Consider the following 144,179-nt stretch of genomic DNA (forward strand, 5'->3'; position numbering starts at 1 on the left):
AAAGAAGAGAAAGTGTGCATCGTCCCCACATCCTGTTACAAAGCAACAAAAGATCACTGACATTGTAACAAAAAGGGCTAAAAGGCAGGTGACTGCTACATGTACTAAAGTGGCTGATGACAGTGGAATGGTTGGTGCGAGTGAGGTGGGTGGTGAGAGTGGAATGGTTGGTGAATGTGGGTTGGGTGGTGAGAATGAGATAGTAGGTGTGAGTGAGGTGAGTGGTGATTGTGGAATGGTTGGTGAAAGTGAGGTGGGTGGTGAGAATGAGATAGTAGGTGTGAATGAGATGGGTGGTGAAAGTGAGGGGGGTGGTGAGAGTCGGATTGTAGGTCAGAACGAGATTGCTCTGTAAGAGTGTGATGTAAAACATTCGCTGACAAAAAAATTTTCTCATTTATTTTAATGTTTATTTTATTATGTTTTATTTAATTTTGACTCCCGTGAAGCACACGATGGGAAGTCTTTGCAGTTACCCTGTCTGTATGTGTGATCTGATATCTCAAGAACCGTATGTTGTTTTTTAATGAAACTTGGTGAATAGGTGCTCTGGGCTAATACGCAGATTTGATTAGGTTTTGATTAGTCAATTTTCGGCTTTTCCACTGATATCTCAGGTACTAATTATCACATTTCAATGAAACTTGCATTGATACATAGGACGATGCACAGACAAATATGAGAAATATTAATTACCTAATTTGCTTAATTAATCAATTTTTAGCTTTTGCTATTTCAAGTACTATTACTTCATTACTTTTCAATGAATCTTGGTACATAGATGTTCTCGGACAATACACAGACCTGATTAGTTTGGGATTAAAATCAGATCATATTAATTACTTAATTTGCATAATAAATCATAATTTTTGGTTATAATCACATTTCAATGAAACTTCCTACATAGATGGTCTGTGACAGTACTTATCTTAATTTAATGAATCTTGGTACATATATACTCTAACACAACGTGATGATCAAGTTAGTCTTAGGTTTATATACATCTATAATAATTATATAATATCTATAATAATATAAATCTATAATAATTTACTTTTCAGCTTTCAACTAATTTAGTTATGATTAATCATCACATTATAATGAAACTTTGTACATGTGCACCCTGGAAATACAGACCTAAATCTATACATAATAATTTCTCAATTTGTATAATAATTCATTTCGTTCATTGAGTTAATCCACAGACATGATTAGTTTAATGCATATTGATTATCTATGATTAGCCCATTTCTGATAATGTATTAAACAAAAATCAGATTTAAATTGAATTCATCGCAGAGGTGCTCTGGAACAAATTAGAATAAAAACCATGGATGAAAAATCAAATTTATTTTCTGTATGTATTATAAATTGTGATAATGTGAATCACATTTTTTCATGTTGTGCATCTCAAATAGCAGACATAAATTAGTTGCCAAGCTTCTTGTTTGAAAAGCAAATCTTAAATTTTGATTAATTTTAATGTGTCTCCAATACTCTCAGAACTCAAGAGTTCTTTCTAAGCTTCCTTTAATATTTATTTTATTTTTTACTTGTTTAATAAAACATGGTTCCATACAATCATGAATGTATCTTGTCTATTATTGTGGTCACATAACATAGCTTGGAATGCTTTATTTGCACTGGCATTTTATTTTCCCTGTTTTGCCTGTAGTCAATTTTCTGCAAAATAAATTCCAGTGAAAATGCAGCTTTCTCTATACGTTGCATTGAGTCTTAATACAACATAGTGAAAATTTGATCCACACAATGCCAGAAAGCTGTTTTCAGTGAAAATAAATTCCAGAGAAAATAAAGTATTTTACAGTAGTCAGCAATATTGCAAGCAACTTTTCTAATAATGTTTCTGTTTTAGTCTGTAAATGTATTTAAACTAAAACAGCTAAATTGTTAGAGATATTGCATGCAATACCGTATTTGCTCTATTAGTAGAGCATGCTCTTATGTAAATAACAGAGGTGTTTCTATGGTCAAAATACATCATATTTTAATAAATCAGTATACAATCAATGCAATTGTTGCCGTACATGTGCTTCTATTGGAGATGCTCTTCTAATAGAGCATGTATGGTATACAATCAAAATGCAACTAGAGTGAAATTGTTTTTGAAATTAATATTGAAATGCAGATATTAATTTTCCCTCTGCTATTAATTAATCCACAAACCAGAATTATTGACATCCATTTATACATGACCTAGTTTCTTCTTGTACAGGAAGAATTGCCATATTTTTCCCTAAGTCATATAGTGACAAATATTTTTTGTTTACACTGGTGAAGCAGCAATTTTTTTTTTGAAGAACCCTTCACTTTGCAATTTTTTTTTTTCATTTCTGACCTCCCCTCCCTCAAAAATCAAATGGTCCAACCCTAAGTACACTCAGTATACATCTTTCGCAGTAGGGAAAAAAAAAGTCAAATGGTTTGTATGCTAGTCCTACTCATAAAGACCTATGGCCAGTGTGAATTACACACAAGGTGTTAAAACATGTTGTAAACACAAGGTGTCAAATATAAACTGTAGGCTTATCTGCAGATAAATCAAGGACTCAAATTTATCTTAATACTAAAAGCTTAGAATCTGCTAATAAACTAATTTTAAAAAATATAAAACAAATAAACATTACAGGCTTGAAAGTATCTTTTATTTTTGTAAAGCTTGGTAGTCACAAAGTAGTGTCCAGTAGTCCAATTTTTGATGTTTTTTAAAGTTATAAAATATTTTATTAAACAACCTTGGCCGCCCATACCCTTTCTCGGCCATTGCATGTCTACTTTTGTCCCTTTTTACAAAATAGATTTGTGTAAAATGTACTTGATTTTTTCACAAATTTTCAGCAGGATCTATGATCAACAAAGAAACATGCACTGTTTTGTCCAAAATGAATTGAGAAATCAAATAAAATTTTAGAAATACAGAAATTTGTGAAGAAAAATTGAGTGTAAAATGGTGGCACTGAATGCATAATCCTGTTCTTGAAAACACTTTTTTTTAGTAGTCACTGTGAGCTACCAATTTGGTAATGTATAACCTCTCATGAAAACTGGTAGACTGTGGGCAAACAGTCAACACATAGAGGTATTTAAAATTGCATCAAATAGATGCAACCCATACTACTAAGAAAGCACAGCACAAAGCACAGTAATGTCACTAAAAACTACAATTAAAGTTAAATATAAAAAACTAAAACTACAATTATTAATTTAGCCATGACTAAACATGGATGTTACCTCCATGAAATAAACAAGCAACTCAAGGAATACATTCTCTAAGACAAGCCTACTACATTGTACATCACTGTTTATATAAGCAATTGGGCTTGTTGTAGGTTTTAATATCAAAACACTGAAATGAGGAAACTAGATACTAGTAGCCTTAATTAGTTGGTTGTTGCCATTTACACATTAACACTTTTCGTAAATCCGGAATCTCCAGCTTCTATTGACATAGAATGGCAACACTTGAACATCCTGCTTGGAATCAACATTGAATTATTATGCAAAATACTACCAATGTACACAAACAAACCCATTTTTATAAAAAAAAAATTGTATATCATCACAAATTCAGTAAATGCTAACTAAATTCAATAATTTCAGTTTGAAATGTTTAAAAATAATATTTTTTTACACAGAGACATAAAAACTGGCATATGGCGTTACATTAATAAGCGTTGATATTAAAGCGCGGCTCCGCAATCCCAGGAATTGCACCAGTGCATCATGGGAAATGTAATTTGCATGGTCCGCCCAGTTGTTTACTTGATACACAGCTGTTATCATTTCAACTGAAGGCGTTAATTCCGTAAGCTAACGTCATGCATTACGCTATTATCTGATTTGAAAGGACTTGCTGAATCCCGTTGTTCGACGTTCACTGGGCCTACGCACTCTTTTGAAAGCCGTTTTCTGTGTTTGTTTCGCTCGTGGTCGACTGTAAAGCACAATTTCTGTAAATGGCGTGACGGCATTGTAAGGTTCTCTCTGAATTGAGCTCATGCCTTTGCTTTCTTGTTATTGTACTAATATGTTACAAGTGCGACCTTTTTATACAATGTATTTATTCATTCACTCGCTGCTATTAGGCGTCGTTTATACAAAAAGTATTGGATGATGCTCGGACGACGAAATGCGTGGACTGACGAAAGATACATCCAGCGCAAGTCACAACTTATGAGGGCTGATGACGCTGTGGTCACACAAAAAGAAGTGATGCCGGAGTGTGTTGTAAGACAGATACGCGGACTGTATCCCAATCTTCCAGGCGTGCCTTATATGGGTCATCTCTGGTACTGAAAAATATGTGTCTTTCATTGATACAAACGAACTAAACGGCCCTTTTCAGGGCCAACAAATATTCCAAAAAGAGAACTACCGTATTGTCAATTACTTGCATCATGAAAAAAAACTGTAGTTTATTTGAATGACTTACACAATGTAGTTGTCGTACAACGTTTGCCATAATGTGTCTTGTCGGCTCGGCAATAATGACGTTATGCAACGTCAAAAAAACAAAAACAAAAAAAAACTTTATTATACGTATACGGCTGTGCGGCACGGGTCCGACGCCAAATATACATAAATATATGCGCGGCTCATACTAGTACGTGACAAAAAGGGCTAAATATTTCACTGCGGGGACATGTTTCAGGGAACATTATAATTTTTTGTGAGACCTTTCAATTTATTTATTTCGAGAACGAAGAGAAATTTGAGAAGCATACTCGACATATTGTAGGGGACGTATTTGGGACTCCCTCGACTCTTTTCATCGATATCAGAGTGAAACCCATTTTTTTTACAGCCCTGCATGGAACTATAAACCAGTTCCATGAGCCCTGTAACCGCGAATGTCTTTCTTTGCGCACACACACAACAGAAATTATTGATATGTTTACGCAAAGTCCCTCCCCTCTCGCGCACACCCCAGCTCGTGCGATTCGCACTCGCTCGGGTCGGACCGCTTCGTGGAGCGCCGACGATGTCCCCTGAGATGAGAGGACGGACAGACAGCTCACAGCATATCATTTCTTATTAGCTCCACGATATCACTTACATGATCAACTCCGTAATTACATAAACATACCTAGAGATTGAACAAATAACTCGGGATTAACACCTTACATTTGCATAAACCCATGACTGACAGCCAGTTTGAGCAGTCAAAACGACTGTTTGAATCATGCTTTTCTGTCGCTTTTACGCGGAAATCGCACTGACATCGCACCGAACTCGTAAATTAACATCGCAGTTGTATCGCGGACATATTCATGTTTGTGTACGACATGAAAATAAAGCACCACAGGCGTTAAGATTGCCGAAAAGCGTGATTTTGCGGAGCACCCCGAAGAGATGTTTCACGCTTGAGTGTCATTTGCATACTGAAAAGTGGCGGCCATCTTTCCTTTTATACACCCAGACCCGCGGTTTAAGAAAATCAAATTGACGCCACCCCACATAAACAAACACACAACACAACAACCGCGCACAAGTGAGTGAGTGACACTTTATGATCTACAGACAACGAAAATAAGATATAATGTAGTAACTTACCATCAAATTGATAAACGCTCGTTGAACTTACTGATTGGAAACTAATGCTGGAAAAATGTTCACTCCCGTGAGATGGACCATTCATATCGTCGTTCTCTTCTAAATTCTCAATGTCGGAGTCAGAAACAGACAGTGCCAATGACGATACTGCACTTTAAATTTTCGCGGGCAAAGCAACCAACTTACTATCAAAACTCAAGGACGTTGTCGTTCAAATCTATGCAAGCAGTTTTAAAAGTCAGGGGTCATATCACTTGCTCTGAAAGGTCACGTCGCGCGTGCGTATTGAGGAAGGCACGAGGACATTGATAGTGCAAACTTTTTTTTTACCGTGAACTTTTGGTGGTATTCTGTTGGTGTTAATTGGTTAAGTGTGCTTTTGGATTGTGGCGGGAAACTTGCGTATGACAACGCAGCCAGTCCGTTTACAGATAACCGGTACCGGAAACTGAAAATATGGCGTTTCAAAATTTCGCCATGATCATGACAGTCCGATTTAATCCAGGATTAGGATTATCGTTTTGCTTCCATATAAATGGTGAACGTTTCTGTGACAGCTCATTTTACCCCGCATTTTACTTGTTACCAAGATGCCTGGAAAACGCAGCTGGTGGTTTGTGCTCGAAAAGAAAGTAGACGGCCACGACGGACCTGAACATAGTGAAGCCGAAGACGCTGTTGTTTATTTGTACGTAACACAGCCATCACTGAACGGCCCCAACAAACACAAAGGTGTTCGTCTTCGCAGACCAGGTTCTCGAAAACTGCAAGCAGAGTCTCAAAGTCAAAACGAATGCAATCCTGTAAAAAGTATAGCAGTGTCAACCCATCTAGATGAGAAGAAATCACCTGGTATCAAGGTAAAGTTGTGGCGAGTCACTGTTACATGTAATTGTTATTTACCCCATCTCATCAGGTTGAAATGAATGTTGATTTATGAAAAAAAGCCATTGGGGGGAGGGGGGTCACTGGTTACTGAATTAAATATGCTTTACGTGTAGTGTTATGTAAGAATTAGAAATGATTCACCCAATATCAGCTTCTATGTTTCCTGCATTGTTTCCCAGGAGAATACTACTACTTGCACTGTGAAATGCTTTATTTTCACTGGAACAGTTTTGAGGCATTATGTCTGTATTAAATTTTCAGTGTGTTGTATCAAAGACTAGAGAAGAGTCTTTGGTTGTATCAAGGCTGAATGTAAAGTATAGGGAAAAGGGCAATTTATTTTAGAGAAAAAATGCCTTCAGCGAAAATAAAATCCAGTGAAAATAAAGTATTCCACAGTATTTAGTTTCTGGGACGTTAATTATTAATGCGTTGTCAAAAAAGTAATTTTTTTCATATCTGAATACATTATGACATTCTGTATTAATTTTTTTAAATGATAAATTTTCTGTTATTAAACACATTTTCGTTGGTTTGTGCTTTTAAGGTGCAAAATTGCTTTCTAAGCCAGTGTTGGTATGCTACTATTAGGGGTCAAACAAACCTATTTACAAAGAGCATTAGACTAAATTTAGGAAACAATACAACCCTAAATTATAACTATCTTTGCATTATCCATTTTTCAGGTTAATTTTTTTGGTAGAGACAAGTCAATAGTTTTCTTCAGACCCCAGTTTGAGTGGAACCGTAATGAATTTTGCCATCAGTTTTCTGAAATCAGGGATGCAGGAGAATTTGTTGGCAAGTTTAATAAGTGCGCTTATAAAAGTGGGATTGCGGATGATTCAGCTTCAGTTGGAGAAAATGGCTCTTTTGAGAGTGACATGTCCTTTGATATAAGTGCAAGTTGTTCTCCATGTTCATCAAACTCTCATCCACCAAGCAATGATGAAATTGACAATGTCTCTGAGAATACTAGGTAAGTTTAACATTAATTTATTTTCAAACAAATACTGCTGTTAAAGTTGTATTCAATTTTTTTTTTAAATTTATCATTTCCTCTTTATAAAATATAAGTTATACAATGCTGCTACAGTATAAAACACTGAAAACACTGTTTTAAAAGACTGAGTTTGCACCAACTTAAGGGGTCTCAATTTAACATTTTGATTACGACTGTAAACTGCTGTATTGCTGGTAAGTATCCACTGTATCGCAATGTGTTTTGCTATGTTATTAGAACATATTGTTATTAATTTACACTTTCAATGTGCAACTCCCTAGGGCAGTGCTGGTATGCTACTCACTGCTGCATCATGGGATTTATTAGTAGATAATCAAATGCTTTCTGTTCAAACTGCAGCACTTCTTCTGAGCAAAACAGAAAACTTGGTAAAAGAAAGAAAAAAGATGTTGTAAGTGATATTGAGGTGCCTAATCTCACTAAACAACGGAAGAAAGAAGTGATTGCTGATCCCATGAAACAGGGAATATCAGATTGTAAAATAGGTAATCAAAAGCTTTCAATTTTTGTTTTTAACTCATACATGTAGATCCAAGGACAAGGGACTGTCCTTGTGTAGAATATACACTGGTATATCAAATTAAATTATTCATTTGGGGTTTGAAAAATTTGGAATGTCAAAATCTAAGCTTTTTATCTGCCCAACTTTGGTGGTAGTTCATTAGTGAGCAATGTCTTTTATTTGTTTTGTTCATTAATGCTAATGGAATTTTGAACACAACAATTTCAGTTGATCTATCTATTATTTCTTTGAGATGGCTTTTACTGATTTGGTGTGACGCTGATTACAAAGAAAAATTGAGTAACCACACATATGCATGTCATGTTAATTAATTAATGGACCATTTGCATAATTGACCTTAATTTCTAAAGATATTTTATGAAGTATTGGTTTAATTTTGAGTAACCTCGTAAAAACATACTTGCTATTCACTTGTGAGGGATGTGCTATATTGATTTTCAGTGTAATGAAGGAGGCTGATGACATGTTTTTCTGAGTTATCAGGGTCAGGTCATCATTCAAAGCCATTTTAAACATGCAATTAGTAAGGAATACTTCACAAATGAAACACTTTCCACAAATTCGAATGATATATTTAGTTGTTATCACATTTTAGCAAAACCATACTACATTGCCTGCATTTTCTTATATTATGTACCTTGAACTAATTCAACCATTAATATGTTATTTTAAATGCATATTGGATAAGACAAAAAATTTATTTGTTTAGGACTTTACAAGGTACATATCAGCAATATGGAGGTGGGTACAAATCGAGACCTGGATGAGGAGTTTATTTCATTTTTGTTGAAGAAAATGGAAGAGTTCACTGATGACAGCTACCAGCCATACTGTGCAGTTATCAAGAATATTAATAAAGATGAGTTTAAAGCTGAAAATGTAAGCCCTAATATCAAAAATCTCTGAACCTAAAGTATTGTCTGAAGTACCAGTTGAACAAAATATAAGGGTTGGTGCTGTATAAAGAATTGATAGCATACTATTTATCATCATCTTGTTACTGATATAAAGTATAACCTACTGTGCAGTGAATTGTTTGATAGTTGCTCCTCAGGATAAAACTTTTATCTAAATATTTTATATTTTAGGTCAATGGTTACAAGTATAGTATAATTGGTGGGCAGCACAATTTTAAAGCTGCGTACATCATGGCAGAAAGGTATCCAGAAAACAGTCTTTTTAAATCCAGAATGTGTACTGTGTATGCAGGTCTGACACTTAAACAGGAGCTGTGGCTAATGAAACAACATAATGATATTGCAGGATATGTGCATAGGTTGACCCTGAAAGATAAGGTAAACATGAATACATGTAGTACATCTATGTGCCCCAATATTTCTGGTTGTTTCTGGCATGCTGGCGGGGTAGGCATTAGTACAACTATTAAGGCCAATATAATTAGTGGATGGTTTGTGTCATGGACTGAAAAAGTTGTTACATGTATTTGTTTTTATATATTTTTAGCTCTGCTGTCGACTTTGTCGAGCGGAGCTTATCATATGAGTGATTGTCCGTCGTCGTCGTCCGTGTCAATGTTTTACTTTTTCGACTTCTTCTTGAAAACTACAAGCCTAAATGCTTTGATACTTGGTGTATATGTACCTTGGGTAGACCTCTCTCAGATTTGTTTATTTTGTAATGATATCTTTAATTCTCTAATTTTGGTGAATATTTTTATCATTTTTGGTAAAAAGTGATATTTTCGACTTCTTGTTAAAAACCGCAAGTCCAATTGCTTTGATACTACATATATAGGTACTACATGTGAACCTCTCTCAGATTTGTTCATTTCGTGATGATATCTTCAATTCTCTAATTTTGGTGAATATTTTTGTAATTTTTGGTAAAAAGTGATCTTTTCGATTTCTTGTTAAAAACCACAAGTCCGATTGCTTTGATATTACATATATAGGTACTACATGTGGACCTCTCTCAGATTTGTTCATTTTGTGATGATATCTTCAATTCTCTAATTTTGGTGAATATTTTTGTAATTTTTGGTAAAAAGTGATATTTTCGACTTCTTGTAAAAAACCAATAGTCTGATTGCTTTGATATTACATATATAGGTACTACATGTAGAGCTTTCTTAGATTTGTTCATTTCGTGATGATATCTTCAATTCTCTAATTTTGGTGAATATTTTGGTCATTTTTGGTAGAAAGTGATATTTTCGACTTCTTGTTAAAAACTGTAAGTCCGATTGCTTTGATACTATACATATTGTTCATTTTCTAATGATGTCTTCAGTTCTTTAATTGAAATGTGCATTGCTAACAGCGGAGCTATCTCAGCCGATAGGCTGCTTGTTTATATATATTAGGTCATTCTAAATCATTTAGCAACTTTCAGTACAATTTCTATTCATTATTTTTCACATTTTTTAAGAGGGCGATATCACAGTGGTAAGAAACATAACTTTTATATGTCAGGCTTTGATTAACTTAACTTCAGTTTACACTTGCAAATTTCAGGCAGTGGGATTTTTCAGTAAGTCAGTCTGCTGCTATTTCTGATAAAAATTGCCACTGGAAGTTTGATGTGTTACTGTGATGTCCTACTACGTTCTGTCCTACTACCCCTGGCTAGCATCCCTGTTCTCTTAAACAAACATAACTTGAAATGACGACAATGAAATTAATATAATGTAGAAACTATTGCCTGGTTGAAAAAATGTTGTTTTGCTACATTGTTATTTATTCATGGTTATTGGTTTTGTTTTACCATTTCTGTTTTTTTCTCTCTAAAAACCATCATCTGTACTGTTTTTTATTCATGGTTATTGGTTTTGTTTTACCATTTCTGTTTTTTTTTCTCTAAAAACCATCATCTGTACTGTTTTCATATTTTAAGTACTTTTGCTGCTCTGCATTTTATTACCTTGATCTTGGAAAGGTATATTAGAGAAAAATGTTGTCACCGACCCTGTCATTAGCAATTTTGTGGGTGCATTAACGCAAAAAGACTATCCAATATCCAACTCAACTTGATGTGAAGAATTATAATTTCGGCATGTCTACAGTTTTTAATCTATACCATTCCATTAAAAAGTTTGATGATACCAGAAAATAATGCATGACTGATCTTTTGACAGGTTCATATGGCTCGTCTCCGTAAGGCAGTGGAAGAAAACCGAATTACGTGGGTAAATGAGTGTCGACTGTGGTTAAATGAGGTAAAGGTTGGCATTGATATTATACTGCACTGTGATTTGGTGGCTATTTGACACAATACAATATTGTTTATATGTAGATTATGTATATCCTTCATGACATTAGGTGCTTATTTAGTGTTGTTCTTCACAAGGAGGTGTCTATCAATCAAACTTCCCATCTTTTGAACAGACTTTTCCACCTATCATGTCATAATAACAGAGTCACAATACTATCTAGCATTCTCACTGATGTTTTCATTTGTCGTTTAGTGGCCAAATCCTAGATCATGAACCTATTTATTGAAATGTTGGCAGTTAAATTGTATCCGGTGTTAATTTGTAGTACCATGAGACAAGAACAATTCAAAGGAGTTTGTTTTGCACTCATTTATTGACTTATCATCAACAAAGAATAACAGTGTCTCTTAAAACAAAAACATGTGCGAAACACCTCACGTAAAACATTTTCTTATAAAATAAAATACAACTTCCCAAGTTACTCATGATTGTCAGATTGGTCCACCTAAGTTGATAGTATTACAGTACAGGTTACTTTAAAGTTATGCAAATTAGTATGCTAAATTATGCAAATATTTTCGTGACTATTTTGTAACAGCTTTATAATTATTAACATCAGGTTATATTACTTATTTACAAATTCTGGGACTTTTTCCAGAAGAGCCTGATTTATCTGACTTAGATCATGGAGCTAAAAATGCTACACTATGCCATGGCGCTGTAAGCATGAATATTTCATTTCATAATATCATTCTTATAATATAAATCACATTAGAAAACAGAAAAGAGCAGTCAAATTATTGTTATCCTTCATTCATGGGTTTGAATCCCAGCATAGTCTCGTTTTGAATGCGGACACATTTTCCCTTATAAAATTCTTCAAGGGAATGGATATGTGCATTAAGTTAAGATAAAATCACTAAGAAATTATTAGATTACATGTATACATGTATGCCCAGTAAGTCGAGATGAGGAAAATGTGACAGTTGCAATCAGTGGAAACAGCTCACACAGACCTTTATCAGAATATAAAGTCTTGAAATGGAGGCTTGTGACTGGTAGATAGTCATGTGCCATGATTTGAGTACATATTGCAAAAACAACAATAGTGTAAAATATAGATTGATTACATTAGACTAAATGATTTTTTTCTTTAATACATATAGAATCGTAATGATGTAAACACTATATGTGCTTTGGCAGAACTATCAGAAGGCACCTACCAGTTAATGCAGACAGTGATGCAAATGCATGAAGAAGGCAGACTCAAGGATCAACGTCTGTCAAAGAAAGATAGGATGCAGAAGCCAAGTTTAAAGACGTACCTCTTTAGAGAATTGGTGTTCCTAAATGAGGACACCGTTAAGATGCAATTTAATCATCTTATTGATGGAGTGATGTCCATGCAGGAGTTTAGTAAAGAAAATGACTTTTTAAAAAAATTATCAACTGTTCAACGGCATTTTGTGGCACAGCTAGGGTTAAAGACATGGGATGAAGTAGAGAAATTGTATCCAAGTTTTTGTACTAGAGACTATCTCAAGCGATATTTAGATTTAGACTTCAAAAAGGGCACCCCTGAAGTCCTCATACAAGCATGCCAAAAACTGAGGAATTCTAATTTACCAAGAGAAAATACTTCAGATGTTAAATTCTCTGCAATGAATGGTGCATCAAATACCAAAAGTTTTGTGATTGACTTGCCTGCCCTTTCTTTGAGTAGCAGAGATGTCAAAAAAGCAGTTGAATCATTCAGTGGAGCATCACTCTGTATACTGAATATGGCAGAGGTAAGTTAACTTGAATAAATATGGCTACCCTAAGGGAATAAACATTTTGAGGATGTCAATACTGTAGGATACCTATTTTTGCTTGGAATTAATTTTCGCTATTTTCAGTGAAGGAATGATTCAGTGAAAATAAAATTCAGCGAGTATACCTTTTTTCCTATCTTTTACATTCAATTCGCCAAAAGTCGGTGAAAATAAATCCCACACAAAACACCTAAAATTAATCCCAGCTAAAATGAAGTATTTTACAGTATTGCTTGAAGAACACAAAACATGTATGGGTAGTCAATCTGAATTAAATTTGAAGCCTGGGGCTTCTATGTTACTCTATGTAATTTACAGTTTGGCCAGTAGGTTTAGTTGAGGCTTTGCTATTGGTACATGTATGAATCTTCTAGATAATTACTGATCTCCCATTATGGAACAGACTATTCAACCCAGGGCAAGGGACTTTAGCAGTGGTTTTACAAGGTCAATGTTCTAGTAATTAACATTTTACACTGGTTTGAGGAGACACTTAAATTACAAAAATTGTAATAGAATAATAAATATTATGACAATCTATTTTGATGGGTAATTATACATATAAGAGTGATTTTAGTGTTGATTGATTCGTAATGTATTGCATACACGAGTATTCCCATAACCTCACCACAATAGTTCATTTTTGTATTGTCTAATAAACAGGTATGCGTTTGTTTTTCAGTCATGGAGTGAGGATGACCTTTTAAGCTTCACCACAGCGTTAAGGTCATTGAGTTTGGATAGTGGAGTGCCGTACTACACACTGGTGATACTCACTTCATTATCTCTTGTAATGAGTACAAAAAAAACATTGGAAAAGATGGATATGTTTTCCAAGGTGGAGGATATATATTACCTGATAGAGAACACAAAATCAAGTAAGTTTGCTTATTACAAATGTAAAGTAGTTCATTACCCAGAAAAAACACTTTCTAGTTCATAAGAAATCATCCATAATTTTCAAAGCTCTCCATTAATTTGTATTCAAATTAATCAGAATAATTAAAATTAAATATGGCAAAATTCACCATGAGAGTGAGCACTTGTGGATTGTTGTAGGGAAAGGTTTTAGGGGCATATCCATGTTATTTATTGTCCAGCTAGTGTATTCCTTGTCAGGATTTTTTACATGTACAAATGTAGTTGTTACCTGTAGTTTTCTAAACACTATTCTTTGTATGTTCATTTGTATGTATGTATGCACCCATTTATTTATTTATTTGTCTGTTTATTTATTTATATATTACAGATAGTACAACATTTTGGCAAAGTTTGCATGGAATGACCATCGCCTACTGGTCTTGTACAGGTCACATCACTGAGCGGCAGATTGATTTTAAGGGACAGGCACACCACAACCTGATAAATGTCAATCAAGACAAAATGATCGCTGATGAATCTGGCAACATTGTTGATTATGATCAGAGACCAGTAGAGTTGATGGAAACATTAATTAAATTATTTACCAGAGAAAAGGATTGGATATTGGAAGTTGCCAGTGGTACAGGTATATATATAATAATAAACTTTAGTATTAGTCCGCAAAGATTTGCTAAGCAAAATAAACATGTTTCTGTGGCACATTGGTAACGTGTAGCTCCCTTTACCACACACCATTTGGAAGTTTTTGCTCTGATGCGTAAACCCTCTGACATTAACAATATTGTGACTTTGAACAACAAGCTAACACTATAAACTAAATAGAAATTTATCAAGCTTGCACACATGTTTGAATTATCTTTTATTTTTCATTAGGTTCTGCAATGATTGCATCACTGAGAAGTGGAAGAAATTGCTTGGCACTTGAAAACAACAAGGAGAAGTACAATGCTATTGTAAAAAGAGCAACAACAGAAGAAAGTCAGATCATGATGACCGAATATGCATATACATCTGACAGTGAGGAAGAGTGAGAATAATGGAGCTATGCTTATTACTTATTGTCCGTCGTCGTCAACTTCTCGAAACCACAAGTCAGAATGTTTTCAAATTTGACATGCAAGTACCTCGGATGGTTCTTTCTCAGATTTGTTCAGCTCATTTCAAAATCTCAAAATTCTTCAACATTTTTGTCATTTACGGTCATCCAGGTTATATAATAAAATATAAAATAATTAACATTTCATTTTTGTTAGTGTATCTTTATTAATTAAAATATGTACACATTATATCTAATTGGGGTGGGAATTGCCAAGCCAGTTTATAATAAATATTTTTTTAAACAACACTGACCGCGAAATACACCCTTCAGCAGTTACTGCCGAATATTTTATATTGCAATTTCTTTCAATTTCTAATTTGTTTTGTTGCAATGCATTAGTACCCCCGGTAGTTATAATAATAATTTATTCAGTATACACCCTAGGCCTCGGGCCCTTTGTGCTAAAGGAAATAACGACAACAATTTAGTGACCTTAAGTATAAATACATGCATATAAAAAGTACAGACTTAAGGCATTAATTGTTCTCTCTGTTTGAGCAAATAATAAAAATTTGGCTAAATTTCTCACAGCCAGTGTCCACATTGTATGAGGACATAATCTGAATAAACCTCTCTATATTATGGTTAATAAAATATTGTCTAGGAATATACTTTTCCCTCAAGGGCAGGTATGACGTACATATCAAAAGAAAATGGTACTCGTTTTCTATGTTGATCATGATAACTGTGGCATATTTAAAATAGTAATAATGTAAATATATATACAATTCTTTATTTCATTGTTAACATACTATAATTTACCTATATTCGAAAACAGTTTATTTCAATGAAATTATTGTTGTCCTTTGCATCACCAATAAGGTCATACATAATGTTTATTGGCCTTTGAAACTAGGGATACTACCAGAGCATGGGTCTTATGTTGGAACTCCTGCCAGAGCAACTGTTCAAATCATAAGGGCAAAATAATAGCCTCTAAGGATGGTATTTACAGAATAGTGCCAGTTGTTAATGAAACATAATTCTCAACAACGGTGAAAGTATTCTCTGCAAAACCCACTAGACCCGAAACCCACTTACAACAAAGCTACTAGTTTCATTCATTTATAATTCTGTGCAATTGTTACACCATCATTAATTTGGTCTTTTCCAAAGTATTAGCAGACTTGATGGTGCACAATTGTGCACCGTCATTACTTTTGTCATTTAAAAAAAAACAGACCTGATTCCATTTTTTAAGCCATGGCCCAAACATGATGGTGCATAATTGTGCACCATTGCTACCTTAGTCATTTTCAGACTTTGAGGGCAATCTTTAGGGCCATGGATCAAGGCAGTGGTGCACAATTGAAAACCATATACCTCTGAGCGATAATGTGCAATTATCAGGCCGTGTTCATATTGAAAATATTGAAATTGATGTGTCAAGCTGGATAATCATTGTTTTTGCAAACAAAATAATTAAAATTGTGTGCATCAAGTGTCAGTGCAATTATTTAATGACAAAATACATTATTGTTTAATAGTGTGAACACTGACTTTCAAAAAAACATTTTTTTACCATTTGAAATAAGTACAGCAAAATGAAATTGGGATTATTGGATTTTTTTGTGATTAATACTTCATTTTAGTCAAGATTAGAAAATCCAGAAATAGATCAGAAAGTGTTGGGGTTAAGCTTAAATGTGCGTGTTATTTTAAAGCCACACACACGCATGGTGTGCGATTTCTAAGTCTCTCAAAATGTTCTTCTACGCAATGTCATATGAGTAATGTTTCCACAGTTCACATGAAAATACTTTTTTTGAAGTTCTGCTTCAAATGTGGTTAAATATTTACACTATTTGGAGTTAAACGTCTATAATTAACAAGAATAGTATATCACCTACCACAGCAGTCCTTTCGGTTGGTAACAATCACTTCATGAACCACTTTACTACTTCCAAGGTCAACTCGCGACCAAGGTTGGTACTGCTCATACTGCTCATAGGAATACACGTTCATAGACCAAAGATGGCCGACTGGCATTTATCTTGTTTTTTGAAAAATGTTTCTTCAACAGGATTAGTCGATTTTTGTTCAAATTTGACACAAACATTGTTTGTGTTGGGATACATGTCCTTGGTGATTTGATTCGTGTTTGAATCTAAAATGACCAAATGGCAGCCATCTTGTTGTTTTTTTCAAAATGTATTGTTGACATGTTTTTTTCAGAAATTATACATGTTATGATACATGTCCACAACAATTAGTTTCACAGTCGGATCAAAGATGGTTGACTGCCTGTAATCTTGCTTTTTGACGAAACTACTATATCTCTGTACATGAGCCCAGACAAAGAAAATACAGTTTGGATACAACAAATGCATGGATAGCTTATCCTGTTTTAATTTCTGACCGTATATTTCGATTTTGAAGAAGTAATTTAATACATCTAATTTCTGTTGATACTAGACCAGCCATTTATACACTCTAAATTACTAACTATACTTTTGGACCGCAACTTTAATTATGGCATAAATAACATTTCCCCTAATTCCAATGGGGACTATGTCATTCACAATGACTTGTTAAATATGTAGGCTTGTGGCTGCATGCCAGCACAGCCACCATACTAACAAATGTTTCCCCTAGCCAGGGGTAAATACATTCCTGTGAAGAAAATTCTATAATCATACTATAAAACTAAAAGATAAAAATTATAACAAAGAAAGTCAAATATACTGTGAGGGGAAGGGTGGGCGGGGAAGAAAGGTACAGTTTACATTGTAGCCAAACATTGCAGTGAAATGAGAACCACAGGTTGTACCTTTATACACAGTCCTCATAGGGACTGTGTTTTATAGTAGAAAGGTGTTAGCCACATCACTGCTAGATCAAATATTATTACCTAGTACTGGCGGCCCTAATTCCTCTTCCATTGGATAATCATGACTTAAGATGATTACATTTTAAAGATCACATTTAAATAATCAGGATATTAAACAATGTAGTGTAAAATTTGCATATAAATTACAATCTGCTTAAATACATCTAAACAAACAGTGGCTATTGGTATTGTAAACACACATTATATCATAATATTACACTACAATAAACCTGCGTGTTTTCCTCCAACAGTACTGGTACATAAATATTTTTCCCCTAGTGGTATATTGCTAGTCACCAAAGAACTTTCTGTTCCAGTAACTTGTTTTTTTTTCTCCTGGATCTGGTGTATAGTACCAGCTGGAAACTGTCTGATGATCATTATTACAATCATCAGACGGTAGGTCCTAATCATAGCTCTGAATATAACTCAAGTTTTTAACATGTCATTCACTGTAAATACAACTGCTGAATAAGTAATAAGAATCGATGTGTGTTGAGGCAACACACTCAACCAGACTGTACATAAAATCTCGGCTACTTTTACTGTGGTGTCATGACACTCGCTTGCATTGTACAAAAAATTGTGACCCTTCCCTTTATACCTACACAGATTACTGTAACCCTCCCCTCAACACGTGCATGAAAATCAGTGACACCCCCCCCAAAAAAAATCAACCTACCCCTCCTGTACTTTCTGTCCAGTCCCTAACGGGTTGCATCGCACAGTCTTTGGTATGTGAACGCTCCATAGACTGTTTAAAGAGTAGTAACTATCGACGATTAAACATTAGATGCATGCAAGTAGCTAAAACGGCACAACGGCTAAAATGGCGCGTGACAAACACTATATATTCTTCGAGAGGTATGGCTAGACAGTTTTAAACACAACTCGGTAGGAGACTTCAATATCCCATTCTGCCTCAGGCTGCCTACACAAGAAATTACAGAATTGTGCGGAATCCTATGTATCAACGTTGTCTTTTTAATAAACCCATTCATAAATTTAGGGAACAGATTATTAACACAACTACAAAAAATAACCAAGATCGTTGTTTCAGAACCGTTTCTAAGTGACAGAAAAGTGATTAATTATTATCAGTCAAATGCCCGCAAATGCGTCCAGTCGGGATTTCTTTAGCGGTCAGGCTAATTTTCGCGATCACGCTAAAAGGAATAAAAGAACAATTAATTATTTCTTTTTGTAAAACAAAAAAAGTCCCGACTTTGCCAGTCTAGCGACATACGTGTGGCGCAATGATACGCTAGTCGAATTTCAGTTGACTATACTGTGTAATACACACGTTTAGTGTACCTACTAAACACTGGCTTGCATATATTAAAACTACCTCTCATCCAATCACACTCGTACTTTTACAGATGTGACTGTCACGAGGTTGAATGATATTCAGCACAAACAATCCTGTCCGTGAAGGATACCACCCAATCCCGTGATTGTGTGTTCTTTTATTTTACCCATAACAAACAGGGCCACATGGGACCTCTCGATAAATAACCAGATTGGAATCGTAAGATAGCAATTGCAGGGTATAACGTCACTCTTATGTAATGAAAACACAATATTGGTAAAAATCAATAGATTTAATACACTTATGCAATAGCACGTACAATAAATAAGTGTCTCCAAACAATACAATCAATAATAATAATAACAATCAATACTACAGCCTCTGGAATTCCCCATACTAATGTGAGTGTGTGTATGGGTTACCGGTAACAAATGCCATAGTCTTTGTTAGTCAGCCTGTGGTGGTATCAAATCGATGATTCCCTTGTCTTCAGTCAGCATGATATTCAGTGGATTGGTATGTTCTCATCACTATTAGTGGCTTCTATTATCGGCCTAGTAGAACTCTTTGGTCAGTCTTCATGCAGCATGGCCCGAATCTCTTCACGACTTGCAGGGAGAGACCGCGACCACAACCTGCTCACACCTCGGTCACCAAGGGAAGACTGCCTCTACATGTGCTTCCAATTCCACTGGAGTTTCTCCAGGAGGAGTGCAGGAGTGGGGACAAAGGTTATTTCTATTCTTTTGTTCTAGTTGTCTCCAATCTGGCAGTAATTCAGTCAAGTTAGTTTCCTACACAGTTTGGCAATGATTCACAATGTCCTTCAGCCAAGTCAGTGATACTGTTCGGTAGTAATTAATTCTCACGTTTTTGCAAATACGCTGTTTTCCATAAACACGCGTCTATAAACTACAATGTTCTGCCAGGAGCATGCCTAGGTGGCATTGTGACGTCTTGACCGTAAAGTGTACGTATGCACAAAAATCTTCCTACCTTTCTGTATTAAACACACTGTCTAGAGGCTGGACATGTATAGATAAACGGAACAGACCAATTGTGATAGATTTTCTGACGAACCCTGCGACAGTGACACACTGATGAAATATAATATAGTGAAAGCAATATAATTTACCCATCTGTGTATCGTTATGGATGTGTTCAATTTCCTATTTGAAAAATTTACACATTCATGTCACATTGCTTTGTTTACATTAAACGCAATAATGTAGCACGCAGTCGAAGTATAATCATAAGTCGATGAACACAAGCAGACAGGCACGAATAATTTCGCTGGCACTTCGAACTGTTAAATCTCACTAAATTATGAATGCAAGAGGAAAAGGGTGTATAAAAAAAAGGTTATTATACCAATACAGCAATATATGCACGATGGCAGTACAAAGACCATATACATGAATGCGTATATGTATTCATATGGACATTTTTTATTGATATAATGCAAATTATAATGGGAGTCACAACAACAAAAATCAACATACACATAAGTCTATACCTCTTGATAAGATATCAAAGTAGGATCAATGAAACAATACTAGGATTAATAAAAAATGTTTGAATAAAAAAGGAAAAAAAAATACATGTATACAACAGAGACAACAACAGGGTGGACAGACAATCTCCCTCAATTGATCTAGTTTAAGCAGAGCGGGTCATATTTCATTTAAAGATTTTAAAACTGACTATAGTACTTAATTGAAATAAATAAATGAGTGCAGATACTGTGAAGTGTAAAATTTGAATTTATTTCATTTCTTAAAAAAAGTTTAAAAGGCAAAACATTATATACAATATTCCACAAGTTCTACAATGCTATGTAAAACAATATACATGATAAATACCTCAGATTCCGTAATGAAGCAAGAATTATAATCTTTTTGGGCTCTGAGTAATAAAGTTAAATTAATGAACATGAACACAAATTAATTATAATAAAAGTATTAAAAAAACAAAGAAAGTTACTAAATGCTTCATATTGCAGTGATTTAGGTATAACACTACACAAAAGTAAAAGTTATTTTCTCTATTTTCAAGTATTTGATATACATTGTATCATCATGTTACAAATGATGAAGAAAATAATAATAATGATGATGAAATATTATGTTTTGTCTGTTTCCTATGGCTAGGATATATCTCAATAGCTCACTTTTTGATGTCTAGAAGTATTAAAAAATGGCAATATTCATATTTTATTAATGTGTTTTCAGTGTGGTCTAACTATATAATCATCAGCTAAAATACCATTTTGTGCATATTATTTTACAGCTTTTCTCATAAAACAAATTGACAATGAACCAAAAAAGTTCACACACTATTGACAATGATTAATTGTTACAAGAAAGATTTTCGCATAAAATAATGTTACTGCTATATATGCTAATATACCGGTATGGAAATATAAAAAAAGCACAAGTAGCATTCTACCGATACCTTAAGGTAAAACTACCAGTAATTGAGTATTATACATGTTTATAAATAGTATGTAAAAATTGTAAACACATTATACATCACATGGGACCTGTAACGAACAGGGCAAGAATGTAAGTTAAAATGACACACAATTTTTTTTTTTTTTTAATTTTGGAATTATTTTCTTGCAGGTTATCTCAAATAGTTCATCATTGTTTTTATGTTTTATTGTCATAATTTCAAGTTTATAAAGTCTAAAATTAGAGAATATTGTTACTTTATTATGTACAATTGTTGGAAAATATCATCATCTATGTAGTTTTGATCACACAGGAATTATTACAAAGTATGGTGCAATGTTTAACTACCTGTATATATATAATATTGAATGTCATGAATTTTACTTATTACATCGTATACTTGTACAATATATGAATGTACAGACACTAGGTAGAATTAGCATTACGTTTACTTCAATTCCTTTGGTTGCTTTCCACATGAATGAGAAAAAGCAAAACAATGCCTTGCAAACGTTCTCATTACAAATTTCACAAATATGCAAACAATTTGACTAAGATGATTTTCAGCCTCTATTTACATAAAACAAAGTATGCCTATAACACAAAAAAAGTAATAAACACACTAACACGATCAAATAACATTTGTTTTGTTATCAGGTTCTCAAGACAAAGCACAATGCCTTAAATGGGCAATGACATTGATATTGTTTTAATCTGTAGTACTCCTAATCTCATATCAGGTTGGTTCATAATTACATTTTGTGGATGTGTCGCAAATTGATGTGCTCAGTTTTTGAACCAAACACAAACTAATAATGACCAAAATCTTGATTAAATTTCTACTTTGATACATGCCTGTTGTTTAGTGATTTTCTACAACTACACAAAAACAATTTATCTATTTGAACAACATTGTTTACACCTATCTACACCAGCATTATGTCATTGGAGATCGCCAACTATTAGAAAGGTGTATTTCATAATAAATATTTCAAGTTGAAACTGTCATTTATATATACATACTTCTGAATGAGCTATCAGTTACCAGTAGTTAAAATCAATCCATAATGTTTGAAAAAAACAAAAAAAACTTTGCAATATACACCATGCACGGTAGTGGATTAGCCAATAAAAACTGATATTACAACATTAATGGCAGAAACAAACATTACAGTAATAGTTGCAACATTGTTGTACTGAATGGCTGTTTTTTTCTCCTCTTCATCAACACCATCATCATCAAAATCTACAAAATACTGAAAAAAGGAACCCATGATAAATTAATTATCTGGTATTATAGTCACATCAGCTACAACAACCAATGTACTAGTATAATCACATTGTCTAAAAAAAGTTAAATGGCACTTACTTTCAGAGCAAGGATAATACTGACAAATAATTGCAGTACCATTGGTAACACTATTAAAGTAATTAGCATATAATAGAAATCTCCACTTGGTCCCTGCAAAAGAACACCTTTCAACTGTCCAGCATTGGCAGATAGCAGTGACATATTTAGAAATCCCTGAGCTACAGTCTTTGTACTGGCATAAGTTGAACTTCTGGATCTTTGATGCAGTGGAAATGATGGTGGAAGCAGAGGACTGTTCTATAAAGTATAAAAGCTTATTATTATACATCTTTTCTTCCCAATGATACATTATGGGAATGCCAAAATCCAAAAAGTTTAGAACAGAATCAGCGAACTTATTTGTGTGGAACCCACTCAAACCCTGGTGGCAACCATGTTTGTTTTTATTATTAGAAGTCGCTTATGTGCGTAATCTTTCCATATTTAGAATTTGCATTTCCTAATATGGTAAGATGAACAAGCCATGCATGGCACAGTCCCTGTTAGTTATCGAATTTAAGATATACAGTTTTGTTTATAGTAATATAGCTGGAATATAAACATGTCAGGAATATGATTATGATGATTGTTTAACATTTAAATGATTGACATTTGTATCTGATCGTCAAACAAGTATTGAGAGATATTGCTCTGGAACAGCATTAATTAAAACAAAATCAGCCATTTTGAATACGTGTATAATGAATATATAAAATTTGAACATAGTCGGTCAAAGCATGTCAGAGATATAGCTCTAGAAGCCCATTCATTTAAACAAAATGGCCACTAGTCAGCCATTCTGAATCCGATCTAAAAAATAAAATAACCTGCACAAGGAATCTGTAATGTCTAATGTATGTACCAAGTTTGAACAAAATCCATCCATAAATGCCAGGAATACTTGATATTTGATGATTTTTTAGCACAAAAATGGCCACCATTCGGCCATTTTTAATAGGATCGTCAAACCACTATATCTGTATATCTATGACATGATGTACAATGAATATTTAAAATTTGAACATAATCAGTCACAGCAAATCAGAGATATGGCACTAGAACCAAATTTATTAAAACAAAATGGCTGTCAGTCAGCCATTTTGAATCTTATCTGAAAACAAAATGACGTGCATCAAGGTCCTATAATGTTCAATGTATATACCAATTTTGAACAAAATCAATCTGTAAAAAGCTGAGAAATGCTAGATTTTGATAATTTTTAGAACAAAAATGGCTGCCATTCGGCCATCTTAAATCAGATCATGAAACAAATTGATGTGCATATGTATAATATCATGTATGATGTATGTGTGAAGTTTGATTGTGATTGGTCCAGACATTTCTAAGATACAGGTTTGAACGCACACACGGACGCACAGATGCACAAAAGCAAGGAGGTCAAAACGTAAGTCTCTGTTTTCAGACTGCGTCCGATCGGGGAATAATAATTAGTTGATTAAAAAAATGAAATGATTTTAAAGCCTACATATCCTTAACTAGAAGTATGGTATTTAATCACCTACATTTAAACCACACTCAGTCCTGATATGTATGCATATAGGCTGGGTAAGGCACATACTTGCAGGAAATAAGACATGTGTGAGACCATCTCACAAGGGGGCATGTCAAAATGCTAAAACTTTCTTTTTTTTATCCACAATTCGATTACAGAATTACTCATTGTAGGAGAACGTTGTGGCAGCTGGACTTGGCATGTCACTACTACTGTCCAGGTAACATAATAAAACAAATGACAAACCCATTGTTATGTGAACAAAACAATGTAAACAAGCCATGCATGGCACAGTCCCCGTTAGTTATCAAATTTAAGATATATAGTTTTGTTTATAGTAATATAGCTGGAATATAACCATGTCAGAAATATGATTTTTTAACATTAAAATGATTGACAATTGTATCTGATCGTCAAACAAGTACTTGTCCATATTGAGAGATATTGGTCTGGAACAGCATTCAAAATCAACCATTATGGATACATGTATATATATAACATGATTTATAACGAATATATAAAATTTGAACATAATCAGTCAAAGCATTTAAGAGACATGGTTCTAGAAGCCCAATCATTAAAACAAAATGGCCACCAGTCAGCCATCTTGAATCAGATCGTGAAACAAATTGACGTGCATATATATAATATCATGTGTGATGTATGTGTGAAGTTTGATTGTGATTGGTCCAGGCATTTCTAAGATACAGTTCCAGACGCACGCACAGACGCACGCACACACGCATGCACGCACAGACACACAGAGGTCAAAACATTAGTCCCCGTTTTCGGACTGCGTCCGAACGGGGACTAAAAACCCTGTAAAATACCGCAAAATAATACAAGTCGTGTCATACATGTATATAGAACAGTTAGCTATGCTGAATATTTTGTTTCAGCTGATTTCAGTTTCAAAACCCTGAGGAAAGTGTTCTAGGTTCTTCATGTATATATATATGTGTTCGTATACAAGAAATTTTGAGAAGAGAAATGAGCAATGGGTACAATGTGGTGGTTAGCATGTTCAGGTCTCATCAGAGGGATTGTGGGATTGATTGTGATGCTGTCTACTCAACAGAATAAATCAGAGGACAGTCTGCCCTTCCGTGCCTTCCAAAAATATGGTATTTGGTTTGGGAGATATTTGCTTTTGTACCAAAAACAAAATAAACTTCAGGAGAAATATGAATTTAATGTCTAAAAATGACATCTGACACAAAAATTATAAAAACAAAAAAATTTTTCTCCCCTACAAAACGCTTGTTACTCCTTACTCTCTCCAATAGTATTCTGAGAAGTTTGGTGAGTGGTCAACAGAGGGCGCTGTTCATCATCCAACATTTGCTGGTGCACATCGAGTAGAAACATGTCTGCCAACTCACAGTGACACACTGAATTAGTTGTGGGTTTGAATCTTGCCTTGCATGGTCTATATGTTTGTAATTGACATTGCTTCAGAGACAAAGAGACAAATGTACAAAATAAAATGTGAGATAATACCTTATTTTGCTCATTTGGATTGATTGATTTTACATCTTGATTGAGGTTTATCACAGAATCCTCCATGTCATCTGATTTAGTACTGCCAACATCTTCCACAACTACCTGTACATTGCATTTCTCCTAAAATTGAAAAATATTGTGATTATTGTAAACTCTCCAAGTTTTCATATTGAGCAAATAATTGAAAGGAGTTTTAGCAACATATGGATATCTCTAAAACAGCTGGTCAGATTTCAAGAGGCTTTTTTTATACATTTTGATGATCCATTTAAACATTGCATTTAAATAATATAAATTGTTTAAAATACCTTGTTTGTAAGATTCTCAAAAATATTCTAGAAATACTGAATTTATGCAAGGTTGCTATGAAGTAGAAATGCCACATGCTTGGGCAATGTTTTAGTCTAAGAGTAACTTTAATAGAAAATATGAGTAAATACCCGTTACCATTAACACAGAATTCTTGAAAAAGTGGTTCAAGTAAACAATGCCTTGATGCAAGCTTGCCAACACTAATGGCCATCAGTCAGCCATTATAAAAAAATTAAAAAAATAATAACACACAATCTATAATCACCCTCCCATGTTTGCATAAGACAGACAGTCATTTGTCGATAGTGCTCATATTTTATTGAGGACATGTTATAATCAAAGAAAGCTTAGAAAGAACTCCCATGTGCTGAGAGTATTGGAGACACATTAAATATAATTCGAAATTACTTAGCTGAAAACTAATTATGAAAATCTGAAAATTAATATGAACAGATTTGAGTGTAAAACTAATGAGGTCTGTGCAATGTAACAGAAAATCTATGTACCAAGTTTAATTGAAATGTGATTAGAACCAAAAAATTATGAATTATTATGCTTATTAGGGAATTAATAAGAACAGACTTTTACCCAAAACTAATAAGGTTTGTACATTGTCCTAGAGCATCTTTAAGTTTCATTGAAATGGAATAATTAGTACTTTAGATATCAGTGTGAAAGCTTAAAACTGGTTAATTATGCAAATTAGATAATTAATATGTACAGATTTTAACCCATAATTATCCAGGTCTTTCTATTGTCCTACAGCATTCATGTACAAACATTCCTTGATATGTGATGATTAGTACCCGAGAAATCAGTGTGAAAATTGGAAATTGGTTAATTATACAAATTAGGTGATTAATATGCACAAATATTTACTGAAAACTAATTGGGTCTCTGCATAATTCTAGATTCAATGAAATGTGATGATTAGTACTTTAGATATCAGTAGAAAAGCTGAAAATTAATTATGCAAATTAGGTAACTAATATGCACAATTATTTACCCTAAAACTAATCAGGTCTCTGCATTGTCCTAAAGGATCTATGTACCAAGTTTCATTGAAATGCAATGATTAGTACTTGAGATACCCGTGGAAAAAATGAAAATTAACTAATTATGCAAATTAGGTGATTAATATGCAAAAATATTTATTCGAAACAATCAATCTCTATATAGTCCTTGAGTATGTAAGTACCAAGTTTCATTGAAATGTAATGCTCACTACTTGTATCGAAAGCTGAAAATTAATTAATTATGCAAATTAGGTAATTATATGTACTGATATTACCAGAAAAACTATCAGGTCTGTGCAGTGTCATATGACATCTATGTACCAAATTTCATTGAAATGTGATGATTAGTACTTGAGATATCAGTGGGAAAACCGAAAATTGACTAATCATTATGCAAATTAGGTAATTAGTATCCACGGATTATTACCAAAAACTAATCAAAACCTAGCATTAGTTCAGAGCATCTATGTACCAAGTTTCATCAAAATCCAATGAGTGGTTCTTTAGATATCAGTGGAACATTCATAGAACAGCTAATTCATAGAACAGCTAATAATAATTAGCTAATTATCATGCAAATTAGGTAATTAACGAGCAAACCAAAACCTAATAAAATCTGCGCGTTGGCCCAGAGCATCTATGCACCAAGTTTCATCAAAAACCGATGTATGGTTCTTGAGATAGCAGTGGAAAAGTCGAACACACATACACACAGACACACACACACAGACACACTAACTGCACAGACTCCCATTATGTGCTTCGCACATGGGAGTCAAAAACAAAAGACAACATTCTTTTGTTTTTATATATATCATTAAAATTATTCACCTTGAGTTGTAATACAATGCAACAACAAAAATGTGTTCAAAACCTGCCAAACGAATCAGGCAATATTCTCTTCTTAAAAATAATGTGCAAGTGAAATGTTTGCAATGCAAGAAGCCATGTCAGTAATATATCTCTTCAGAAGGCGCTGTGCCATGGTGAAATTAACCAAGGAGGTAACATATGGCTGTCAACACTATGATTTAATTCATTTACAATGATTTTGACGTAAGCGGCTTCACACTACAGAATTTATACAATAAATGTGAAATGCTTAGTGCATGAATGGAAGATGTTAGAAACTGTGCAACATTAACACTCTTCACTCAGTGTCATAGATTCAAGCAGTTTGTATTATTTACAGTTCTTAATTTTTCTCTTGAATACTGTACTGGGGGACAAGGGAAGTAGCTGGTACAGTTTTACGGGAAATAAAAAGGGCTTTTTACAATTTACAAGGAAAAAAAAGACGTTTTTACAGTTTACAGAGAAAATAAATGTATTTTACATTTTACGGAAAATTGAAAAAGATAATTCTTGTACGTACCGAGAAAAATGACACATTTTTGCAGTATACGAAAAAATATTTGATTGATTACATTGTACGTCTAGCCTGTGATTAAAGAATTACAGAATTTATTTTTTCAACTTACGTTGTACGAACAAAAAAATAATCCAATTACGTTGAACGAAAATAACCCTTGCCCCCCCCCCCCCCATGTACCGGTACATGATTTCACAACTAGAGAATGGGATAGTAATAAGAACTGACATTTATTCACTAATTCTTTTATTCATTTATAAATAATAACATATGATATATGAATTATTGCACAATTGGCTTTGTAATATCGGAATGCTGCTGTAATTACTATGTGCATGTATATTCATTTTTATACTGAACAGATAAAGGAGCTACATCAAGATTCATTCATTCATTCATTCATTCATTCATTCATTCATTCATTCATTCATTCATTCTCTTTTCTCTGATAGAAACACAGCAGACATGGGTAACAACACATGGAATGACAGTTAAGTTTCAATATGCTGCCCCAGTATCTTTGGCGAGAAAAATGATTATATTTCTATATTTCTAAAATTTGTAGTTAATATTAGAATAGAATGTAATACCTGTAATTCTGTTGTTACCTCACTATGATTTGTTGTATCACATCTTCTTCTTCGGATACCATCATCATCCAATATACTTTCAGACATAGTTGACTCAATATGTATACATGCACACTAGATTATACTGTGAATATACAACAGGTTATCTGAGGTTAATTCCAGATAGTGTCTGAGATAGCATGTGGTTTTGTGAGAAGCAGCATGGGAAAAATGTATGTACTAATTGGGAATTTTTTGTTCACTGTGAAAGCTGCGGTTATAACATCTGCCGCAAGCAGTCAAATGATTGGATTTTGAACCTGAATTTCTCGATTTTTAAAGTTCAATGTCAAAATTCCGATCTTTCAGAGAGAAATATGACATTGAGATATCTTTACTTCATCAATATTTACCCTCATAAATTGTGTACAGCACATTAATAAGTGTGGCAATACCTGAAAAATAATTTCACATTTGTCAAAATCTATATATGTTGTTGACACCACCACAACACTATGACCTTTGTTAGTCCCGTCTTCATGTTTGATTTCACGCATAAAACTCAGTGAAAAATTAAAACAGATCTTTTGAGAAACTACAATGAGGTGCTTCAAACTACCACTAAGTACCATGATAGTTTATCTTCTATATACGCTATGAATAACCTAGTTTTAACCACATTAGCAAATAAATAAATCATGAGAAAGTGGATGAACAGAAATCATATGTGCACGTATATACCGGTATCTGTGTTATGCATATCAACGCACATAAAAAGTGCACTTTCAGAACCGTTAAAGGAGAACCTGCCAAACCCAGGGATTGCACCAAGGAATCATGGGACACTATTGTTTATGTTGTTTACAATATTAATCTATCTCTTGTTATCCATTGTAATTTTAATCCAGAAAGAAAATTTGTTGTGGGATTAGGCTTAAATGGAGATGCCCCTTTAACTGATACTTGCAGTACAATCAAAACAAATTTTGTTACAGACAGAGATCAACTTTGAATATAGAAAAAATGATATACCAACTGACTTAGCATCTCATGCAAGCACCCACCCATTACTTTTGTACAATTTCAATTTCAGGGATCACGTTTAAGCACCCCTCCCTTTTTATAGAATCAAAATAGAAAAGTTTTGAGCGAAGACATGGATACAAATTTGAGTTACCGAAATTATTAATAATAATGAGAACGAAGGAGACAGACATTTTACCTTTTATACCTTGCAATTTTTATCGTTAAGAGCAAGGTTGTGATAAACAGATATGTAGAAAGTATTTGTAAGACGTGATCAAGTTCACTCTGGATGTCAACCGTATACTGACTACAATGGATATAGGTGACAGAATGAAAACAATGCATTCAAACAATAAAGCATATACTGTGAAAAACAAAGACAAAAGGGTGCTTGGTAATAAAATCATGAGTTTAAAATGGTGGCTAATGTATGCAAAATGCCTCTACATCACAGTTTGAGTAATCGAGCATAATAAGCATTCATTTACTTAGTGGACAGAGGAGGAGTTAATTACCTATGAGCACGTGGTGCAATCAATGGGATTGAGCGATTCCCCTTTAAGCCCATTTCCTTTCCTACTTCACACATGACATATCATAAAACAAGACTATTAACCTGTTTTATTCTTATTTTAATCTCATTTGTGCTTTAGAAGCTTCTGCAGCTTAGTAACAATATCAAGTTGATTGAAATCATATGTACTGCTACATTGTAGGTTATGCCCCATATATAAAAAACTTTATAATGACAAGTAAGACCAAACAAATATTTATAAATAAACAAAAATAACATATAAAATTATAAACAAAAAATTTATTTTGAAACAAAGCAAAAAATTGGAGACTATACCAGATTTTAATCAGTCAGTAACATCATTACAGAGCATGCAGACACTATTTTTTTTAGATTTAATCAACTTCTACAAAAATGTCAGACAATGTTTCAAGAAAATCATGTTTAGTATCCATTTTTTGCCTTGTTGTGGTCACAAACCAGTGGGATAAAGTTATGAAAATAAGTTATGCATTTTGACCAAATTAATATAAAACAACAAATTCCATGGTATCTCAAAAAATCTTAGAAATCTTTTAAAAAAAATAATGTAATGTTCTTCAATTGTATGAAATAATGTTTGCAATAATTGGAATTTTATATTCAGATTATATTCAATATTTTTGACAACACTTATTTCATTATTTGTTTTATTTCAACTGATAACATGGATTTAGGCGAGGGTTCTCTGAACCCGCCTATTCACATAGTTCATACCCGCCATAGACTCCGGTCAGTCAAAATGACTATTTTGAACTGTAGGCATTAATCAGCGAGTCTGCTGGTGACGGAGAGATAGAATCTAGGTCAGGGGAAGCCCCATGACCTCAAGATTCTTTTACATGTTACGTCACGAACCCACGTGACCGAGGTCACATGGCAGCACCATAGGCAGCCGTACAATCACTCCGATTCCTTTCTCTTTGCCTTAGACCAACGCTACGGAAAGAGTGGGGTGGTTGGGGGGCCGGAGTCTATGGTGGGTATGAACTATGTGAATAGGCGGAGTCAGCAGGAGTGTTACGTACGTCGGGAGCTTGGCGTTTCGAGGTGTGGCAAACCGGTCCAACCTTGGACCATCCCACAGCCAAAACAGCCTGGAGGCTACCCACTGGGGTATCAGCCACTCTGTGTTCTGGAAACTATCAAATAACTTATTTGAAACTGTCTGAGTTACTAGAAAATCAGTTTGATTTAGTTACTTTGCTTTACTATAGTCAATATAGCACATAGATGGCTAAAGCACATTAGTTAATGGGGGTTCTTTCAGAAAATGTCACTGTTTTATATTATGCTTGGGTTGGTGGGTGCATTCAGCAGGGTGTGAACTGGCCCAGAAAAAGAAGTAAATGTTCTTTGTCAGTTTCATTGTATTTTAAACTTGTCACAAAAATGTCACATAAATATTTTTATTCTGGGTCTAGGGCTGCATGAATCAAGATTATGCAAGTGGGAAGACCAACATTATACAGTACACGGATTGAATGCCCGGTGGTAATTAATATGAAGTTCTTGTTGCCTATATCAAATTATTGGTTTTCCGTATATGCACATTTGCATGACCTCAAATTGTATACGGATTCACTTCAAGCTAACGTGAATACTCAAAACAGCCATACAATGCACTTCTTGTTTTCAAATAATACTCAAATTCAGCCCCTAATGTAATTGTATATGCCCCTCCAGATAACTATACGTGTCCCGAAGAGCATGGAAGAGCATGGAAGGGCAAGGATGGGATTAGAGTTATGGTTGAGGGCCCTAAGGAATTCCTACCCTTGTTTTTGTTCTAGTAAATTGAAAATAAATTGAAAATATGGCGAACCCCCGGGTCATTCTGCTCATGGAACTTCGGACGTAAAGTTCTCAAGATATGAAATACTAGTTTTGAAGAGACAGTGAGCGAATACAGCAAATTACAATTCCATTACTGGTTTATCACTCACCTTTTTCATGTAATAAGAGCGTATATCTAACGTTGCAACATCGATCAAACTCAACTTCGTCCCTTTGTTGTTGTTGTTGTCTCCACCATCTTGGGGAAAGTCCTGTGACGTCATTATTGTTAACCAGATCGAGGCTACAGATACGTCCGTCTTTCCGTACATTCAGGATCACCTGAAACTTCTCGCTATATTGTCTACTTGCTTAAGACTACCATTACCTACTACCTTTCTCTATATATTAAGTCACAGAACTGGCTACGAAAACTTGCTTAGTTCGTCAATTATTCAGCTTCAATAAGTTAAAGATATGCACGTTGGACGTGGCCCCAAAACTACTATTCGAGTAATCCAAAAAAAGAAACCTGAACGCAAAGTGCCGAGAATTAATAACAGTAATTTGTGAAGCTTTCAAGATTTGTATAAGATTCGTGAAACAACAAACTTCGAAATAATTGCTCTTGTAACTAAGAACGAACCAAGAACGTTCACTACTAGTAAGAGCCACAAGTGTATTCTTGGTTCTTTACACTCGCACGAGCGCCCTCTTTGTTAGTATTTTCCCTAGAGTTTCGAGGCCATTGAGCGAAAGTTTCTAGAATAAGGGTTGGTTTGATACCGCCTCATATGTACACCAAGCCACAATTCGCAATAGAAACCGGGAAGCAGCAAAGAATAAAGAGTCCTTTCTTGACACATCTGGGATCCAAAAGTTTGACATTCATAGAAGTATAAAGAGAGAGACGGGGAAAACAACCTGATGCCCCTAGAGTGTTCGTCACATTAATCTTTCAGAATATACATTATAAATACTGGGGCATGTATTAATACTTGTATACTGTAAAGGGGGTAATTATTCACTGGGTTTTAATTTAGCTTATTTCGCTGACTGGAAAAATGTGCTAAATTAAAACACAGTGAATATGTAAAATTTAGCATAGAACACATTATCTAAATGACGAAACCGTGAATTTAAAACCCACTGAATATGCCTGAAATGGTAAATCAGTGAAATTTAAACCCAGTGAATATTAGTCATTTTACAGTACTAACATTTTGTATACTTTATGTACTGTATTAATCTCAAGGTCCCTTACAGAACCTATTAACTGCAACAAGGGGGAAAAGGTAGTTATTCGATTTTCAATGACTGAAAAATTTGGCTAAAATCTTAAAATTAGGGGTATAAAAAAGAATTGATCGACCCAACCTTGAAAACAGGAGTCAAAGCAGTGGCGCATATCCATATACAGTAGTTGAAATATTGGGACACCAGGTATTCTTCCAAATTGTAAACGAATTGTATGTAAGGCCACACATACAGGGTGCTATCATGCAAAAATACCAACTTTGCAGTAATCATCATGATTGCATTATAATCTGTCCAGGCTTGGGTAACAGTATTACCATGGCAACTAAGAATATATCTCTATATAACCTAACCTGTTGAGAATACTGTTGACAGTAGGTATCAAATAATGAATACGAATTCAGGGTGGATACAATCTAAACCTGTTATTCAATATTCATCACATCTGTCAAGATATAAATTATATTACTGGAGTATGTATTAATACTTGTATAGAAACATTTTTTATGTACTGTATTAATCTCAAGGTCCCTTATAGAATAATATTACATGAATACAATGTAGCATAACAAATTCCCAAATTGTAAAGCAATACATTTAAGCAGAATTTTTAGGAAAAGAATGATTTATACTAAATAATAGAAACAATTTATTTGAAGAATATTTACTGACATCTTGTTCTCGAATTAGGCAGTGCAAATGTCTTTATTCTCTGCATTTAAATGTTTTTAAATGTTTAATTTTAGTTAAACTTTGGTAATATTTTGAAAATTAAAAATGCGTGTTACACCAAAATTTAACTTGGATGATATTTAATAGTGTCTGATTTTCAAGTTTGAAGATTAACAGAAATTTTAAAATGGAGAGCAGAATTTTTTCTCTCATACACCTTTACTTTCATGTAAGATACAGGCAAAGTAAAAACTCCAATCTCCAGTTGACTTATTTACAGTAGTGTGAGGGCGCTATTACAACTGTTTGCATAAACCATCAGTATGTAGAAAACAATGTTGTCAGCAAAATTTTTCATGTACTTTGATTATTTTTATCATACATTCAGTGTAAATATTTACACATTTTGTAAAAATTTTCACTAAATTTCATCATCATGTTGGTCCATATGAATAGTTTCCAATATTCTTTTAGTTTTTGATCAAAAGTTTGTTCATTCAACATTTCTTGTGAGGAGGAACAGACGACTGTAGACAGCCATTTTGTTGCACTCGAAGGATTGACAAACACCTGCTTTAGGGATGGACCTTGGGAGGGGGGGTGGTCAGACCAAGGAGAATTATTTTTTTTTCCCAGAAGTATTATTTTTTTATTAAAGATTATTTATATAAATTATTTTTATTCAAATTGTGACCACCCCCCTCCCAGAATCTAATGGTCCATCCCTTAACTTATGTTAGCAGTAAAATTACTTTCCTTATTAAAACTTTATCATAGTCAGGTTACATAGACTGATAGACTTTTCTTAAAGAGCAATCAATCCAATCGGAGAGCTATATTTATTCTTAAAATAAAGGTGCATGAAAGACACATAATAAAACAAAATTAAAGTTACATAGATACAACAATCCTTGTAATAAATAAAAATCATCTGCAATCAAATAAAAAAAAATAACTTCCGCAAACAAATAAAAAATAGTTTAAAAGTTGAGATGATAAGTAAGAGTTTCTTCCTAACCCTGCCCCTCCAGTGCCCCTCACACATTTCAATTGCATGTACATACCCTTCTTTTGGGTACTTATAGTTATTTGGATGGCATATTGAATTACATAGGGAGGGGGAGGGGGAGGGGCTGGAGTGTTAGGGTTAGGGTTAGGGTTCAGGGGGTCGTAAGGAACTTTTTTTTCCAAAATGATCTTGTGATGACGGCAATCTATTGGGGTTTATAAATAAAAACATTGTAAAAGAATAAAATAAAAAATTATACAGTTTATGTTTAAATAATATTTTAATTAATATCTTAATTTTTATTGTATTCAATCTATTAATTTAAAGAAATAAATTAGTAGCCATGGAAACAGACTCTACTAAGAGTCATCCAGTGAATGTATAAAAAAAATTTTGAACAAATAAAATATACAATTCAATTGAAAACAATTAACTGATAAGGGACAACGTCAAAAGATCGATGTCGAATAAAAAAACTTATTTCCTTTAGTTTGGGGGTGGGGGGTTTTGACCTCAAAAAGTTTCCATCCTACAAAAACGATTTTATTTTTTAATGAAGTCAAAAAAATCTTGGAGTATTTGTAGTTCGTTTTTTTCTATCCAATCATGGACAGAAATAACCGAAAAGGGAAAAAAAACAGAAAAATGGTTTGGTTCGAGTGTAAATCTGTGCGTCAAATGGGGTGCATTTTTAAAATCTTGTTACACCCACCCAACACCCAACTGCTATGCAATACTACTGTAAAATCTGTATTAGAAGCCACGACTACTATTAAAATGGTACAATGCAACAGAGGGGATGCGGCTTCTATTAGAGCATCTACACATATGAAAAATTATGAATTTTTGGTTCTCAATTATTCAAAAAGAATGGGTGCGACTTCTATTAGGGATGCGGCTTCTAATACAGATTTTACGATACTGTCCGATTACCAATTTGGATTTAATGGCGAATGTAGTCTGACACCATAACTAATATTTATCAATTAAGTTTCAGTGGGGGGTAGGGGGGTTTAGAAAAAAACTAAAGGAATTAAGTTTTTTATCCGACATCGATCTTTTGACATCGTCCCTAAATACATGTAAAGGATGCAATTTCAGCAAAAAAAGGATAAGTCAGTATTAACGACAACTGTCATTTTAAAGCAAGCAGAATGCTTGAATTTATCACAAATCATGGTGCAATATATATTATCAAACAATTAAAATAACATTCCATTGCATTCATTGGATACCAGTTTTAAATTACATGGTTACAGAACCAAAATCTTGTGAAACTGTTTCACAATACGAATACATAAATTTGAATCGAAATTAGAATAAATATGTTGCTAATTTCCAAATAAATTCAACCTTGTTTCTGATCTGCGTGATTTTTGTTATTCCTGCACTATAAATAGATGCACGCTTATTACTGAAAGTAATTAACATTCAACCTCAGTCCTTGAAGTCATGGTGAAACAGAACCCAAATATTGATGTATGTATACAACTACATACTGTAGAATACCGGGGGTACTTTATTTTCGCTATTTTCGCTGAAGGGATGCTTCAGTGAAAATAAAATCCAGCGAATATACTTTTTTTCCTATGTCTCACATTCAACTCGTCAAAAATCAGTGAAAATAAATTCCATACAAAACACCCAAAAAGCTTTTTCAGTGAAAATAAATTCCAGCTAAAATAAAGCATTTCACAGTTAACTCGTATTTTGAAGGAAATCTGCGTAAAAGACAATCAAATAAATCAAATGTACAATAATGGACACATCATCAAGAATACAGGTAAAATGTACCCCCCTCCCTCCCACCGCATACATTCTGTAGTCACCTACATAAACATTTGAATGACATACATTTTGTATGTAATAGTTTCTATCATTTTGGACTACCGGGGTGAATGATATTATTTGGCTACAATAAGGCCAAAAAGAAAAAAATTATGTTGCCCTCAAGTCGGAAAATTGAAAAATTGGGTCGGTCGGTCGTTTTTTTTCCCCCCGAGAAATACAGATAACATAAGGTTCAATCGCCACTTATCCCCCCGGGAACTCTGGGAATCAAACAACAGTCCAGGATCGTTAATTTTTAGAGGAAACACTTTTTTACCCGATTTTTCATATTTTTCATTTGGTCGCTGAAGGCAACAAACAATTTATTTTTTGGCCTAATTGATAAATTTACTTTTAAAAAATATGGAACACATTTGACTTGGGTAAAAAATACCTGAATGAATATTTGAAGAAAAGGCACACCAACAATATGAGAGATTACCAAATATTACTCCTTGAGTTTCATTCTCTTTAGGTCAGATTTGTAAATACAAATACTGTTTCACAAATAATACATCTTGAATTGAATTGAATTGAATTGAAAAACTCAATTGACAATTAAATTTGTAATTTCCCATGAGGACCCCCATGATAGTGGAAATTTACCTGAATGTCATAAAAAAATGCTACATTGAATAAACAATACATTAAATAATAAAATTGTTTGTTTACGTTTTGACAAATATATCATTTTTTTTTGGTGTAAAATATGTATGGTGTACATATGTTGACGTAATAAAGAAGTTGAAACACATTGAGAACGGATGTGACAATGGTGAAACAAACTGACAGACATGGTAAACCCATCAAGAGAACAAACAGATATGGTAAACCCATTAAAGAAACAGATATGGTAAACCCATTAAAGGAACAGACAGACGAGGTAAACCCATCAAAGGAAAAGACAGACATGGCAAACCCATCAAAGGAACTGACAGACAAGGTAAATTCTTCAAAGGCACTCATTGTGTGCATCACATAAAATAAATAAAACAGGTCAATTCAGATCACTTAGAATCAACATGTGTGCTCCCCATTTTTACTTAAAAACTTATTTTTGAACTACAATGAATAGCTTTGTGGAGTATCATCAATAGACACATACTGGGTTGAAGGTATCAATATCAGCTGCACACTGGGTTGAAAGTATCAATATCAGCTGCATACTGGGTTGAAAGTATCAAGATCAGCTGCATACTGGGTTGAAAGTATCAATATCAGCTGCATACTGGGTTGAAAGTATCAATATCAGCTGCATACTGGGTTGAAAGTATCAAGATCAGCTGCATACTGGGTTGAAAGTATCAATATCAGCTGCATACTGGGTTGAAAGTATCAAGATCAGCTGCATACTTGGTTGAAAAAATCAATATCAGCTGCATACTGGGTTGAAAGTATCAAGATCAGCTGCATACTGGGTTGAAAGTATCAATATCAGCTGCATACTGGGTTGAAAGTATCAATATCAGCTGCATACTGGGTTGAAAGTATCAATATCAGCTGCATACTGGGTTGAAAGTATCAAGATCAGCTGCATACTGGGTTGAAAGTATCAAGATCAGCTGCATACTTGGTTGAAAAAATCAATATCAGCTGCATACTGGGTTGAAAGTATCAAGATCAGCTGCATACTGGGTTGAAAGTATCAAGATCAGCTGCATACTGGGTTGAAAGTATCAAGATCAGCTGCATACTGGGTTGAAAATATCAATATCAGCTGCATACTGGGTTGAAAGTATCAATATCAGCTGCATACTGGGTTGAAAGTATCAATATCAGCTGCATACTGGGTTGAAAGTATCAATATCAGCTGCATACTGGGTTGAAAGTATCAATATCAGCTGCATACTGGGTTGAAAGTATCAATATCAGCTGCATACTGGGTTGAAAGTATCAATATCAGCTGTATACTGGGTTGAAAGTATCAATATCAGCTGTATACTGGGTTGAAAGTATCAATATCAGCTGCATACTGGGTTGAAAGTATCAATATCAGCTGTATACTGGGTTGAAAGTATCAATATCAGCTGCATACTGGGTTGAAAGTATCAACATCAGCTGCATACTGGGTTGAAAGTATCAACATCAGCTGCATACTGGGTTGAAAGTATCAACATCAGCTGCATACTGGGTTGAAAGTATCAATATCAGCTGCATACTGGGTTGAAAGTATCAATATCAGCTGCATACTGGGTTGAAAGTATCAATATCAGCTGCATACTTGGTTGAAAAAATCAAGAACCAATAATAATGGGTTGAAAACATCGATATCCAGTGCACAATGGGTTGAAAATGTTGATATCTTCAAATTGCTAAGTGTAATCCACCATCCACTTTTACAACCTACATGAAATAGAAACCAAGTTATGGTCAATGACATAAATACATACTTGAGTGAAATATTACTACTGATACATTCATTGATTTGAAAATTGTGGAATACTTGATATACAAATGTATGTAAACTGTTAAAATTCTCAGTTGCTGTGATCATGAGTGTGATGCACTGAAAACATCATCAAACACAAGGTTGTAGAGTCTAACTCACCTGAAAATGTTTAACAGAATCAATCTATCAATAATTTAAAAAAGGAGGAGGGGGGGCATTGTATTCTCAGGTGTATTTCTAAACACTTCTTGGGAAAAACGATAACATGCTTCAATCGTACGCATACAGGGGACTTTAGGGTCAATCAATTCTCATGGAAATGAACTAGCAAGCTCTCAATATATTAAGTGATGTGTCAGCACTAGCAATTTGCACTTACAAAAAAAAAAAAGTCAGGAGAGACAACAGTGACATTCAAAGTCCGAAACTGTTGCCTGGCACAAAAACATTGTTAAAAAAAAAAAAAAGTGATTTGAAGAGCTATGCTATTATATTATTACTACAAATAGTCTGAAATGCAAAAGTTGCAGGGCTTGTATTTACATTACTACCGTAAAATCTGTATTAGAAGCCACAACCATAATAGAAGTCACACTCATTCTTTTTGAACAATTGAGAGCCAAAAATTCATCATTTCTCATATGTGTAGATGCTCTAATAGAAGCCGCATCCCCTGTGCTGCATTGTACCATTTTAATAGAAGCCACGGTTTCTAATACAGATTTTACAGTAATAGGCAAGTGGAGTGATCACTCCCCTCGAATTGCATACTCTGACAGATACTACTAAACTAAGAACCTCACTGATCACCTCAGTGTTGAAAATTATTGCTAAATTATTCAAAATTCATATTTTTCACACAGATTTCTCCATTTTGCTCTTTAGGATAACATTATCAACAATCTGGCAATAGGATTCGTATGAATAGTTTTTAAGCTCTCAAAACCAGCTAAATTACTACCGTAATATTCAAATTGAACGTAAAAGTCATTTTTATAGATTTTCTTGTTAGTAATCTTTAATTTCCAATCTGCATTTCTCACCTGTCCAGTAACATATGAAGAATTAGCTAAAAATACAGCTGCCCCTGCCACCTCATTTGCATCACCAAATCTACCCATTGGTATATGGTGTTCCATCTGTAAAAACTGAGCGCCTCCAGTCATGTCTGTTCTAATAAAACCTATACATGAAGAAGAAATATTAGACATTCTCACGAATTCTAGTCCATACTTCACCGCTATTTAAACCAATGGCTCACAATAAAATAGATATGAATACCAGATGATTCATATATTACATACTGTAAAATACTTTATTTTGGATTGGAATTAATTTTTGCTATTTTCGCTGAAGGAATGATTCAGTGAAAATAAAATCTAGCGAGTATCCCTTTTTTCCTATATTTTTACATTCACCTTGTCCGAAATCAGTGAAAATAAATTACATACAAAACACCAAATAAGTCTTTTCAACGAAAATCAATTCCAGCTAAAATAAAGTATTTTACATTACATGACAACAAGAGAATACAGGAACAGGCAACAGATGTATTGTTTCTTACTTCAAAGATTATATTCAGAATAAGCCAAGACTAGTTATATCATACACATGAAAAAAATCCAAGAAGATGTTACTTATATTATCGACAAATTCAGAAAACAAAATATACACTGTACATATGCAATATATTCTGAGCAGTAGAACTAAACTAGTGATAAATCGTGTTTTCAAACGAAAGTTACATAAAACAGCTTGAGTTTTTTTTTTATTATACTATTTTATATTTTTTATATTTTTTATTATACTCAGTGATATATATCCAAGCAAACAAATTTATGGCTATTTGTCACCCATTTTAGTCAGATCTGTACATTTTTTGTCTCGAAATAAAATATTGATACAATGTCCACCTAATTTCACACATTTTTTTAGACAAGCAAGATTTCATTAAATTTACACAAAATCTGATAATAATATATGTTGTAAATATTAATAAAGTGCATTTAATTTTTTTTTTAATAAAAAACTCAAAAGGCAAATTTTCACATATCCCCCCCCCCTAAAAGTTCCATTTTATGCATTTTGTAGCATAAAATAAACAAGGATACAAATAGATTGTTATGATATTTGGTACTCCAGTCATCAAATCTCATTACTTCTGTCAGCTGAAAGTACAGTAAGTCTGTACAGAGAAAACCTTAAAAAAAGTACCTACCTGGTGCTATGAGATTGACCCTTATTCCTCTAGATGCTACTTCTTTGGCAAGACATCTTGTAAATCCTAACAATCCTGCTTTGCTTGCGCCATATGACGTCTGTCCTATGTTGCCTTTAAACCCTACTATACTGCCTGAAATGACAAATACACTCGGATTATCCACCTCTATTGAGTTTGTTTTTCTTCTCTCACAATCATGCATTAAAAGTATGATGGTTGTTGTGCAGCCTGTTTTGAATTCCATGTAAACTTCTTGCGTTGTGTACAAAAATAGCCATATTTTTTTTAATCAAATTTTCAATGAAACTTGGTACATAGATATTACATTACGCAGGCCTTATTAGTTGTACACATCTGTTCATATCAGTTATCTGATTTACATAATTAGTTTTCAGCTATTCCATCAATATCTCAAGTACAAGCAATTTTGAATTAATTTTTAATGTGTCTTCAATACTCTCAGCACACGGGAGTTCTTTCTAAGCTTTCTTTGATTTTTTCATATTCTTTAAAGTTTCTGGAAATGAACCCTAATATTGGAGCAAACAGACAAAATTTGAGTAAATTTTCAGTTTTTACCCAAAAAATTTGCTATTTTTGTCCCAAATTTCTGAAGGAAAGTGCAAACTATGAACAGGACTATTTTGTGAATTTGTGATGAAAAGAGGGAACTGGTAGTGAAATGGTTAAAACAGTCTGCTGATATGTTGTTGTTGTTTTTTCAATTCATATTGGCCATTCACAGTGGCTTTCAACAAGCAATGTGTTCATAAATAGATAGATATATTATTTGACACAAAATTTAGTATGAATGAAAAAAAAACATACAATAAATCAATGGTCAAGAAAAACACAAACAAAACAATAGACTAAACTAAAGCTTAGAAATAAAATCAATAAATTTTCCCAAGCAATTGACAACGAAGCTATCTTTAGTGCCTAGCAAGCACTTATTATAAGGTGTATAACCAATGAGAATATGTTATAACAGCATATTTAAAATTGAATGATTTTCCATAATTTTAACCTATTCATAAGTTTCTTTGTTTTAGAATAGCAATGTAGTACGGTATTACATATGTACCATGATGGATGAAATCTGAAGAAAGTCTAGTTTGGGTGAGACATGCCCCATATGATGGATGATATCTGGAGACTACCTGGTTTGGATGAGACATGCCCCATATGATGGATGATATCTGGAGACTACCTGGTTTGGATGAGAAATGCCCCATATGATGGATGATAATGATATCTGGAGACTACCTTGTTTGGATGAAAAAATGCCCCATATGATGGATGATATTTGGAGACTACCTTATTGGGTGAGAAATGCCCCTGATATGATGGATGATATCTGGAGACTACCTGGTTTGGATGAGAAATGCCCCATATGATGGATGCTATCTGGAGACTACCTTGTTTGGGTGAGAAATGCCCCTGATATGATGGATGATATCTGGAGACTACCTTGTTTGGATGAAAAAATGCCCCATATGATGGATGATATCTGGAGACTATCTTGTTTGGATAAGAAATGCCCCTGATATGATGGATCATATCTGGAGACTACCTGGTTTTGGTCAGAAATGGCACCTAGGATGAAAATGTATCTTGAACTGTAGTATTGTACTTACCTATATTAATAATACATCCTTGCTTTTGTTTAATCATTTGTTTTAAAACAACCCTGGATGAGATCATGGGTCCTACTAAATTAGATTGCATTAATTCCATAACTTCTTTTTTGCTAGTCCTGAGTAACAATCCATCTTTATTCATACCCGCACTATTCACTAAAATGTCAATGCGACCATACTTTTCATTTATTTGAGCAAGCCTCGTTTCAACAGCAGCCTCATCAGAAATGTTGCACACAACTCCAGAATGATTTCCTTTGTTGGAAAATAAAAGAAAAAAATAATTAATAAATAATTTAAAAATAGTACATCATGATCAGGCCTCCAATTGAGAATCTTCTTCATCCGCTTTTTTTTTGCATGAGCTTGTTTGAAGTAACTGCTGAATTGAATGCAGTTAAAATTTCTATGGTGACAGGCACTGATATATACTTGTGCACCTGTACTTGTTTTGAGTATTTATGTGGTTAGAGAGCCATATTGATTAAATGAAACTCGAAAGTAGTCTACGTACTACTACTTTCAGGTGTCTTAGCACGTTTTTGTTGTACGAGCACTGATATACCGATATGTTCTACCAATATCACAAATAAAAAAAATATTTGATGTTTTGCACTGGATTTACTTTATTTAAAAAATGTCATAATAAATTGCTTTAAAATTTTTTATTTATTTATTAGGATTGGTCACATAGTTAGGTGGCAACGCCTAATTTATAAAAACAGAAAGTGCTCAATTTATCATACTTGGGGAGGGGGGTGGCTCTGAGAAGTGAAGTTGTAGCTGTCACAAAATTGTATTGGGTATATGTGTTTTGTTCAAATTATTCACAATAAATAATGGTCTAGCAAAGGTGTGTACAATATACATGTATACTGGTAATGTGTGCTAATTGAATTTGATTACTAAGTGAATATGTGGGTGTGGTGTATGGAGTCAATGACACTGTCTCAGTTATTTGAGACCACGTATTGTTTATTAATTACTGTTTCATACTGATCTTTGATTACATCTGGTCTTTGAAATGAGTGTGTTACAGGACATGAATATAAAACTGTCTGAACAACTAATTAAAGCGAAAATATACAATTTGTCATGTGTGGAATTTGAATTCATGACCCTCAGTATGCAAGACTGACATTCTTACCATGACATAAAAAAGTCTACTTCACACTCTATGGGGCAAACAGTGATGATAATGCTATAGTTTGTCATGATGGTCGTGAGTTTAAATCCTGCAGTAGGCAATTTGAAATTTTTCACTTTAAATTCATCGTCAAATAGTTTCACAGATTCACAGTCACTAAACAGTGCGATTCTGATGATGCGACGTTCTACGGTTACACAGCTGCTGATTGAAAACATAACTATAGCATTATTTTTTGCTATGGGTGAAAATACGTTTTTTGAAAACGTCATTATAATGCTTACAACATGGAACTATAAACCCCTATAGTTCCATGCTTACAACTAAAATTATGCAAGGTATTTTTGAGATGTCATAAAAACGATCTGTAATTTTTTGTGTAAATGGAGATATTGTATTGTTAAATAAAGCATGTATATTACTATATCAGTTTATTTTTAATAACTTTATACAACATGTTTTATGCATCACTGAAAAACATGAAAATAACTGTATTTTTTTATGATGTTTTTCAAAATGGCACTAAAGTTATGACATTTAAAAGGCTTAGTCTTTTCCACGAAATGAAACGAAACTAAACCCTAACCCACATTTTTTTTCATTGGCCTAATAATATCTGAGAAAATTTCACACTTTGAAACGCGAAATGAATTGCGCCATCGGTATTCAACATTCCAACATGGCTGTCACGTCATGTCAGTACAAATGAATCGAGCTGCAAAGTAGGCGGAAAAGAGGTGGAAACAAAATATTCCCGACAAATTTACGTTTCGATCAGCAGCTGTGTAGCATAAGATCACTCCACAAAGAGGGACTGTGATAAGATGCATGTTAACGAACGGAATTATTACGTCTCCGGTTGAACTAATAACGGGTATAAATGAACAACTGGGAGGGCCATGCAAATTGCATTTTCCACGACGCAGTGGTGCAATCCGGAGATTGCGGAGTCGCGGAGCTTCACTTGAAATTCAAATTGTAAATACTGTCACGCACCTCCACCACCCAAATCCTTCAACTTTTGAACAGCTGCATCGATACGCGTGGGATTTTTGGCCAAAATAATGACATTGTCACCTTCTCGCGCAAATGCTTTCGATATCGCACCTCCAATTCCGCGCGATCCTCCAAAAACTAGACAAACTCTATTCATCTTTACACTCAAAACATGGGCGCAGCCATTTTCTGAAAGCGGACGACTGGTGCATCATGGGAATTTGGGCAATATTTAACCAGTATTTTGTTTTTTTTGATTTTTCAACACGAGCGTTACTGTAATTGAAACTGCAGCTGTCTAGATGATAAATTCATTAATAATTATTTTCAGCAATTCCATTTTTTTTCTGGAACGCGTTATATACGGCGGCTAAAAACATGCGGCCAGAAAATTGTTTATAATACAGCTGTCAGATGTCCGACAATAATCGTTAATAATTTGACTCAAACCAGTGGTTTGAAGCTAGCCGTTTTATGAAGATTGAAAGATAAATTGACGAACTCGATAATTGCTTGTTCGCAAGAAACGGCGAACAGCTGATTTGAGTGCTTTTTGTTTTGTCGCCAACCGGAAGTTCATCTAGGGGTCATCATAACAGTTGTAGATCCACAGGTCAGCGTGCGGACTGGATTTTGATACTGGTCGTCAGTCCCATGATACGATTCTGAAAGTAAGTTTTATTTTTTATTCCTTAACAGCGTTCATTATTCTATCGCCGTACTTTTTTTAAATTCAAAATTATCATTGTTTATTGACATGATAAGATAGTTAAGACCACGTGAGAAATTGTTAACCTGTGTCACACACAGGCGGTGTCACGTACATAATTGCCACTGCCAATGCCACCGATTTGCTTAGTGCTGCCGCAGTGGACACAGCCACGCTAATCAGAGCTACTAAAACCACAGGGTTTGGAATAAACAAAATATACCTTACTGTAAACTGTTTAAAATCGCTGCAAGTAAATTGTGCTGTAATGGTGTTGGCGAAGTCCGAAGATACATTTTGTGAAAGTTGCTGTGATTTTGTGTATTGAGGAACTCAATTAAATCACAGTCCCTCTATCACAGGGACTGTGATTAAATTTTGGAAAGAGTTGCTTTTGAACCACCACTCTAACCATGCTCTAACCCTACTCTTATAAATACCTTCCAGCGCTCCTGATTTCAATCGATATCTCTCCTATAGTTATCTGGAGAGTGCATTGAATTAGGGGATGGGGTGGGTGCTAAGTTAGAATTAGGCGTGGCGGTTACGAAAGGAACTTTCTGAATGTTCCTTGCTAAAAACAAAGGGTTTTTATTTTTGTAATAGATATTTTCTTTTTTAATTGTTTCTCATTATGTATTGTTTATTTCTGTCTGTGCAATGTATTTTATGTTTTGTCTTTGCCATAAAGTATCCGTAAATATATCCACTGTCAAGGTGAATGTTCAGTATTTGTTGTTTCACTGTTCTAAATAAGCAAGAACGTCATTAAATGTGGGAAAAAATTATTCATATCAAATTTGTCTGAAGACCAATTTGTGCAGTTTGTGGGGTAGCTAGAGGTAATGAGGCTTTATTTGTCCCTGCTACTGTGCTATAAATAGCTGATAAGTAGTGGATCAGGTAAACTCATTTGGCTCTGGAGCAAAGTATTTAACTACCTGCAAAAATTTTAAATATGTAAAAGCAGCAATAGTTTGTTGCAATTATTTTAATATGTAACCACATAGAGATGACCAAATATCATCGAAATATTGCTTTAGACATACCGTAATTGCATGGACAAAAGTCACCCTACACAAGGTTACATCATCATAATAATAATAATCTTTATTGATAAACGTATCCTCAATTGAGATAATGTTTGTGATACAATAATGTTGAAAGTTAAAATGAAAAAAAAAAAGCCTTTGTATACGAATTTGGCGATGCGATATGAAAACTAATGGTTGGGTAATCGCCATCATTAAAATTGGTCTTGTGATGGGGACCGTAGAAAATTATAATGCATGACGTACACTATTATGGAAAGCGACACATATAATCATCAATGAGAGGCCGTCAAAGATAGGTAAATGACATGATTCCTCCCAGGGCAGCCTATAAGTTGTCATCTTGTACCGTAATTCATTTCAATTCAGTGGCCATCCCTTTCTCTTGCAAATGATTTAATGTACAACATCATTTCATCACCAGACTTTCTCACCCAAATTTTTCTGCACTTTTTTTGTATATTTTTCAATATTTCAGGAAATGAACCCTACTGTAATTTTGAATCAATTTTTAGTTTTTACTCAAAAAATTTGCCTTGGTTTTCCCAATCTTATGAAGGAAAGTGCAGACTATGAACAGGACTAGTTTGTGAATTTGTGATGAAAAGGAGGAAGTGGTGGTGAAAAGGATGTACCGGGTAGCATATTTACTCTGCTTTCAGTCTTCACATTTCAGCAAATTGATACTAATGATAGAGGAAATGTTTTATTAAAAACAAAAAATTATAGAGTTAGCTATGCATATGTAAGCAGCTGTAAAATGAGTTGTTGGTCTATTATCATTAAATACTGTAAAATACTTTATTTTAGCTGGAATTAATTTTAGCTGAAAAGATATTTTTGGGGGTTTTCATTGCATGGAATTTATTTTCACTGATTTTTGACGAGTTGAATGTAAAATATAGGAAAAAAAGTATATTTGCTAGATTTTATAATAATAATAATAATAATAATAATAATGTTTTTTCAGCCTTTGTATTGTCACCATGAAAACAGTAATACATATCTTTAAATTACATTGATTCATCTTTTTTTTCTATATTGCTATAAATCAGTTACGTATTTCTTAATCAAAGCTGATAAGGTATTTCCCACATTTTCATTTAATATGTTCCATGAATCATTCCTTCAGTGAAAATAGCGAAAATGAATTCCAAGCGAAAATAAAGTATTATTACAGTATATGTTATGTTAAGCAACCTATGTTCTCTCTGTCATTATTAACTGTAGTATATTGAGATTTCTTTGCAAAATTTACTCAATATCTCAAGATGAATAAGTGAAAATTGTATTATGATGTATATGGGAAATGTTTGCTATTAAAATTCCAAGAACATCCAGAAAACAGGCTTTATATAGCACCTTGTATTTATACTAATTATAGTTACCAAAGCAGTAATTTTAGCTTAGTTATCAAAATATGAAAAAAAATGCTGAAAAACAAAGCATGGTTTAATAGCTCACTCAGGAATTGGTCAACCACATTATTACTCACCATGTTTGTACTGATACCTTACATACACAGCGATAGCTTGCACAGTTTGTATCTTTTACAACAGATGAAAGAAAGAAAAAATACATGCAGGTTTTTGGTCATCAAGTGTGTCACATTGTTTTGCAGACATTTTTGAATGATGAGAACCAATTTTTATTTGTTCATACTGCACCATTTTATTGAACATTACAGTACAGAAACAATTTTTAATTTGGGTTCCACATGTCTATTCTCAGACATGCTTTGACTATTCATATTAAAATATACAAACACCATGTATGATAACTTACGCCATTTTTTTACTATTTGATCAAATATGGCAGACTGGCAGCCATTTTGGTTCTAAAAATTTTTAATTTCTGATACTCAAACATATCCAAGATTGCTTGTCGAAGATGAACTGGGAGATTTCATAAAAATGTTGTACCGGTATAATCATGCAAATAATGTTACAGGTGCACAACATATTTTTTTCAAGATTAAAAAAAAATTTAGAAATTGGCAGCCATTTTGTTTTTATTCATATCCATGCTGATTCCTCACTAATATAATGCCAGATTCTGTTAAGAGTGTGTACACAAATACTAATATGTGTACTTAGTGATTTGATCTCATTTGTTGAATTGATGCACATTTTGTCTAAAATCCGAAAATCTCAGACTGTAAATGTCTCCGGAACTGTTTCTCGAAATAAACAGGATGATTTTATTCAAACTTTGACTGATCACATTCAAACTTAACAAAGAGAACATGCAAGATGACTTACATATGCACCTAAATTTTTATTACGATTTGAGATAGTATGGCTGACTGTCGGCTATTTTGGTCCAACAAATTCTAAATTCTGATATTTAAACATGTCCAGGATCTCTACTCAAATAATAATAATAAGGCAAATTCATTCAAACTTTGGAGCATGATCATACATATTGGGTTACAGGGGTAAGTCATGGTTTTTTTTTTAAATTCAAACAAAAATGGCTGATAGACATTTTGTTTTTATCCATGTCCATGCCGACTGCTCGCTGATATATTGCCTGAATCAGTTGAAAGTTTTCATACAAGTTCTAGATTCATAGGTATTACTATAGGTTGTGTTATTTTGTGATTCAATTGAATTTGTCAAATTGACGGCCATTTTGTCTAAAATCCTATCTACCTGTCATTTTAGCCAGGTAACCAATTTCATTTGAATTTCTACAAACCTGTTCACTTTTGATTAAAAGGTTTTTGTAATTTTCAAAATAATGATAAATAATCAATAAGAAATAGATTATTGATACATATAACTAAGTAATCATCTTTCATTTCAATGTAATTTTTTGACTGGTACTTTATTTGACATGTGATAAAAAGCAGACAAACAGATATTGAAATGGTAAATTTAAACAGCCATATTTTCACGAATCTGTTAGCAATGTTAGAGAATAGGGCTTTTGAGTGGAAAAGTATTGGCAACATACATATAGGTGATTTGCATAATCCCAAATACAAGTGTATCTAAATTTAGATTTCAAACTTAGTACCGGTATATTAATCTTTTTTATGGATATCAAGGCAACCAGTTTCCAAAATTAGTAGCCGAATTAGACTACTAGAAATTAAAAAAAAATTTGATACTTTTTTTTTATTTTTACATATTTCAGTTACCATCAGACTACCAACATTACTGTCAGACTACCAACATTACTGTCAGACTACCAACATTACTGTAAGACTACCAACATTACTGTAAGACTACCAACATTACCATCAGACTACCAATATTACCATCTGACTACCAATATCACCGTCAGATTATCAAATGTAGTCTATCAATTTGTGGTAGTATGTTTTTTGAAAGTCCAACTGGACATCTAGAAATTTACAATCAATGATTTGATAATTGTTCTCTATCAATAAACCAAAATAACAAAATATGGATGTCCTATATCCAAATTAATTTGGATATTTTGTTGATATATGCATGTTTATTTGTATTAAGTGCATCCAGGGCGTCAAGTACCAAAAATTCTGTTGGACTACCCAGCATTATCAAATGGACACCAACTTTTCAGATTGTTAGGCCATCTAGGCAAACATGAACAAAATGTTAATTGTTATTTATACATGTGAATTTCTTTTTCTGTTTTGCAGGTTCTTTTCTGAATGGCATGATCTTAAATTATATTTTTCTACATTGATCTTAATACTTGTACTAGACTTTGATAATGGCATCACTACTGAGAATTTTTGGACAAGGTAAAAGTAAAACTTGTTAATAAGACACTGTTTTCCCTTCATATCATCAATACGAGTGAATCTTTGACTATATATTACATATAATTCAATACTCTGAACATGTACAGTAGAGTCCAAGTGTAACTCAATTTCCAAGATGGCTGTTCTTTTTTATATTTTCATAAAAACATACAATTTTTAAAGTGATTATCCTTGTCATCAATGATTTCAACTAATTCTTTATAGTATTTATCTTTAACCTTTTCACCACCAGACTTTCTCGCCCAAATTTTTCTGCACTTTTTTTCTTATATTTTTCAATATTTCTGAAAATAAACCTCAATTTTGGAGCCAACAGTCAAAATTTGAGTAAATTTTCAGTTTTGACTCAACAAATTTGCCTGTTTTTATTCCAATGTTCTGAAGGAAAGTGCAGACTAAACAGGACTACCGTAAAATCTGTATTAGAAGCCGCATCCCTAATAGAAGTCGCACCCATTCTTTTTGAATAATTTAGAATAAAAAATTCATCATTTCTCATATGTGTACATGCTCTAATAGAAGCCGCATCCCCTCTGTTGCATTGTACCATTTTAATAGAAGCCGCGGCTTCTAATACAGATTTTACAGTATTTTGTAATTGAAAGAAGGAGCTGATGGTAAAAAGGTTAAGTTGCTATATATATGACATATTTAGACAGATTATACTTTTCACAATTTAAATAGACAGTAGTTTTGAAAGTAAGCTATATAAAGCTAGTTTTAAGCAAGATTTAATCTAACTGAATGTTCAGTTACTCTTGCCCTGTGCTGTGCTGCACTGTTTTTATGCATTTATGAGGATAAAATTTCAAGATTGTGATTATTTCAATTAAACTTGCTTACAATATCTTCATTTGGATTCTACAGCATTTTGATTTTGCCCCCCTGGTAGAGTGTGAGGCTGAAATAGCCTTGGACAATTTCACAATGAATTATAAAAAATTATTGATGAAAACTCTGTGCATATAATTCTTTTCATATAATTCTTTTCTAGTTGCAGGGAATATTTCACGTCGTTTGTATAAACATTCAGCAATGGCAAGTCTTAGGGGAATACCTTCACATCGGTCATACAATGTGACACCTTCAATGCAAAGTATAAGAACAAGAAGACAGAAATTTCAATTTACCAAACCATCATTGGTTATATTTGACAAGGATGGTACTCTTATATGTTCTCATGCCATGTGGACTCCATGGGTGACTAAAACTGCAGCAAGGTAATACTTATATATTTATAGTCACCTGCATAGCCAATTATTATTCGGACTATCAGCAAGATGAATTGCAACTTTGCAATCTAAATTTGATGGTACTGTTACATTGATTGGTGCAGAGTTAGAGATCATTACATAGTCGTAACAGATGAAAAACCCAAATGGAAAAGTGTTCATTAGAATATACAAACAAGTTATTCTGAAGTGTTTTAATATTTTTTGAATTGCGTACAATGTAGATAAACAGGAAATGAATAGTTATTGAATACATCCACCCAGTTTGTAAATCATAATGTTGATCACCCTATGAAATAGTGTCCCCACACATAGCATGCCATCTGTCAAGTGACTTCGTCAAGTCTAGAACAAAGTAAACATCAAAATGTTGGGAGCCATTTTAGTAACTGTCTGTCCGAATATTTCTCTGAAAGGCTGTAAATGTCATGTGACTAAAGGCCATCTCCAAATGCTGTCCATAAGTGTGCATGATGTTTCACTCAAACACCATGGCTACATGTTGCGATTTAACACACAACTGTAATCACATGCATGTAGATTAGTGTCTAGTGAAGATCATTTACTTCCTTACATGATTTCTGAAATTCTTATGGAAGCTAAAGCAAGGTGAATTATAAATATTAGTAACTACATGTACATGTATATGTAGGATGGACACACTCAAAAAACTGGATTTTACACGATTTTGACATTCAAAATGGCTGCCTGGCAGCCATATATGATCAAGTCGGGAAATAAATCCATGTGAATATGTATACCTCCTAACTGTTTCTTTTGTACCTAGTATCCTTGAAATCAGTCAAGGCATCTCTGAGAAATATCAATTGACAGAAGAAAGCCATGATTAACAATCAAAATGGCTGCCAGTCGGCCATATTTGATCATTTCAAAAAAGTAAAACAACGTGCATCTGTATGGGTTGTCCTTTGTCTTTGTAACAAGTCTCAACAAAATCGATCAAGCCATCTCTGAGAAATGACGATAGACACACAAGGACTGAATTTGACTGAGTTTTGGCATTAAAAATGGCCGCTAGTCAGCCATATTTGATCGAATCAGAAAAAAAAATGATGTGCACATGTATGGTTGACGCATATCTCTGTGTACCAAGATTTAAAAAAAAAAAAAAAAAAAAAAAAAACGGTCCAGACACAACTCCGTACAGACTGACCGACTGACGAAGGCAAAACTACAAACTCCATACAAAACACCAAAAAAGTCTTTTTTAGCGAAATTAATTCCAGCTAAAATAAAGTATTTCACAGTAGTTATCCCATGCAACCATGGATGTACTAGCACAGGATGAATAACTTAGCTAATCATTTTAATTTTAATTTTAAGTCATACATAAACGGTTACGCTAAAGCACTTTTTCAAGAAAGACATGGAGGATGGCTGACACCAGGAATTCCATGTCATTCACATTTGATAAACAGAAACTGTGCCAATAACTAATCTATATGAAGACAATAGACCAAGTGTCTCTGTGAAATTTTACTCTTGTAGTCATTGTATTCATAAAAATAAGTTTGGGCGCAGCCTTTCCTGCCCTATATTAGACACAGTCCAAGTACTTATGGATTGGGTTTTGTGTTTTTGCTTGTCCATTTGTTTGTTTTGTTCAATCATCCCTTCAACACAATTCTGTTTATATCTCAATTTCACATTAGGAAAAATCTGGTACATAGACAAATGTAAGTTGATCTGCATCGCAATACAATCAAAGATTCTCCATTTTTGTTTGACGATTTTCATCCTTTACTGCCTAATTGTGCTTACCGGTATATCCCAAATTCCCATAGTACCAGAAATCCCGGTTTCTCAGCTATCTTAAATAATTTTTCCAGTTGCCCTCATTTTTACCCATCCACACTTACTCCGCTATTTTTAAAAAACTGTTTAAAATATGCCACTGACTTTTTCTGGGTTGCATGTCAACCAGTGCTCTTTTGACTTTTTATCCTACCCTCTCCAATTGCTAGGTAGGTTACCATGCGCAAATAGAATTACACCGCGTCTGACACTAAATTGGGAATCAATCATTTTAAAATTTGATTTGTACTTCACACTTCATGTTACATGTATGTACATTCATTTTAAGATGATGATGCCCAAATCAAGCATTTCTGTCATTCTAAGAATGAATATTTATAATGTATGAAAATGAGATTGGATATGTATAGGACAGTAAATATACCATGTCACATACATTATAGTTAACAGTGTAGAACTGAAACATGTACAAAAAGAAGCATACAAATGCTGACTGTACAAGAAGGGAGGTGGGACGTTCATTACTGTTGAATTAGGAATGCAGGTACAGGTATAACCATTAGAGAAGTGTCACAGTGGTAATATTCATTGTTCATAGCTCTATACATGTATATTAAATTTAAATTTAAGCTTATAAGGTTGTCAAGGTAACATTTTTCTTTTCAGAATATTAATTACTTTACTCTAATGAACTTCTGTTTTATATTTATCATAGATTTGAAGCCTCCACTGGACATAAAAATCTCTCAGAAAAAATCTATCATTTGTTGGACTATGACAGTGAATGTAACAAAGTGAAACCAGGCTTGTTGGCACAGTCAACTATGCCAATAATCAAACAACGGCTAACAGATTTACTAGAAATGGAAGGAAAAAATGAAGCCGAAGCTAAGACCATTGTTGATGAATGCTGGGAAGAATGCGAGACAGGAGCATCTGTTTCTGCATTTGGGGATTTGCCAAGACTGATGCAGAAATTAAAAGAGGAAGATATAAAGATTGCTGTTTGTACTGCAGATTCCAGAAAAGGAACTCTAGCCGCTTTAACAGAATTAGGATTGATTGATCTTGTAGATGAAATAGTGTGTGGTGATGATCCAGGTACTGAACCAAAACCTAGTCCACGTAATGCTCAGATATTATGTGAAAGATTTGGTATAGACCCCTCACAAGCTATGATGGTTGGGGATACTCTTGCTGATACGGGTATGGGAAGAACAGCTGGTCTTGGATGCATAGTTGGTGTATTAACAGGTGTGTGCTCGGTGGAACAACTCCAACCTGAGGCTGATATAGTCGTAGATAGCGTCCATGATGTATTTGATATTTTCATGACAGAAACCCAGTCAATGAAATCACACACTGATATTGATCAAGAAAAGGTGTTTGTAAGCTCTTATTCCACTTTGAGACCTACATGTACATCTACCAACCGCAGTTCTGCTCCAGTGTATGATTATATAATTCTTGGTGCTGGGTCTGCTGGGTGTGTGTTGGCTAATAGGCTGAGTGAAGATAAAGATAACTCAGTTCTATTGCTTGAATCAGGACCAAAGGATAATCCATGGAATTGGAAGATACATATGCCAGCTGCTTTGATGTATAATCTATGTGATGATAAGTACAATTGGTTTTACACTACAGAACCTCAAAAAGCTATGAATAATAGGCAGATGTATTGGCCCCGTGGTAGAGTATGGGGTGGATCTTCATCACTAAATGCCATGGTTTACATTAGGGGACATGCATATGATTATGATAGATGGCAGAACGAAGGAGCAGATGGATGGTCCTATGCTGACTGTCTTCCGTATTTCAAGAAAGCTCAAACTCATGAACTCGGAGCAGATGACTACAGGGGTGGAGATGGACCCCTCCATGTTTCACGAGGTAAAACCAACAACCCACTCTTTAAAGCCTTCATTGAGGCTGGAGTTCAAGCTGGTTACCCTGTTACAGAGGACATGAATGGTTATCAACAAGAAGGGGTTGGATACATGGATATGACTATACATAATGGAAAGCGATGGAATACATCTAGTGCATACTTGAGACCAGTTTTACATCGACCAAATTTAAAAGTAGAAAGTAAAACTATGGTTACTAGAATTCTTTTTGAAGGTTCCAAAGCAGTTGGTGTGGAATATCTTCAGAATGGAGTATTACATAAAGCTAGGGCAACTAAAGATATCATTTTATGTAGCGGTGCCATCAATTCTCCACAGACTCTTATGCTATCTGGAATTGGAAATGCTGATGAACTTCGACAACTCGGAATACCTGTAGTGGCCAATCTTCCTGGAGTTGGTGAAAACCTACAAGATCACCTTGAAGTATATGTGCAGCAGAAATGTAAGCAGCCAATCACTCTCTATACAGCACAGTGGAAGTTTCCATGGAACATGGTTGGAATTGGGCTCGAATGGTTTCTTTTCCATACTGGGAAGGCTGCATCGGCACATTTGAAAGCTGGTGGTTTTATCCGAACTCACCAAGATGTGGAGCATCCAGATATCCAGTTTCACTTCTTACCATCAGTGGTTAATGATCATGGACGCAAGTCAGGAGACTGTCATGCTTATCAATTACATGTGGGAACATTGAGATCTAAAAGTGTTGGCTACGTTAAACTACGTTCAGATAATCCCAATGAACACCCAATCATCCAACCAAATTACATGTCGCATGAACAAGACTGGGAGGAAATGCGATATGGTATTCGGTCCTCGCGTGAAATCTTTGCTCAGAAAGCATTTGATACGTATCGTGATTCTGAAATCCAACCTGGAGCGGAACTCCAGAGTGATAAAGAACTTGATGAATACATTGCAAAGATGTCTGATAGTGCTTATCATCCTTCCTGCACATGTAAAATGGGAAGTGATGCCGATTCAATGGCTGTAGTCGACAATCATACTAGAGTCATTGGTGTTGACAATCTGAGAGTAGTAGATGCATCTATAATGCCTAGCATTGTCAGTGGAAATCTAAATGCTCTAACCATTATGATAGCAGAAAAAGCTGCAGACATTATTTGTGGCAAGTCCCCACTTCCTCCATTGTCTGATGTGCCTGTATGGAAACCAGAATCGCAGGATACATTGAGAAGAAAAGCCAATAGTATTGCATGAGATTACATTAGATTCGAAAGCAGCTTTACCAATATAACCACTCTATTATTGTATATTAGATACTGGAGAATATTGAGCAGATAATTGAGACAACTACCATGTTAATCAAAAGGAACTAAGCAAAATAATGAGCTAAGAGATGTGTGTACATGATTATATGCATGTAATTACATGCTGATAATTTAGCTGTGCATAAATAATAACAAAATATTATTCCATGAATATATTAGAATTGAATTCAATTGAATTCATAGATGTATACCTCGATATAAATAACAAATTGGTCTCCAATATATTTTAGGCAACATCTGTCATTTCTTAAAATACTTCAATTTTAGGGCACTTCAGGTTAATAAGGTACAGCAAGTAAGATGTTGATTTTGCCTGTCTAATAATTGACAATGAGTTGCGCGAATAAAAATGTATATTCTTATTTTTAAAAATGGGCGAGTTCCTATCTTTCTATTCTACTGAAGCAGTGCCAGTGGTACAGCTACCAGTGGTCAAAACCCATTTATTGTTTAAAGGTATTTAGTATTATTAATGAGATGCTTTATTTAGATATTTAACATCAATTTGTTTCATTTCAATTGTCATTTTTGTATTATGTACATATAGAAATGATCATGGATCTGGGGAAAGTACAGTATATCAAAAAAGAATAACTTTTCGGTCATTTTAATGGTCAGTTACATTTCCTTGGTACTTATGTACAAAACGTGCATGCTTTTGTATTATGTTTTCTTAAATAACTTATTTTAGCGTACAGTTTGTATTTTGAAAGAATAGAACCCATTTTATGAATACAAGATTGGTTTTCACGTTAAAAATTCATGTAACAGGTAATGACTGAAATAATGTTTTACTGGGTCAATCATTCAACATGGTTATAGTTGTGTTCATACCTTTATGAGATTTTTAATAGTTTTCATGAATGTTAGAATGTAACTTATTGTATTGATTGTTAACTGTTATTTCTAGCAGTAATAAAAATGGCAAATTATTATTGTATTTTATCGGTAATACCAAAGAAAATGTATAGATGTGCTTCAGCGAAACTCTAATTGTATTCTAATTTTTTTTCAAAAACGTACCATACATAAAGACACGTACATGACGTTGAACACTTGTGGTAGGCGTTTTTGAAAGATGGGTGTAATATGTAGAATGATAGCTTAAGCAAGATTAGACTATCACATTTTATAGAAACATTATGGTCATCATTTTAAAGATTTAGTATAGACCAAAAAAATGTTGGTACCAGACCTAATTAATTAGGAATTAAACTAAAAGTTGTCTATACAATTTATTTCTGTCGAATGATGATTAGTAAACCATTTATCCACATTTTGAAATATATTTTAGACAAGATGATCAAAATCAAACTTTTCTGTGGTTTCGATTCTAAAGCTTTAAAATGGCTCAATAAAACTTTGCAATAGAGTCTTTCATGTTAGGTCACAAGGCCTCCAGCGTCAGTTTTTCCTCACACGTAATGCGAAGAATCTTGAACGTGGCCTCCACAATGGCAGACTGTATCTGGGCAACGAAGTTGCATAGGCGAAAGACCATATATATATATATATATATATATATACCGGGAAATGCATGATACTGAGTGGAATAATTTGAACACTACTTGTCAGACTTTAAGCTTCAAATGTCAGTGAAGATATGTTTGCTAAAATTGCATTCATTTCAGATTACAAAAATCCCCCAAACTTGTGTTTATGAATTTGAGCTTAAGTAATTGAATGACACCCCCCCCCCCCCCCAACGGGTATCATGACGTTTTTCTTGGAGCATTAAACCCGATAGACCTCTTGTAAAGTCAACTCGTGGTCGGTGATAAGCCCCCAGCTTATTCTCAAAAATAACATCAACATTCTTGCTGTTCGATAAACAATTACATAGTTGTGGTCGTCTTGTCACCTTGCCATGGAAGCGAGGCAACTATAATATTGTAAGAACGTATGACTGCCTGAAGTGTTAAAGATTGGAAAATCTGGATGGGTAATGTCAGAAAAACTGTGCAAATATTCATCTTTCCTTCCTTTAGTTAAGTGTTAGTTCGTTTTTGAATTTGCTGAAATTTTCAATTCGGCTAACGCCACCCCTCCCACTACAGAGTGTGGGCTAGTTGTTAGAGAAATACTTTATCACAATGTACCTGTTGCTGCCATTACACAAAGTTTTTGTAAGACATCGAATATATTCATTTTTGAATGGTTTGTAGGGAATATTCATTCCAAAACTAATCGGCACCACGTACTTCGAAAACGAGGGCTTGGCTAGCAGTTGTTCATGTTTTTACAGTATGTTTTTTTTTTTTGTACACATTCTAAAAGTTATCGATGAAACGTTCTCATTACTGTCACTAAAAATCGTTTCACGCAGCTCAATTGATTTTAATAGTATCAGCTTAAAAGGTGGTGGTCGTCGCGCCGCGTTCTGTTATATATGGGACATACACAACGCGTGTGAATTACTTTTTTTGTTGACATGAAACTCGAAGGCGCGCTGCGTGACGACCACCGCCTTTTAATGTGAACGCTAATTGTTTTCTTCTACTTGTTTTTTTTTTAAATATGGTGAATAATTTGAAACATTTCCATACACCTTTTAGCTCTATATAATGTCATTAATATGCCCAGTGTAACGGACAGAGAACGCATTCGCATGTCTGACATTGAATGTAATTTCGATTGAGAATACCGCCAATGTCAAACGCTCGAGGGACTTCCGGTATGATGCATTTATACTAGACAATGAACGGAGAGTACCCCCCCCCCTCCCCGATTTAACCGGTCCATATTATGGAACGTTTGGTTACATTGCAGCAGGTTACGTGTAACATCATTTTAGAACTACCGATTACACAAGAATATTACAAAAATAGTAATTCCCTAAATTATCTTTTATTTTTGCATTTTATTTGTCTTGAATTATGACTGAAAGTAATCATTTATTAATATTATTTATTAAGTTTGTTATTGCATGTAATCTTGTAACTCTTCTTGTGAGAACGAATGCCTGATAAACGAAATGCGCGTACATCCTTTTAATATGAAACATCGTGAAGAGTAAAATTAAAGCATATCTGTCAAAAATTATGTTGTATGTAATTTCAAGTATTTTTTCATTGACAATATCAGAGTTGCATAATACTTAGAATGCCATGTACATCCTTTACAATGTAATCAGCATCTGCTTTCAGTTCATCTTCGCTGTAGGTGCCGGTTGGTACACCAACTATCCATCCTAATCCAGCAGACCTACCCATCCTACTATCACCGAGGGTATCGCCAACAATCATTGCATCTGAAGGATGGATGCCTAATCGCTCGCAGATCATCAATGCGTTATGGGGGCTTGGCTTAGATATGGAATCTTCATCAGTGCCGCACACCATCGTGTCAACCAGCTGACCTAATTCTAATATCTTTACTACTCTTTCAGTTGACTCGCGTCCATCCCCAGTGCATATGGCAATTTTAATTCCATTCTTTTTTAGGGTGTTCATAAGTTTCTTCACATCTCCAATGGGGTTCACCCCAGTTGTTGCTAAAATGTCTTTTCCAAACCAACATTTCTCCATCACATCCTCGGCTTTTTCCACTCCTTCTCTTACCAGAAATGAACACAGTTCCTTTTTTATTAGATCATCGTTTACTTCTGTCATGATTCCCTTCGTCATTCTTCTAGTTTTTTCGTCATACCCAAGAAATTTGTAGAGCCTGTCTCTGAATTGTAGCTTGGTTTCAGCCTCCATGCTACAAAAATATAAATTTAGAATTGTTACAAATGTAGATGATTTGACTAAGTATTACGTTTGCCCGAATAAACGTGTAGATCGTATCACTATAATTGGTTTATACCACGAGCTGGTATAGGTGACATCCTTTAAGGAAGTGTGTAGACCATGGTTTTTCCACAGTCCTTGAGTGGTTTTTCGACGCCTATCATGTGATTCACCTGGGCATTGCGACGTTTTCGAGTTTCGAATTGTTCTTATAAAATACAGTAAAAATTGATGAATTTATATTATATTCGAGTGTTATTAAACAATATATTCATTCATTTAAATTACCGAATTTAGGGAATGACAACACGGGTTGTTTTTCGTACTTACCTAACTGGAAAACCGCCAATGCACAGGTGGAAAACTAACTCAATTTTACTCGGTATATGATAGAATTTCACACAAATACTGCCTGGTAAACCTACGCTCTCATAAACTATCAGGTAAACTTCCTAACGAATTACGCTCACCTACACCGGCTCATGGTCTAGTTGTTGTGGTTGTTGTTGTTTTTTTCAGACTTGATAAACAGTTTATAAAAAAAAATCAGAAATATGAGCAGATACACAAATTGCATATAGTTATTTTTATTATAAAAGGTATTTTCCAATATAAATAATGATAGTTTTTCTTTTTTTAAACCAGGCGGTGAGTTGCATGATGCGATTGGTTGCGTTATGTCCTAATTTATGAATAATTCATTACTACAAAAAGTTTGTCGATTTTAGGGCAAATAAACAAAATATTACTATTATATATATGTAGCAAGTGTTTTAATAAACAAATTTGTTAAAATGTTGTAAATAGCAATTTTGATCAACGGTTTTTGATCGATGTTTTCGTCGTATACGGAAATCAATATTATATGGTATTCATGTTATTAAGCAATATACTGAACACTCTGAAAATCACAATGAATGTAGTTGGATATTGCTTATTTTCTACAGTGTGAAAGAAGGGCGCCCTCACGTGCGATTCCTCCTTTGTTCAAAACCATGTGTTTTTGGTTTTTGTTTTGCTTCGAAACTGCACACATACCGTCGCAATAAAGTATCATACACTCGACGAGTTGATCAAAACTAATTGGTAAAATGGCGCTTATTTCAGTACAAAATTGGGAATTAAGAACATGATGAAGCAAAAAAAAAAAAAAACTCGTTTAAAACATATCATGAAATGATTAAAAAACTTGACCTACATCATATCGCGTCTTGAATTAATTCATTTCAATGTAAAAATAGTCGGTGACTGAATTTACGTTACCTTTGTGCCAGATGTCTCGTTAATGGACCCATCATAGCATGTACACATATCAAAGTACCATCTTTGTCAAATATCACTAATGCAGGTGTTGTGGGTCTATTGCCAGTCTTGTCAGTCATTCTTGTAACACTCTTACGGGGTAGAAGGTTGTTAGGATGCTCAGTTCAGTTACCTGAAATAACGAACCATTAAATTGCGTATACATTTAATTATTAATTGTGCAGTTAGCTTATTTAAAGGGCGGTGGTCGTCGCGTCGCGTTCTGTTCGATACGGGACTCACAGCGACGTACACAACGCGTGTAAAATACATTGTTTGTTTACATGAAACGAATCGTGGCAATTTTTGTAGTTTATGTCACTTAGTGCAAAATAATATAACAACGGTATGGGCTTTTGTCACTGCTGTCGGAAAATCAGAGAGAGAGAAAAACTCACGTTGAGTATGCTGCAGTAAATTTTAAAAGAGAAGATCGCCAGTTTAAATGTCAATGTGCATGAATACTTGAACTTGTGAACTCTAGCCTAAATGCAACTTGGTTATAGTTCAAAGGTCGTCCATTTTGATGGATAAAATAATGTATTATATTGACTATAATGCTGTGTTAAACAGCGACATGATAACTGCAGTATACCGATCACTCCGACTCTCTATCGATTGTTAGTAGATACGATAAATATCAGCAGCGACATACAGCTACGAATACTATTATTTCACAGATATAACAGGCATCACAGTCACGGCCAACCGCCCTTGTATAATGTGTTTATGAAAAAATAGTCTGGCTTCCCAAAATCAACGGTTACACGGGTAGAAACACCGTGCACTGGTATAGTTACACCAACTTACCAGCGCCTCGGTCAGAGTTCATATAACAAATAGTCTTGAAAACAGTACGTTGTGGTATGTTTGTTCGGTATATATCACAGGGGCTTGACGATCTATTCGTCTCAATGCGTGGACGTCTATGGGGCCGTGCGACTATGTCCCGCGCCGGTAAAGGACCTTACCCTTGCTCAAAATAATAGAAATTATGGAATTAAAACAGTTTAGTAATGTAAAGCAAGCATATGTTATTATATTTAATCATCACGCTCCGAAACTACAAAAATCACTAATACTTGTTTCCGGCAGATCAGCTTGCACTATATATAAGACAATTGCTGCAGTTTATGCAGCTCTCTTGGTCATGGTATACGTTGCGGGCGAACAGAGAGCTGCAGTTCCCTTCCCTAAAGAAATGCACAGATTTTTAAATATGCCAGTTATGTATCATTAAAATTGTGATTGTAATAAAATTACCTCGACTTGTAGGAAAAAATAGACAAATATGTTCTCAGAAATATATCTGTTACTGATTACAGCAAGCTTTAAGCAAATTTGCCCGTGTAAATGAGACTATTTCACGTTAAAACTGTGCCGAAGTGAAACCTCCGATTGAACGCCGCCATTTTGAAGCCGACCTCTATCACGTGACTTGGCTCTTTTAGTGAAGAGTGTAATCACGTGACTACAGCAGACGGCTGTCGCATACGACTTGTTTACCACTTCCGTGTGACTGAGAATGTTCTAGAACCGTACTGTGTCTGGGTGGAATTTTTAGAAACTGGTTGAATAGGTAATGGGACATTCCAGAAATTTGTAGGAAGTTCCAGACTCATTATGTATGCTGATGTAATGGTCTATTTATAGACAGTGTGGGTATATATAGGGGAGTTGTTCAGCACTGAGATCAGATCGGAGATCTCGTTGAGTTGTATTGGAGTTCGTGTATCTAGTTATTGGAGTAGTGGAGTTTTACCGAGTTATTGTACTTGATGTTTGCAGAGTATAATAATACCAGTACCAGTTGAAACCTCATCTGTTGGCTCCGTGTTCGTATTTTATCATCGCCGCCAGGGACGTCTTTTTGTTACTGTTGCCATTTTGGTATTTGAACCATCACACCTGTACTATACCAATTACGGTAATATTACGTTGCGTGTGACATCTGGGGGCTCGTCCGGGAACAGTGAAGACATATAGAAGACAATATGGCCAGCGAGATGAAAGATATGTCAAAACAAGAGTTGATGGAATGGGCGGATGAACTGGGAATGACTGGAGAAGACAAAAGGAAATTTATTTTGGAGCAATTGAGTTCTCAGCGGGCTGACAGACAAGCGGCGAGGGAAGAGAGGAAGGCCAAAATGGAAATAGAAGCAGAGGTAAGGAAAATGGAGATTGAGGAAAGAAAGGAAAAGTTACGGCTGGAAGCTGAAGCAGAACAGCGAGAAAAGGAAATGGAGATTGAGGAAAGAAGGGAAAAGTTACGATTGGAAGCGGAAGAAAAGGAAAGAGAATTTGAGTTAAGGAAATTAGAGCTGCAAGCAGCAATGCCGGGGTTCCAACAGGCTGATTTTGGCGGTCAACGAAATGTGGTCAGTGATGCACAGTCACCAAAGTTGCCTGCATTTGTTGATGGTAAGGATGAACTTGATAGTTATTTATTGCGGGTTGAGAGGTTTGCAACGAATGCGAGTTGGCATAGAAATGGATGGGCCACAAAATTGAGTGCGCTGTTGACTGGTAGAGCACTGGAAGTATATTCCAGGATGTCCGACACTGATGCAGTTGACTATGATCGTGTGAAGGTGGCGCTGTTGACAAGATACGATTTCACAGAGGATGGGTACAGGAAGCGATTCCGTGAAATTAAACCTGAAAGTTCCGAGAGTCCTGACCAGTTAATTGTGCGGCTTAAGAATTATTTTGCTAAATGGGTTGAGTTGTCAGGCACTGCAGCAACATATGATGGTGTTACCGACTCGATGGTGAAGGAGCAGTTTATTGGTGCCTGTACAAAAGATCTTGCAATTTATCTTAAAGAAAGAGCACCCAAAGATTTAGATGAATTGGCAGTAATAGCAAAGAAGTACCTAGTGGCACATGGTCGACAGTTATCCACAAAGGACCAGGTGAGGCGTAACGATAATAAGACAGCCATTAGAAATACTGATGTGGGACAGGGTAGTAGTATCCGGTGTTATGTATGTCAGGGTGTTGGTCATCGAGCAGTACAATGTCCATCCCGTGTTACTGATGTCAACCATGACAAAGGTGGACAATGCCTTCAGTGTGGTGCTATAGGACATGTGGCTAAGTTCTGCCGTAGTGGACAACACAGGGGTCAAGTAAGAAAGAGTGTCAAACCCAGCACTACTACTGGTGCAGCTGCAGTGGTTAAAGAGGAGTCTAATATCAGTGCTAGCTGTGCTGTTCAAATTAACGGTGACGTGCCTAAAATGGTTGAGAAGGACCATTTGTTGTTAGCATCGGGGGAGCAGTTAAAGGTTGTGAATGGTGCATGTATGGAACGGAGTGGCGTTGTGGAGGACAGGACTTTGCCTGTGGGTCAAGGGAAGGTTGGTGACACAGTTGTGACCATGTTGAGAGACACTGGGTGTAATGGCATTATAGTCAAGAAGAGCTTGGTACCAGATGACCAGTATACAAAAAAGATGGGTCATATGTTGATGGTTGATCGTACTGTAAGAAGGGTTCCAGTCGCCATGGTGGAAATTGATACGCCATATTTGAGAGGCGCGGTTGAAGCATTATGTGTGCAGGACCCAATCTATGATTTAATTGTTGGGAATGTGCCCGGAGCAAGACCACCAGATGACCCGGATCCAGTGTGGAATGTGAGTGGAGCAGTAACAACCAGAGCGCAAGCGAAGAAATCTGGTAAGGTGAAGCCTCTCAAAGTGTGTGATGTAAAGACTGGAGCACATGTAACAAAAGACAAATTAATCGAGATGCAGCAAGCAGACACATCGTTGAAGAAATATTATAATAGGAGAGAACCAGAAGTGAGAGGGCACCATACAACCGAGTTCCAGGTATATGGAGGCTTGCTATATCGTGTGTATCGGGATCGTTCAGTTCCAGGAGGCAAGACGGTACGTCAAGTGGTTGTGCCGAAACTGTTGAGGACTCGTGTTATGGAGATTGCCCATGATTCAATATTTGGTGGACACATGGGGATAAAGAAGACAGAAGACCGGATTGTGACTAGCTTTTATTGGCCTGGGCTACATCAAGATGTTACCAGTTTTTGTAGGTCGTGTGATGTGTGCCAGAAGACTGTTTCAAAGGAATCAGTTGTGAAGGCCCCATTAGGTAAGATGCCTTTAATTGATATGCCATTCAAGCGTGTGGCTATAGATTTGGTTGGACCAATTGCACCAGCCAGTGACGGGGGTCATCGATACATCTTAACTATGGTGGACTATGCTACACGGTATCCAGAGGCCGTTCCACTTAAAAATATAGATACAGAGACTGTAGCCGAGGCGTTGATTGACTTTTATAGCCGATTGGGGATTCCAGAAGAAGTACTAAGTGACATGGGGACTCAGTTTGTGTCAGAATGCATGCAAGAAGTATCAAGATTGCTTAACATTAAGAGACTGACGTCTACGCCCTATCACCCCATCTGTAATGGACTGGTGGAAAAGTTTAATGGCACTTTGAAGAAGATGTTAAAGCGGTTGTGCCATGAACAACCAAGGCAATGGCATCGGTATATTAGTGCTTTACTCTTTGCGTATAGAGAGGTACCACAGGAGTCAACTGGTTTTTCCCCATTTGAGCTGTTATATGGTCGAATGGTTAGAGGCCCAATGAAGATCCTTAAAGAGTTATGGACCGAAGAGAGCGATACTCCTGAGATAGTTAATAGTTACCAGTATGTGTTTGAGTTGAGAGATCGGTTAGAACAGACTTTAGAGATTGCTCAAGAGGAATTACAAAAGGCACAGAACCGATACAAGTGTTACTATGACCGTAAAACGAAGAAACGAGTGCTTAAGGAAGGAGATAAGGTGTTAATTTTGCTGCCAACTGACAACAACAAGCTATTGATGCAGTGGAAGGGTCCTTATGTGGTGGAGCAGGTAATAGGCGAAAACGATTATCGAGTGAGGGTAGGTGACAAGGTGAAGACGTATCATGTAAATATGTTAAAGTTGTATGTTGAGAGGGAGATGTCACCTCAACCAGATGGAAGTGAGACAAGTTACTCACCAAATACGGCCATAGACTTGATGAATGCTGTGCGCGCAGCTACAGCGGGGTGCAACGAGTCAGATGAAGAGAATGCTGTAGATGAAGATGATCTTCTAGAGTTAGGAACTTGTAAAGCCAAGAAGTCAGGTAAAGATGTTCAAATTGGTACAGACCTGACAGAAATCCAGAGAAATGAATTGGTGGGTTTAGTCAATACTTATGATAAGGTGTTTACTGACTTGCCAGGAAAGACCAAGATAATCAGTCATAAGATTGACCTGACAAATGATACACCAATACGATCTAAGCCATACTCACTACCATATGCAATAAGGGAGAACCTTAGACAAGATATTGAAGACATGTTAAAAATGGGAGTAATCAGGAAGTCCACATCACCCTATGCGTCACCGGTGGTGATTGTAAAGAAGAAGGATGGATCGAATCGCATATGTGTAGATTATAGGAAATTAAATAAGGTCACTGTAACCGACCCTGAGCCAATGGTAACAACAGGGGACATATTTCAGAGGCTACATAATAGTAAGTTCCTGTCAAAAATTTATTTAAGTAAGGGTTATTGGCAGATACCAGTAGCTGAAGAAGATATACCAAAGATAGCATTTGTTACTCCCGATGGAACTTATGAATATTTAAGGATGCCATTTGGAATGAAGAATTCGGGAGCTACTCTGGTGCGGGGAATCAGGGAAATATTGTCAGGTATGGAGGGGGTTGGAAGCTATATAGATGACCTGATAGTTTATTCAAGCTGCTGGGATGAGCATGTTCAAGTATTATCTGAGTTGTTACGAAGACTGAGGGCAGCGGACATAACAGCTAGACCATCCAAGTGTGTTCTGGGTGCAACATCAGTAGAATTCCTGGGTCATGAAATTGGACACAATTGGGTGAGTCCGAGTCACGACAACATGAAAAAAATTCGAGAAGCGCAAAAACCAGCGACCAAGAAAGGTGTCCGATCATTCTTTGGGCTGGTCAATTACTACAGAGACCACATCCCCTTATTCGCAACTATTGCAGCACCCCTGAGTGATCTACTAAGGAAAGGACAACCCAACAAAGTTGTATGGGGAGAGGCTCAGGAGAAAGCATATAACACTTTGCGGGAATACTTATTGGGCAAACCAATTTTGAAGTTACCAGACCCACAGAAACCATTTGTGTTGCGGACGAACGTGTCTCAGGTAGGAATTGGAGCAGTACTTATGCAGAATCATGGTGAGAAGCTTCATCCGGTTGCGTATGCAAGTAAGAAGTTATCCGATGCAGAAAAGAAATATTCAACTGTAGAAAGGGAATGTTTAGCCATTGTATGGGGGCGTGAATAAATTTTGCCTATATTTAGCCGGTGTGGAGTTCATTTTGCAGACGGATCATAAACCATTGTCTTACCTGGATAAAGCCAAGTTTGCAAATGATCGAGTGATGAGATGGGCGATGACTCTGCAGGGATATAATTATCGTGTTGAGGATATTCCTGGACGGGACAATGTGGTAGCGGACTACCTGAGTAGATTGATGGATTGAAGAACTTTTGAACAGTATAGTAGAATGTTGTTCGTTTATGACTGTATTTCATATTTTATTATATTCTACTGTATGTGATTTTCGATTTTTTGTACTCAGAGCTTTATTCAGTTCGATTTGATATATTGTATTGTTGTTTTATTAGGCTTTCAAGTCCCTTCAGGCTTGAAAGCCTATTGTTTTTGTTAAGTTTATTATTATTATTATTAGGCTTTCAAGTCCCTTCAGGCTTGAAAGCCTATTGTTTTTGTTATGTTTATTATTATTATTATTATTATTATTATTATTATTATTATTATTATTATTATTATTCTTCCGCCAACTTCAAACGACTTCTTCTCTGAAACGGCTGGACCGTTTTGCCTGAAAATTTGTATATACCTTCTACATGTCATGCCATTAAAAGTGACTGAAACAGATTTTCGATTAGTCACGTGGTTCGGCCGCCATCTTGGAACTCATTAAATATGCATGTCTCTTGTATCTCAAAAACTATTGCATGTACAAACATGGAACTAACGGTATATTGAAGGCAACTGACAAGAGAATTGGCCAAAATATTCGTTGACCATATATGGTCATAGAACTCATTTAATATGCATGTCTCTAATATCTCAAGCGCTATTCCATGTACAAACATGGAACAAACACTATATTGAAGACAATAGAAAAGAGAATTGGCCAACATATCCGTTGACCATATAAGGTCATATACCTCATTAAATATGCATACCTATAATATCTCAGGCACTATTGCACATACAGACATGGAACCATTGCTATATTGAAGGCTTTGGACAAGAGAAATTGTCAACATCTTCAATGACCGTATATGGTCATATAACTCATTAAATATGCATGTCTCCAATATCTCAAGCACTATTGCATGTACAAACATGGAACTAACGGTATACCGAAGGCAATGGACAAGATAATTGACCAACATATTCGTTGACCATATATGGTCATAGAACTCATTAAATATGCATGTCTCCAATATCTCAAGCACCATTGCAAGTATAAACATGGTACCAATGATATGCTGAAGGCAATGGACAAAAAAATTGGCCAACATATCTGTTGACCATATATGGTCATAGAACTCATTTAATATGCATGTCTCTAATATCTCAAGCGCTATTCCATGTACAAACATGGAACAAACACTATATTGAAGACAATAGAAAAGAGAATTGGCCAACATATCCGTTGACCATATATGGTCATAGAACTCATTAAATATGCATGTCTCTAATATTTCAAGCAGTATTGCATATACAGACCGAGTACCAATGCTATAATTAAGGCAATGTAAAAGAGAATTGGCCAACATATCCGTTGACCATATATGGTCATAGAACTCATTAAATATGCATATATATAATATCTCGAGCACTATTGGAGTTAGAGACATGGAAATAGCGCTATAATGAATACATTGGGCCTGAACGTCGTGTAACCTACACGTATATACATTGCACAAATCAAATCTTCAAACTTTTTTTTCAAATTTAATGGTGTTATGGCCCTTCAGGCTTGAAAGCCGTTAATAGCTGCTCTGCAGCTATATTTATTAGGCTTTCAAGTCCCTTCAGGCTTGAAAGCCTATTGTTTTTGTTATGTTTATTATTATTATTATTATTATTCTTCCGCCAACTTCAAACGACTTCTTCTCTGAAACGGCTGGACCGTTTTGCCTGAAAATTTGTATATACCTTCTACATGTCATGCCATTAAAAGTGACTGAAACAGATTTTCGATTAGTCACGTGGTTCGGCCGCCATCTTGGAACTCATTAAATATGCATGTCTCTTGTATCTCAAAAACTATTGCATGTACACACATGGAACTAACGGTATATTGAAGGCAACGGACAAGAGAATTGGCCAAAATATTCGTTGACCATATATGGTCATAGAACTCATTAAATATGCATGTCTCTTATATCTCAAGCACTATTGCATTTACAAACGTGAAACTGACGCTATATTGAAGGAAATGGTCAAGAGAATGAGCCAACATATTCGTTGACCATATAAGGTCATATACCTCATTAAATATGCATACCTATAATATCTCAGGCACTATTGCACATACAGACATGGAACCATTGCTATATTGAAGGCTTTGGACAAGAGAAATTGTCAACATCTTTAATGACCATATATGGTCATATAACTCATTAAATATGCATGTCTCCAATATCTCAAGCACTATTGCATGTACAAACATGGAACTAACGGTATACCGAAGGCAATGGACAAGAAAATTGGCCAACATATCTGTTGACCATATATGGTCATAGAACTCATTTAATATGCATGTCTCTATTATCTCAAGCGCTATTCCATGTACAAACATGGAACAAACGCTATATTGAAGGCAATATAAAAGAGAATTGGCCAACATATCCGTTGACCATATATGGTCATAGAACTCATTAAATATGCATGTCTCTAATATTTCAAGCAGTATTGCATGTACAGACAGGGTACCAACGCTATAATGAAGGCAATGGAAAAGAGCATTGGCCAACATATCCGTTGACCATATATGGTCATAGAACTCATTAAATATGCATATCTATAATATATCAGGCACTATTGCACATACAGAAATGGAACCATTGCTATTTTGAAGGCTTTGGACAAGAGAAATTGTCAACATGTTCAATGGCCATATATGGTCATATAACTCATTAAATATGCATGTCTCCAATATCTCAAGCACTATTGCATGTATAAACACGGTACAAATGCTATATTGAAGGCACTGGGAAAGAAAATTGGCCAACATATCCGTTGACCATATATGGTCATAGAACTCATTAAATATGGATGTCTCTTATATCTCAAGTGCTATTCCATGTACAAACATGGAACAAACACTATATTGAAGGCAATAGAAAAGAGAATTGGCCAACATATCCGTTGACCATATATGGTCATAGAACTCATTAAATATGCATATCTATAATATATCAGGTACTATTGCACATACAGACATGGAACCATTGCTATATTGAAGGCTTTGGACAAGAGAAATTGTCAACATGTTCAATGCCCATATATGGTCATATAACTCATTAAATGTGCATGTCTCCAATATCTCAAGCACTATTGCATATATAAACATGGTACCAATGCTATTTTGAAGGCACTGGGAAAGAAAATTGGCAAACATATCCGTTGACCATATATGGTCATAGAACTCATTTAATATGCATGTCTCTAATATCTCAAGCGCTATTCCATGTACAAACATGGAACAAACACTATATTGAAGGAAATAGAAAAGAGAATTGGCCAACATATCTGTTGACCATATATGGTCATAGATCTCATTAAATATGCATGTCTCTAATATTTCAAGCAGTATTGAAGTTAGAGACATGGAAATAGCGCTATAATGAAGGCATTGGGCCAGAACGTCGTGTAACCTACACTTATATACATTGCACAAATCAAATCTTCAAACTTTTTTTTCCAAATTTAATGGTGTTATGGCCCTTTTTTCTTGAAAGCCGTTAATAGCTGCTCTGCAGCTATATTTATTATTATTATTATTATTCTTCCGCCAACTTCAAACGACTTCTTCTCTGAAACGGCTGGACCGTTTTGCCTGAAAATTTGTATATACCTTCTACATGTCATGCCATTAAAAGTGACTGAAACAGATTTTCGATTAGTCACGTGGTTCGGCCGCCATCTTGAAACTCATTAAATATGCATGTCTCTTGTATTTCAAAAACTATTGCATGTACCAACATGGAACTAACGGTATATTAAAGGCAACGGACAAGAGAATTGGCCAAAATATTCGTTGACCATATATGGTCATAGAACTCATTAAATATGCATGTCTCTTATATCTCAAGCACTATTGCATGTACAAACGTGAAACTAAGGCTATATTGAAGGTAATGGTCAAGAGAATGAGCCAACATATTCGTTGACCATATAAGGTCATATACCTCATTAAATATGCATATCTATAATATCTCAGGCACTATTGCACATGCAGACATGGAACAATAGCTATATTGAAGGCTTTGGACAAGAGAAATTGTCAACATGTTCCATGACCATATATGGTCATATAACTCATTAAATATGCATGTCTCCAATATCTCAAGCACTATTGCATGTATAAACATGGTACCAATGCTATATTGAAGGAACTGAGAAAGAAAATTGGCCAACATATCCGTTGACCATATATGGTCATAGAACTCATTTAATATGCATGTCTCTAATATCTCAAGCGCTATTTCATGTACAAACATGGAACTAACACTATATTGAAGGCAATAGCAAAGAGAATTGGCCAACATATTCGTTGACCATATATGGTCATATAACTCATTAAATATGCATGTCTCCAATATCTCAAGCACTGTTGCATGTATAAACATGGTACCAATGCTATATTGAAGGAACTGGGAAAGAAAATTGGCCAACATATCCGTTGACCATATATGGTCATAGAACTCATTTAATATGCATGTCTCTAATATCTGAAGCACTATTCCATGTACAAACATGGAACAAACACTATATTGAAGGAAATAGAAAAGAGAATTGGCCAACATATCCGTTGACCATATATGGTCATAGAACTCATTAAATATGCATGTCTCCAATATCTCGAGCGCTATTCCATGTACAAACATGGAACAAACACTATATTGAAGGAAATAGAAAAGAAAATTGGCCAACATATCTGTTGACCATATATGGTCATAGATCTCATTAAATATGCATGTCTCTAATATTTCAAGCAGTATTGCATGTACAGACAGGGTATCAACGCTATATTGAAGGCAATGGAAAAGAGAATTGGCCAACATATCCGTTGACCATATATGGCCATAGAACTCATTAGTTATGCATATATATAATATATCGAGCACTTTTGAGGTTAGAGACATGGAAATAGCGCTATAATGAAGGCATTGAGTCAGAACGTCGTGTAACCTACACGTATATACATTGCACAAATCAAATCTTCAAACTTTTTTTTCCAAATTTAATGGTGTTATGGCCCTTTTTTCTTGAAAGCCGTTAATAGCTGCTCTGCAGCTATATTTAGGCTTTCAAGTCCCTTCAGGCTTGAAAGCCTATTGTTTTTGTTATGTTTATTATTATTATTATTATTATTATTATTATTATTATTATTATTATTATTATTATTCTTCCGCCAACTTCAAACGACTTCTTCTCTGAAACGGCTGGACCGTTTTGCCTGAAAATTTGTATATACCTTCTACATGTCATGCCATTAAAAGTGACTGAAACAGATTTTCGATTAGTCACGTGGTTCGCCCGCCATCTTGAAACTCATTAAATATGCATGTCTCTTGTATCTCAAAAACTATTGCATGTACAAACATGGAACTAACGGTATATTGAAGGCAACGGACAAGAGAATTGGCCAAAATATTCGTTGACCATATATGGTCATAGAACTCATTAAATATGCATGTCTCTTATATCTCAAGCACTATTGCATGTACAAACGTGAAACTGACGCTATATTGAAGGAAATGGTCACGAGAATGAGCCAACATATTCGTTGACCATATAAGGTCATATACCTCATTAAATATGCATACCTATAATATCTCAGGCACTATTGCACATACAGACATGGAACCATTGCTATATTGAAGGCTTTGGACAAGAGAAATTGTCAACGTGTTTCATGACCATATATGGTCATATAACTCATTAAATATGCATGTCTCCAATATCTCAAGCACTATTGCATGTACAAACATGGAACTAACAGTATACCGAAGGCAATGGACAAGAAAATTGACCAACATATTCGTTGACCATATATGGTCATAGAACTCATTAAATATGCATGTCTCCAGTGTCTCAAGCACCATTGCAAGTATAAACATGGTACCAATGATATATTGAAGGCAATGGACAAGAAAATTGGCCAACATATCCGTTGACCATATATGGTCATAGAACTCATTAAATATGCATGTCTCGAATATCTCAAGCGCTATTCCATGTACAAACATGGAACAAACACTATATTGAAGGAAATAGAAAAGAGAATTGGCAAACATATCCGTTGACCATATATGGTCATAGATCTCATTAATTATGCATGTCTCTAATATTTCAAGCAGTATTGCATGTACAGACAGGGTACCAACGCTATATTGAAGGCAATGGAAAGAGAATTGGCCAACATATCCGTTGACCATATATGGTCATAGAACTCATTCAATATGCATATATACAATATCTTGAGCACTATTGAAGTTAGAGACATAGAAATAGCGCTATAATGAAGGCATTGGGCCAGAACGTCATGTAACCTACACGTATATACATTGCACAAATCAAATCTTCAAACTTTTTTTTCCAAATTTAATAGTGTTATGGTCCCTTTTCTTGAAAGCCGTTAATAGCTGCTCTGCAGCTATATTTATTATTATTATTATTATTCCGCCAACTTCAAACGACTTCTTCTCTGAAACGGCTGGACCGTTTTGCCTGAAAATTTGTATATACCGTCTACATGTCATGCCATTAAAAGTGACTGAAACAGATTTTCGATTAGTCACGTGGTTCGGCCGCCATCTTGGAACTCATTAAATATGCATGTCTCTTGTATCTCAAAAACTATTGCATGTACAAACATGGAACTAACGGTATATTGAAGGCAACGGACAAGAGAATTGGCCAAAATATTCGTTGACCATATATGGTCATAGAACTCATTAAATATGCATGTCTCATATATCTCAAGCACTATTGCATGTACAAACGTGAAATTGACGCAATATTGAAGGAAATGGTCAAGAGAATGAGCCAACATATTCGTTGACCATATAAGGTCATATACCTCATTAAATATGCATACCTATAATATCTCAGGCACTATTGCACATACAGACATGGAACCATTGCTATATTGAAGGCTTTGGACAAGAGAAATTGTCAACATCTTCAATTACCATATATGGTCATATAACTCATTAAATATGCATGTCTCCAATATCTCAAGCACTATTGCATGTACAAACATGGAACTAACGGTATACTGAAGGCAATGGACAAGAAAATTGACCAATATATTCGTTGACCATGTATGGTCATAGAACTCATTAAATATGCATGTCTTCAATATCTCAAGCACTATTGCAAGTATAGACACGGTACCAATGCTATATTGAAGGCACTGGGAAAGAAAATTGGCCAACATATCCGTTGACCATATATGGTCATAGAACTCATTAAATATGCATATATATAATATCTCGAGCTCTATTGAAGTTAGATACATGGAAATAGCGCTATAATGATGGCATTGGGCCAGAACGTCGTGTAACCTACACGTATATACATTGCACAAATCAAATCTTCAAACTTTTTTTTCCAAATTTAATGGTGTTATGGCCCTTCAGGCTTGAAAGCCGTTAATAGCTGCTCTGCAGCTATATTTTGAAATTGTTATCGTATTCGTATCATTGACGTCGTTGCTAGTCATGTAATATTATATGTTATAATATTCTTGAGAGGGGAGGCATGTCGTATACGACTTGTTTACCACTTCCGTGTGACTGAGAATGTTCTAGAACCGTACTGTGTCTGGGTGGAATTTTTAGAAACTGGTTGAATAGGTAATGGGACATTCTAGAAATTTGTAGTAAGTTCCAGACTCATTATGTATGCTGATGTAATGGTCTATTTATAGACAGTGTGGGTATATATAGGGGAGTTGTTCAGCACTGAGATCAGATCGGAGATCTCGTTGAGTTGTATTGGAGTTCGTGTATCTAGTTATTGGAGTAGTGGAGTTTTACCGAGTTATTGTACTTGATGTTTGCAGAGTATAATAATACCAGTACCAGTTGAAACCTCATCTGTTGGCTCCGTGTTCGTATTTTATCATCGCCGCCAGGGACGTCTTTTTGTTACTGTTGCCATTTTGGTATTTGAACCATCACACATGTACTATACCAATTACAGTAATATTACGTTGCGTGTGACAATAGCCATCGGCGCCTGTCTGGGACAGCGCTTCATGTGACGAAACAACGGCAGACGGCTTTTTATAATTTTAATTTCATTTCACCATTAAGTGACACATCTTTTTTTGAAAAAAATCAAATAAAGTACATGTATTATTAAAAATATTTTTTTCAAGCAGTTTTATTTATATATTGTGAAAAATCTAAAAATAATCTTGTAACTTGCCAAAGAGTGTTACAAGTGACAGGAGCAGACAGCAGACAGCATGGAATTCACAAAGGACAAAATTGTTGAGTCTTTTGACCAGAATCTGAAAGATATTTTTAAATTTGACCTAAAAGCTCAACAAGTAGAAGGTACTACTTGTATTTTAAATAATATACACACATTGGCCATATTACCAACAGGGTATGGCAAAAGTATGATGTATATTTTACCACCAATGCTCCTCAATATTATGCGGAAAGAGACAACAAGCCAACGGGGTAATGGGTTTCAGCTTTAGAACATTCACTAATGCATTGTCAACAGTTTCTGAGGTTTTAAGTCTAGATGCAATGGATTGCCTGCGATACCCTTTAACTTTTTTCTGAAACTCATCTCCACAATTAATACAAAAACATGCCATTCTCAATTTTCAGTTAAATTGTCAACTGCGCATGCTTCGTCATTGTCATGTGATCAGGACACATGACAGAGGTCATCTTGAAATCTGTCGTTCAATCGATTAAATTACGTTCGGTCTAATTATACACAGAAATATATACTTTTCAAGAAGAAATAGTCCTTCATTTTCGGTCAGTAGATACCTAAGATGTTTGTGTTTGCAAGGATAACTTTTATTCGTTTTAAATTTCATTGAAATCGTTCGATAACATCAAAAATAGCGTGCGCCCCGGGATCCCGGGGCGGCGAACTCTGCGGTTCTCAATGGACGCGATCTGCAGCTCTATGGCCGCAACGTAATATCAAAATAGCTTAAGCGGCCAATAAGAGCTGCTAAACCACAGTCACTTGGGGGCTGAAAATCAATAAATACTAATTTTTAAAAAAAAAATCATCCGCTATACGTATATAAATAAGACAAATAAGACAAGGGAGGAAACAAATTATGCACACATTTTTCTAGCTGCCGAAAATCATACCTCAAAATACAAAATACCTTGTTCAAACCAGTTACGAGTGCTTATAAGACATTGAACTATCGCAAAATGTTGTCCGATTACATATAAATCATATATTTTTCCAGATTTTACGCATTTATGACGAAATTTGACATTTTCTATTCTCTGTGATACCAGCCTTCAAGTTGTGTCAATCTGCGCATGCGTTCGCGCCCTCAAACGCCACGCTGCATTTCCTTTCTTTGTTGCCAGAATTTGAAATTCTCAACTATGCATAATCATTTATACACAATTCTATATTGTCTTACCTGTCTTTCTCGATTTAGTTGAAATATCAAACAGGATGCTTCAGATTTATCTCGAATGATTATGCATAGTTGAGAGCGCGTTTGATTATGCATAGTTGAGAATTTCAAACTCTGGCAGCAAAGAAAGGAAATGCAGCCCTGGCGTTTGAGGGCGCGAACGCATGCGCAGATTGACACATTCCAAAATTGCTGTCATGTCATGTCATGTCAGATGAATCGAGCTGCAAAGTAGGCGGAAAAGAAGTGGAAACTACATATTCTCGACAAATTTACGTTTTCGATCAGCAGCTGTGTAGCATAAGATCACTCCACAAGGAGGGACTGTGATAAGATGCATGTTAACGAACGGAATTATTACATTTCCGGTTGAAATAATAACGGGTGTAAATGAACAACTGGGAGGGCCATGCAAATTGCATTTCCCACGACGCACTGGTGCAATCCGGAGATTGCGGAGTCGCGGTTTAAAGACCCACTACCTCCCCTTGTACCCGAGCTTCCCTTGAAATTCAAATTGTAAATACTGTCACGCACCTCCACCACCCAAATCCTTCAACTTTTGAACAGCTGCATCGATACGCGTGAGATTTTTGGCCAAAATAATGACATTGTCACCTTCTTGTGCAAATGCTTTCGATATCGCACCTCCAATTCCGCGCGATCCTCCAAAAACTAGACAAACTCTATTCATCTTTACACTCAAAACATGGGCGCAGCCATTTTCTGAAAGCGGACGACGAGTGCATCATGGGAATTTGAGCAATTTAACCAGTATTTTGTTATTTGATTTTTCAACACGAGCGTTACTGTAATTGAAACTGCAGCTGTCTAGATGATAAATTCATTAATAATTATTTTCAGCAATTCCATTTTTTTTTCTGGAACGCGTTATATACGGCGGCTAAAAACATGCAGCCAGAAAATTGTTTATAATACAGCTGTCAGATGTCCGACAATAATCGTTAATAATTTGACTCAAACCAGTGGTTTGAAGCTAGCCGTTTTATGAAGATTGAAAGATAAATTGACGAACTCGATAATTGCTTGTTCGCGAGAAACGGCGAACAGCTGACTTGAGTGCTTTTTGTTTTGTCGCCAACCGGAAGTTCATCTAGGGGTCATCATAACAGTTGTAGATCCACAGGTCAGCGTGCGGACTGGATTTTGATACTGGTCGTCAGTCCCATGATACGATTCTGAAAGTAAGTTTTATTTTTTATTCCTTAACAGCGTTCATTATTCTATCGCCGTACTTTTTTTAAATTCAAAATTATCATTGTTTATTGACATGATAAGATAGTTAAGACCACGTGAGAAATTGTTAACCTGTGTCACACACAGGCGGTACGTGTCACGTACATAATTGCCACTGCCAATGCCACCGATTTGCTTAGTGCTGTCGCAGTGGACACAGCGACGTTAATCAGAGCTACTAAAACCACAGGGTTTGGGATAAACAAAATATACCTTACTGTAAACTGTTTAAAATCGCTGCAAGTAAATTGTGCTGTAATGGTGTTGGCGAAGTCCGAAGATACATTTTGTGAAAGTTGCTGTGATTTTGTGTATTGAGGAATTCAATTAAATCACAGTCCCTCTATCACAGGGACTGTGATTAAATTTTGGAAAGAGTTGTTTTTGAACCACCACTCTAACCATGCTCTAACCCTACTCTTATAAATACCTTCCAGCGCTCCTGATTTCAATCGATATCTCTCCTATAGTTATCTGGAGAGTGCATTGAATTAGGGGATGGGGTGGGTGCTAAGTTAGAATTAGGCGTGGCGGTTACGAAAGGAACTTTCTGAATATTCCTTGCTAAAAACAAAGGGTTTTTATTTTTGTAATAGATATTTTCTTTTTTAATTGTTTCTCATTATGTATTGTTTATTTCTGTCTGTGCAATGTATTTTATGTTTTGTTTTTACCATAAAGTATCCGTAAATATATCCACTGTCAAGGTGAATGTTTAGTATTTGTTGTTTCATTGTTCTAAATAAGCAAGAACGTCATTAAATGTGGGAAAAAATTATTCATACCAAATTTGTCTGAAGACCAATTTGTGCAGTTTGTGGGGTAGCTAGAGGTGATGAGGCTTTTTTTGTCCCTGCTACTGTGCTATAAATAGCTGATAAGTAGTGGATCAGGTAAACTCATTTGGCTCTGGAGCAAAGTATTTAACTACCTGCATTTTCTGAAAAATTTTAAGTATGTAAAAGCGGCAATAGTTTGTTGCAATTATTTTAATATGTAACCACATAGAGATGACCAAATATCATCGAAATATTGCTTTAGACATACCGTAATTGCATGGACAAAAGTCACCCTACACAAGGTTACATCATCATAATAATAATAATCTTTATTGATAAACGTGTCCTCAATTGAGATATTATTTGTGATACAATAATGTTGAAAGTTAAAATGAAAAAAAAAAAGCCTTTGTATACGAATTTGGCGATGCGATATGAAAACTAATGGTTGGGTAATCGCCATCATTAAAATTGGTCTTGTGATGGGGACCGTAGAAAATTATAATGCATGACGTACACTATTATGGAAAGTGACACATACAAACATCAATGAGAGGCCGTCAAATATAGGTAAATGACATGATTCCTCCCAGGGCAGCCTGCAAGTTGTCATCTTGTACCGTAAATGAAGGTTCACTTCATTTCAATAGATGAGACCTGAAAGCAACCCAGCGACCATCTTTTTGTCTTGCAAATGATTTAATGTACAACATTGGTTTAATCTTTTCAGGACCAACTTTCTCGCCCAAATTTTTCTGCCCTTTTTTTTGTATATTTTTCAATATTTCAGAAAATGAACCCTAATTTTGAAGCCAACAGACAAAATTTGAATTAATTTTTAGTTTTTACTCAAAAAATTTGCCTTGTTTTTCCCAATCTTATGAAGGAAAGTGCAGACTATGAACAGGACTATTTTGTGAATTTGTGATGAAAAGGAGGAAGTGGTGGTGAAAAGGATGTAGCATATATACTCTGCTTTCAGTCTTCACATTTCAGCAAATTGATACTAATGATAGAGGAAATGTTTTATTAACAAGTCATTGTCAATGACACGTCCCCGTTCCGTTCATATTTGAGTGACATATACATTCAAAGCAGATCATGACCGAAATGCACCTGCATATGTACAACACATTGTACTAAATCTGAACAAAATCCATGCATGCATGACTGAGATCTGGTTCTGGAATTGTGAAAATACGTGATTTTAATGCATTTTCGGCCTTAAAATGGCCATCATTCAGCTATTGCTAAGCGGATCATGAAACAAATGCACATATCTATTTGTGACATGATGCACCATGTGTGTGTGAAGTTTGAACTTGATCAATCCAGACATGTCTTGGATACGGATCCAGAACTGAATTCTTTAAGAAAATGGCCGCCAGTCGGCCATTTCGAACTTGATCCGGAAAAAAAAATAACGTGCATCAAGGTCCTATTATGTTTAATGTAAGTACCGAATTTGAACAAAATCCGTCCATGCATAACTGAGATCCGGGTTCGGAATAGTGAAAATGTGCGGTTTCAATGCATTTTCGGCCTTAAAGCGGCCGCCATTTGGCTATCGTTAATGGGATCATGAAACAAATGCACATACATATTTGTGACATGATGTACCTTGTGTGTGTGAAGTTTGAACTTGATCAATCCAGACATGTCTCGGATACGGATCCAGAACTGAATTCTTTAAAACAAAATGGCCGCCAGTCGGCCATTTCGAACTTGATCTGAAAAGAAAATGACGTGCATCAAGGTCCTATTATGTTTAATGTATGTACCAAATTTGAATGAAATCCGTCCATGCATAACTGAGATCTGGGTCCGGAATGGTGAAAATGTGCGATTTCAATGCATTTTCGGCCTTAAAGCGGCCGCCATTTGGCTATCGTTAATGGGATCATGAAACAAATGCACATACATATTTGTGACATGATGTACCTTGTGTGTGTGAAGTTTGAACTTGATCAATCCAGACATGTCTCTGATACGGATCCAGAACTGAATTCTTTAAAACAAAATGGCCGCCAGTCGGCCATTTCGAACTTGATCCGAAAAAAAAAATGACGTGCATCAAGGTCCTATTATGTTTAATGTATGTACCAAATTTGAACGAAATCCGTCCATGCATAACTGAGATCCGGGTCCGGAATGGTGAAAATGTGCCATTTTGATGCATTTTCGGCCTTAAAATGGCCGCTATTCGGCTATCGTTAATCGGATCATGAAAAAAATGCATGTGCATATGTCCCATATAATGTGTGATGTATGAGTGAAGTTTGAACATAATCGGTCCATGCATGTTCGAGATACAGGTGATCACGGACGCACGGACGCACGCACACAGGGCAAAACATAAGTCCCCGTTTTCGGACTCCGTCCGAACGGGGACTAAAAACAAAAAATTATAGAGTTAGCTATGCATATGTAAGCAGCTGTAAAATGAGTTGTTGGTCTATTATCATTAAATACTGTAAAATACTTTATTTTAGCTGGAATTAATTTTAGCTGAAAAGATATTTTTGGGGGTTTTCATTGCATGGAATTTATTTTCACTGATTTTTGACGAGTTAAATGTAAAATATAAGAAAAAAAGTATATTTGCTAGATTTTATAATAATAATAATAATGTTTTTTCAGCCTTTGTATTGTCACCATGAAAACAGTAATACATATCTTTAAATTACATTGATTCATCTTTTTTTTCTATATTGCTATAAATCAGTTACGTATCTCTTAATCAAAGCTGATGAGGTATTTCCCACATTTTCATTTAATATGTTCCATGAATCATTCCTTCAGTGAAAATAGCGAAAATGAATTCCAAGCGAAAATAAAGTATTATTACAGTATATGTTATGTTAAGCAACCTATGTTCTCTCTGTCATTATTAACTGTAGTATATTGAGATTTCTTTGCAAAATTTACTCAATATCTCAAGATGAATAAGTGAAAATTGTATTATGATGTATATGGGAAATGTTTGCTATTAAAATTCCAAGAACATCCAGAAAACAGGCTTTATATAGCACCATGTATTTATACTAATTATAGGTACCAAAGCAGTAATTTTAGCTCAGTTATCAAAATATGAAAAAAAATGCTGAAAAACAAAGCATGGTTTAATAGCTCACTCAGGAATTGGTCAACCACATTATTACTCGCCATGTTTGTACTGATACCTTACATACACAGCGATAGCTTGCACAGTTTGTATCTTTTACAACAGATGAAAGAAAGAAAGAAAAAATACATGCAGGTTTTTGGTCATCAAGTGTGTCACATTGTTTTGCAGACATTTTTGAATGATGAGAACCAATTTTTATTTGTTCATACTGCACCATTTTATTGAACATTACAGTACAGAAACAATTTTTAATTTGGGTTCCACATGTCTATTCTCAGACATGCTTTGACTATTCATATTAAAATATACAAACACCATGTATGATAACTTACGCCATTTTTTACTATTTGATCAAATATGGCAGACTGGCAGCCATTTTGGTTCTAAAAATTTTTAATTTCTGATACTCAAACATATCCAAGATTGCTTGTCGAAGATGAACTGGGAGATTTCATAAAAATGTTGTACCGGTATAATCATGCAAATAATGTTACAAGTGCACAACATATTTTTTTCAAGATTAAAAAAAAATTTAGAAATTGGCAGCCATTTTGTTTTTATTCATGTCCATGCTGATTCCTCACTAATATAATGCCAGATTCTGTTAAGAGTGTGTACACAAATACTAATATGTGTACTTAGTGATTTGATCTCATTTGTTGAATTGATGCACATTTTGTCTAAAATCCGAAAATCTCAGACTGTAAATGTCTCCGGAACTGTTTCTCGAAATAAACAGGATGATTTTATTCAAACTTTGACTGATCACATTCAAACTTAACAAAGAGAACATGCAAGATGACTTACATATGCACCTAAATTTTTATTACAATTTGAGATAGTATGGCTGACTGTCGGCTATTTTGGTCCAACAAATTCTAAATTCTGATATTTAAACATGTCCAGGATCTCTACTCAAATAATAATAATAAGGCAAATTCATTCAAACTTTGGAGCATGATCATACATATTGGGTTACAGGGGTAAGTCATGGTTTTTTTTTTAAATTCAAACAAAAATGGCTGATAGACATTTTGTTTTTATCCATGTCCATGCCGACTGCTCGCTGATATATTGCCTGAATCAGTTGAAAGTTTTCATACAAGTTCTAGATTCATAGGTATTACTATAGGTTGTGTTATTTTGTGATTCAATTGAATTTGTCAAATTGACGGCCATTTTGTCTAAAATCCTATCTACCTGTCATTTTAGCCAGGTAACCAATTTCATTTGAATTTCTACAAACCTGTTCACTTTTGATTAAAAGGTTTTTGTAATTTTCAAAATAATGATAAATAATCAATAAGAAATAGATTATTTATACATATAACTAAGTAATCATCTTTCATTTCAATGTAATTTTTTGACTGGTACTTTATTTGACATGTGATAAAAAGCAGACAAACAGATATTGAAATGGTAAATTTAAACAGCCATATTTTCACGAATCTGTTAGCAATGTTAGAGAATAGGGCTTTTGAGTGGAAAAGTATTGGCAACATACATATAGGTGATTTGCATAATCCCAAATACAAGTGTATCTAAATTTAGATTTCAAACTTAGTACCGGTATATTAATCTTTTTTATGGATATCAAGGCAACCAGTTTCCAAAATTAGTAGCCGAATTAGACTACTAGAAATTAAAAAAAAATTTGATACTTTTTTTTTATTTTTACATATTTCAGTTACCATCAGACTACCAACATTACTGTCAGACTACCAACATTACTGTAAGACTACCAACATTACTGTAAGACTACCAACATTACCATCAGACTACCAATATTACCGTCTGACTACCAATATTACCATCTGACTACCAATATCACCGTCAGATTATCAAATGTAGTCTATCAATTTGTGGTAGTATGTTTTTTGAAAGTCCAACTGGACATCTAGAAATTTACAATCAATGATTTGATAATTGTTCTCTCTCAATAAACCAAAATAACAAAATATGGATGTCCTATATCCAAATTAATTTGGATATTTTGTTGATATACGGTATGCATGTTTATTTGTAAGTGCATCCAGGGCGTCAAGTACCAACAATTCTGTTGGACTACCCAGCATTATCAAATGGACACCAAGTTTTCAGATTGTTAGGCCATCTAGGCAAACATTAGCATTATCAAATGGACACCAACTTTTCAGATTGTTAGGCCATCTAGGCAAACATTAGCAATATCAAATGGACACCAACTTTTCAGATTGTTAGGCCATCTAGGCAAACATGAACAAAATGTTAATTGTTATTTATACATGTGAATTTCTTTTTCTGTTTTGCAGGTTCTTTTCTGAATGGCATGATCTTAAATTATATTTTTCTACATTGATCTTAATACTTGTACTAGACTTTGATAATGGCATCACTACTGAGAATTTTTGGACAAGGTAAAAGTAAAACTTGTTAATAAGACACTGTTTTCCCTTCATATCATCAATACGAGTGAATCTTTGACTATATATTACATATAATTCAATACTCTGAACATGTACAGTAGAGTCCAAGTGTAACTCAATTTCCAAGATGGCTGTTCTTTTTTATATTTTCATAAAAACATACAATTTTTAAAGTGATTATCCTTGTCATCAATGATTTCAACTAATTCTTTATAGTATTTATCTTTAACCTTTTCACCACCAGACTTTCTCGCCCAAATTTTTCTGCACTTTTTTTCTTATATTTTTCAATATTTCTGAAAATAAACCTCAATTTTGGAGCCAACAGTCAAAATTTGAGTAAATTTTCAGTTTTGACTCAACAAATTTGCCTGTTTTTATTCCAATGTTCTGAAGGAAAGTGCAGACTAAACAGGACTACCGTAAAATCTGTATTAGAAGCCGCATCCCTAATAGAAGTCGCACCCATTCTTTTTGAATAATTTAGAATAAAAAATTCATCATTTCTCATATGTGTACATGCTCTAATAGAAGCCGCATCTCCTCTGTTGCATTGTACCATTTTAATAGAAGCCGCGGCTTCTAATACAGATTTTACAGTATTTTGTAATTGAAAGAAGGAGCTGATGGTAAAAAGGTTAAGTTGCTATATATATGACATATTTAGACAGATTATACTTTTCACAATTTAAATAGACAGTAGTTTTGAAAGTAAGCTATATAAAGCTAGTTTTAAGCAAGATTTAATCTAACTGAATGTTCAGTTACTCTTGCCCTGTGCTGTGCTGCACTGTTTTTATGCATTTATGAGGATAAAATTTCAAGATTGTGATTATTTCAATTAAACTTGCTTACAATATCTTCATTTGGATTCTACAGCATTTTGATTTTGCCCCCCTGGTAGAGTGTGAGGCTGAAATAGCCTTGGACAATTTCACAATGAATTATAAAAAATTATTGATGAAAACTCTGTGCATATAATTCTTTTCATATAATTCTTTTCTAGTTGCAGGGAATATTTCACGTCGTTTGTATAAACATTCAGCAATGGCAAGTCTTAGGGGAATACCTTCACATCGGTCATACATTGTGACACCTTCAATGCAAAGTATAAGAACAAGAAGACAGAAATTTCAATTTACCAAACCATCATTGGTTATATTTGACAAGGATGGTACTCTTATATGTTCTCATGCCATGTGGACTCCATGGGTGACTAAAACTGCAGCAAGGTAATATATATATATTTATAGTCACCTGCATAGCCAATTATTATTCGGACTATCAGCAAGATGAATTGCAACTTTGCAATCTAAATTTGATGGTACTGTTACATTGATTGGTGCAGAGTTAGAGATCATTACATAGTCGTAACAGATGAAAAACCCAAATGGAAAAGTGTTCATTAGAATATACAAACAAGTTATTCTGAAGTGTTTTAATATTTTTTGAATTGCGTACAATGTAGATAAACAGGAAATGAATAGTTATTGAATACATCCACCCAGTTTGTAAATCATAATGTTGATCACCCTATGAAATAGTGTCCCCACACATAGCATGCCATCTGTCAAGTGACTTCGTCAAGTCTAGAACAAAGTAAACATCAAAATGTTGGGAGCCATTTTAGTAACTATCTGTCCGAATATTTCTTTGAAAGGCTGTAAATGTCATGTGACTAAAGGCCATCTCCAAATGCTGTCCATAAGTGTGCATGATGTTTCACTCAAACACCATGGCTACATGTTGCGATTTAACACACAACTGTAATCACATGCATGTAGATTAGTGTCTAGTGAAGATCATTTACTTCCTTACATGATTTCTGAAATTCTTATGGAAGCTAAAGCAAGGTGAATTATAAATATTAGTAACTACATGTACATGTATATGTAGGATGGACACACTCAAAAAACTGGATTTTACACGATTTTGACATTCAAAATGGCTGCCTGGCAGCCATATATGATCAAGTCGGGAAATAAATCCATGTGAATATGTATACCTCCTAACTGTTTCTTTTGTACCTAGTATCCTTGAAATCAGTCAAGGCATCTCTGAGAAATATCAATTGACAGAAGAAAGCCATGATTAACAATCAAAATGGCTGCCAGTCGGCCATATTTGATCATTTCAAAAAAATAAAACAACGTGCATCTGTATGGGTTGTCCTTTGTCTTTGTAACAAGTCTCAACAAAATCGATCAAGCCATCTCTGAGAAATGACGATGGACACACAAGGACTGAATTTGACTGAGTTTTGGCATTAAAAATGGCCGCTAGTCAGCCATATTTGATCGAATCAGAAAAAAAAATGATGTGCACATGTATGGTTGACGCATATCTCTGTGTACCAAGATTTAAAAAAAAAAAAAAAAAAAAAAAAAAAAAAAAAAAAAAAAAAAAAAACGGTCCAGAATGAATAACTTAGCTAATCCTTTTAATTTTAATTTTAAGTCATACATAAACGGTTACGCTAAAGCACTTTTTCAAGAAAGACATGGTGGATGGCTGACACCAGGAATTCCATGTCATTCACATTTGATAAACAGAAACTGTGCCAATAACTAATCTATATGGAGACAATAGACCAAGTGTCTCTGTGAAATTTTACTCTTGTAGTCATTGTATTCATAAAAATAAGTTTGGGCGCAGCCTTTCCTGCCCTATATTAGACACAGTCCAAGTACTTATGGATTGGGTTTTGTGTTTTTGCTTGTCCATTTGTTTGTTTTGTTCAATCATCCCTTCAACACAATTCTGTTTATATCTCAATTTCACATTAAGAAAAATCTGGTACATAGACAAATGTAAGTTGATCTGCATCGCAATACAATCAAAGATTCTCCATTTTTGTTTGACGATTTTCATCCTTTACTGCCTAATTGTGCTTATATCCCAAATTCCCATAGTACCAGAAATCCCGGTTTCTCAGCTATCTTAAATAATTTTTCCAGTTGCCCTCATTTTTACCCATCCACACTTACTCCGCTATTTTTAAAAAACTGTTTAAAATATGCCACTGACTTTTTCTGGGTTGCATGTCAACCAGTGCTCTTTTGACTTTTTATCCTACCCTCGCCAATTGTTAGGTAGGTTACCATGCGCAAATAGAATTACACCGCGTCTGACACTAAATTGGGAATCAATCATTTTAAAATTTGATTTGTACTTCACACTTCATGTTACATGTATGTACATTCATTTTAAGATGATGATGCCCAAATCAAGCATTTCTGTCATTCTAAGAATGAATATTTATAATGTATGAAAATGAGATTGGATATGTATAGGACAGTAAATATACCATGTCACATACATTATAGTTAACAGTGTAGAACTGAAACATGTACAAAAAGAAGCATACAAATGCTGACTGTACAAGAAGGGAGGTGGGACGTTCATTACTGTTGAATTAGGAATGCAGGTACAGGTATAACCATTAGAGAAGTGTCACAGTGGTAATATTCATTGTTCATAGCTCTATACATGTATATTAAATTTAAATTTAAGCTTATAAGGTTGTCAAGGTAACATTTTTCTTCTCAGAATATTAACTACTTTACTCTAATGAACTTCTGTTTTATATTTATCATAGATTTGAAGCCTCCACTGGACATAAAAATCTCTCAGAAAAAATCTATCATTTGTTGGACTATGACAGTGAATGTAACAAAGTGAAACCAGGCTTGTTGGCACAGTCAACTATGCCAATAATCAAACAACGGCTAACAGATTTACTAGAAATGGAAGGAAAAAATGAAGCCGAAGCTAAGACCATTGTTGATGAATGCTGGGAAGAATGTGAGACTGGATCATCTGTTTCTGCATTTGGGGATTTGCCAAGACTGATGCAGAAATTAAAAGAGGAAGATATAAAGATTGCTGTCTGTACTGCAGATTCCAGGAAAGGAACTCTAGCCGCTTTAACAGAATTAGGATTGATTGATCTTGTAGATGAAATAGTGTGTGGTGATGATCCAGGTACTGAACCAAAACCTAGTCCACGTAATGCTCAGATATTATGTGAAAGATTTGGTATAGACCCCTCACAAGCTATGATGGTTGGGGATACTCTTGCTGATACGGGTATGGGAAGAACAGCTGGTCTTGGATGCATAGTTGGTGTATTAACAGGTGTGTGCTCGGTGGAACAACTCCAACCTGAGGCTGATATAGTCGTAGATAGCGTCCATGATGTATTTGATATTTTCATGACAGAAACCCAGTCTATGAAATCATACACTGATATTGATCAAGAAAAGGTGTTTGTAAGGTCTTATTCCACTTTGAGACCTACCATCCCCAGTTCTGCTCCAGTGTATGATAATATAATTCTTGGTGCTGGGTCTGCCGGGTGTGTGTTGGCTAATAGGCTGAGTGAAGATAAAGATAACTCAGTTCTATTGCTTGAATCAGGACCAAAGGATAATCCATGGAATTGGAAGATACATATGCCAGCTGCTTTGATGTATAACCTATGTGATGATAAGTACAATTGGTTTTACACTACAGAACCTCAAAAAGCTATGAATAATAGGCAGATGTATTGGCCCCGTGGTAGAGTATGGGGTGGATCTTCATCACTAAATGCCATGGTTTACATTAGGGGACATGCATATGATTATGATAGATGGCAGAATGAAGGAGCAGATGGATGGTCCTATGCTGACTGTCTTCCGTATTTCAAGAAAGCTCAAACTCATGAACTCGGAGCAGATGACTACAGGGGTGGAGATGGACCCCTCCATGTTTCACGAGGTAAAACCAACAACCCACTCTTTAAAGCCTTCATTGAGGCTGGAGTTCAAGCTGGTTACCCTGTTACAGAGGACATGAATGGTTATCAACAAGAAGGGGTTGGATACATGGATATGACTATACATAATGGAAAGCGATGGAATACATCTAGTGCATACTTGAGACCAGTTTTACATCGACCAAATTTAAAAGCAGAAAGTAAAACTATGGTTACTAGAATTCTTTTTGAAGGTTCCAAAGCAGTTGGTGTGGAATATCTTCAGAATGGAGTATTACATAAAGCTAGGGTAACTAAAGATATCATTTTATGTAGCGGTGCCATCAATTCTCCACAGACTCTTATGCTATCTGGAATTGGAAATGCTGATGAACTTCGACAACTCGGAATACCTGTAGTGGCCAATCTTCCTGGAGTTGGTGAAAACCTACAAGATCACCTTGAAGTATATGTGCAGCAGAAATGTAAGAAGCCAATCACTCTCTATACAGCACAGTGGAAGTTTCCATGGAACATGGTTGGAATTGGGCTCGAATGGTTTCTTTTCCGTACTGGGAAGGCTGCATCGGCACATTTGGAAGCTGGTGGTTTTATCCGAACTCACCAAGATGTGGAGCATCCAGATATCCAGTTTCACTTCTTACCATCAGTGGTTAATGATCATGGACGCAAGTCAGGAGACTGCCATGCTTATCAATTACATGTGGGAACATTGAGATCTAAAAGTGTTGGCTACGTTAAACTACGTTCAGATAATCCCAATGAACACCCAATCATCCAACCAAATTACATGTCGCATGAACAAGACTGGGAGGAAATGCGATATGGTATTCGGTCCTCGCGTGAAATCTTTGCTCAAAAAGCATTTGATACGTATCGTGATTCTGAAATCCAACCTGGAGCGGAACTCCAGAGTGATAAAGAACTTGATGAATACATTGCAAAGATGTCTGATAGTGCTTATCATCCTTCCTGCACATGTAAAATGGGAAGTGATGCCGATTCAATGGCTGTAGTCGACAATCATACTAGAGTCATTGGTGTTGACAATCTGAGAGTAGTAGATGCATCTATAATGCCTAGCATTGTCAGTGGAAATCTAAATGCTCCAACCATTATGATAGCAGAAAAAGCTGCAGACATTATTCGTGGCAAGTCCCCACTTCCTCCATTGTCTGATGTGCCTGTATGGAAACCAGAATCGCAGGATACATTGAGAAGAAAAGCCAATAGTATTGCATAAGATTACATTAGATTCGAAAGCAGCTTTACCAATATAACCACTCTATTATTGTATATTAGATACTGGAGAATATCGAGCAGATAATTGAGACAACTACCATGTTAATCAAAAGGAACTAAGCAAAATAATGAGCTAAGAGATGTGTGTACATGATTATATGCATGTAATTACATGCTGATAATTTAGCTGTACATAAATAATAACAAAATATTATTCCATGAATATATTAGAATTGAATTCAATTGAATTCTTAGATGTATACCTCGATATAAATAACAAATTGGTCTCCAATACATTTTAGGCAACATCTGTCATTTCTTAAAATACTTCAATTTTAGGGCACTTCAGGTTAATAAGGTACAGCAAGTAAGATGTTGGTTTTGCCTGTCTAACAATTGACACTGAGTTGCGCGAATAAAAATGTATATTCTTATTTTTAAAAATGGACGAGTTCCTGTCTTTCTATTCTACTGAAGCAGTGCCAGTGGTACAGCTACCAGTGGTCAAAACCCATTTATTGTTTAAAGGTATTCAGTATTATTAATGAGATGCTTTATTTAGATATTTAACATCAATTTGTTTCATTTCAATTGTCATTTTTGTATTATGTACATATAGAAATGATCATGGATCTGGGAAAGTACAGTATATCAAAAAAGAATAACTTTTCGGTCATTTTAATGGTCAGTTACATTTCCTTGGTACTTATGTACAAAACGTGCATGCTTTTGTATTATGTTTTCTTAAATAACTTATTTTAGCGTACAGTTTGTATTTTGAAAGAATAGAACCCATTTTATGAATACAAGATTGGTTTTCACGTTAGAAATTCATGTAACAGGTAATGACTGAAATAATGTTTTACTGGGTCAATCATTCAACATGGTTATAGTTGTGTTCATACCTTTATGAGATTTTTAATAGTTTTCATGAATGTTAGAATGTAACTTATTGTATTGATTGTTAACTGTTATTTCTAGCAGTAATAAAAATGGCAAATTATTATTGTATTTTATCGGTAATACCAAAGAAAATGTATAGATGTGCTTCGGCGAAACTCTAATTGTATTCTAATTTTTTTTCAAAAACGTACCATACATAAAGACACGTACATGACGTTGAACACTTGTGGTAGGCGTTTTTGAAAGATGGGTGTAATATGTAGAATGATAGCTTAGGCAAGATTAGACTATCACATTTTATAGAAACATTATGGTCATCATTTGAAAGATTTAGTATAGACCAAAAAAATGTTGGTACCAGACCTAAATAATTAGGAATTAAACTAAAAGTTGTCTATACAATTTATTTCTGTGCTAGTCAAATGATGATTAGTAAACCATTTATCCACATTTTGAAATGTATTTTAGACAAGATGATCAAAATCAAACTTTTTCTGTGGTTTCGATTCTAAAGCTTTAAAATGGCTCAATAAAACTTTGCAATAGAGTCTTTCATGTTAGGTCACAAGGCCTCCAGCGTCAGTTTTTCCCCACACGTAATGCGAAGAATCTTGAACGTGGCCTCCACAATGGCAGACTGTATCTGGGCAACGACGTTCAAAGTTGCATAGGCGAAAGACCAATATAAGGTTATTAATAAAGATGTAATCTGTATAATAAATTACATCAATATACGATAGCAGTAATTCAGAAGTTCCCCAGTAGTATGTATTGCGGGATTAATAAATATATAAACTGAAAAGATGCACAACGTCAAGTTGCTCCTCTGATTATTTACTTGAGTCAACAGAGGATGAGAACTTCTCTAGAACTGTGGGGGATACCTGGTTTATGTAATATAGCAACCGACTGAAGACTAAAAACACCAAGTGGGTAATTAACATAGGGTATGGTGGTCTTGTTTATCCTTTCAGTTTATATATATATATATATATATATATATATATATATATATATATATATATATATATATATATATATATATATATATATATATATATATATATATATATATATATATATATATATATATATATATATATATATATATATATATATATATATATATATATATATATATATATATATATATATATATATATATATATATATATATATATATATATATATATATATATATATATATACCGGGAAATGCATTATACTGAGTGGAATAATTTGAACACTACTTGTCAGACTTCAAGCTTCAAATGTCAGTGAAGATATGTTTGCTAAAATTGCATTCATTTCAGATTACAAAAATCCCCCAAACTTGTGTTTATGAATTGGAGCTTAATTGAATGACACCCCCCGCCTCCCCCCAACGGGTATCATGACGTTTTTCTTGGAGCATTAAACCCGATAGACCTCTTGTAAAGTCAACTCGTGGTCGGTGATAAGCCCCCAGCTTATTCTCAAAAATAACATCAACATTCTTGCTGTTCGATAAACAATTAAATAGTTGTGATCGTCTTGTCACCTTGCCATGGAAGCGAGGCAACTATAATATTGTAAGAACGCATGACTGGCTGAAGTGTTAAAGATTGGAAAATCTGGATGGGCAGTGTTAGAAAAACTGTACAAATATTCATCTTTCCTTCCTTTAGTTTAAGTGTTAGTTCGTTTTTGAATTTGCTGAAATTTTCAATTCGGCTAACGCCACTCCTCCCACTACAGAGTGTCTAACGTTCACGTCTTAACTGGTTGTGGGCTAGTCGTTAGAGAAATACTTTATTACAATGTACCTGTTGCTGCCATTACACAAAGTTTTTGTAAGACATCGAATATATTCATTTTTGAATGGTTTGTAGGGAATATTCATTCCAAAACTAATCGGCACCACGTACTTCGAAAACGAGGGCTTGGCTAGCAGTTGTTCATGTTGTTACAGTATGGTTTTTTTTGTACACATTCTAAAAGTTATCGATGAAACGTTCTCATTACTGTCACTAAAAATCGTTTCACGCAGCTCAATTGATTTTAATAGTATCAGCTTAAAGGGTGGTGGTCGTCGCGCCGCGTTCTGTTATATATGGGACATACACAACGCGTGTGAATTACTTTTTTTGTTGACATGAAACTCGAAGGCGCGCTGCGTGACGACCACCGCCTTTTAATGTGAACGCTAATTGTTTTCTTCTACTTGTTTTTTTTAAATATGGTGAATAATTTGAAACATTTCCATACACCTTTTAGCTCTATATAATGTCATTAAAGAGAACGCATTCGCATGTCTGACATTGAATGTAACTTCGATTGAAGATACCGCCAATGTCAAACGCTGGAGGGATTTCCGGCATGATGCATTTATACTAGACAATGAACGGAGAGTACCCCCCCCCCCTCCCCGATTTAACCGGTCGATATTATGGAACGTTTGGTTACATTGCAGCAGGTTACGTCTAACATCATTTTAGAACTACCGATTACACAAGAATATTACAAAAAAGGTAATTCGCTAAATTATCTTATATTTTTGCATTTTATTTGTCTTGAATTATGACTGAAAGTAATCATATTTATTAATATTATTTATTAAGTTTGTTATTGCATGTAATCTTGTAACTCTTCTTGTGAGAACAAATGCCTGATAAACGAAATGCGCGTACAATCTTTTAATATGAAACATCGTGAAGAGTAAAATTAAAGCATATCTGTCAAAAATTATGTTGTATGTAATTTCAAGTATTTTTTTATTGACAATATCAGAGTTGCATAATACTTAGAATGCCATGTACATCCTTTACAATGTAATCAGCATCTGCTTTCAGTTCATCTTCGCTGTAGGTGCCGGTTGGTACACCAACTATCCATCCTAATCCAGCAGACCTACCCATCCTACTATCACCGAGGGTATCGCCAACAATCATTGTATCTGAAGGATGGATGCCTAATCGCTCGCAGATCATCAATGCGTTATGGGGGCTTGGCTTAGATATGGAATCTTCATCAGTGCCGCACACCATCGTGTCAACCAGCTGACCTAATTCTAATATCTTTACTACTCTTTCAGTTGACTCGCGTCCATCCCCAGTGCATATGGCAATTTTAATTCCATTCTTTTTTAGGGTGTACATAAGTTTCTTCACATCTCCAATGGGGTTCACCCCAGTTGTTGCTAAAATGTCTTCTCCAAACCAACATTTCTCCATCACATCCTCGGCTTTTTCCACTCCTTCTCTTACCAGAAATGAACACAATTCCTTTTTTATTAGATCATCGTTTACTTCTGTCATGATTCCCTTCGTCATTCTTCTAGTTTTTTCGTCATACCCAAGAAATTTGTAGAGCCTGTCTCTGAATTGTAGCTTGGTTTCAGCCTCCATGCTACAAAAATATAAATTTAGAATTGTTACAAATGTCGATGATTTGACCATGGAATTATAAACCCCATAGTTCCATGATTTGACAAAGTATTACGTTTGCCCGAATAAACGTGCAGATCGTATCACTATAATTGGTTTATACCACGAGCTGGTATAGGTGACATCCTTCAAGAAAGTGTGTAGACCATGGTTTTTCCACAGTCCTTGAGTGGTTTTTCGACGCCTATCATGTGATTCACCTGGGCATTGCGACGTTTTCGAGTTTCGAATTGTTCTTATAAAATACAGTAAAAATTGATGAATTTATATTATATTCGAGTGTTATTAAACAATATATTCATTCATTTAAATTACCGAATTTAGGGAATGACAACACGGGTTGTTTTTCGTACTTACCTAACTGGAAAACCGCCAATGCACAGGTGGAAAACTAACTCAATTGTACTCGGTATATGATAGAATTTCACACAAATACTGCCTTGTAAACTACTGGTAAACCTACGCTCTCATAAACTATCAGGTAAACTTCCTAACGAAATACGCTCACCTACACCGGCTTATGGTCTAGTTGTTGTGGTTCTTGTTTTTTCAGACTTGATAAACAGTTTATAAAAAAAAAATCAGAAATATGAGCAGATACACAAATTGCATATAATTATTTTTATTATAAAAGGTATTTTCCAATATAAATAATGATAGTTTTTCTTTTCTTTTTTAAACCAGGCGGTGAGTTGCATGGTGCGATTGGTTGCGTTATGTCCTCATTTATGAATAATTCATTACTACAAAAAGTTTGTCGATTTTAGGGCAAATAAACAAAATATTACTATTATATATATGTAACAAGTGTTTTAATAAACAAATTTGTTAAAATGTTGTAAATAGCAATTTTGATCAACGGTTTTTGATCGATGTTTTCGTCGTATACGGAAATCAATATATGGTATTCATGTTATTAAGCAATATACCGAACACTCTGAAAATACAATGAATGTAGTTTGATATTGCTTATTTTCTACAGTGTGAAAGAAGGGCGCCCTCACGTGCGATTCCACCTTTGTTCAAAACCATGTGTTTTTGGGTTTTGTTTTGCTTCGAAACTGCACACATACCGTCGCAATAAAGTAACATACACTCGACGAGTTGATCAAAACTAATTGGTAAAATGGCGCTTATTTCAGTACAAAATTGGGAATTAAGAACATGATGAAGCAAAAAAAAAAAAACTCGTTTAAAACATATCATGAAATGATTAAAAAACTTGACCTACATCATATCGCGTCTTGAATTAATTCATTTCAATGTAAAAATAGTCGGTGACTGAATTTACGTTACCTTTGTGCCAGATGTCTCGTTAATGGACCCATCATAGCATGTACACATATCAAAGTACCATCTTTGTCAAATATCACTAATGCAGGTTTTGTGGGTCTATTGCCAGTCTTGTCAGTCATTCTTGTAACACTCTTACGGGGTAAAAGGTTGTTAGGATGCTCAGTTCAGTTACCTGAAATAACGAATCATTAAATTGCGTATACATTTAATTATTAATTGTGCAGTTAGCTTATTTAAAGGGCGGTGGTCGTCGCGTCGCATCGCGTTCTGTTCGATATGGGACTCACAGCGACGTACACAACGCGTGTAAAATACATTGTTTGTTTACATGAAATTCGAACACGCGCTGCGCGACGAATACCGCCCTTTGAACGAATCGTGGTGATTTTTGTAGTTTATGTCACTTAATGCAAAATAATATAACAACAATATGGGCTTTTGTCACTGCTGTCGGAAAATCAGAGAGAGAGAAAAACTCACATAGAGTCTGCTGCAGTAAATTTTAAAAGAGAACGATCGCCAGTTTAAATGTCAATGTGCATGAATACTTGAACTTGTGAACTCTAGCCTAAATGCAACTTGGTTATAGTTCAAAGGTCGTCCATTTTGATGGACAAAATAATGTATTATATTGACTATAATGCTGTGTTAAACAGCGACATGATAACTGCAATATACCGATCACTCCGACTCTCTATCGATTGTTAGTAGATACGATAAATATCAGCAGCGACATACAGCTACGAATACTATTATTTCACAGATATAACAGGCATCACGGTCACGGCCAACCGCCCTTGTATAATGTGTTTATGAAAAAATAGTCTGGCTTCCCAAAATCAACGGTTACACGGGTAGAAACACCGTGCACTGGTATAGTTACACCAACTTACCAGCGCCTCGGTCAGAGTTCATATAACAAATAGTCTTGAAAACAGTACGTTGTGGTATGTTTGTTCGGTATATATCACAGGGGCTTGACGATCTATTCGTCTCAATGCGTGGACGTCTATGGGGCCGTGCGACTATGTCCCGGTAAAGGACCTTACCCTTGCTCAAAATAATATAAATTATAGAATTAAAACAGTTTAGTAATGTAAAGCAAGCATATGTTATTATATTTAATCATCACGCTCCGAAACCACAAAAATCACTAATACTTGTTTCCGGCCGATCAGCTTGCACTATATATAAGACAAGGGAGGAAACAAAATATGCACACATTTTTCTAGCTGCCGAAAATCATACCTCAAAATACAAAATACCTTGTTCAAACCAGTTACCAATGCTTATAAGACATTGAACTATCGCAAAATGTTGTCCGATTACATATAAATCATATATTTTTCCAGATTTTACGCATTTATGACAAAATTTGACATTTTCTATTCTCTGTGATACCAGCCTTCAAGTTGTGTCAATCTGCGCATGCTTTCGCGCCCTCAAACGCCAGGGCTGCATTTCCTTTCTTTGTTGCCAGAATTTGAAATTCTCAACTATGCATAATCATTTATACACAATTCTATATTGTCTTACCTGTCTTTCTCGATTTAGTTGAAATATCAAACAGGATGCTTCAGATTTGTCTCGAATGATTATGCATAGTTGAGAGCGCGTTTGATGATGCATAGTTGAGAATGTCAAACTCTGGCAGCAAAGAAAGGAAATGCAGCCCTGGCGTTTGAGGGCGCGAACGCATGCGCAGATTGACACAATCAAGGCTGGTATCACAGAGAATAGAAAATGTCAAATTTCGTCATAAATGAGATGTGACCCGGATACGTTTAGTCAATACACTACAGAGACATGGGTATATATGTCCATTACGCAGAAACAATCCTTATCTAGAGTTAATAATTTGTACATGCAAACAACAGTGACAGATCTTGGGATACGGACGACCCCCCCCCCCGTTGAAAAATGTATTCAATTTGTTTTTGTATAATATAAAAATTCATTAACTTAGATTTTAACAGGTAACATATACAACTAATCACACTAGATCATAATCTATCCAGGCAGTGGACTATTCCGGTTCTTACACGATTAGCTGTGAAAAATTACAGGTGTTTTCCTATATAAAAAAAAAAAAAAAAAAAAAAACATTGTATACAATTCTTTACATTTTTATTTTTAAATACCGCATGTAAACTGATGGCATTCATTTGTTCTAGCGTATGCCGAGTTGTGTTTTTTTCACTTCGTCGAATGTAAATTTTGTTCTCCATGTTTTATAGCATGTAAAATGATGGCATTCATTTATTACTAAAGCATGTCCAGTTTTTTTTCTCTTCATCGATTATAAATTTTGTTCTGTGTTTTATAGCTTCATTAAGTTTCGAATCAGTATGTGAAATCGGTGTGTTATGTACGAGTGTAAATCACACATGATTTACTACTGATAATCTCTGCCCTATGTGCTGAGTTTAATCTGACATGAACAAGGTCATTTTCTAGAGTGTAATACCATTAGGGATGTGGTTTTGAAAACAACACTGCGATAAAGACTTCTCGGTTTTGACATTGTGAAATTCTTTCGTTTTTATGCAAAAAAATACAGTATTTTTATGAAGTAAAATCATATTTATTAAAGTTATTGTTCATACATGAAATGTTGAACACACTACATAGTTTGTAATTTCATTCAGCTTCTTTTAGGTATAATTCTAGACACATAAAAGGCAAACATATAGAGAATATAGCAAATTATCTTTTTTCTATAATATACTTGTGTGAGCAGTAATTATAAAAATTATTTAGGGGTGCATAGCGAATTTCGTTTCAAATTATTTTTATAATTTCTGAATTATCTTGTCAATATCAATTCCCTCTACCATCTACACACGCTTCTGTTTTCTATATGTACACTTATATGGCATATTGATCAGATTTGTAAATGTAAAATATTAGAAATAGCACTGGAGTGGGAATTAAATCCCTGTTCCGAATGTATCCACCCTGCTGTTTCCCGTAAGCAATGCTTTTTTTCTCGCCAATCAAGGGCACGTCGAAAATTGAACTTCACTGAATTCCATATATTTACTGACCGTATATACTTAAGCCCTGGGTTGAGATCATGTTCATGTCAGATTTCGGCATGTACACTTATCTAATAGTCTAAATTCATTCCCATATCCACTGTAATTGAGTTTTGCTGTACTTAATACGCCAGTAGCGAGTGTCCTTAGTGCTATGCCGTAGCGTTTGAAGTGTTCATTCCAAACAGCACGTATTGTTAGTGACTTTACTTAGTGCTATGTCGTAGGGTTTGAAGTGTTCATTCCAAACAGCACGTATTGTTAGTGACTGTACTTAGTGCTATGCCGTAGGGTTTGAAGTGTTCATTCCAAACAACACGTATTGTTAGTGACTGTACTTAGTGCTATGCCGTAGCGTTTGAAGTGTTCATTCCAAACAACACGTATTGTTAGTGACTGTACTTACTGCTATGCCGTAGCGTTTGAAGTGTTCATTCCAAACAACACGTATTGTTAGTGACTGTACTTAGTGCTATGCCGTAGCGTTTGAAGTGTTCATTCCAAACAGCACGTATTGTTAGTGACTGTACTTAGTGCTATGCCGTAGCGTTTGAAGTGTTCATTCCAAACAGCACGTATTGTTAGTGACTGTACTTACTGCTATGCCGTAGCGTTTGAAGTGTTCATTCCAAACAACACGTATTGTTAGTGACTGTACTTAGTGCTATGCCGTAGCGTTTGAAGTGTTCATTCCAAACAACACGTATTGTTAGTGACTGTACTTAGTGCTATGCCGTAGCGTTTGAAGTGTTCATTCCAAACAACACGTATTGTTAGTGACTGTACTTAGTGCTATGCCGTAGCGTTTGAAGTGTTCATTCCAAACAACACGTATTGTTAGTGACTGTACTTACTGCTATGCCGTAGCGTTTGAAGTGTTCATTCCAAACAGCACGTATTGTTAGTGACTGTACTTAGTGCTATGCCGTAGCGTTTGAAGTGTTCATTCCAAACAACACGTATTGTTAGTGACTGTACTTAGTGCTATGCCGTAGCGTTTGAAGTGTTCATTCCAAACAACACGTATTGTTAGTGACTGTACTTAGTGCTATGCCGTAGCGTTTGAAGTGTTCGTTCCAAACAACACGTATTGTTAGTGACTGTACTTAGTGCTATGCCGTAGCGTTTGAAGTGTTCATTCCAAACAACACGTATTGTTAGTGACTGTACTTAGTGCTATGCCGTAGCGTTAAAAGTGTTCATTCCAAACAGCACGTATTGTTAGTGCCTGTACTTAGTGCTATGCCGTAGCGTTTGAAGTGTTCATTCCAAACAACACGTATTGTTAGTGACTGTACTTACTGCTATGCCGTAGCGTTTGAAGTGTTCATTCCAAACACCACGTATTGTTAGTGACTGTACTTAGTGCTATGCCGTAGCGTTAGAAGTGTTTATTTCAAACAACACGTATTGTTAGTGACTGTACTTAGTGCTATGCCGTAGCGTTTGAAGTGTTCATTCCAAACAACACGTATTGTTAGTGACTGTACTTATGCTATGCCGTAGCGTTTGAACAACACGTATTGTTAGTGATTGATTTAGCCTCTTTCGGCAATTATTGCTTCAGTCAATGCTACTGACGAACGTTCCAAAATCATCACGTGAATACAACAATACTAGAATGTTATTTTAGCTATTGTAATTACAAATTGATTTCACTAATTCAAAAAATAGCAGTAATAAGTTGATCCAGCATAGACTTGTGTTCTTACAATAAGATTGTTAAGAATTTATCTTGATCCACAACCGTGTCCTTCTCTTCGGATATGTTTTCAAAGCCGCATCACAAACTATGGCTGATTCAGACACTAATGTAATTAAAGCGGGAGGGTCATCACCTGCGCACGCGTGGGAATTCAGTCCGAAGCGACGATAACAACACACGCTAAACGCAAAGGCTCATGGGTAGACGCTTGTTTGTAAACAATGACACGCTATGGCCGTCTGCCGCATGCGCAGATGATGACTACCCCGCTTTAACCTATCTGTTGACAAGATATGCTTTACTGTGTAAGTGAGCTAATTCATACTCAGTTTTCAGTCAAGTGCCCGCCAAATATCTGGCTAAGTATTTAGTAAGATTGTCAAGCAGGAATGTGTAAAATTACTTTCACGTGAAGCTTATTTAGAAAATGCGAAATGCGAAAATTGCACGGTGTTTCCAAGACGACATACGTTTTTGATAACGAAGTTATATATCGAGGGGATACGACTAAATGGTTGATAAGGTTATTTTTAGGATGTTCCAAACATGCACTCCGGCAGTACACGGTCGAATCGACCTATTCTAACTGTACTGTCTTCTTACATTTTTTGCGGTTTTCTTGTAATCACCGCACAAAATATTGCTAGTTTTTGTTATGATAACAATAGGAATATTCTTCGTGTAAATAAAAAACATATTTGTCGACAAATCAATATATGTTGGCATTAGCCATGCTTTCTAACTGAGACGTCTCAGATTCAATACGTGTACAATATTACGTAAACATATGACGGATATTCCATTACGTATTCAGACGTACATTAATCATCCAAACTCTTAAAATATAACAAACTTAAAACTGTATTTGGTCAAGAAAAATACCGAAACATTGTTGACAATATATCAATCAGAACTTGTCTTTGTGAATTTCGTATCTCTGCATACAATTTGAGCATTGAAGCTGATAGACCATTATATAATGAAAGGATTGACTGAATTTGTGTTCATTGTAACCTTAGTCAAGTTATCCTAGTTATCCTGTAAATTTTAGCACAAACAGTTATTAAGCGCTCTGTAATACATTTTAAAATTTGATATTGTACTTATTGGCCGGTGGCCTCTGTACCTTGAATAAATACACATTACATTACATTACATTACATTACATTTACATTACATTTACATTACATTACATTACATTACATTACATTACATTACATTACATTACATTACATTACAAAACGGATTTAACATTTACACATAACAATTATCTCCAAACATTGTGAAATGAATATATGCATGATGTCACGTTATGTTGGTGACATTACTTTACGTCTTTTGGGGTCATCTATCTTTCTATGCCTGAATGCTTTCTATGTCGAAGTATATGTCAGTCGTCTGTAATTTGTTATTAAATTGCTCCGTGCTCTTGGCCCTGTGATTTACTGAACGAATACTAATTGTGTGTTTACTTTCCAAACTTGATCCTGGTAATGTGTTTAGTCGGTTGGACTGCAGACTGGACTGACTGGAGTCACCGACCACAATATTCAAAATAATAGCAATAACTCATGATTCCTTTTAGTGAAAATACTACACTCGTATAATTGTTCACAAGTCCTACTATCAGATTATCTCCTCCGTGCTGATTGGACCGTAACCATGGTATTGTCACGCGTACATATCGTGATATTGTACATAACGTGGACATTTATAGAGTCTAGCAATCTTACAATTGATCAACACAGGCAGAAAGAAAGTACAATGATTACATTGAATTGAAAATCTATTATTTTTAGACCTTTAGAAAATATTCATCTTGGAGAATACGCATTGGAGTTAGATCGTTTAACGCTGTAGTCGACGTGTTTTGACTTCACAACTCAGATTTAATATAAGAGTGCGGGAATACCATTTGAATGTAAATCAAAGAGGACAATAATCGCGAGAACCCCTGCTTGCTTATTGGACCGTCGCCATAGCAATGCTCACTATACCAAGTCAGGCAGAACATAAATTAGGGATGACGAACCTGTTATTTTCCGGCCATTTAGAAAGCCCAAGTTACATTAGTCTACATGTAGTCTTACACAATATATGTAACGTTTTAATATATAAATACAAAAATAGTTCATAAATTAAACCTATTGTGTCTGCTAACGTGAATGTGTGTGACATTTTTAAACAACTGAAATATGTGCCTTATATAGCCCAATGTAACGGTAACGGTTTCCCGCTAATGGTTATGTCTATTGCTATTTGTTATCGTTTCTAGTCACTAGATTATCATGTTCATTTCTGGTGCACGTGGCTTACGCAAGGTCGCTCGACGCACACAATTAAAACAATAAAATGTGGCCGGACAAATATATATTTGTACGATAATTTTAGTAATAATAACTCGAGCTACAAACTAGACTATATATAATATCTGGATGGTGACGTAATCGAACACGTGATATTGAAACTTGCAAATTGTTTATTGTGTCGGCGTCACTTTGAACGGCTCAGGACTTGATTGAGATTTAGTTTGTGTTATAAAGTGGCGAATTCTTTACCACTCGCTCCGCCATAACTTATTCGGGTTAAATTCATCTGCGATTTGTAAAGTCGATTCACGTAATTGTGGAGTTTAATAAATTGAAGAACTCAACTGTTCATCACATTTAAGTGAGTATTTATAACCAGGCGCCCTCCGCTGTGGGCTTTTCAAATTCAATAAAATCTATAATGTTGTTGCAAATATTTGCAGCATGTAGTCAAATTTTAACGCCTACGTCGCCTAGCAACTATGAAATGACGTTATAACGTGAAAGTCGTGATTGATTTCTAGTGTACTGTATTAGTTTAATGTGTTTATAATTTATATCGTTGGTTACTATAAAACTGCTATGAGTAGCTGTATATTTGAACTACTTTCGGTGACAACACTGTCGTGTGGCTATGCCTGGTGACACAACGCGATCGTATACTAGTATCTTTTGCTGTAGATTGAATGACGTAATGAAATGAAAGATAAATAAATAAATACGAAAACGTAGAAAATATGTAACCAAACTACTCTTTTAAAGTTCTAAAAATAGCACGTGAAATAAAAGATGACATTCTTACATTGAAACTACCTTTCATTTTGTTGAAAAGATAACGTTGCCTTGTGGAACGAGACGGTACATTAAAATCGAGTTTCTGATAAAACGTAACTACAGGTATAATTTGAATAGATGGATTTACTTATAAACTGTAAATCTAGCAGACTACTGAAGGCGGTATGTTCAAACGATAACAGAACGATGTAACTGCCAAGGGATTTGATAAACGTTTTCTAAACCCTATAGTCGGACTAGATGCCAGATTCTATCGCAATCAACATCTGATAATATGTATTGCAAATTTATTATAGAAGAAAAATGAAACACACAAATATAAGATATGGAAAATGATAATTGGTTACTGTAGTCCTAAATAATCATTTGTGCAATGATTCTTCGGGAGTAGAACACGAAGTACACGAATTGTGAGTATATTAATACAGTAATATTTGCAATTGGACGAATAATGGCAGACACTGCACGCACAGGTACCTTACATTTTTTGTGATGATAGTATTTCTGAAGAAACATTTATACAATTTGGAAATATTTACATATTATAGACGAGTATAATAATGCAATATCAATGTAATGTCTGTATTCCAGTGTTTATATAACATAATATTGTTAAAAACACGTTTCATGGAATACTTAGTTCTTGTATCAGCGATGTGCCCATCGCGCCCTCTAGCGTCACGTTCTCTATTGAGACTCGTACTCTGCATGATACACATTGGTATGTTATTAGAAGACACTGTCTGGTCGCCAAGACATGAAGTTGACATTACTCATAGTACAATACTTTCACGTTCAATTCGTACTTACGCAATTCGTACTAGCCGAAAGAAAAATTCTACACATCGGTGGATTATTCATTTCTGAAGTAGAAAACACACCATTCCAAGGTTACAATGGGACAATACGTGCAGCGTACACAGCACTGAGGCACATCAATACGCACCCTGACAGTGAACGTATACTACAGGGTTACGAACTGCAAATGACTTGGCAGCCATCACAGGTTAGTGTCATTTTAGTATTCGCGGGGTATGGTTCGAGCTAGACGAAATAAATTGAAACAGCTATAATAATAGTTTAGTACTTAAATCTATATTCAATTAAATATAAATCCACATAATTTATACATTCGTTTGGCCACGTAGAACAAAAGATTGTAATAGAAAACAAACACGTGGCCATGGTTGCTAATCGAGTATCAATTATTTAATTAATATTTTACACGTTATAATGATTTAGCTTCAGTAAAAAAACAATGAATTGCGGTCAGGAATTATAATGGTATTCTGTATCACTTATTCGATGTCAAATGTTGTTTCTTGCAGTATTGAAATTTTTGTTTCAGTACAATACATTACATGTGGTGTAGAGCGTGCAGAACATAATAATGTGTCTTCTCAGCTATAATCGCCGAGTTCCGTGTGTTTTTCGTCCATCGATTTGGCAATATGTTTGTCAATTGTTGTATTTTTTTCCTTTTTGCATGCATCATATTTGCCGTGATGTATAAATAAGACGTGTATTTCTAAACGTGTTTTCCATCTATTAACTATTAATGTGTTGATTTATGTATATGATTAAGTTACTTGTTGATGCTAGTTGACTAACATATAAACATGTTGCAAGAGGCTGAAACTGTACGTTACCAAATTGATTGCAGATTCCAACGGAACAGACGCGAAAACAGAATACATTCAGGAAACAATCAACTATTTTAAATTTAAACTGTCAGGTCTTGAAAGATCAGTCGTTCGGATCCAACTCAGGTGGAATAATAAAACGTCAAAAGAAATTATAGATTGGGGCAAGACATATTGCTTCCAGGTGATGTCAAATTTGGTATAACCCGTTTCGCTCGAAATGTTATTGAATACACCTAGAGCGATGGAAACACACAACTGTATATTTGAATACACGAGTGACGTTGTACATTTCTTATGGTAGTCGATAGAAATAATGCACATAACAGTTTGCTCCACAATTGATATACGGTCATTTAACATTGCCGTTTCATTCAGTAATGTTTAGCGATGTGTTTCAACAATCTTATTTGCAGTCAAAGTGTCAGACCCATTAACATACAATTGAAATATCACTCATAATAGTGAGTAATATGTTGGGCATAATTGCTGTTGTATAGAAAATAAAAATTGAATCAAATTATCGTGAATTTTTTAAAGCAAAAATATCTCGGTGTTTTCTGCCTTCTCCGTAAATAACGTAAACGTATATGATTAATGATGTTTCTACAATCACCGTGTAGGTGACATTGGTTTGAGTTGTGACGGTGATTTTAAAAGCTTCGAATCACAGAAAGCTATGTCCGTTGAGTTAGTATATGCAGTGCTATGTGAAAAAAAATTCCGCATCACATAATCTATCATCGTCTTATTTTTTCTCGTTGACAGACAATTAATCATATATTTTCACTTGTATACTTTTAAGGTTAAAGGGGAAATTCCTGGAAAGTATGCACTTCAACAGTCATCACTCACATCATCTTTTGCAATGAAAAACATTAAAAACGGGCATTTACAGAGATCATAACCCAGCAATAACAAAATTAACAAACATAACATTAATGTCTGTAAAAGGCGTTTAAGGCGTGTTTCAAACGTCCCGTATGACTGGATTATTCGACTGACGTAATCCTGGTGACAAGATTATGGAAACTGTCCACACAGCGCATAATTGCGAACAATTTAAAAGCATTTGAATTACCAATTATGTAATGAAACTAAATTCAAATTAGATTTTCTGAATTGCGCTAATTTTAAAATCCGCAACGAATGATTTTCTTATAAAAAATATAATTATAGAAGTTAAAATACGTTAATTTATTGAATTTGCGATGCTAACATGCAATCAGCTCACTGTACGACTTTTACCCGGGAGAACACACCACAGAGCATTGCTGTATGTGAGACCTGGCTTTGGAATAATATGAAATAATAATTGGCTTCAGATCTTAAGTTTATCAAGTTGTTTTGATTAAAACAAGCAACATAAAATTTAAACCTTATTAAATTTAAATTAAATATTGAAAAAAAAGTCTTACGAACCATATGAGTAATGGACCAACGTCAGTATAGTCACAGCATGTTACCAAATTTACGTTTTGAGAATAAAATTGAGTGACAGTTTTCAACCTGGTCAACACTGATATATGAAATTAATGTCATTTTGTAGAACGTGGCATTCTTTATTCCAAATTCGCACAGCCAATATTATCATCATCATCATCAAACCATTCGAATGTCGATGCACCAGGGAGATCGTTTATAGTAAATAATGAAGAATAACGGACGAACCGATCTACGATCCCTGGGGAACCCCTAAGATAACGGTAGCCGAGATGAAACACCGATTATCAATGACTACTTTCTGTTAACAAATTGCCATGTGCGTCACAATGATTGATTTTATACAACACGCTTATTCTATAATCTGTGTAAATGCTATCTATACCTGTCTGTCTGTCTGTCTGTCTGTCTGTCTGCAGTTATCAATGATAAGTTTGCGTGGACCTATTTATTTTCAAAACCATGTTGAGAAAAAGAGTCACGTGACTTTAAGTGTGTTGTCAAACAAGTTTCTCGATATAACCGTTCTCCATTACACATGTACAACAACGTCTAGTATTATATTCATTTGTTTTCAGTTTGTGTATTGAACCCTGTTAAGTCATTTTACACATTAAAAAATAACCATTAGCAGATTAACACTACGCATAGATAAGTATTTCAGAGAAAAACATATATTATATTACACATTTTCATAAATATAAGCCAGAAGCAATAATGCAAAGTTATAAACGTCGTGTCTCATATAAGCAATGTATCACGATTCAGTTATCATTTTGACCTATACATCCAATATAGTGAATAGTTCTATGACAGCAGAGGCCAAGATAATTGTGAATATGAATTTAATACTAAGTACTACTTTAGGTGTAAATACTGTATTTTAAAACGCATGGAATTTAAGTCTAAATTGATTGACTCAAACAAGTTTATTTAAACCGTATAAGTATATGAAGTGGCATTATTTCATTGTATCGTGCTGCCTTGCAGTGGCTGTGCCAACACGCCTATCCTGGTTATTTGAGCCATGCAACGAATTCAATATTAACATTCAAAGGATTTGCGGGTAAATACCATGAGCGTAAAAGCTATTGATTTATAATATTGATTCCAGAACGTGACAAGTAGCTAACCACGAGTGGGGCATACCTTTGCTGGATGTTTGTATTAGTATGTATTAGTATGCTGAAATAAATTTCAAATCTCATAAAACGATTTATCAGAATTTACACTTTTGTATACAATTGACATTTGCAGTAGATCGGAGTGATTTGTGTATGTCAGTTTCATTAGTCTACTATTTCATTCCTGTAAACGTCTCTACTACGCCAGTTTGATCCAAATAATAAAGCCGTTTATCATTGTTCATTGTCCAGTTTTGAAACACACAAGTAGCTAAAACAATTCGACATGTAAATCATACTTCAAGGGGAGGTTGCAGTGGTGGCAAAAGGACAATTTCATTAGATTCAGGGATCTAGTTGCCATGGAAATATCAAACTTGGGAATGATTTTTGTTGATACCCTGAAAGGCTAACATGGTGTGAATAGAAGTTCTATACAAACTAAATAATTATATTAAACACGAATTCCAATGACATTCAATAGTTCTGTGACGTATACACTTTTCCACATGCTCACATAGACTAACAGCTGTTATTTGTCGGTATTTCTATTATTGTACATTTTAGTTTATTAAAGGGCGGTGGTCGTCGCGCCGCGTTCTGTTCGATATGGGACTCACAGCGACGTACACAACGCGTGTAAAATACATTGTTTGTTTACATGAAATTCGAACACGCGCTGCGCGACGACCACCGCGCTTTAATAAAAAAAACTTCGTGCTAGGCATGTGTGACGTAATCGACATAATATTATGGATATATGTTCATGTTGGTCTAGAAATTATTCAAGTTTTGTGAATCTTATATATATTCGTATTAATGAGCTGTGTATACACAACACATCATTTGACTTTCGGAAGTCCATATATAATATAATATTATTTTTGTTTTCGTATTACAGTGTAATCCTGCACACGGCATCAAGGCATTGTATGACACACTCTACAATGGTCCACCAAAGGTTATGCTATATGGTCCATTCTGTTCAACGGCAGCACAAAGAATCACAGACGCCGCTGAGAAGTTCAATCTGGTCACGGTAAGATAGACATAACACAATTATGATTAACTTTCCTACGCTGGCACAATGAGCGAAATTACGTTTTAAATATACTGAATTGTGACTCCATCTTATCTGTTCATATATGCATACTGTTGCTTAAAGCGGGAGGGTCGTCACCTGCGCACGCGCGGGAATTGAGTCCCAAGCGACGATAACACACGCTAGAAAACGCAAAGGCTCATGGGTAGACGCTTGTTTGTAAACAATGGCCATCTGACGCATGCGCAGGTGATGACTGCCCCGCTTTAAGATGACATTCGAATAACAGTTCTCAATGTTTTGTTGTAACTTTTGATGCTGTTTGAAAATAAGTAATATCTGACTGATAGTTCTTTCTCAGTAGTGTCACTGTAGGTATTGCTAATAAAAAGCGATTGCATTTTACATTTATAGTATAATAAATAATGTTAGTACATGATCACGTGATTTTTATTATAGTTTTCCTATGGTGGAAGTTCACCTGCATTGTCAGATCATGAACGATACCCTCTATTTTACCGTACAGCAATGACAGCAGTGGACACTCATAATCCTACCAGGGTTGCCTTACTTAAACGCTATCGATGGAGTAAAGTGGCGCTTATCACACAGAATGATGATCTTTTTACATATGTAAGTAAACAATAGAGAGACTAATACATACATGGAGGTAAAACATTAACCTGTATACGATAACTGAATTCACACATTATATATGGTTCATTCGTTTTCACATCAGAATTTTTAAAATAATGTTATACCAATTGTATGGTGATTATGCTGTCTGTACAGATGTTCCTAATGTAAATATAATTCAGGGAAACATTTATCTTGCAAACCAGCTTTAAAGTAAGGTATATCGGTTGGATCCTATGTGAACGCACATATTATTTCACCTATTATTTTTTTGTATTATTTTTTTTATTTTTTATTATTTCACCTTTGAGCATGATTGGCCACCATGTAATTCGTTATATAAACTATTTTCCGCAAAATCCAGATTATGTAGACGTTGTCACAATTAACATAAACTGACTGAATTAATAATTGATCATGAAAATTCCCTGGTCGATACGATGAAATAGAAGCCGGGGGATGTTCTCTGGCGTTACGATAAAGCACATACGGTGGCCGGAGGAATGATCCCTGGTCGTCACGATGAAGTAGTGGCACGGGGAATGTTCTCTGGTCGCTACAGTAATTGTACAGTAAAAGCCGGTGATCGTTCCCCAGTCGCTATAATGAAGTTATGGTAGCTAAGATAAAGTAATAGCCAGGGGAATGACATTTATGCTTGAGTTACCAATGTTCTCGTTTCGATATTGTAGACAGTGAAGAAGTTGTTGAACGACTTACATGAAAACGAAATCGATGTTTTGACTTCGGAAGTTTTCAACCAGGACCCAACCACACCCATAACAAACATTAAGGTTAGTCAAATATCATACAAAATGAGCAACCACACAAAACAGATTCGATATCTTGTCTCATTTAATTATGTGACGTTTCTTCTGTTATTTATGCATTCATTCAAACTGACTATTCAGTGATTGGGTTGATCATACCACGTGACATAATGGCTCTTTTAATACATCGGTTTACTCCCTCTTGTTGGTGTGAGCTTTATACCCCAGATAATAAGATGCGGACCAGAAAATAACACCCCGCATTACCTGCAGTGTGTCTCGTACAATAATTATAAATAAAATAAGCATGGTCACGTATCTTTACTACTTTCCAAGCAATATATGAGTACACAGTACAATTATATTGAATTCTCATAATTCGGAATTGTTGGTTTATTTAATCAAAATAAAAGACAGAGCATGATTCCCGATGTGTGCGTATTGCCGGCTCAATGTGCCCAATCCAAGACGATTAGTACGTATATAGGCGTAATTTCAATATATGAAAATGTCACATATCAATACAACTGTTATAAAGGAACGATTATTCCAAATATACAAAATTTTCATTGCAGTACTGAAAATGAAGACCTAAATCAATATTCCATGTTTGTGTATTTTTCATCGGGTTTCCTTAAACATACATATCCTGTCAGATGATAATTTCATAATCAGACAGATTATTAATAATTAAATTTTCCCTGTTTCCCTATTTTAGAATAAAGATGCCAGGATCATCATAGGAAGTTTTTACCCAGACATTGGTGTAAATGTATTCTGTGAAGCTTACAGACAGGGAGTGTATGGACCTAAGTATGTATGGATGATCGAAGGCTGGTTTAACAACGGATGGTGGAATATATCAGACAGTGATTGCGGATGTACCACAGATCAGCTAGCCCAAGTAGCACAGGGATACTTTGGCACAAGTTGGCTGAGTAGAAATCCAAACTTGAGTACTATCAACTTCGGTGTGGTGGGTTTCTTTGTATTTGTGAATTTGTCGTGCTTCTGAATCTGCCATGTTTTTATCGTGTATAAAAAGATATCTGTTTTATGGAATTTGGTCATTTATGTTATTGTAATGTGAATGCTGATTCAGTTACTATTGATAGTACTATTTCAAAACTGTAATAGTTTAATATGATGATATACAATCGCCTTAACCACATTCTCCTGAATTCAAATACAACATGAATCGGTTTCCAATTGTAATGTGAATGTGATTTCTTGAATTTGCACCATAACGCTCCCATGTCCTGATTTTCTGCAATATCGCGGGAAAAGGGTGTATTAATTTAGTTAGTCATGCATATGCCCAATTACTTCTTCGTGTGGAGTTCTGACATTCAAAGTTTTTTTTTTTTATATTTCAACAGCCTACAACAGCCGAGATGGCATCATATTTTGCATCTAACGATGATGGTCCGTTTTCTCCTATATTATATGACGGTATATGGGCTTTGGCGTTGACATTAAATTCGAGTATAAGTAGACTATCCATTACTGGCAGGAAATTGGAGGACTATCACTATGGTAACAAAGATTATGCCGACATCATTTCGGAGGCTGTGCAGGATGTAGAGTTCACCGGATACACTGTGAGAAATTTACTTATAATCACCCCCGTATTCCGAATGAGTGAGACAGTATCGCGGAAGAATTGTTCAATTGTTGATATCCTATATCATATTGAACACAGGGAAATAGGCCCAAAGAATCCATAAACGACATCATTTTATTGTTCACCAATTTTATGCATATGCATTGGAAATTTGCCCAATACTGCAAATCAGTAGTTGCAAGGTAAACGTTACTTTACACAAATGAATGAAACTTGAATTTGCCAATCAAAAATTAGGTTAACGTTGATATATTCAGTTTTAAAAAAAAAATCATTTTCTGTAACACACCCGTTTGAAGGTGATAAACTGAACAACGTGTTATTGTCGATAATAAATATGTGTGGTAACGCCATGTGGTACAATATACATGTGCACAAGGCTAAACCGTCACATATACGATCGTAGATGATATAAATGATCCGACACTCACGACCGACGCTACAGGGAAAGATGGAAAATTTGTTTTTATGCTACGGTCCGTTCTGTGATAGATTAAATTTGACAGATCGTTTACGCTCCGAGTGCAGTTCCGGTCCCGTCTCATTAACTTTCACAGTGCGACATTACTATACCGAACTAACAGGTCTATGCATATGATAACTATATTTATTTGCGTATTGCCCCGTGTATTCAACCGGTCATGTGTTCTCCTGTACATACTGTTTCGCTGAAACTGTATATAAGATTCAATAGAATCGCTTTAGATTGCAACTATTTTGATGCATAGGGGACATCACGAGTTAGTTTGATGGACGGAGTCTAATACGAAACATAACCCTTTCTCACATATACCCATGGCTTGGGGCTTAGCTGATATGTGGCTTACAATTTGAGTATTAAAGTTCAACAGTAAGATAGATTATAAGATTATAATACGACTACCTAGCCTCGGAAACAAACAACCTTAATTCGCGTCGAGTGTTTCGTGTCTTGTCTGCTATAAAAGTCACTCAAAATCATACAAACTCACAAAGATAAATATATAATCCACAATAAATCGAATAAAAAAAACATTACAGTGTGACCTGTGTGTTTACCTACAGGGACACCTTAGTATAACAAGTACAGGCAGAAAAGGAGTTGTAAGAATTAGTCAAGCACAAGGTATGTTTGTATATTTTGTAGCAAAGTCTCATGTTACAGTAATATCTGTAGCAAAGTGCTGTTCAAATTACCATTGCACAATAACAATCAATGGTTTGTTTTGTAGGTGATAATCTCGTTACTGTGGGAACGTATTCAGATGGAGAATTGCAACTGATGGAACAGAATATATCGTGGCAAGGAGGTACGTCCGTATTTTTTTAAATAATAAGGAATGGTTCTAGTTCATTATTCATTGCCGCATATAACCTTATCGTAGACGTTTTGTATTTGTTCAATGCAGGGTTTGGGTCGAATAAGCCAAATAATGACAAATAGTTTTCTTAGATAAAAAGGGGACCCGTAATTAAAAGAAAACACGTATATCTTTCCAATAACATTCGTCTTAAACAAAGATACTAGCAACACAATGTATCGCAAACAACGCGATAATTCAAATATGAAAGACTGTCTTACTAATTGTATGTGTGGTTCAATGAAATGAGTACACCCACGTAATGGCGTAGGGTCGGTGAGATATGCACATTTTTAAATAAATTGTCTTTATGGGGGATAATTGTTATTACGCCTGCTTCCAAATATAAACGGCTGTGATTTACGGTTCGATTTGTTTCTTTCATCATATATTTTGTTATTCGTATGCCATGTGAGACTCACGTGCCTCTTAATGCAATACGACATATATATGACGTCATATGTTATTGCGAGTTAAAATTATGACGCTTTTTCACGCGGTTCATTCAGTCGGCGGACAAAAAGACTTCATGCAAATATTCTAAATTTCGAGGAACGCAGCAGTGTATCTTTTAATAAAACTTGATGCAAAATAACGCAACAAAGGAAAACCAACATGGTTTATATATATAAACATATTTCTTAAGGATGCAGTGACGCTGAAATTGGCCGTTAGGTTTGATGTGCGAGTTCATCACAGTTTCGGCAATATGTAATACAGATTTAATCATTCTCTTGCAAAATCGTGACATGCATCTAATATAATTCTTGCTTTGGAATTGGCAGTAGCGATTGAATGTCAATTTCCAACGACGCTGTATTCCATTATCATACTACTCATGTGTCACTGACGATGTAGGCATTGTTTTGAAAAATACCCAGAGTGCAGAGACTAACAAATTCAAAGGTCGCCTCGTCCCACAGCACATTTAATTCGACGCACGTTAATTAGTTTTTCTGGTGTAGTACTTTGTGGATGTCACAGCCACAATAACATGAATCACAACAGTAACAGCATTTGTGTAAGAAATTAAATTGATTCATTAAACGGTCTGCAAAGACAAACTATCAGGCGAGTATAAATAGATATATCAACAAATTTAGTATTTTTAGAAATCTCGAGAGACTCCGAGAAGTTGATCGACAATATAAATATTTATCATTATGAAGTTATTCGTTTGAGGGCTTAGTGAATCGAGTGTAAGTTTAATTTAGCGACTAATTAGGTCAATCTTTATTAGTTATTCGATAATTACTTGATGTAAGCGCCTGGAAGGATAAAATACAGTTTGATTTTATATCAAAACGCTCGGCAATGATATGTTTACAATTTGTTTCGTTCTCAGGCGACGTACCGAGAGACGCAACTCAGGTGATCACTGTAGACGAGAACATAAAAGACACCGTCCTCATCATTTTCTATGTTTTAGTTATCATCGGGATAACACTATCCGTGGGATTTCTCATTTTCAATATATACTATAGAAGAGAAAGGTAATGCCATTAGGTTCTTAAATAATCAATCACGTTCAAAAAGCTATTGTAGTCGTGCATATATACAAAAGAATCCCAACACTGAAGGTTGCTTCCAAAGACCCAAAGGAACTGTCTAAACATCACTTAACGTGCGCTATGTGTGATATGTTCTTTCAAGTTAAAGATGGTCATGAATATAGTATGGAAAACTACATGTCAATTTTCGTTAATTATATATATATATCTTTTACGTCTTCCAGAATTATACGACTGTCATCACCAAAGCTGAATAATTTGATAGCCCTAGGTTGTATATTTGTCTACACTACAGTTATCTTACTGGGAGTCAATGATAATATGTGGAACACGATGACCTTTTCACTTGTATGTAAGGTGCGTACATACGTCATTGTCAGTCAGTACACGTCTGTGACAAACATGATTCGGGTATTATATGTAAGCTATTATATAACCATTTGACTATTTGAAGTGCGAGTGATTTAGCGTTCCATTACGATGATTGTTACGCGACTGCGTATTTCCGAGAGTTATGGTACAATAATTCAAATGTGTACCTACAAACACTTGGTTTTATATCAAATGGATACTTGAATGGTTATCTTAGTTCTTTCATGACAACCAACTCCAAACAAGAACGAGAACATTGCGTATAATTATGACGTATACGACAAAAAACCTACATTATAGTGACAAAAAGTCCGCAAATGGTTAATTAGTTAAGACAAATTGTTATATTAAAATATACATTACACGTTTCTCTACACGACGTATTTATATTAGTATTATCGGCATGCATGGTTGACACAACATCTTAGTACAAGTGCTTTTCATCATGGCCTCAATATACTTGTCAAACATACTAGGAATGAATAGAAAAAAACAATCATAATACTATAAGTGCCCGAATTGTCGTTCTGATTTGCCAAAAGCGTGTTTTAAATTATAAAAACTGTGGTTAAATAATACGGGGTTTTCAGGTTTAAAAGTATGGCCTGAACGTGAATAACACACGGTAGAGGATAAATTCTACTGTGAACTGGAAACTGGAAGACATAAAACGTAGTAAAAAAAACATTATGACCCTTAAGTATTTGGGGATAAAAAAAGATTCATGAGAAATTATTTTTACAGAATTACGCAAATGACGCCAAAGAAAAATGATTGCCGTCTGCAGTGGCTCACTCGTGAACCCAGAAGCCTTCTCGGTCATCAAAACGAAATCGAGCGTACGTCACCAACTGGAGCCTGCCTTTTTTTAATTATGTCTTTTGAGACGATTTTACATTTATAAACGTTGCCACTAACAAGAAACTATTCCGAGTCGATTAAACGTATCGCAACGGGTCCAAATTTGCTCCACAGTTCGATGTATGTATATTCGCTATATGATACGTAGTTTTGTTTTATCACTGTTGCAAGTAGAACGTATCGGTGCTATTAACATATTCCCATATCTCTTAATTATACTTAAAATGAAACTGGCATAATAATAAAATTGCAATAAACCCTCGCCGCAGTAGGATATACAGCTCGATTTTTCACAATCAGCTCCATACACACACGAGCGTTAGCGATTACATTAATTTTAAAACTAATGCAATAGAAATATAGAAACATGTATACTAGTCAGAAATAATTTATAGTACTAATATGAATTCCCCATTGGTTAGCAGTTTTAAACAGAGCCTGATCAATTATGCCCGGATCGTCCATTTAAAAGCTTCTAAACTAAAATACATTTGTTCATTTTGAAAACGTTGCCAAGGTGAACACCAAATAAGCTTTTCTAGCGGCATCTTTTATAAAATTATCTCTCATGTTTGGCTTAAGGCGTCACGTCATTATCACAGTTTTAGCTTTATATGACGGAAATCTGTGAAATATCGAGATGTTCAGTTTCAATGACGACGTTGATTGCGTACGTTACAATAACGTGGCCAACACTGGCAAGGATTTACACCAACGGTTTGAAACAAATAAAAATGTTTTTATTATGGGTCAAATGCCGTAGTTTAAACAGCTGGAAAACGCTGGTACTGCGATTGTTTTTTGTAATGATAGAGCATATTTATTATGTCAGTAGCTTCGAGTATGGACAATGACGCTGGGATTTACATTGGCATTTGGGGCTATGTTTGTGAAGACATGGAGAGTACACAAGATTTTTACGGCTACGAAACGACGCTCAAAGAGCCTGAAAGTAGTGAGTATAATGCAAAGTAGTTCAAATAGTGTGACCAATAACCATGTGTTTAAACAATACAACACCATATTTTTTCCAAACCTGCTGTTTTACATTTTATACACAATAATTAGTTTTGTAATTCGTTGAAGGTGTCAATGCCATCAGGTCGTATTCGATTAGCTTGATTAAGCTCGACATTGACCTCAGTACTACTTAGATTTCCAATTACAAAGATCTCCGACAGTTCTGATTACCAATCAATTTTCTGTTCGAAAAGCCTTAAGATTTTCACAGTTTTATGGAAGATGAATTTTACTCCTAAAATAACATATTATTTCAGTTGTGTTTTCCATGTGAGTGATTTATAGTTCCGTTTGAACACATTACTGTTCTAAAAGTGTCAACGTTTATGTGAATTAATTGATGGCACGCTAGCTAACGAATACGTTCATATATGTTACAATGCAAGTGATTTATGTAATGATAATTAATAGGTCTTCAAGAGTACAACAATTTCCAACACTTACTAAATATTGATTTATAGCGACACCCTCTCATTATCCCGAGCAATCAGTTCTGCCCCATATTTATATCTTACAGGTTATTACAGATGCTCATTTGTTTGGTATAATCAGTGTACTGCTAGTGATTGATATTACATTACTAATTTCATGGGAAATTGTAGACCCATTTCGAGTGACGTCATCAGTGATTACCAAGGTAGTATGCGCGTTTCATTTTAATGTTCGTTCTAATGATAACGAAAGTGTCAAGTTTATTGTGAAAATCATATGTGAATAGGAATTAATGTGATTGTTTTGATATTGTTAGAAGGTGAGAGGTTAATGATAGTTGATCTAGTAGAGTTAATTGCATGTGAAATTATTCAGGTATTGTGCGTATCAATCTTTGTATTGTTGAAACATCACGTACATAATTTCATTCTTCTTTGCATTCTATACAGAGATACGCTGTGATTGAAGACGAAGAGATGTTCGTGGAATATAAACGGTATACATGCAAGAGTCGGTTCTCAAAGGAATTGACATTCGCTCTACAATGCTTCAAAGGTAGTTTTCTGTTAACCCATTCATAATTGCGTGCTTTGACTCTAAAAGTAATATTCAGCATTATAATAGCAAACTAGTCATTCACTATTGATCCTTTGATCAGTGCGCAGCCCCTACAAATATTGATCAACTGACTTTCTACCAAAGAACACAGCATTTTTAAACGTACGTATGTCTTCATATACATCCAAACTAACCACTCGTCATTTTGGTGTTTATGCAAAGTTAACTAGAGGATACCCATGATTTTCTGCTTCATTTTATTATAATGCAAATTTGTTAATCAAATGTATAATATCTGTGAACATATTTCCGCAATACTGAAGGTGTACAGCACGGTGTTGGCTGAGTAAGTAAGTTATCTCGAGGCGTTGTGTGCTGCGTGGAACTCCACGTGTGTAGCTAGCTGACTAGCAGCAGTGAATGACTTGTTTGCTCAGATATATACTGGTGTTCTGTTTGATTACGTCACACGCTACAGGCTCGTTCGCAGCTGGTTTTACGATACACGGAACCACAGTTCACATCAATATACCAAACGGTACAAACTTAGTGGTGTGATAGACACATGGATTGTTGATAGTGATCATTACACGACTAAGTACAATAAGGAGTAAATACAAATCTATGACGTGCTCAGTGGTACCATGTGGTATACTAGTATTACGTGAAAAACATATACCTTTATCGTTACAATGTAATACGAATTTTCTCTACGTATAACAATATAATTTATGATGATCCATATTTGTTTTACCAGGTCTTTTTCTGCTTAGTGGTGTGTATTTGGCGTGGGGTACACGTAATGTAACCATTGGCGCCCTAAACGACAGTAAATACATAGGGTTGTCCGTATATAACGTTTTGATATTGAGCATTATTGGTAAGTTGTAGTTGAGTATACTTTATTTAACATCCTGGTATTAAGAATAAACCATAACTGGTTATGCTAACAATGGACATGTCATTGATTGGCTATCGATCTAATACGAGTCACATGCTTGTAAAATAAGGTCTTGCGGTTTTCTTAACTACCGTATTTCCCAAATCTTAAATACATTTGACCTTTCGACTATATAAATCAATTATATGATGTGTCGAGTATTGCTGTAAGTAGTCTAAAAATACTATATTATGAGTATGCATGTTATCCAGATTACTCAGATTGTGAAAACACATCAGCGCATTCGATGTTAAATGTTATATTCACGACATGAGTGATTCTATTAGTTGTTATAGAAAATCACAATCCAATACATGTAATATGTTTTATATGAATATATTGACAGCACTGACAGTGGATCACTTCGTACATAATGTGACGCTTAGATATATTTCCATAGCAACAGTGTTATTCATAGCAACGACCAATACATTATGTCTCGTGTTTGTACCAAAGGTAAGGACCCATGTTTTAGTATACTCTAGTTATACTGTTTCTCTTATTACTGATTGTAAGAAAGACATACTGGGTTTCTGTATGTTATCGACACTAGCTTAGACACGCTGCTAATGCATTGCGATCTATATTCCTTGCCGTAAAACAGTAGGTGGTAAGTTTTAACGAATACGGCATTAACACTTCGTTGTGAGAATATCTCTTATTCATCGGTGTTAAACATACGTCATTTACACGTCGTCACTCAAACAACCTCACACCACATTTATGCGTCACGTAAGTCACGTAAGTACATGCAAGGAACCATGACAGCATGCATTATGCTTGTTTGAGCACGCTTATCCGATCTCATCTTCACCGTTACCATATTTCACTGCCTGTGATTACAGATATATGCGCAATGTCAGGAAACAGACCATGGTAGCACCAGTGTTAGAACCAGACGACACAATTTATCTACAATGGAAAGTACTAATGCTATTATTAGACGTGGGAGTGATACATTGATAAATAACCAAGTGTTGAACGCAGTAAGTCCGATACATTTTCACAAACTAAAATACACCTATTCCTATTCCTACTTCAAAACAATAATCACTGAACATGTGGCTCTCATGCATCTTTATCATACCCTATGTACTGATCACATGTAATTCAATTTAATTTTCAGAAACAAGACGAACTGAGAATACTTCACCAAACATTATCAAATCTAAAGACAGAAAATACATTTATATCTGAAAGTGATTGCAAATTTGGATGCTGGATCAACCCTGTCAGTAAAAAATGCCGCCGACGTTGTTTTGACACAGTGGAGAACATGGATTTACAAATGCAGACCTCAAATAGTACAATAGCCATGCAGTCAATTTGAAATTGAAATATAAACGGCGTAAAGACAATATACATACAGTGTTAGTACGAACCTGTTATAGTGTAGCTCACAATAACATTTTTTTTCTAAGAGGGTTACAACTAGAATTTGATGAGAGTAGATGTAATAAAAAAATATCAGTGTAAGGGTTGTCATAGTAACATTCAGTGCTCCTTCCAGATATGCAATACAACCAGCTAACTAAGTAACATGACGGTACGTAACATGACGCACGTACACAGTAGTAATTCAGCATCAACCGTCTAACATAATGATTGCACATGGGAGCAATTTATGTCCGTATCCAAAAGCAATCGACCTATAGGACCCGGAACAAACACATGACCAATACGAATGGCAAGTCAAACAGTGGCACGACTGCAAGTACCCCATGTTTTGTAATCAATCATGTAGAATCGATTTAGTTCAGTGGTTTTTCTAAATAAGGAAAACATGTGATGACGGTGATGATTCAATCTTGGGGATACAATTGTAATTCAGGCATGATTGGCTTCAACAGTTAGTTGTACTCGTCGCTACATTATTAACCTAATATTGAATGAGTGGTGACGTCATACGTGACGTCATACGATATTAACCGGTCAGTCATTGCGAGTAATGAATTAAGTTGGAGGTCATGCTACAATAATAAGTCCGCCACCTCGTGGAACATGTACCAAACGAATGTAATACATGAAATGTACCAAACTATGTTTCATATATTTGCTTCATTGTAACAGCTGAACAGAAATGTTGCCTTTTACATCACCTCTATCTCAGTGACGTGCGTTTGTGTATAAACTGTCTGTCGATTAACGATACGCACTTGATTGATCAATGCTTTCGAATTCAAGCTTGTGCTGACGATACACATTTCGTGTTCATAAATAATAATATCAATTATTCCATCGATAATCAATAATTTTCAAAATGAGATGCAATAATATAAATATGATCAATTACAAGAATGATAAAAAAAACCATCAAGATACCAGTGACAGTTTAGGGCAGTCTGAGTATCAATAGAATCCTCTGACGAAAGTGTTCTCATTCATTCCTTCATTGTCGTCGTTTTCAGCATATTGATGAAAGATCGCTAATGTGACGTAATTGTGACTCACATACGTAGTCAGTAATTCCATAATATTACGAACACGTGTAATAAACCCCCTAACTACGGAAAACATATTATAGTTTCGAACCTTGTAAATTTATTTCTTTGTTTCTCACTTTCCTTATCTTTCCTTATAGTACAGTTACCACAAGTCAAACATTGTTTAACGAACTGATCAAACGAGTGGAGTCTTTATGTTATGGTAAACTAATATCCTGCAATTGTGTTCAAGGTACACAAGTTGAAAGTATAAAATATTGCTGACGAATTACTCAATAATTACTGCAAAACAATATTAATTATTTGAACAGTATTAACATATTGAACTAACATAATATAACCATTGTACCTAATATCTTTGAGTGGTGTTAACAATTAAGGTAAAGATTATTGATTTAGAAAAAATCTTAATTTATAATTAATCTATATTGTAATGAATTTCAGTAACAACACAATGGGTGTCATTATATGAAAACTACGTGAATATAAATTACAATGTAACAACAATTCAAACTAATATCCTGCAAATGTGTTCAAGGTACACAAGCTGAAAGTATAAAATATTGCTGACGAATTACTCATTAATTACTGCAAACAATATTAATTATTTGAACAGTATTAACATATTGAATTAACACAATATAACCATTGTACCTAATATATTTGAGTGACACAACACAATGGATGTCATTATATGAAAACTACGTGAATATAAATTACAATGTAACAGCAATTCAATTTTAAGACGAATGTTAATATGCAGTCATGTGTGCATGGCGATAAACATAGTTAGGTTTATAAATAGCGTAAAGTATTTTTGGTTTTACGTAAGGCTATTACATTTGTATCTCAAATAACATTTCTCGTCATTCAACGCATTCAGCCATTCCATCGAAACCGTCAATATACACGTTTTTCTTTTCCTTTTGGAATAAAATGTATTGATCCCAGGTATATCTATTAAAATGACTGATTTGTTGTACCAGTTACTGATGTTGGTATAAAATTATTAACAATAACAATGTTCAAAAAAATTGCGTCCGTCCTCAAGATCTACCATCAAGGTGATGGATTTCTCTGTCTATGTAAACCCAGGATGTAGTAAACACAGATGGAGCATTTTTCTTAAAGTTTACCACAAATGTAAGCACAGGAAACAATTAATATTAAGCCATAAGGGTTATATAAATAATGGAAGAAGGTGTGTATACCATTGTCTAGCTAATTTTACCTTGTATTAAAAAGAAAAATGATAGAAAAAGTATCTGGCATGAATATGAGCTTCATCAAAAATATACCTGATTTTATATTGAAATAATTAAAAATTTATGTAATAAAAACAGTTGTCATAACAGCACACACAAACACAGACAAACACACAAACACCCCTACACACGTCACACACTCTATTTCCATTTCATATTCCTCTCACAGTGATATAGTAATAGTGTTTATATTTATATTTCAATATAGTTATATTAATGTACTCAATCAACTGGATTATACTACGTCAAAAGCTACCTATCTCTGTATACGTGAGTCATATTACCAACGTTACAACACTATCGAACGTATTGTGCTCCTCCAAATATACATAATATTTTAAAACATATATGGTGTTTAATTAGACAGATCGATCACGCATATTCGAATAATAAATAGTGGCCAAAACTTAATCAGAACCATGTGTATCCAATCTGTAACTACATATGATTTTTTTTCATATGTCACAAAAATAAATTATAAGATATAGAGTTAATAATAATTACCATAAGAACCAAAGATATAAATAGTGCTTATGTTCAAAGTGGTTTGACCTGGGTTTTGTGAAAAAAGTAGTTCTGGGTTTTGTAAACAACAGTATCATGTAAAAACATCATTTGTTTTAAGTTTAGCCAACTATCTTTACATTATCAACAACATTCACAAGACGTGTAACTGCTTGAAAAATCACTAGGGAAATTATGACTGTACACAACTACTGTACAAGGATGTGTTTGGAGACTAATTATTCAGAAATGTTGGATACAGTCAGTCGTGTCAGTCTAAATGCGAAAATATACGACTGGCGGTAGCCTACAGATGTCGCCCGACGTTTAGAAATGGATTTATCGCTTGATGTCCACCATTCCAGTTGCGTGTGTATTTGAGCCATAGGCCGACTACTCTCGTTCGTATGATTTCGCTTTCAATTTAAAGCGGGGGAGTCGTCACCTGCGCATGCGTCAGATGGCCATAGCCTGTCGTTGTTTACAAACAAGCATCTACCCATGAGCCTTTGCGTTTTAGCGTGTGTTGTTATCATCGCTTGGGGCTCAATTCTCGCGCGTGCGCAGGCGAGGACCCTCCCGCTTTAAAGTAACCTTGTAACAAATCCCGTCACTTGTTGTGTCTATATCCCAATTTCATGATCACCGATGCAAAACTATTTGCGAAGACAGTTATTGTCTGTATTTTAAAAAGCAGCATCTGATAATCTGATGGTCAACAAAAAGTGTGAAATAAGCGACTTTTTTTTCAGACATTTTGATAAATTGATTATTTATTCATATTTTACATTTTGAATTTCGATATCATTGCAAACAATCCTAGCTCTGATGTACATTTACTCGGTGCCTGCTTTTCTGGTGACATGTGATTTCACGCAATTGTAAGTATTTGGTTTATAAAAAGTGTTATGGCACATTTCTGCATCCGGTGATATTTAAAAAAAGCACATCATGTGTTTGTTGTGAAGTTATTAATTGAATGATTCGTTTTCGGGTCACGTCTATGTGAACCTGAAGTGTAGTATAATGGTGTTTCGTCCAATATATGTATATATACTGTGTCAATTTCCGAACAGACGCGGTATATATACTTTTCTCCCATAAGTTTAATCGCTTTTATTGATACCGCGTCTGTTCGGAAATTGACACAGTGATGTATATGTAAATAGATTTACTATTTAATAAACCTTCTGTGAATATTAATTCATGGAAAATCAAAATAAATAGAATTATCGCCGATGACGTACATTGATCCATGTTAGAATTCTGGGTATGTTTACAGAATCTTTTCCACATACATCAATGAATGCACATGGAGTGCTATTGTACCATTTATTTATTTATCTATTTATTTATTAACGCAACAATATACACGACAGATGGAAGAGAGTTGAATATTCAAGTAATACCCCCTACCACCATCACCACCGCCAAAGGTAGTATCATAACGAGATAATGTACAAGTTATGATAAATTGAGTATATTAGGAAATATCGAGTGGTATACACCACTTTAGCGGGGTTCATTAACATTACATTACATCAGCATTGCTTTACCGTGCTTGTTACCGTACGAGACAAAAACGCTTCAAATCAGGTGTTCTTGACGTAAACTAAATAGACCATTAAACTAACATTTTACCTTTTGAGATACTTCGAAGGCAGCGTAAATTATAATACTGTAACACTGTAATCAAAATTATGTTCGTTTTCAAATTGAATTTCTTTGCGGAGACTTTGATTAAACTTCTTAACGGCAATAACATTCGTATGAGAGAATTAGTGAAGTCGACATTCAATTACATCGGTTTACGAGCCGGTAAAGTGACTTTCTCCATTATTAAACTGTCAATATATTCTAATTCCTGTCATTTATTGCGTTTTCCCAGCATACGACAGAATAAATTCATTTGTAATTCGAATTGCCTGGTGTAATTTCAACATAATCTATTAACTATCTTGGCCAAATAATAAATTGTATAGTGTGTTTTCAATAGACCATTTTCCGTACACTGCGAGAATCACGCGTTATGCGTGAAATGGAACGTAAAAACAGGACAAACAAAGGTCATAGCGTCGTAGTCGCGTCAAACATCGCGTGGGATTCGACAAACGCGAAAGTATTTCGGGGACATTTCCATGCTTAATAATGTGCTGTCCACATTTGATGATAGGCAATTTCGATTAAGTAAGGGTATTCGGAAGCAATATTCCTCTGTCGAAGATCGGCCGGTCAATGTAAGCTGCGAAATAAAGAAATTCTAGTTCAAAATCAAATCGTTCGATTTTTGCGGCAGACGTTCGACGCGCGTCTTTCATGCATCTCGCGAGATCTCGCAATTGTTCGGAAAATCACCTATTGCAGGAAAAAACATTCACACAGATGACTTGAAAAAAGGAAATTGATCGATTGTTCGATCAATCAGACTTGCACAATTCAATGTCAGAAATGTCAGAGTAAGACTGAGTAAAATAACCAGTAAGAGATTTCTAATTGTAAATTACGTTTCTACTATTTCGCAGTTTTGTTTGCATAATATTATTCTTTGGTGAGTTACACTACTCTCACTCTTAGTTCTTTGAATTACAGTGATATTTGACTGACTTTCGCCCTTTTTTTGTTCGAAATCAACGATCCATTTAAATTTGGGTTGAACAGCAACCATAATGGCTTTAACGTGTTTTAATTAATAGTTTGATTACATTTGATGGGTCACAGGTGCTTGTTACTCTTATCCGTGTTCTGTTCTGATAATTGGATCATTTTCCCCCAAGGCTAAATGAAAACTAATGCGGCATATGCAGATAATTGTCACTGTAGACTCACATGAAAGGATTCAGTGATCACGTGTGGCATTGTTGCATTGCAACCAGATACGCAGTGGGTGACATGGTTACTTGGTTGTCACAGAATATCTGCGGCTCGTAGAAGCAAATGATATTTACTTTAATAGTTGCAATGCAAAATCAGACAGTGTCTTCTAACACCACATTTTAGAAACTAAAGCGACTGTGTCATGTCTTACTGGTGTGTGAGATTGAAAATTATTTTGAAGAAGAATCCGATCTTTTTTTAATGTTTTTACCACGATGAATAATATATAAAATCCACATACGTTCTGTGGGGATATGGGACATGTGCTTTCAATCTTTCAACAGATTTGCAACAAACTCGAGACATAGTGTATTGGTCGTTGCTATAAATATCACTGTTGCTATGGAAATATATCTAAGCGTCACGTTTCGTACGAAGTGATCCGCGATCAATGCTATCAATATAGCACAAATATCTATCACGAGTTGTCACGAAATCCAATTTACAAGCAGAACTAAATAATTACATTTCACTATTATAAATCGCACATACAGAGATAGCCACTCCAATCTATATGTTACACACGTAGCAGAATCGAGTTGTTCTGTTGTCAAGAGATGGTATTAGTGGTAGAACTGTGGTAGAACATTGGTTGGTATTTATCGCAAAGTCTATTACACAGGGAAACTCTTAAGGTAGCAGGATATGTTTTTTGCATGGAAAATGTAAACACCTATTATCAGAATATATTTTACAAGAAACCATACAATCTATATATGGTTAGAAAGCCCTTGACTTTTACTTTTCTATTATTAATATTTTGTGAATATTTTAGCGTCACGTGATTCTGAAAATCGGCGCGGCTGATAATTAACTAACGTGAATACATTTTTAAATGTCAGCTCTACGGTTATTCATGCGGCCAAAAACTTTACACTGTTTTGAAGCAAGGGTCATGCAGTTTAAATCCGTATTTCTATTTTTTACATTAAGTTTTTTTTTCCTCTCCGAAAATCACAAATTTCAAGCACGTTTTTTGGTGTTAAAGTTAGAATATAACGGTGGTTTGCGCGAAGTTTGTGAAAATACGCAATAGAATTTCGCAAAATGTGAATACGGATACGAAGCCAACATATTCGAGAGTACGAAAAGCTAAACGGAGACATCGTAGCGCTACCGAAACGCCATTTAAAATTAGGTCAACGGTAATTGCCAGAAACCGAACACCGAGAAATCGGCACTTTTATGATTTTAAACTTCAATCAAGGGCAACTCCTGTTTAAGCAGCAAAATTTATATGGGCGTAAGTCAACAAATAAATGTATGTGTTTAGAATATTGATATAATGTATAAGATTTATAAGAATAGAATATGAAAAGTGAACTGATTGATATGAGTTGGTGCATGGTTGGTATGGTTCAAAATGTTCGTTTCATAATCAATACACAGAAAGATATATCTTGTAAAAAGACATTACTGATTACTCATCTGAACATATGGCAATTGAAATATGGTAAACCCTGGAGAATAACAATATTTCATTGCACAATTGTTTAATCAGCTAGGCTGTCAACCTAACATATGTCTTCCGCATCATTTGTCGAAGAACCAATGGCAGTGATGTATTGGCGATTACTTAACAAGAGTCGGAAGCATATGCAAACAATTTTCATTCGCGGTGAAATACACACATACTGCCTTGTTGGTGAGTTCTGCGCATATGAAAGAATACATAAAAACTACAACCGCTGTATTCACACCACATTTATCATATGATTATTATTTTTACAAATTACGGAAAACATAGAAGTATATAAACACCGACGACCCATAAGTTTTACGACTTGAGTGAAATATTATAATGATTGGAAATTATAATGCCTCTCCTGGCACCTATACAATTTGTATTTGTGAAGTTTAAGATATACATGTACCGTTAAAATCGACGGTTTTACGACGGTCAAGTTTCAATTAATTGTGTTTCTCTGAGTGTAGTTCTAAGAAATGTGTAATACATATAGTGTTGAGCAAATTACTTTAATATTCAACCCTTATGAAGAAAGATGCACCGTCGTCGGTTTATCACGGAACATCGCAAAACAAGCACTTAGGCACTATGGCGCAGTATCAACGATTTATTTCACCGAATTGTATTCATGCATGCCTCGCAGTACCATCGTAATAAGCTCATATTATTCAACGACCTTGCGAACGAGTGTCATTGACTTTACACATTAGTTTTTAAAAAATGTGTTGAATTCTGATTTAGGGGGCATAATAAAAAGCAATTTTAGTAATTATGAAAGCAATGACAGAAAATATAGGGATAACTAGTACGGTGGTTCATTGTAACACGTGGGTGTATTGAATAGTAAGTGTGAATTGTAAATGAAATGTACGGACATTTTAGCGTTGCCAAGAAGTAGTTTGGGCTTTGTGATTCAGATTTTGTTTCACCTATATATGTATTCATACGATTGAGCCATTATATATATAATAAATCTGATAAACGATGAACAAAAAAAGTAAACTGTGCAGTCATTATTTTGTAATTTGTGTTGCTGGATAATAACATCTATGGTAATTATATCTCTAATGATCTAATAGCTACCCCTAAAAACGTAAATGGCATCACTTGAACTAGGCGGGTATACAACATAACGAAAAGAAGAGGTCGTAATTACTAGCCAAGATTGCACATCAACGTACGTTGATTGAGGTAATAGTGACACATTCGATGTCGCGTACAGTCGGCTATGGTGGATTGGCAAAATAACACCATTATAGATAACTATTCACATAATATAAGCAATGGTGACGTCAAACCGCGTTACCATTTCTGTGCTGAAACGAACGAAACATTTTAATATTCTGTTCCAAATTTTTTTCCTGAAATTTGTTTTTCTAACAAACGTAATACATAATATTGCCTTCATAAGATCATAACTAGACACCACATCTTAGCAGAACAGACGTAGTACAACTGCAATACATGTTTTCACTACATTAATATGAACACGTAGCGTTTTCCAAAAAGAATATGCCTTGTGTGCTATATTACCATATGACAGAACGCCATGATCTCGCAATATAAATGTTCATTAAGACTGCTTTTCAGGAATACAATTGGACCGAACCTAGCAACGTCGTCTACAAAGACAACAATTTTCATTCAATACGTTCACGTGACAACTGCACGTTAATGAGTTATATTACAGTTGAATAACATTACATTCTTTTAAGTTTGCCACAAACATCACTCTGCATCACCTTGTATATGATTTCGAGGTTGTATGACTTGAGATCATTATATCTCTCTCACTGATTTTACCATGTATTCTACTTGTCAGTTTTGAATTGCTTGATTATTTGTCAGTCGGTTATTGCGATTCAAATTGTGTAATCTTGTGTAATTCTACTTCACAATTAACATATTAAAAGTGTCTATATAGTCGCTTTGTATATATTGAGCAATGTTCATGTGCATTTATATATCAAAAATAGATATTTGTAAACACTTATGCTTATATGGTTATATGATGTAGTCTGAATGTCTAGCCTATCAACAATGTGCCTTAACGACTACTTTAACTGTATATGAATACTTTCACATTAAAAACAAATAGCGTCTCAACAAACGTGTGATGTATGTATATATGTAATTTATCACGTTATGACTTTTTATTAGCGCTTGGGATTAAATTATGGCACATTCTTCTCTATATGTAAACTCATAATATGTGACAGGCAATGCCTTGGCCTATATTTTCACTTCACAGTTAGCATTTGTAGTAGTGTTAATGTAATTCTTTCTATTTTGAAGAAATTGTTTTTTTTTTGTTTTTTTCCAACGGATTACAAGCTGTTTTATTTCAAATGATTTCAAAATAAGCAAAGTTCAGATTCGTGGTTTGAGACGGCGGACTGATACATTTAGAGTGATAAGTCAGCTGGATCAACGTTTATACTATTTAGCTGAATATTGTTAATATCCGTGTTGTTGAATCGGTGTTATTGCTGGGACATCAACGCTGTATTGATGCTTAATTTTATATGGATACGGGTTGAATTTAAAAGCAAGGAAAACACTTTTTATTTTATTTTGTAAAATCGTGGCTACTCAACTCGGTTATGTGTATAAAATAGCCCTGTTTTTTTTTTTGAATTTGTACATTGTCGGCTATGAGGAGTTTTCCTTTTTTGTAAAATAATAATTTATAGAAAATTTATTTATTTGGTATAGTTAGACGAAAATGCTTAACAATGTAATCAATAATTCAAAGCACCGTGAATTATAAAAGCTGGCTCAGAGACGACTATGCCTCACAAATTTTGCTCTTAGCAATAACTGATAATACCCCAATTAAACCAATTATTTGTCATAAAATCAAGTACGTTCATTTTCGTCTACAGACGAAGTTAATCATCTTAGTATACTGCAAGTACCATTAATAATATTATCATTGAAGAACATTTCTAAATAGGTTTTGCCATGACTAACCTGTTTCGCTTTACATAAACAGCAAACAAAATGGCGGCGCCCGTGTCGGCCGGAAGAACATCGTTTTCAAAATTATTGTATATTTAGGGTTTCGAGCCCAGATGGGTCGAAACCCTATTGTAATTGCTATGTTTATTATTAGGGTTTCGAGCCCTATGGGGCGAAACCCTTTTGTAATTGCTATGTTTATTAGGGTTTCGAGCCCTATGGGGCGAAACCCTATTGTAATTGCTATGTTTATTATTCTTATTATTATTATTATTATTCCGCCATTTTTTTTAAGCGCTGTAACTTACAAAATAATGCTGCGATTGATGAGGCATTTTGCATGCTGATGAAGGGCCATGAGTTGTGGTGCATACCCCAAAACCAGCCATGTAGGTCACATGACCTGGCCGCCATCTTAGGTAGAACACAAACCGGAAGTGCTCAATTGCACCACTTTCTGAGGGTCTAGGAACTTCCGGTTTTTTTGTGTGGCATCATTGGCTCATGTCTAGCAAATATCAGCAATAAAATCTTTAGCGGTCATGTGACCTTGGCCGCCATATTGGATTTTGTGAAAAATGACAAAAAACTTTTAAAATCTTCTTCTTAAAAATGGCTCATTCATGTGATTAGAAATTTGCATTGCAGTACCTATGGCCATAGCTCTACAAAGTTGCTGAAGCAGATTTTTGAAAAATGGCTTCATTTGGCAGCCATCTTGGATTTAGTCAAAAGTGAAAGTACGCTATAACTCATGAACAATTTGCCAGATTGAAACCAAAGTTGGCATAAAACATCTGTTCAATAAGGTGATCATGTGTTCATGAAAATATTTCCCATGATTCAAGTGGTTTTGGCGGCCATCTTGAATTTTTTTAAATAAAGCAAAAAAGCTCAAAAAATTATGTTCTTAAAAACTGCTTGCTTGTTTGACAATCAATTCAGCATATATTATCTCTGTTGATTGCTCTACAAAGTAACTGAAGCAGATTTTTGAAAAATGGCTTCCTTTGGCAGCCATCTTGGATTTAGTAAAAAGTGAAAGTACACTACAACTCATGAACAATTTGCCAGATTGATACCAAAGTTGGCATACAACATCCCGTCAATGAGATGGTTACATGTTAATGAAAATATTTCCCATGATTCAAATGGTTTTGGCGGCCATGTTGAATTTATCACAAAAATGCAAAAAACCTCAAAAAATTATCTTGTTAAAAACTGCTTGCTTGTTTGAAAAGCAATTTAGCATATAGTATCTCTGTTGATAGCTCTACAAAGTTACTGAAGCAGATTTTTGAAAAAAGGCTTCCTTTGGCAGCCATCTTGGATTTAGTAAAAAGTGAAATTACGCTATAACTTATGAACAATTTGCCAGATTTAAACAAAACTTGGCATACAACATCTGCTCAATAAGATGATTATGTGTTCATGAAAATATTTCCCATGATTCAAGTGGTTTTGGCGGCCATGTTGGATTTATCACAAAAATGCAAAAACACCTCAAAAAATCAACTTCTTAAAAACTGTCGGCTTGTTTGACAAGCAGTTCTGAATATGGCATCTATGTTGATAGCTATACAAAGTTTTTGAAGCAGATTTTTGAAAAATGGCTTCCTTTGGCAGCCATCTTGGATTTAGTAAAAAGTGAAATTACGCTATAACTCATGAAAAATTTGCCAGACATTAGACAGATGACTATAAATGGTTATGTCTGTTGATTCCAGGGTGGTTCATAATAGCAAAATACCAGAGGACTTATTAAGAACATTGCATTTTAGACATGAAACGTTCGTCAAATAATCACATCAAGCAAGTGCAATTTGCCATGAGCCACGCAGGCTCGAAACCCGTCATCGCTGCTATGCAGCTATATTTATTATTATTAGGGTTTCGAGCCCTATGGGGCGAAACCCTTTTGTAATTGCTATGTTTATTATTATTATTAGGGTTTCGAGCCCTATGGGGCGAAACCCTATTGTAATTGCTATGTTTATTATTAGGGTTTCGAGCCCTATGGGGCGAAACCCTATTGTAATTGCTATGTTTATTATTATTATTATTATTTTTCCGCCGTTTTTTGTAACCACTGTAACTTGAAAAATAATGCTGCGATTGACTTGCCATTTCGCATTCTGATAAAGGGCCATGAGTTGTGGTGCATATCCCAAAACCAGCTATGTAGGTCACCTGACCTGGCCGCCATCTTAGGTAGAACACAGACCGGAAGTACTCAATTGCACCACTTTCTGAGGGTCTAGGAACTTCCGGTTTTTTTGTGTGGCATCATTTGCTCATGTCTAGCAAATATAAGCAATAAAATCTTTAGCGGTCATGTGACCTTGGCCGCCATATTGGATTTTCCGAAAATTGACAAAAAACTTTTAAAATCTTCTTCTCGAAAATGGCTCATTCATGTGATTATACATTTGCTTTGCAGCACCTATGGCCATAGCTCTACAAAGTGACTGAAGCAGATTTTTGAAAAATGGCTTCCTTTGGCAGCCATCTTGGATTTAGTAAAAAGTGAAAGTACGCTATAACTTATGAACAATTTGCCAGATTTAAACCAAAGTTGGCATACAACATCCCTTCAATAAGATGATCATGTGTTCATAAAAATATTTCCCATGATTCAAGTGGTTTTGGCGGCCATATTGAATTTATCAAAAAATTGCAAAAAACCTCAAAAAATTATCTTCTTAAAAACTGCTTGTTTGTTTGACAATCAATTTAGCATATAGTATCTCTGTTGATAGCTCTACAAAGTTACTGTAGCATATTTTCGAAAAATGGCTTCTTTTGGCAGCCATCTTGGATTTAGTAAAAAGTGAAAGTACACTATAACTTATGAACGATTTGCCAGATTTAAACAAAACTTGGCATACAACATCCGCTCAATGAGATGATTATGTGTTCATGGAAATATTTCCCATGATTCAAGTGGTTTTGGCGGCCATGTTGAATTTATCACAAAAATTCAAAAAACCTCAAAAAATTATCTTGTTAAAAACTGCTTCCTTGTTTGAAAAGCAATTCAGCATATAGTATCTCTGTCGATAGCTCTACAAAGTTACTAAAGCAGATTTTCGAAAAATGGCTTCCTTTGGCAGCCATCTTGGATTTAGTAAAAAGTGAAAGTACGCTATAACTCATGAACAATTTGCCAGATTTAAACCAAAGTTGGCATACAACATCCCTTCAATAAGATGATTATGTGTTCATAAAAATATTTCCCATGATTCAAGTGTTTTTGGCGGCCATGTTGAATTTATCACAAAAATGCCAAAAAACTCAAAAAATTATCTTCTTAAAAACTGCTTGCTTGTTTGAAAAACAATTCGGCATATAGTATCTCTGTTGATAGCTTCACAAAGTGACTGAAGCAGATTTTTGAAAAATGGCTTCCTTTGGCAGCCATCTTGGATTTAGTAAAAAGTGAAAGTACGCTATAACTCATGAACAATTTGCCAGATTTAAACCAAAGTTGGCATACAACATCCCTTCAATAAGATGATTATGTGTTCATAAAAATATTTCCCATGATTCAAGTGGTTTTGGGCGGCCATATTGAATTTATCAAAAAATCGCAAAAAACCTCAAAAAATTATCTTCTTAAAAACAGCTTGTTTGTTTGACAATCAATTTAGCATATAGTATCTCTGTTGATAGCTCTACAAAGTTACTGAAGTAGACTTTTAAAAATGGCTTCCTTTGGCAGCCATCTTGGATTTAGTAAAAGAGAAAAAGTTCTATAACTCATGAACTATTTGTCCTTGCATTAAGTTTATCACATTCCTGTGAAATCAAATCCATATGTTGTGTAGTTTGTCTGCTATCTTGCATTCTAGACATGAAACGTTCGTCAAATAATCACATCGAGCAAGTGCAATTTGTCATGAGCCACGCAGGCTCGAAACCCGTCATCGCTGCTATGCAGCTATATTTAGGCTTTCAAGTCCCTTCAGGCTTGAAAGCCTATTGTTTTTGTTATGTTTATTATTATTATTATTATTATTCTTCCGCCAACTTCAAACGACTTCTTCTCTGAAACGGCTGCACCATTTTGCCTGAAAATTTGTATATACCTTCTACATGTCATGCCATTAAAAGTGACTGAAGCAGATTTTCGATTAGTCACGTGGTTCGGCCGCCATGTTGGAACTCATTAAATATGCATGTCTCTTGTAACTCAAAAACTATTGCATGTACGAACATGGAACTAACGGTATATTAAAGGCAACGGACAAGAGAATTGGCCAAAATATTCATTGACCATATATGGTCATAGAACTCATTAAATATGCATGTCTCTTATATCTCAAGCACTATTGCATGTACAAACGTGAAACTAACGGTATATTAAAGGCAACGGACAAGAGAATTGGCCAAAATATTCGTTGTCCATATATGGTCATAGAACTCATTAAATATGCATGTCTCTTATATCTCAAGCACTATTGCATGTACAAACGTGAAACTAACGGTATATTAAAGGCAACGGACAAGAGAATTGGCCAAAATATTCGTTGTCCATATATGGTCATAGAACTCATTAAATATGCATGTCTCTTATATCTCAAGCACTATTGCATGTACAAACGTGAAACTAACGGTATATTAAAGGCAATGGACAAGAGAATTGGCCAAAATATTCGTTGACCATATATGGTCATAGAACTCATTAAATGTGCATGTCTCTTATATCTCAAGCACTATTGCATGTACAAACGTGAAACTTACGCTATATTGAAGGTAATGGTCAAGAGAATGAGGCACCATATTCGTTGACCATATAAGGTCATATACCTCATTAAATATGCATATCTATAATATCTCAGGCTCTATTGCACATACAGGCATGGAACCATTGCTATATTGAAGGCTTTGGACAAGAGAAATTGTCAACATGTTCAATGACTATATATGGTCATATAACTCATTAAATATGCATGTCTCCAATATCTCATGTACCATTGCATGTACAAACATGGAACTAACGGTATACTGAAGGCTTTGGACAAGAGAAATTGTCAACATATTCGTTGACCATATATGGTTATAGAACACATTAAATATGCATGTCTCCAATATTTCAAGCACCATTGCAAGTGTAAACATGGTACCAATGCTATATTGAAGGCACTGGGAAAGAAAATTGGCCAACATATCCGTTGACCATATATGGTCATAGAACTCATTTAATATGCATGTCTCTAATATCTCAAGCGCTATTCCATGTACAAACATGGAACAAACACTATATTGAAGGCAATAGAAAAGAGAATTGGCCAACATATCCGTTGACCATATATGGTCATAGAGCTCATTAAATATGCATATCTATAATATATCAGGCACTATTGCACATACAGACATGGAACCATTGCTATATTGAAGGCTTTGGACAAGAGAAATTGTCAACATGTTCAATGCCCATATATGGTCATATAACTCATTAAATATGCATGTCTCCAATATCTCAAGCACTATTGCATATATAAACATGGTACCAATGCTATTTTGAAGGCACTGGGAAAGAAAATTGGCCAACATATCCGTTGACCATATATGGTCATAGAACTCATTTAATATGCATGTCTCTAATATCTCAATCGCTATTCCATGTACAAACATGGAACAAACATTATATTGAAGGAAATAGAAAAGAGAATTGGCCAACATATCCGTTGACCATATATGGTCATAGATCTCATTAAATATGCATGTCTCTAATATTTCAAGCAGTATTGAAGTTAGAGACATGGAAATAGCGCTATAATGAAGGCATTGGGCCAGAACGTCGAGTAACCTACACTTATATACATTGCACAAATCAAATCTTCAAACTTTTTTTTCCAAATTTAATGGTGTTATGGCCCTTTTTTCTTGAAAGCCGTTAATAGCTGCTCTGCAGCTATATTTATTATTATTATTTTTCCGCCGTTTTTTGTAACCACTGTAACTTGAAAAATAATGCTGCGATTGACTTGCCATTTCGCATTCTGATAAAGGGCCATGAGTTGTGGTGCATATCCCAAAACCAGCTATGTAGGTCACCTGACCTGGCCGCCATCTTAGGTAGAACACAGACCGGAAGTACTCAATTGCACCACTTTCTGAGGGTCTAGGAACTTCCGGTTTTTTTGTGTGGCATCATTTGTTCATGTCTAGCAAATATAAGCAATAAAATCTTTAGCGGTCATGTGACCTTGGCCGCCATATTGGATTTTCCGAAAATTGACAAAAAACTTTTAAAATCTTCTTCTCGAAAATGGCTCATTCATGTGATTATACATTTGCTTTGCAGCACCTATGGCCATAGCTCTACAAAGTGACTGAAGCAGATTTTTGAAAAATGGCTTCCTTTGGCAGCCATCTTGGATTTAGTAAAAAGTGAAAGTACGCTATAACTTATGAACAATTTGCCAGATTTAAACCAAAGTTGGCATACAACATCCCTTCAATAAGATGATCATGTGTTCATAAAAATATTTCCCATGATTCAAGTGGTTTTGGCGGCCATATTGAATTTATCAAAAAATTGCAAAAAACCTCAAAAAATTATCTTCTTAAAAACTGCTTGTTTGTTTGACAATCAATTTAGCATATAGTATCTCTGTTGATAGCTCTACAAAGTTACTGTAGCATATTTTCGAAAAATGGCTTCTTTTGGCAGCCATCTTGGATTTAGTAAAAAGTGAAAGTACACTATAACTTATGAACGATTTGCCAGATTTAAACAAAACTTGGCATACAACATCCGCTCAATGAGATGATTATGTGTTCATGGAAATATTTCCCATGATTCAAGTGGTTTTGGCGGCCATGTTGAATTTATCACAAAAATTCAAAAAACCTCAAAAAATTATCTTGTTAAAAACTGCTTCCTTGTTTGAAAAGCAATTCAGCATATAGTATCTCTGTCGATAGCTCTACAAAGTTACTAAAGCAGATTTTCGAAAAATGGCTTCCTTTGGCAGCCATCTTGGATTTAGTAAAAAGTGAAAGTACGCTATAACTCATGAACAATTTGCCAGATTTAAACCAAAGTTGGCATACAACATCCCTTCAATAAGATGATTATGTGTTCATAAAAATATTTCCCATGATTCAAGTGTTTTTGGCGGCCATGTTGAATTTATCACAAAAATGCCAAAAAACTCAAAAAATTATCTTCTTAAAAACTGCTTGCTTGTTTGAAAAACAATTCGGCATATAGTATCTCTGTTGATAGCTTCACAAAGTGACTGAAGCAGATTTTTGAAAAATGGCTTCCTTTGGCAGCCATCTTGGATTTAGTAAAAAGTGAAAGTACGCTATAACTCATGAACAATTTGCCAGATTTAAACCAAAGTTGGCATACAACATCCCTTCAATAAGATGATTATGTGTTCATAAAAATATTTCCCATGATTCAAGTGGTTTTGGGCGGCCATATTGAATTTATCAAAAAATTGCAAAAAACCTCAAAAAATTATCTTCTTAAAAACAGCTTGTTTGTTTGACAATCAATTTAGCATATAGTATCTCTGTTGATAGCTCTACAAAGTTACTGAAGTAGACTTTTAAAAATGGCTTCCTTTGGCAGCCATCTTGGATTTAGTAAAAGAGAAAAAGTTCTATAACTCATGAACTATTTGTCCTTGCATTAAGTTTATCACATTCCTGTGAAATCAAATCCATATGTTGTGTAGTTTGTCTGCTATCTTGCATTCTAGACATGAAACGTTCGTCAAATAATCACATCGAGCAAGTGCAATTTGTCATGAGCCACGCAGGCTCGAAACCCGTCATCGCTGCTATGCAGCTATATTTATTCTTATTATTTTTCCACCGTTTTTTAAAGCACTGTAACTTGAAAAATAATGCTGCAATTCATTTGCTATTTTCCATGTTCATAAAGGGCCATGAGTTGTGGTGCATATCCAAAAACCAGCCATGTAGGTCACATGACCTGGCCGCCATGTTAGGTAGAACACAAACCGGAAGTGCTCAATTGCACCACTTTCTGAGGGTCTAGGAACTTCCGGTTTTTTTGTGTGGCATCATTGGCTCATGTCTAGCAAATATCAGCAATAAAATCTTTAGCGGTCATGTGACCTTGGCCGCCATTTTGGATTTTGTGAAAATTGACAAAAAAATTTTAAAATCTTCTTCTCAAAAATGGCTCGTTCATGTGATTAGACATTTGCTTTGCAGCACCTATGGCCATAGCTCTACAAAGTGACTGAAGCAGATTTTTGAAAAATGGCTTCCTTTGGCAGCCATCTTGGATTTAGTAAAAAGTGAAAGTACGCTATAACTCATGAACAATTTGCCAGATTTAAACCAAAGTTGGCATACAACATCCCTTCGATAAGATGATAATGTATTCATAAAAATATTTCCCATGATTCAAGTGGTTTTGGCGGCCATATTGAATTTATCAAAAAATGCAAAAAACCTCAAAAAATTATCTTCTTAAAAACTGCTTGCTTGGTTGACAATCAATTTAGCATATAGTATCTCTGTTGATAGCTCTACAAAGGTACTGAAGCAGATTTTTGAAAAATGGCTTCCTTTGGCAGCCATCTTGGATTTAGTGAAAAGTGAAATTATGCTATAAATTATGAACAATTTTCCAGATTTTGACAAAACTTGGCATACAACATCCACTCAATAAGATGATTATGTGTTCATAAAAATATTTCCCATGACTCAAGTGGTTTTGGCGGCCATCTTGAATTTATCACAAAAATGCCAAAAACCTCAAGAAATTATTATCTTAAAAACTGCTTGCTTGTTTGACAATCTATTTAGCATATAGTATCTCTGTTGATAGCTCTACAAAGTTACTGAAGCCGATTTTCGAAAAATGGCTTCCTTTGGCAGCCATCTTGGATTTAGTAAAAAAGTGAAAGTACGCTATAACTTATGAACGATTTGCCAGATTTAAACAAAACTTGGCATACAACATCCGCTCAATGAGATGATTATGTGTTCATGAAAATATTTCCCATGATTCAAGTGGTTTTGGCGGCCATGTTGAATTTATCACAAAAATTCAAAAAACCTCAAAAAATTATCTTGTTAAAAACTGCTTCCTTGTTTGAAAAGCAATTTAGCATATAGTATCTCTGTTGATAGCTCTACAAAGTTACTAAAGTAGATTATCGAAAAATGGCTTCCTTTGCCAGCCATCTTGGATTTAGTAAAAGAGAAAAAGTTCTATAACTCATGAACTATTTGTCCTTGCATTAAGTTTATCATATTCCTGTGAAATCAAATCCATATGTTGTGTAGTTTGTCTGCTATCTTTCATTCTAGACATGAAACATTCGTCAAATAATCACATTGAGCAAGTGCAATTTGCCATGAGCCACGCAGGCTCGAAACCCGTCATCGCTGCTATGCAGCTATATTTAGGGTTTCGAGCCCTATGGGTCGGAAACCCTTTTGTAATTGCTATGTTTATTATTATTATTATTATTATTCTTATTATTTTTCCACCGTTTTTTAAAGCACTGTAACTTGAAAAATAATGCTGCGATTGATTAGACATTTTGCATGCTGATGAAGGGCCATGAGTTGTGGTGCATACCCCAAAATCAGCCATGTAGGTCACATGACCAGGCCGCCATCTTAGGTAGAACACAAACCGGAAGTGCTCAATTGCACCACTTTCTGAGGGTCTAGGAACTTCCGGTTTTTTTGTGTGGCATCATTGGCTCATGTCTAGCAAATATCAGCAATAAAATCTTTAGCGGTCATGTGACCTTGGCCGCCATATTGGATTTTGTGAAAATTGACAAAAAATTTTTAAAATCTTCTTCTCAAAAATGGCTCGTTCATGTGATTAGACATTTGCTTTGCAGCACCTATGGCCATAGCTCTACAAAGTGACTGAAGCAGATTTTTGAAAAATGGCTTCCTTTGGCAGCCATCTTGGATTTAGTAAAAAGTGAAAGTACGCTATAACTCATGAACAATTTGCCAGATTTAAACCAAAGTTGGCATACAACATCCACTCAATAAGATGATTATGTGTTCATAAAAATATTTCCCATGACTCAAGTGGTTTTGGCGGCCATCTTGAATTTATCACAAAAATGCCAAAAACCTCAAGAAATTATTATCTTAAAAACTGCTTGCTTGGTTGACAATCAATTTAGCATATAGTATGTCTGTTGATAGCTCTACAAAGGTACTGAAGCAGATTTTTGAAAAATGGCTTCCTTTGGCAGCCATCTTGGATTTAGTGAAAAGTGAAATTACGCTATAAATTATGAACAATTTTCCAGATTTCGACAAAACTTGGCATACAACATCCACTCAATAAGATGATTATGTGTTCATAAAAATATTTCCCATGACTCAAGTGGTTTTGGCGGCCATCTTGAATTTATCACAAAAATGCCAAAAACCTCAAGAAATTATTATCTTAAAAACTGCTTGCTTGTTTGACAATCTATTTAGCATATAGTATCTCTGTTGATAGCTCTACAAAGTTACTGAAGCCGATTTTCGAAAAATGGCTTCCTTTGGCAGCCATCTTGGATTTAGTAAAAAAGTGAAAGTACGCTATAACTTATGAACGATTTGCCAGATTTAAACAAAACTTGGCATACAACATCCGCTCAATGAGATGATTATGTGTTCATGAAAATATTTCCCATGATTCAAGTGGTTTTGGCGGCCATGTTGAATTTATCACAAAAATTCAAAAAACCTCAAAAAATTATCTTGTTAAAAACTGCTTGCTTGTTTGAAAAGCAATTTAGCATATAGTATCTCTGTTGATAGCTCTACAAAGTTACTAAATTAGATTATCGAAAAATGGCTTCCTTTGGCAGCCATCTTGGATTTAGTAAAAGAGAGAAAGTTCTATAACTCATGAACTATTTGTCCTTGCATTAAGTTTATCATATTCCTGTGAAATCAAATCCATATGTTGTGTAGTTTGTCTGCTATCTTTCATTCTAGACATGAAACATTCGTCAAATAAGCACATCGAGCAAGTGCAATTTGTCATGAGCCACGCAGGCTCGAAACCCGTCATCGCTGCTATGCAGCTATATTTATTCTTATTATTTTTCCACCGTTTTTTAAAGCACTGTAACTTGAAAAATAATGCTGCAATTCATTTGCTATTTTCCATGTTCATAAAGGGCCATGAGTTGTGGTGCATATCCAAAAAACAGCCATGTAGGTCACATGACCTGGCTGCCATCTTAGGTAGAACACAAACCGGAAGTGCTCAATTGCACCACTTTCTGAGGGTCTAGGAACTTCCGGTTTTTTTGTGTGGCATCATTGGCTCATGTCTAGCAAATATCAGCAATAAAATCTTTAGCGGTCATGTGACCTTGGCCGCCATATTGGATTTTGTGAAAATTGACAAACAAATTTTAAAATCTTCTTCTCAAAAATGGCTCGTTCATGTGATTAGACATTTGCTTTGCAGCACCTATGGCCATAGCTCTACAAAGTGACTGAAGCAGATTTTTGAAAAATGGCTTCCTTTGGCAGCCATCTTGGATTTAGTAAAAAGTGAAAGTACGCTATAACTCATGAACAATTTGCCAGATTTAAACCAAAGTTGGCATACAACATCCCTTCGATAAGATGATTATATGTTCATAAAAATATTTCCCATGATTCAAGTGGTTTTGGCGGCCATATTGAATTTATCAAAAATGCAAAAAACCTCAAAAAATTATCTTCTTAAAAACTGCTTGCTTGGTTGACAATCAATTTAGCATATAGTATCTCTGTTGATAGCTCTACAAAGGTACTGAAGCAGATTTTAGAAAAATGGCTTCCTTTGGCAGCCATCTTGGATTTAGTGAAAAGT

General features: G+C 35.0%; 8 protein-coding genes across 14 annotated transcripts; 4 read left to right on the top strand and 4 right to left on the bottom strand.

The window, feature by feature from the left end:
- Positions 1–5,767: 5,767 nt before the first annotated feature.
- Positions 5,768–15,118, top strand: LOC144350913 (uncharacterized). Its single transcript, XM_085493088.1, has 10 exons — positions 5,768–6,434; positions 7,149–7,441; positions 7,826–7,971; positions 8,719–8,888; positions 9,098–9,304; positions 11,104–11,184; positions 12,348–12,971; positions 13,678–13,873; positions 14,245–14,502; positions 14,751–15,118. The coding sequence occupies exons 1-10, from the start codon at positions 6,165–6,167 to the stop codon at positions 14,906–14,908; spliced, it is 2,403 nt and encodes an 800-aa protein (XP_085349214.1). The 5' UTR covers positions 5,768–6,164; the 3' UTR covers positions 14,909–15,118.
- A 7,441-nt stretch (positions 15,119–22,559) lies between these two features.
- On the bottom strand, positions 22,560–32,833 carry LOC100366500 (ninjurin-2-like). The gene is made up of 5 exons (XM_002732288.2): positions 32,730–32,833; positions 29,226–29,349; positions 25,933–26,055; positions 22,938–23,177; positions 22,560–22,824 (listed from the first exon to the last, which is right to left on the bottom strand). The coding sequence occupies exons 2-5, from the start codon at positions 29,310–29,312 to the stop codon at positions 22,690–22,692; spliced, it is 585 nt and encodes a 194-aa protein (XP_002732334.2). The 5' UTR covers positions 29,313–29,349; positions 32,730–32,833; the 3' UTR covers positions 22,560–22,689.
- Positions 32,834–39,325: 6,492 nt separating this feature from the next.
- Positions 39,326–45,920, bottom strand: LOC102801271 (carbonyl reductase family member 4-like). The gene is made up of 5 exons (XM_085493083.1): positions 45,721–45,920; positions 43,575–43,832; positions 41,935–42,069; positions 40,760–40,899; positions 39,326–39,670 (listed from the first exon to the last, which is right to left on the bottom strand). The coding sequence occupies exons 1-5, from the start codon at positions 45,875–45,877 to the stop codon at positions 39,632–39,634; spliced, it is 729 nt and encodes a 242-aa protein (XP_085349209.1). The 5' UTR covers positions 45,878–45,920; the 3' UTR covers positions 39,326–39,631.
- Positions 45,921–46,286: 366 nt separating this feature from the next.
- On the top strand, positions 46,287–58,501 carry LOC100366344 (choline dehydrogenase, mitochondrial-like). The gene is made up of 4 exons (XM_002732287.4): positions 46,287–46,391; positions 51,113–51,217; positions 52,233–52,458; positions 54,962–58,501. The coding sequence occupies exons 2-4, from the start codon at positions 51,187–51,189 to the stop codon at positions 57,375–57,377; spliced, it is 2,673 nt and encodes an 890-aa protein (XP_002732333.2). The 5' UTR covers positions 46,287–46,391; positions 51,113–51,186; the 3' UTR covers positions 57,378–58,501.
- Positions 58,502–60,288: 1,787 nt separating this feature from the next.
- LOC146731662 (uncharacterized) lies at positions 60,289–79,207 on the bottom strand. 4 transcript variants are annotated; one of them, XM_085492767.1, is made up of 3 exons: positions 79,009–79,207; positions 62,443–62,614; positions 60,289–61,150 (listed from the first exon to the last, which is right to left on the bottom strand). In XM_085492767.1, the coding sequence occupies exons 2-3, from the start codon at positions 62,559–62,561 to the stop codon at positions 60,529–60,531; spliced, it is 741 nt and encodes a 246-aa protein (XP_085348893.1). In that variant the 5' UTR covers positions 62,562–62,614; positions 79,009–79,207; the 3' UTR covers positions 60,289–60,528. The 4 variants fall into 4 exon arrangements, with proteins under 4 accessions (XP_085348893.1, XP_085348894.1, XP_085348892.1 ...); XM_085492768.1 differs by lacking the exon at positions 79,009–79,207 and adding an exon at positions 63,292–63,519; XM_085492766.1 differs by lacking the exon at positions 79,009–79,207 and adding an exon at positions 63,077–63,321.
- A 382-nt stretch (positions 79,208–79,589) lies between these two features.
- On the top strand, positions 79,590–93,511 carry LOC146731663 (choline dehydrogenase, mitochondrial-like). Its single transcript, XM_085492774.1, has 4 exons — positions 79,590–79,676; positions 85,926–86,030; positions 87,046–87,271; positions 89,638–93,511. The coding sequence occupies exons 2-4, from the start codon at positions 86,000–86,002 to the stop codon at positions 92,039–92,041; spliced, it is 2,661 nt and encodes an 886-aa protein (XP_085348900.1). The 5' UTR covers positions 79,590–79,676; positions 85,926–85,999; the 3' UTR covers positions 92,042–93,511.
- Positions 93,512–95,516: 2,005 nt separating this feature from the next.
- Positions 95,517–98,666, bottom strand: LOC100379005 (uncharacterized). 4 transcript variants are annotated; one of them, XM_078007177.2, is made up of 3 exons: positions 98,558–98,666; positions 97,665–97,836; positions 95,517–96,330 (listed from the first exon to the last, which is right to left on the bottom strand). In XM_078007177.2, the coding sequence occupies exons 2-3, from the start codon at positions 97,781–97,783 to the stop codon at positions 95,709–95,711; spliced, it is 741 nt and encodes a 246-aa protein (XP_077863303.2). In that variant the 5' UTR covers positions 97,784–97,836; positions 98,558–98,666; the 3' UTR covers positions 95,517–95,708. The 4 variants fall into 4 exon arrangements, with proteins under 4 accessions (XP_077863303.2, XP_002732332.2, XP_085348962.1 ...); XM_002732286.4 differs by having other exon boundaries at positions 98,343–98,588; XM_085492836.1 differs by lacking the exon at positions 98,558–98,666 and adding an exon at positions 96,726–96,922 and having other exon boundaries at positions 97,665–97,762.
- Positions 98,667–106,268: 7,602 nt separating this feature from the next.
- Positions 106,269–122,297, top strand: LOC102801033 (gamma-aminobutyric acid type B receptor subunit 2-like). The gene is made up of 17 exons (XM_085492983.1): positions 106,269–106,517; positions 110,623–110,760; positions 111,223–111,396; positions 112,092–112,193; positions 112,888–113,145; positions 113,549–113,770; positions 114,838–114,898; positions 115,005–115,082; positions 116,479–116,626; positions 116,869–117,001; positions 118,713–118,832; positions 119,415–119,534; positions 119,779–119,884; positions 120,645–120,767; positions 121,174–121,283; positions 121,673–121,813; positions 121,954–122,297. The coding sequence occupies exons 1-17, from the start codon at positions 106,269–106,271 to the stop codon at positions 122,155–122,157; spliced, it is 2,487 nt and encodes an 828-aa protein (XP_085349109.1). The 3' UTR covers positions 122,158–122,297.
- Positions 122,298–144,179: the final 21,882 nt, after the last annotated feature.

Source organism: Saccoglossus kowalevskii, chromosome 18 (genome assembly GCF_978046115.1).
Source record: "Saccoglossus kowalevskii chromosome 18, keSacKowa6.1, whole genome shotgun sequence".
In the NCBI taxonomy this organism is placed as follows: domain Eukaryota; kingdom Metazoa; phylum Hemichordata; class Enteropneusta; family Harrimaniidae; genus Saccoglossus; species Saccoglossus kowalevskii.

What these genes read in the sequence shown, in the direction of transcription:
- LOC146731662 (XM_085492767.1), bottom strand. Translation starts at nt 62,561, where the DNA reads ATGACTGACAAGACTGGCAATAGACCCACAACACCTGCATTAGTGATA. An exon ending in ACGAGACATCTGGCACAAAG is followed by an intron (nt 61,151 to 62,442) that starts GTAACGTAAATT and finishes ATATTTTTGTAG; the next exon opens with CATGGAGGCTGAAACCAAGC.
- LOC100379005 (XM_078007177.2), bottom strand. Translation starts at nt 97,783, where the DNA reads ATGACTGACAAGACTGGCAATAGACCCACAAAACCTGCATTAGTGATA. An exon ending in ACGAGACATCTGGCACAAAG is followed by an intron (nt 96,331 to 97,664) that starts GTAACGTAAATT and finishes ATATTTTTGTAG; the next exon opens with CATGGAGGCTGAAACCAAGC.
- LOC144350913 (XM_085493088.1), top strand. Translation starts at nt 6,165, where the DNA reads ATGCCTGGAAAACGCAGCTGGTGGTTTGTGCTCGAAAAGAAAGTAGAC. An exon ending in GGTTGACCCTGAAAGATAAG is followed by an intron (nt 9,305 to 11,103) that starts GTAAACATGAAT and finishes ATCTTTTGACAG; the next exon opens with GTTCATATGGCTCGTCTCCG. An exon ending in GTCGACTGTGGTTAAATGAG is followed by an intron (nt 11,185 to 12,347) that starts GTAAAGGTTGGC and finishes TAATACATATAG; the next exon opens with AATCGTAATGATGTAAACAC.
- LOC100366500 (XM_002732288.2), bottom strand. Translation starts at nt 29,312, where the DNA reads ATGTCTGAAAGTATATTGGATGATGATGGTATCCGAAGAAGAAGATGT. An exon ending in AGGTAACAACAGAATTACAG is followed by an intron (nt 26,056 to 29,225) that starts GTATTACATTCT and finishes TTTCAATTTTAG; the next exon opens with GAGAAATGCAATGTACAGGT. An exon ending in ATCCAAATGAGCAAAATAAG is followed by an intron (nt 23,178 to 25,932) that starts GTATTATCTCAC and finishes TATACTTTATAG; the next exon opens with AACAGTCCTCTGCTTCCACC.
- LOC102801033 (XM_085492983.1), top strand. Translation starts at nt 106,269, where the DNA reads ATGAAGTTGACATTACTCATAGTACAATACTTTCACGTTCAATTCGTA. An exon ending in CCTTTTCACTTGTATGTAAG is followed by an intron (nt 117,002 to 118,712) that starts GTGCGTACATAC and finishes TTATGTCAGTAG; the next exon opens with CTTCGAGTATGGACAATGAC. An exon ending in GTCTCGTGTTTGTACCAAAG is followed by an intron (nt 121,284 to 121,672) that starts GTAAGGACCCAT and finishes CTGTGATTACAG; the next exon opens with ATATATGCGCAATGTCAGGA.
- LOC102801271 (XM_085493083.1), bottom strand. Translation starts at nt 45,877, where the DNA reads ATGAATAGAGTTTGTCTAGTTTTTGGAGGATCGCGCGGAATTGGAGGT. An exon ending in GGTCAATCTCATAGCACCAG is followed by an intron (nt 40,900 to 41,934) that starts GTAGGTACTTTT and finishes CTTCATGTATAG; the next exon opens with GTTTTATTAGAACAGACATG. An exon ending in CTTCATATGTTACTGGACAG is followed by an intron (nt 39,671 to 40,759) that starts GTGAGAAATGCA and finishes TATTTCATGTAG; the next exon opens with GTTGTAAAAGTGGATGGTGG.
- LOC146731663 (XM_085492774.1), top strand. Translation starts at nt 86,000, where the DNA reads ATGGCATCACTACTGAGAATTTTTGGACAAG. An exon ending in ACTGAGAATTTTTGGACAAG is followed by an intron (nt 86,031 to 87,045) that starts GTAAAAGTAAAA and finishes ATTCTTTTCTAG; the next exon opens with TTGCAGGGAATATTTCACGT. An exon ending in GTGACTAAAACTGCAGCAAG is followed by an intron (nt 87,272 to 89,637) that starts GTAATATATATA and finishes TATTTATCATAG; the next exon opens with ATTTGAAGCCTCCACTGGAC.
- LOC100366344 (XM_002732287.4), top strand. Translation starts at nt 51,187, where the DNA reads ATGGCATCACTACTGAGAATTTTTGGACAAG. An exon ending in ACTGAGAATTTTTGGACAAG is followed by an intron (nt 51,218 to 52,232) that starts GTAAAAGTAAAA and finishes ATTCTTTTCTAG; the next exon opens with TTGCAGGGAATATTTCACGT. An exon ending in GTGACTAAAACTGCAGCAAG is followed by an intron (nt 52,459 to 54,961) that starts GTAATACTTATA and finishes TATTTATCATAG; the next exon opens with ATTTGAAGCCTCCACTGGAC.